This window comes from Nymphaea colorata, chromosome 2, assembly GCF_008831285.2.
Source record: "Nymphaea colorata isolate Beijing-Zhang1983 chromosome 2, ASM883128v2, whole genome shotgun sequence".
NCBI classification, from domain to species: Eukaryota; Viridiplantae; Streptophyta; class Magnoliopsida; order Nymphaeales; family Nymphaeaceae; genus Nymphaea; species Nymphaea colorata.
In genome coordinates, this window is record NC_045139.1 from 7,771,860 (window position 1) to 7,884,654 (window position 112,795).

At 38.2% G+C, this 112,795-nt stretch overlaps 9 protein-coding genes across 13 annotated transcripts; 4 read left to right on the plus strand and 5 right to left on the minus strand.

The window, feature by feature from the left end:
• The first annotated feature begins 20,846 nt into the window (after positions 1-20,846).
• LOC116248062 (BAG family molecular chaperone regulator 2-like) lies at positions 20,847-22,227 on the plus strand. The gene is made up of 2 exons (XM_031620644.2): positions 20,847-21,307; positions 21,785-22,227. Exons 1-2 carry the CDS (start codon positions 21,085-21,087, stop codon positions 22,009-22,011), a joined length of 450 nt encoding a protein of 149 aa, XP_031476504.1. The 5' UTR covers positions 20,847-21,084; the 3' UTR covers positions 22,012-22,227.
• A 1,591-nt stretch (positions 22,228-23,818) lies between these two features.
• Positions 23,819-28,524, plus strand: LOC116248061 (uncharacterized). 4 transcript variants are annotated; one of them, XR_004170957.2, is made up of 6 exons: positions 23,864-23,943; positions 24,023-24,140; positions 24,357-24,537; positions 26,185-26,238; positions 26,356-27,252; positions 27,807-28,524. XR_004170957.2 is itself a non-coding variant. In XM_031620642.2 (5 exons), the coding sequence occupies exons 3-5, from the start codon at positions 24,383-24,385 to the stop codon at positions 27,191-27,193; spliced, it is 1,047 nt and encodes a 348-aa protein (XP_031476502.1). In that variant the 5' UTR covers positions 23,819-23,943; positions 24,023-24,140; positions 24,357-24,382; the 3' UTR covers positions 27,194-27,363. The 4 variants fall into 4 exon arrangements, 2 of the variants coding, with proteins under 2 accessions (XP_031476502.1, XP_031476503.1); XR_004170956.2 differs by having other exon boundaries at positions 23,865-23,943; positions 27,804-28,524; XM_031620642.2 differs by lacking the exon at positions 27,807-28,524 and having other exon boundaries at positions 23,819-23,943; positions 26,356-27,363.
• Positions 28,525-30,370: 1,846 nt separating this feature from the next.
• Positions 30,371-34,985, plus strand: LOC116247713 (pentatricopeptide repeat-containing protein At5g50280, chloroplastic). Of its 2 annotated transcripts, XR_004170885.2 has the most exons (3): positions 30,371-31,509; positions 32,954-34,766; positions 34,865-34,985. XR_004170885.2 is itself a non-coding variant. In XM_031619981.2 (2 exons), exons 1-2 carry the CDS (start codon positions 30,542-30,544, stop codon positions 34,248-34,250), a joined length of 2,265 nt encoding a protein of 754 aa, XP_031475841.1. In that variant the 5' UTR covers positions 30,371-30,541; the 3' UTR covers positions 34,251-34,794. The 2 variants fall into 2 exon arrangements, 1 of the variants encoding a protein (XP_031475841.1); XM_031619981.2 differs by lacking the exon at positions 34,865-34,985 and having other exon boundaries at positions 32,954-34,794.
• Positions 34,986-37,094: 2,109 nt separating this feature from the next.
• Positions 37,095-42,377, minus strand: LOC116247714 (uncharacterized). The gene is made up of 2 exons (XM_031619982.2): positions 42,107-42,377; positions 37,095-37,426 (listed from the first exon to the last, which is right to left on the minus strand). Exons 1-2 carry the CDS (start codon positions 42,209-42,211, stop codon positions 37,340-37,342), a joined length of 192 nt encoding a protein of 63 aa, XP_031475842.1. The 5' UTR covers positions 42,212-42,377; the 3' UTR covers positions 37,095-37,339.
• A 7,323-nt stretch (positions 42,378-49,700) lies between these two features.
• On the plus strand, positions 49,701-52,998 carry LOC116249343 (cytochrome b5-like). Its single transcript, XM_031622592.2, has 3 exons — positions 49,701-50,026; positions 52,234-52,300; positions 52,402-52,998. Exons 1-3 carry the CDS (start codon positions 49,940-49,942, stop codon positions 52,650-52,652), a joined length of 405 nt encoding a protein of 134 aa, XP_031478452.1. The 5' UTR covers positions 49,701-49,939; the 3' UTR covers positions 52,653-52,998.
• Positions 52,999-54,986: 1,988 nt separating this feature from the next.
• LOC116247769 (glycerol-3-phosphate dehydrogenase [NAD(+)]) lies at positions 54,987-60,848 on the minus strand. The gene is made up of 11 exons (XM_031620077.2): positions 60,609-60,848; positions 60,422-60,498; positions 60,228-60,300; positions 59,636-59,853; positions 59,443-59,553; positions 56,921-56,984; positions 56,789-56,826; positions 56,562-56,682; positions 55,795-55,849; positions 55,580-55,628; positions 54,987-55,394 (listed from the first exon to the last, which is right to left on the minus strand). Exons 1-11 carry the CDS (start codon positions 60,748-60,750, stop codon positions 55,212-55,214), a joined length of 1,131 nt encoding a protein of 376 aa, XP_031475937.1. The 5' UTR covers positions 60,751-60,848; the 3' UTR covers positions 54,987-55,211.
• Positions 60,849-65,478: 4,630 nt separating this feature from the next.
• LOC116247770 (uncharacterized) lies at positions 65,479-72,966 on the minus strand. The gene is made up of 8 exons (XM_031620078.2): positions 72,616-72,966; positions 71,383-71,453; positions 70,952-71,218; positions 69,281-69,341; positions 68,203-68,327; positions 66,288-66,350; positions 66,075-66,199; positions 65,479-65,856 (listed from the first exon to the last, which is right to left on the minus strand). The coding sequence occupies exons 1-8, from the start codon at positions 72,698-72,700 to the stop codon at positions 65,715-65,717; spliced, it is 939 nt and encodes a 312-aa protein (XP_031475938.1). The 5' UTR covers positions 72,701-72,966; the 3' UTR covers positions 65,479-65,714.
• A 1,833-nt stretch (positions 72,967-74,799) lies between these two features.
• Positions 74,800-81,985, minus strand: LOC116247981 (succinate dehydrogenase [ubiquinone] iron-sulfur subunit 2, mitochondrial). Its single transcript, XM_031620488.2, has 2 exons — positions 81,044-81,985; positions 74,800-75,273 (listed from the first exon to the last, which is right to left on the minus strand). Exons 1-2 carry the CDS (start codon positions 81,745-81,747, stop codon positions 75,093-75,095), a joined length of 885 nt encoding a protein of 294 aa, XP_031476348.1. The 5' UTR covers positions 81,748-81,985; the 3' UTR covers positions 74,800-75,092.
• A 5,131-nt stretch (positions 81,986-87,116) lies between these two features.
• LOC116247265 (zinc finger CCCH domain-containing protein ZFN-like) lies at positions 87,117-99,755 on the minus strand. Its single transcript, XM_031619325.2, has 6 exons — positions 98,651-99,755; positions 98,117-98,170; positions 96,460-96,579; positions 96,065-96,367; positions 87,880-88,158; positions 87,117-87,765 (listed from the first exon to the last, which is right to left on the minus strand). Exons 1-6 carry the CDS (start codon positions 99,203-99,205, stop codon positions 87,523-87,525), a joined length of 1,554 nt encoding a protein of 517 aa, XP_031475185.1. The 5' UTR covers positions 99,206-99,755; the 3' UTR covers positions 87,117-87,522.
• Between the last annotated feature and the right edge of the window lie 13,040 nt (positions 99,756-112,795).

The following is a 112,795-nucleotide window of genomic DNA, read 5'->3' on the forward strand; positions in this document are numbered from 1 at the left end:
CCCTCTGCCCCGAGGATATAGGGCTGCTCTGTAACTTGAATGGTTACATTGTACACCCTTTAATTCGAGTGTCATACTGCCACCATTTGCAGTTCAAAGGAATAACAGTACCCATAGAATCGAACTAAGGACGCGTCATCAACATGACACTCAAGCTGACCAGCTATGCCTAAAATGATCATGACCATTATTGTGACATCAACCATGACTATGATGGATTCTCCTTGGTCACCCACCATGTTGGGGGGAAAGATATTACTCAATATGGGCAGCAGTATGGGGAGCAATCATATGAAGGATTTTCTCTCGCGTGGTAAATATATACATGTATGTATGTATATATGTATACATGATAGGTAGGAAAAGATGTTTGAATACAGAAATATGATCATTACTTAATAATCAACTATGGTTTTATTGTCTTCTTTTAACATTTTGTAGTTCTTTTTTAACCTTAACAATACATAGTTTTGATTGAGAAGCATGTTGTTGCCCCCACTGGAGTGCATGAAGTTTCACGAGATGTCCTAACGAATCGATTTAGATAAATAGATTTGGAGATGTAGGTAGCCCTAATACAACTCAACGCAAGTTGGTCAAAACATTCTACATTCCACCTGTTAGAACAACTAAAATATGAACATGGTGGATGCAATCTTCTTTAAAAATATATATATATATATACAAATTAAAATTCATATGTGCCCAAGTGCAATAGTTGAGCTCAATTTATTTTTTGGTTCACAAAGTTCTATTAGAGATCTAGAGATTAAATGTAATGAGGTGCTACTAATTACTAGTCGAGACATGCATGGTACCTAGGAGATCTCCCATTACAACCGTTTTAGCTACATATTCTTTTAAATAATGGAGACCAGTTGGAGCAGCACTAATTAGGGCTGGGCTGCAGCCCGTGACTGCATGCCGGCCCTGCCTGCCTGCCCACAATATGGGCCTGTAGGTCCACCCTGCTTGGCCTGATTAGAATAAAAAAATATGTTTTAATATAATTTAGCATATAAATATAATGAATTATAACAATATATATAACTGTATGAATGTTTAAATACAATAACGCTAAAAAATAAGTTATTGGAGATGCCGAATTTTAAAGACAAAGTCACGCTAGATCCCGGGTACCTGTCGGCGGATACCCAGCCCAATGCCCACCCCTACTAATAATTGTAACAACACTTAGTAAGGCTGATACTCGAGCCAGGAGCCAGGCAAGTCAAACGACATATTGTGCTCAATCTGTGCATACTTTTCTTCGATGCTCAGCTCAACCTCGGATTATCATGGCAAGCTTCAATAAACTGTGTGCTAATTAAGAAACACAAATTAATACCGTCTGCATTGATAATAAAATATGGTAAGAGTATTAGAGTTTGAACTCAAGACCTACTCACTCAAGCTCAAAGTTGCTCATTAACAAAGCAGAAATATTGTTTCAAAGATGACACCAACAGAATACAAAAAATTTGAATTTGTTACTTGTCACTTGTTTGACTTGTACTAAAAACTCAATGTCACTTCGAACCTGTGAAAATCGGCACAAAGCACAATATGGGAAAATGGGTAGCCTCGGTTTCGGCTGATATTTGTCTGTTCAGTTATTTGCATATGGTTGTAAATTAATAAGGTGTGAAATAAATGCACAGTGAGTTCAAACTTCACATTTTATTGCAGGAAGTCACAAAGCAAATAGTATACAGTTCGGATATTGAATTAGAGAACTGTTTGAATTTGAAGTATTTATGCCAACCAGCCTATTAACGAAGGATCCGAAACCCATGTATATGCGTAGCAATAAAGTATAGTCATACTAGCTAGTCATTAATATTTTTTGACAGGGTCAAAGCTCCTTTGCCAAGTTTCTTTTAATGAATTGAGAGAGTTGAAAAATTTGCTAGATGAATGCAAACAAGGAAAGTAAAGGAAAATCCCAAGTTGGTTAAAATTTTTCTATTAGGCCGTTTTCATGTTGATGGCAACAGATGAGGTGAATAGCAGGTGGATGTTGACTTTGTTTTACTGCTCACAGGAACGCCACATCTGTCTCTTCATCCTTTTTGAAGGCACCAGAAGAACTGTAACTATATGTTGAGATAGCTATCTACACTTCACATCAGCCAGAAAACTGCCTCCCTTTTTAACCTTTACCATCTCAGTTGGGAGAAAACAACAAGCAGAATCCAATTCTACCTTTTTTTTTTCTGGAGTGAGTAAGAAGATTAATTTCATCGTTCGAGCGAGAGGGCCGAAAGAGCCAAAGCGTCCTCCCTTCCCCCTTTATCTTCTTCAGATGTAAAACTGTGTTAATATCTAGCAGTAAGATCTCCACATGCTTGGACCTGTGTATTCTCTTTTTACAGTACTGAGCATAGTTCCTCACAGGTGGAATTGGAGACATGCCACATAACACGTCCCACCTACCTATCTGAGTTATGGTAAGTGTGTGCTGAAGAATGTGTGCTAACAATTTAAGGTGTTATGCATGATCAAAACCACTTTGCGGATGATCTGTTGTTTATCCAAAACATACATATGAAAAATTTTCAAACTAATTTAGTTCATCAGAATCCTCCCTCTCTCTCCCCCTCTGTGTGTGTGTGTGTGTGAGTGTCCCTTATCTTCCTCTTCCCATCTTTTCTTGCAGCACATTTCTAGTCTTCCAAGCACATCTAACCAGACATGAAAATTCAAGTGATCCCATGCCAACAAGTATGCAGTTGAGAGAGAGAGAGAGCGCAGGACAGGAGATGGAAAATTGAGGGATGAAGTGAGAGGGATAGTAGTAGTACCTTGTTTGGAAGTACTGCAGGGGGGTTGAGAACAAGGAGGGAGAAGGACGAGGGGAGGGACAGTTGGGGCAAGGAAGGAAGGAGGGAAATTAAAGAAGCAAACCCAGAAATCTGATGACAGAAGAAGGGAGAGCACACGATGCTCAGGCGTGCAACACAGGCACGGCTGCTCATTTGTGCTCTCTATCTTCTGTCAACAGGCCTTCAATTTCACTGCAAACTGCCGCAACCCCTTCCTTCTCTTCCTCATCTTCTCCCCACCTCAGCAACAGCCCCATGTTCTCTTCTTCTCTTCTTCCAATTCCCTCCATCCTGGTTCTTTCACCATGGCAGTATTTATACATCTCCCTTTCCCTCTCAACTTGAATGGTAAGTTTAACTAAAACACGAGAAGGATAAGCATGGTTTCAATGGCTGATGGATGGTCATGATGATGATGATGGTGATGTGATGGAAATCAGATGAGGTCATGGCGTGAGTAGAAAGGCTGTTGATAATGGTGATGATGATGGTACTGCTGCTGCTGTATTTGACGGTCAGAAGAGATAATGGTGCGACGAAATCCGGCCGTCCATTCAGGTGGGAACAAAGATCTCAGTCGTCCGACACGTGAGCCCACATGAGATGCATGGGTGTTTGTGGTTTTGCCTTTTTGGGAATGTTTTGTACCATAAACCCTCCTGGGTGTTGGATTTGACCCGAAAATATCCCTCGATAATGGGGGAAATTCACGTGTCCCTGACCCCTCCTGCTTTTATTTAATAATAGAAAAAATTTAAAAATTTATATGTAAATTTTAATAATTTTATTTTGATGTATACAAAAAAAATTTGAAAAATTCTATTCAAATTTGGATTCATATTTGAATGATAAGGAATAGAAGTCTACATCATTTCTAAATCCGATTTTTAAATTCAAAATATTTTCAATTCGACGCTTAAACTTACTACTGAATCTAGATGCATTTATGATACGTTGGGAACTAAAACATGTGGATATTTTTCAAAATCAAATGCAATTCCAAATACGTTTGGATGTCATATTTTAATTGGATGCTAGATTTTTTTATGTGATTTACTTGAAGAAATTGCGTCAGATATCAACATCCCCACCTATTGGTTTCATTTTACTATGCCACCTAATTTTTTTACAGTTTAATTCACATGCTTTTGTTTTGCATTCCTGTCCTTTACTTGGATGGACAACCATAGTCCTTAAGACTGGACTTGCTAATTAAAAATGTTTTTTCTAAATAAAATAACGTCAAACAAAGAGAAGAACAGAACAGGTCCACGACATTGTCTTTTAAGAAAAGAATGCAAGGAGATTTGTTTTCGAAATAACCAAAAAATTAGTAAAATTCTCAAGTAGAAAAGGTTTTTAGAAAAAACATGCATCCTTATCATTTTGGAATTGATATTTGCCCTTTAAGATCTTAATGGACTAAATGTGCACTTAGGTTTATGAAAAGTTTAGATTGTTTCTTTATTTATATTTTGTGGGAGTTGAATGTCATTCAGAGTGTGGTTTTGTTCGTAAGTAATTGCACTCAGGTTGAGAGACTTTGTCGTTTGCAATGTAAAACTCCGAGGCATAAGTATGCGCTATGGGATGCATGATAGTTGTCGGATAGCTAAAATTTAAAAATTCGACATTCAAACGACCATAAGTTATTACTAAAGTCGTTACAATTCATCACCATAATATAAACAGCTGCTTATGCCAATGTAGTGATTATTATGAGAGCAACGAGTCTTCTTAGAGAGTTCTAATTTGTCGGCTGTTGCTAGATGGATAAAAATTAAATGTTCAAAAAGATCCCTTAGAAGCTAGATATAATCCTCAAGGATTGTTTGGCTTAGCAATAAAATGTTCAATACTTTAAAGATTAAGACAAATTCATGAAATACTATGTGTTCCTGAACAAATTGATGGAATAGTTTGTTACCGTTTTTATTACCAAGCACCCCATAAATTCGAGAATGATTTTAGAGTATAACGAGGACAAGTGTCCTGAATATAATAAAAATATATAAAAAAAAGAAAAATCAAAAATCAAAAACCTTGTGATGAATTAGACAAACAAAACTAATTCTTTTCCTAAGAAAAATTTTGAGGCTGTAGTCAGCTACATTTACCTTGTGCTTTGGAAAGCCAGTACAAGACGTCGATTCACGGGGCCAGAGGATCATGCTTAAAGATTTTCATGCGGGAAGATGTCCAGAGTTCAGTTTTTAGTTTCTTGTGCACCTTTAGCTCAATTCCTCTGAAGTCCATCAACTTCAAAACTTAGACGGTTTGAAATTTTGATTAAAGAACGAAAATTCTAGAATCATAATTCCTCTTTAAGCTGGAATGAAGTCAAAATTTCAGGTTTCAGATTCCTAGCTCTAAAAACAAAATGCCTAGTTTGTTTAATAATTCCAATTTCTAAAAAAAAAATGCATTTTCATTCTAAAATTCCTTGATTGGAGATTTACCATGAGGATTTTAGTTCCAGAATCAGATCAAGTTTATTTGGGCTGTTTTCCCTTTCTAAACTCTTAAGTTAATTTATGAAATCCGTAGCACGTATTAAAGATACGATATTTATGACGCACTAGATATTCATAAATTGATATAAAGACATAATGAAGATGTATAATGAAATCAATACTTTGGAAACAATCACCATAAATGAAATTTGGGCCCCCTCCTTAATTTGTGGGCATCAGGAGGCATCAAACCAAACACACACACACACACACATATATATATATACCTGCAAGAGTCTTTAACTTTCAACCTTGCACGGGCTCCAGCACAAGTCCCAATCAAATTAATTAGGTCAAGGTCTAATATTTGCATGATTGCAAAGGGAGGATGCTTACATCAAAGTTGATATAATCATATTATGTCAGATATTTATATTCATTTTGAAGTTTAATTTACTCAATTACAACCTTAATTCTTTGTTAGCCCCGAATAACACAGCCACAACACATTTGTTCAATGGATTCGTAGTAAGTGGATTCAACTAAATGGTTGTTGATCACATGAATCACTAGCCATGGTTAGACTCCATTGCATTAATGGTGTGTTTCTTTTACCGTGATCTAAGATCTGCAGGGATTTGAGATCCTCGTGGATTTAAGGTTGGATCTGAGATCCTTTAAAAAAAGTTCAAATTTAAATCTGTAACATGGATTGATCCATGTTACTGAGATACTCAATTTAAACAAACTAAGATCTTACAAAGCACATCGTTAAATGCACTCTCAAAATCTAAGATCCGACGCCATCAAACACTACTTAAGTGTTTGTGCTTTGGCTTGGCAAACTTAGTGAACTATATATCTGATTCTCAAATCCATGGTTCTCAAATGCTTGGAATCAAATGCACCCTAAGACTATTGCAAGTATCAATTGATTTGTATTGTTCAATAAACTTGTGTAGATCTGATTCACATGTTTGTCTAAACATAATTGTGCTGCCAATCATGCTTACCAAATGAAAAATATATCCTTAAATCACCAATTTAATCATTTTTTGTGGCCGCAATTCTATGAAAGGCAATGAAATCTTGTTTACATCTTACGTTCAGTTGAACGTTCAAGGTTTTGTCATTGGTGCTTGCACATATTAGAGTTGTTGATAAAGTATGTACCAAGGGCAGAGCCACATGTAGGGATAATTGGCAAACTCGCTGGGTTGGCTCCGCTGGGTTGGCTCCGGAATCCCCCGAGTGAATTCGGATGCTACAAAATCTGGCCACGAGACAAGGTTGCCTGGTTCACCCCTGACTGACTCTTGTTTCGGCTTGACTTGGCCTTGACTCGCCCTGACTTGCCTGATTCAGCTATAGTGATTTACATATGGTTATTTTAAAGCTCGACTAAGTCGACAAGTCAGCTTGGTGACCCGGTCATCTCCCAATCCGAGTCAGAGTCACAGGTTTGCAATTATGCATGTAGGCTTGTGTGGGCAATTGACCACACAGTCTCACAAGTTTTTATTTATTTATTTTCAATTTGTTGCCCCCAACCATTACTTCTTCAAAAAAAAAATTATTATGTTTTTGTTCCTCAATCATTTTATTATGTAGTCTCTTTCCAATTATTTTGATAAAAATTTTTAGCTCCGCCTCTTATGTTATATATTCTGACAGGGAGAGTTATATATAATCCGTCACATGGACGTTAGATCTCGGAGAGGGAAAGAGAAAAGGCGGTGACACGTCGTGCGTAGAGACAAATGAATGCCCGATACAACTCGAGATGATCAATGACTTTAATTTATTTGTGTAACAAAAGGAATATATTCGTCAACCAAATTCCAGATCATGACGAACAACTCAGCAATCAAATTCTGGATCATGGATTTCCATAATTTGCTTCAGACAACGTGTTTTGGAATTTGGACCATAAAATTTGCAAATGGATGTGCTTTCTACGCACAATAAATGTCATCACATTTAATTTTGGATGTCCTTAATTGGCGGCAATTAACTTGTTAAACTTCACGACTTGCATCGTTTGATCCATGCAAACACACAAAAAGGGTTTAAAAAAGAGTCGTTTAGATAGTTTCCCCAACGAGTGAGTCAATGCTCGAGCTCGGCTCAAGTTACATATTGCTTGGCTCGAGTTCGACTTGAGCTCTAGTAGAGCTTTTTGTGGGGAGTTGGAGCTTGACTCAATAAACTGAGTCCCAGCTCGAACTCTGACTTGTTCAAGCTTGTGTCACTAGATTTACACAAATATACCCTGCAGATTAACAAATAGGAAAGACATGAGTCCAGTCGAGTATAAATGAGTAGAGCTTATGTAACTCAAACTCAACCCATTTATAACTGGAGTTTTAACTCAAGCTCGGGTTCAACAAGTCGAGCCTATACAAGTGAGTTCTTGTCCACCCCAAGTTGCATCTACTTTCTACTTGTCGTACATCCCTATTTCCCTTTCATCAGAGTTTTGGAGGAATTAGGCTTTTTTTTTTAATGGAATTCTGTGGGTTCTTGGGGAAGACCACCACATGCTCTTCAAAGCAAAACATTTTTTTTTGGCATTTTAATGCTTATGAAAGGACTGACTTAAATTTTATGTTAGGGGCATTTTGATCATTTTTCTTAGGCACGACTAAAGACCTCATGAGACCGCCTACACCGCGTTTGAGTGAGGAGTGCATAATTGAGACAGAAAAGTCGGTTTTAGGTGAGCGGAGTTTGACCCACCACCTGAAAAAGGCCGCTTTCGAAGCAACAATTCCTCATGGGGATAAAGTGGTTAGTGTGGGACGAAGTAACTGCTGGAGAAACACCATCCCAACTACTTCTTTAGTCCAAAGGACAAGTCCAACTTGACTACCAGAAAAAGCCCAACCTATTTTCAATGGAGTGCAATCCAATTCAAAAGATCTTCCAAAAAGTGTCTAGTCTTTCTGGCGTTACATGCTCACTATATCCTACCACCTTTGAATTCGATACCATATTAGTCAATGCTTAGTTATATCTGCTTGTGCGACACTGTATTTTAATATTCTAAAGAATATTGATATCATAATGCAGTGGCAGAGCCAGGATTTTTTAGCTGAAGGGCACTCTAGTTGATGACTTAAAGTTTGGTGTCGGCATCATATGTGCACACATAACTCACGATTTCAGCTACATGAATGAAAATAAACAGAAACGTTTCTAAGTTAAGCACACATAAAAAAGAATGTGTGCCTCAACTCATACTTTAGTCAGTTAAAAACATTAGGGTGTGTTTGCTTCATCATAGATCTCAGATCCTTGGTGATATGATGTTATTAGGATCTTAGATCTACGGATTTAAAGTCAAAAACCACCATCACCCCCTCAATCCGATATTAATCTATGGCTTTTTACAAGTAGCGTGGATTTAAGAACCAACAAACTGAGGATCTTCCAAACCACAATTTTCAATGCAAAATCATATCTAGATATGAGGCCATCAAATACAACTTTAATGAAGCCTCTAAAAGTTGCTTGCCACTAGGGGTGAACATGAGCCGAGTCGAGCCCGAGTTCAGTCAGCTCAAGCTCGGTTCGACTAATGAAATCTCGAGCTCGACTCAGCTTGAGCTCGAGAACAGCTCAATAGAAGCAGCTCGAGCTCGACTCGGCAGTTATGTGTTGAACTCGAGCACGACTCAATTATGGCTCGACAAACTCGTTTGAATAGAATTGATATTCATCATTACATGTTGAGCTCGAGCTCGACTCGATTAAAGCTCGACAAACTCGTTTGAATAGAATTGATATTCATTGTTACATGTTAAGCTCGAGCTCGACTAGATTAAGGCTCGACAAACTCGTAAACTCGTTTGAATATATCGACTCAATTAAGGCTTGACAAACTCGATTAAGGCTCATACTCGACTCGGCAGTTATGTGTTGAGCTCGAACTCAACTCGATTATTTGAACTAGTCGACTCATGAACTCGACCTCGACTCGTTAAGCAAATGACTCGGCTCGAACTCGTTCATAAGCTGAGCTTTAATAAGTCAAGTCGTCTCGTTGTTCACCCCTACTTACCACTCAATGTGCAGAACCTTTTTTTTTATATATATTGTTAACTCGACTTGTTGGACATGAAAAGCTCATTGCACGTGATTCCACCTTAACGCATGAAACAAGTTGAAGAAGTAGGCTTTAAAATTGAAGGAGAGGAAGCTGTGTGTTACGGAAGATTTATTAAGTGGTGGAGTCATTTATGCGTGCGTTGAACAACCACAGAATCCAAACCTTGATTTTCAAACAACAATAAATGTAGATCGATATCAATAATGTTTGATCAATAAAAGAAGCCAGAAATTAAAGATCCATGCTCGCAATCACTCAAATTGAGAACCAAACCGCATTTTCTCTTCAAACCTGATCCTTCAATATGCGTCAAGCAAGAATCACGCCTGATTGAACATGAATAGAAACCTAGCTACAATGACGTACTTTCTAGCCATATCATCCAAGTAACAGACATCTGGTTTCTTATTTCTTTAATGCATTCTCAAGATTCGTGAGCGACTTTAATATAGGGGCATTAGGGATGTCAATTGATTAGATTCAAATCGGATATACCCTTAACCATATCTGCTTTCTCGAATATTCACATATCACATATTTCAAATACGACAAAGAAAAGTCATATCTGAATCCAAATTCCAAAACTGATTGCACAATCTAAATCTGACCTAAATCCAATTTTCACACTTATATCTGAATCCAAATTTTGAATCGAATCTGGCATATTTCAACATGTAATAGCATTGGATATAGGATATTTATTTAAAACTAGATTCAATCCGAATCTGAATGCGATCAGATATTTATGTATATACCCGAATCGAAATCTAAATCTGATCAGATGACATTTCTTAAATCCGAATGCAGTTCGATTTCTTAGTCAGATATTAAATTTTTTGTCTATATCAGATTTTTCAGAATGGTTCAATCGGATATTCAATTGGGATATATTACCATTTGAACATGCCTTGCACGGCCAGCACCATGAGAGAGCTCTTGCATTGCAGGTTGCAAAGGTCATTTTGTATTCCACTCCAAGTCCGAAGTTGCTACAATTTCATTTGTGTTCTTAATTTGGACGAAGAGAACACTAAATTCAGGCCTCCGTTTGACTGTTGGCTACAAAAATTGAACACTGTATCAGAAAATTTTAAACATATTATGTCATGTTTTTAAGATTATAACAAAAAATGAGGCTTTAAATGAAAATCTTGTTTTGATGATGAACCAATTGTATGCTATGGGACTCGATCTACTGTGGCTTACAAACTCACAACCTAAGTGGTAAGAAGGAGATGTATCGGGCTGTTTTGTGATCTCGAATTTGTCAAAAAATATGGCAGATTCATGAAACACTGCGACACACTTTTCTATAAATCTACATGACTTTTGAGGTAGATTCATAGAATAATAACAGTGTGTCGCTGTCGCCAAATAGCCACTAGTGTGAAGTAGAAGACCCTAAATCAAAGTCCAAACTCTATTCAATCCTCAAGAAAAATCCTAATGAGGACCACATATTTCTTTAGCCTAAAAGATAAAATCACTCATAAAACATGAAAAAGATGACTGGTACCTCTCAATGCATTACAATTAAAAAAAAAGAAAAAGAAATGAAAGGAACTGCCACAATAGATGGGAAGACAGTAACTCCAATGTTGAATGTTAAAAAGTCATGGATCAAGAGTGTGTGGTTCTCCTTTCATTGTGCAAACAATATCAAAAACTCAAAAACATGACTACCCTTGTGGGCAGAGCAACATGTGGGCAATTGCCTACACAAACAAATAAAAATCTCTTATCTACATATTAGTTAACCCCAAATTTTTGTATAAAATGTCTCTCAAATATATGGCGAGTGCCTCTTAGCTAAATATGTCTGGCTCCGCCACTGAAGACCCCTCGAGATGGAAATTTAAACATGTGAGATTGCTTTTCGGGTGGGCAAGCAAGAAACCCTAATCCTCATAAAGTTGGTCTCATCTGGTTCTCCACCAAACTCATGTTCATTGAGGATAAAGCTGTCAGCTTCATGGAAACACTGATATTTCATTGAAAAGTCTCTAGACCTCCTTATCAAGTTGGGCAATTTCCAAATCATGTACCAAACGATGGACCGTTCTTGTGTAAAATCACAATGCATTTGGGTAGGTGGTTGTGTCAACAGTCACCACCCTTGCCATCTCTGTCATATGCATATATGTGGATATGCACAACAACATGATATAAAATGTGCAGTATGTTATGAACATTAACATCAAGATCATGACATTTTAAAATGTTTCTCATATGATTGAAACCACATGTATTAATAAAATAGATGAAAGAGAGAGAGAGAGATTGTAGTCATCAGGGGTGAAATCATTATTTGTTGGAAGATTGTTCTCGAGAAGTGGTTTACGTGCACCCGCACTCCACGGTGCACCGCCCTCGATACACATGCATTTACCTTACCCACTTCCAGGGGTACGTGTCAAGCGCACAAGCCTATGCACGATGCTGAAGTGCCTAGGCATGTGCATATAACTAGCTTCAACCCGACAGTATGCTTTTTTCTTCTCATTTTCTTTCTCCCCCATCCAAACACATTCTTAACCTTTCCTTTAAAAGTAGCAATCCAAACACATGAATGTTTTCTGTTCACTTCTTTTCCCTCCATTTCCTTCCAACCATAGCATAAAAGGGCCAAGACCAATTACTGAAATGAAACTTATTATTTATAACATGGTTGAACATATGTTAAACATTATTGGATTAATGAAGTTCACAATGCAAACTAATGCACATGAAATTTTTTTAGTGAAGGTGTTTTAGTGATTTTATTATAGTCACCAAACTTGTTTTTTTTTTTTATGGATGGGGGCCAATTTATTATTGAGAAAGAATAGCGAATACAAAAAGCGAAAGAACGAAAAAGTCCAAAACTGTACAACGAGCGCTCACTATGCTGCGGCAGTCATACCACCTCTACTTAGTCTATTATCATCTCTACCTCTCAATGGGGGAGGCAGAAAAATTGGCTGGAAGGGCACTTAATTATAAACAATTATATATGAAAGAAAACCTATATATGTATATCCAACACATTATCATGAACATCCTTATTCCTAGAAGTCCATATTTTCCATATGACTATATGGAAACACAATATCCAACATTTGTGAAATTCTTTACAAGAAAATCTTTTTCTAATCAGTCATTGAAGAACAACACAGAAATCAGATTTGGCAGTCCAGACAGTATAGACAGTTAAAAAGAAGATGTTTTCGGTCCTCTACGGTTTTATGACAGAGAACACAACTAGGAGCTAACTCAAAGCCAAACCATTGCAATCTGGTCTCAGTTTGCAACCTCCCTAAACTAGTAATATGTGCAAACCAAGAGGCTTGAGTAGGGTTAATCCATCTCCATCTTCGCCATGAGCAGAGCCAGAAATTTTTCATGAAAAGGGCCGAATTAAAGTTTCCAAATTTTGACATGGGCCGAAATATCATTTTTTAAAATTTTTATATAAGACAAATGAAAATTTTTAAAATTTACATGTAATTTTTAAATTTTTTTGAGGTGGGGTCAGGGCCCTTACAAGCCAGGCCCTACCCTAGCCCCGCCCCTGATCTTAGCCAATTAACAACACGGACCTTCAACCGAGTATGCTGCCAATTTTGCCTTCTACTATTGATTGACTAGCTGACCATTACTAGTCCAAATCAAAATATCCCTGCCATCATTAGACTGACTTCAATAGCACACTATTACCCTAGGATTGTAAGCCAACTTTAAGTTAGTGAAATATAACTTCAATTAGCATCACCGAGCTACTTGTTTGGCTAGGGTGGGCTACTGCCCATGCCAGCCCATCAAAGAACTCATTATAATGTCTAAACATTACATTGCTCTGACTCTAATATTATACGCAGTGCTCACAACAAATTTGTATAACCAACAGAAGTGCTCCACGGCCAGTGTCGGAGCCAAGACTTTTTGTCAGTGGGGCAGTTGTGTAGGTGACATAACTTTGGTGTTGACACTGCATATAAATTTGGAGTCATAACAATGTGAAGTTAATACGTTATAATGAAATTTTTGATGGGCTAGCATGAGCAGTTGCCTACCCCAGCCAACAAGTAGCTCCGCTAAAAAGTCTGAGCTCCGCCACTGTGGGAAACTAAGGTCATCTTTTACCAAGGGTGCAAAACTTTGGGGTACTTTTAATGACATAGAAAAGGTAGGTGTGCTTTTGTATACCGCCAAATTTTTTAGGTGAGTTTTTCAAAAGCAACCGCGTATGCAAGAACAGATGGCAATGACTACGAGAAGATGGTATGGCGATAAATGGCTAAAAATGTGCTATTTAAGCATAAACAAGTAGTGGAGATGCTGGTGGGGATGTCTAAATATGTAGAAACCAACAAAATAAAGAATAATACTCCTGCAATTAAAGACTGTAGCAGCTTGATGTTCTGTCATTAACATGTTGACGTTTACTAGTTGTCCTTAGCAGATGAGTAATTTACTTGGAAGAAAAGCACGATCAGAACTCTTCAATGAAATGAAAGAACAAAGTGATTCAGATAAGAACAAGAACATATTCCTCCATCTAAGAAGTTTTTTTTGTTTTTGTTTTTTTCTTTTGGGGGTGGAGGATGGGGGAAAGGAATTACTTCAGCTAGAAGGAATTCTGATTGCTAAGACACTGGAAGCAGAATCTATCATGAATCCGAGTTCATATGTTCAGTGTGGCGGAGTCAGGATTTTTTGGTAGAGGGGCACTAGAGCCACCAACTTAGATTGGGTGTAGGCACAACCTATGACTAGACTTGAGTCCGACCTCAATCACAATGAGATTTTGGAAGGTCTTGCGTGGGCAGTGGCCCACACCGATCCCCGTGTAGCTTCACTATTGCCTGTGTTTTTCTACACTAGATTGAGACAGACAAGAATATTAATGGAGTGTTTGGATGACACCAAAAAGGAGAATAACTTGGTTCTTCCCTCCTATTCACAAAAAAGAGTTTTAGATGTGTCATTCAAACATGCAAACCAATTTAAAAAAACAAATTCAAAAAACAATTTTTTTTATAAAACTATTTTTTTAAAACAGCTTTTTATGGGGGTATCATTCAAACACATTAAAATTTTCAAATTTTTATCATTCAAGAGTTTTCCATTTTTGGTATCAATTTATTTGTATTTAACATGGTCCAAAACCCCACATTCCACATTCTCTATGTTGCCATACAATTGCCCTGGTGTATCATAGCTGGTTTGATTAGCGGACTATGAAAATTCGGTCGTCAAGCTGATGTTTGTCGGTGTTGTACTATTGACTGCAAACAAGGGGTGCACGACGCTTAGTTGATGGGTATCCCTCTGCCCACAAAAGCGTTAAAGCAGTCCTAGACCCTGAAGGTAAAAAAAAGAAGGGGAGCGATTTCGATCTCTTTGATGTATGAAGATAGGGACCGGATTTGAGTTGGGTGTATTTGTTAAAATATCTTATTTTCTAGGATTAAATTCAGGAAAAAAGTTTATACTATATTTAAATCTGGTTTTTAAATTCACATATGAATCCATGATAGATCTCACTTTTGGATTAAAATTTAAATAGGAATCTAACTTTTAACTTTTGAAGAACTAATTGTCAAAATGTATGAATGTTAGATACATGATATTTATCTAAAACTAAATTGAATGACCTTTCCTATCTGAACCCCAGTCCTTTCACATCACTATTTGATCATTTCGGTCTTGATAATCATCACAACACCATCTCACTTAATCAATCAATCAATCAACTTAACAACAAACTTGAACTGTAAAAAATCTAAGATATGAAAATTAGAACGATCATGATGACAAGTGGCATCATTTAAATCATAAAATCCCTGTTGCACCATGGCCGATTCACGCCGATCTTCATGGCTCTCACTTTTCTGTTGTCTCTACAGTTGACAAACCAAACCCATGACTCGAACCCCAGATCAACACATGACCGAGGGTCAGTGAGTTGACTCATTTACTCGGTCAAGTTTTAAAATAACTTGAACTGGCTGAGTCAGGGGTGAGTTGGGCTGAGTCAAGGGCGAGTCAGGGGCAAGCCGGACCAACCTTGACTCGTGGCCAGGTTTTCAAGCGATCGAGATTCCCAAGCCAACTTCGCGACTCAGCCAACTATGATTGTCTCTATGCAATGCCTGGCTGGCCGATCCATGCCACAAACTTCAAGGTCATGTTTGGTTAGACAAAATGTTTCCAAATTTGCAAATAAAGAAAACTTAGATATGTATTTGAAAGGAAAGACATTCTTTGGACAAAAATAAGTCATGATCTGCTAAGTAGAACCACCGAAGACAAAGGAAAAACAAGAAATTTATATTACATATAAGGAAAAACGACGCCTCATTTGTGTTCTTCTTTCCCTTCCTTCTTCTTAAAAGTTTATCAAAACTGAAGAGAACCAATCATTTGAGAAATTAACCGGCAATTGTTCCAAGAAGTAAGAACAAGAATTTAACAAAACTCTACTCCATGAAGTGCCCATTGTTCCAGAGTAAGGATGTCAATAGATTGAATTTGAATCAGATATATTATTAACTGTATCTGTATTTTTTTAATATTCAATGTTCAGATTTGAATTCGGATAGAATATAAACCAAAAAGACAAATCTGAATCCGAATCCAAAATCCAATTTTATAGTCTGAATCGGATCCGCATCCGATTTTTAAGTTGACATCTGAATTCAAATCTGCATTTTGAATCAAATCTGGCCAATTTCTGAGAATATAAGGGTGTTTGATGTATGTTATTTGTTTAAAACTAAATCTGATTCGAAATCCAATCAAATATTTATGTTTATCTGAATCTGAATCCGAATCCACCCGAATGCCATTTCTTATATTTGAATCTGATCCGTTTCTCAATCAGATATTAAAACTTTTTTTGATATCTGATTTTTTCAAAAAAGTTTGGTAACTTATACGACCCAAATCAGATATATTGACATCCCTCGTCTAGATCGATGACACTCTTGCTAAAATAATAGAACAAAGATATACATTACATGACCAGCTTTAACTACAAAAATGGGGGCTGGCTCGTGGACGCACTGAGACATTTTATTCTTACCAAAAAGGTTGTCCCACTTAGAATCAATTCCCTTGGTGCTATATGGAATCTGCTGCGACCTAATTTGTCTATAGAAAAATAACAAAAGCTTTGTCTACCCGCAAAATTCTGTCCACTATAATTAGGTGAATTCGATAAGCTCGGATCTAATCTGAAATCCCTGCTGCCTGGGACCCATTGTTTAAAACTAACTAACAGGGGACTTCAGTTGCTTGGATCTCAGATCCATGTTGTTGGATTTCAGATCCACTATTATGAGATTCTCAATGATTAGAGATCACTTGAGATCTCATGCCTAGTACTCAAACTCAGGGGCAGAGCGATTTTTTTTTTCAGAGGCGAGCCAAACGGTTCAACAAAGTTATTCGAGTAGAGTCAAACTAAACCGAATCCAAAAAATACATTACACAACTAAAAATTTTCAAGTTTTTTAATGTATTTTTTTTTCATTAGCTGGGGTGGGGCCACGACGTAGGCGCCCCTCCCTCCACCCCTGCCAAAACTACTTGGTGATGGGGAGGACATTCCCACTACTCGAGTGAAGGCCGAAGTTTCCTTCCTTTCCCTCATCCCTCCTAGGTTCAGGACTGCTTAACAAGCTCTCTGAGCATTGAAGCACTTGAGAAATTCAAGATCAGTATTCCTAGTGCATTTGGTGGCACAAACTGAATTGTTTCAAGCAGCTCTTTAATCTTTAAGTGTTTCATATCCACCTGAATTACAAGATGCAAAGAAGAGAAAAGCTTGGCTTTTGGAAGAAATTGTTCATGAGTTGTATCTTCCTCACCCCAAGTTGTACGGACAGAGCCACATATGGGCTGGTGTGGGCAGTTGCCCACACCAGCACCTCAATATTTAGTCTATTATGCATAACCCTCAACTGACAAGCTGTATATATATATGTATATATATATATAAAACTTGTGCCTTAAGGCTGTACATGAGTGGAGCTCGAGATATATGTATATATATATATATATATATATATATATATAACTTGTGCCTTAAGGCTTAAGGCTGTACAATGAGTGGAGACACTCGAGCTCGACTTATTTATTGAATGAATTGAGTTTGGGATAACGATTAAAGTCGATAAATAAAATGATTTGAGCTTAAGTTGTACACGGACGATTCATACAACTAAGCTTGATTAAGCGCATTAAAAACCTACCTAAAATATGTGTTCCACGTTCGTCACATAAAATGTGGCCACTAGTGCAATGAACACGCAAGGGCAATCTGTTCAGAGATAAAGCTTGATCTTGACTAGGCCGAGCTCGAGCTTTCTTGAGCTCCATCGATCTGAGCTCGAGCTGGATGCTAGCAATGGCTCCAGCCTCTCCAGCCCTATAAGTTTAAGGACCACCTTTTTACGTACAAGTATATATATCCAACAATATAGATATATAGTACTCGTTAAGAGAAGCAAAAAAAATAGGGAAATATGAACGAAAACACTTCCTTGATTTCGAAATATATTTTGTTTGATCGTTAACTTTCTTTAAGAAGAACAATGAACAATTAAATATCAGGGTTAGCTAAGGGAATAATATTTTCCAGCTAAAAACTCTTTCATCAATGCAAAAATCAAGAAAAATTTAATGCATCGTTGCTTTGATTGAATGGCTTCGTTGTTGAACTTTTGGGGTCCATGACTGTTTTATTGTGTCTGAGGGTGACACCCAGTAGCTGAGCTACATATAGGCTGGCATAGGCACACACCAGAAACAAAATTTTTATTTTACATATTTTTACGTAGACGTCTTACAATTATTTACTTATTTATATATGTTGTGCCCCTTCAAAAATGAAAATTTCAGCAACAAAATTTTTATTTTATATATTTTTACGTAGATGTGTTACAATTATTTACTTATTTATATATGTTGTGCCTCTTCAAAAATGAAAATTTTTACAAGAGTGCTCTATGACAAAAAAATTCTGGTTTCGCCACTGATGACACCCCGCTATACTTCAACTTGCATATCGGTGCCTTTTTTATTTTACAGTGAATTGATGACACATGAGTTTGATACGAAAATCGGCCGTCTACCAACCCTGCCTCAAGCATTACACCAATGGAAACAATATCATGACATCCCTAAATTATGGTGATGACCTACCTAATTTCCGTACTGTGGTTCAAGTCATGGGGTCGTTAGCGTGATTGAAGGGCCTCTTTATTCTTTTTCTTCTTCCATTAGGTTGCCTTTTTCTTCTTCCATTAGGTTGCCTTAGTTTGACTAGCTGAAGTCTTTCCTTTCATTTTTAAAGTTTACATCATTTTGTTGAACAATACATTACAAAAGAGAGAAAAAGATTCAACAATTTTGGCAAATTTACAAAAGGTCACCGAACTTTATCTAAATTAGGGTACAAACCAGCTGGATGTAGTTTTAGCGCGTTGAATTTTCTATAGTACTACTAATGGGGCTAGTTTAGATCAGATACAAATAGGGATGTTAACAGATCAGATTCAGATTTGATACATCATTAATCATATCTATTTTTTCGAATATTCACATATTCATATTCGAATTCGGATTCAAATTCGAATAAGGAAAAGTCATATCTGAATCTGAATCCAAAATCCAATTTTGCAATCCAAATCAGATCCAAATCCGATTTTTATATTTATATCCAAATCCAAATCCAAATTTTAAACCAGATTTTGCCAATTTTCAAAATTTAATAGCATTAGATACAAGATATGTGTCTAAAAATGAATCCAGTCTGAATCTATATTCGAATCCGATTGGATATTTAATATATCTAAATTCGATCGGATGCCATTTATTAAATCTGAACCCGATCTGATTCTTAATCAGATATTAACTTTTTTTTTTCATATCTGATTTCTTTGGATCGGTGTGGTCGGATATCCGATTCAAATTGAATATATTGACATCCATAGATACAACTATTATCATATTGAACTATCTGAATCAAAATTGCATTTGCATTTGAATAAGAAAGTCCAGGTTTCTATTTATGTGCACGTAACTGCGTCCAATTAGTCATTGGATATGATATTTCATATTGAATCCTACTTTTGAATTCAAACTATATTCGAGTCACTGTTGAACACATGAATTGCGGTCAAATGTAGTGCATTGAGTTGTAATTCTTCAAAGATTGGGTGGGACTTGTAGATCTTCCAGATTTTATGCTGTTCTATTGGACTCTAATATTGCATTTTTTCTATTGCAGAGACACAAAAGTTAAGCGCATAGTGCCTTCCTGACTTTTCAATGACCATCACGTAAATATACATATTGACATATTAGTGCTTCTCATCAACTATGATTTATACATGTGGGCCTCTCTCACAGTCACCAAAATTTCTAACTCGCCAAAGAACTCAATAGCTGAAAGTCTCCCAAGTTTTTGGATCGCCTATATTTTTAGGGATCTTTATCATGATGAACATATCGACACAGTGAAGTTTTTTTTTGGTATAATACGATGAGCTTGAAAAAAGGAAAAATATGATGAATTTTTAAAAACTAAAAAATAGAGAAAAATAAAACAAATGAAAAACTGATAACACAAACACCAAAAATATAGATTTGCATCAAGTAAAAAAATAGAAAATGAAAAAAATTGTTTGGCATTACAAAAATGACAAAAGTGAAAAAAAAATGCGTTAAAAACACGTTTTTTTTCTCGAAAAAACAAAAAAAGTTTTCTGTGACTATGATTGCAAAGTTCTGAATCGAGTCCTGTGAGATCCTTTAAGCTTCTCATATTCCTTCGTAAAGCTCTAAATCTTGGAACAGAGGGGAGAACAAGACCGCTAGTTGGAAACATCCCACTGCCATATAGAAAACCAGATTCTCTGCAACTACACAGCAGCTATTCTTTTTGTTGAAGTACAGGTAGAGATCTGTCTAAGCCCCACTATCCCTCCCTCATAGAAGAGCCAAAAACTTAAAGAATTTGCCGACTACCAAGCATCTGCCTGGTTGTGCTTAAGGACAAAACCTCCTCAGTGGAGTGTTTCCCACTTCCACCATTCCATAAGAATCTCAACACCATCAAAATGAAAGAGGCATAATTCTGCAGGTTTACTTCTTTTCTATATCAATGGAGATCTGCCTAACCTTGTATATACATATATATATGAACGTCAAGAATATGCCGACCAACCTAACAAGAGGACAAATAAAATATAAGTGGTAGTCCTCGCTACCAAACTCTTGAGAGCATGCTGTCTTCCTTTTTGCAGCCAGAAGTGAGATCAGTCCATAATCCCCAACTAAAGATGCCAATAAAAATAATCAAAACCGACCGTGGAGCATCATCACCTTAGCTTTATAATCAAGCGAGCGTGTAGCCAGCCATGTGCCTTTGTTTCCTAAAGCTTGACAAAGCAAAGCTTCACCTATCATGATTCCTGCATTTGCCATCATCCCATTGGCATCTTCCCCAAGAACCAATATTTTTATAATGGGCTTAGTTCGCCCTAATTCCTGGACAAACTTACAGTTTCTCTGGGTTGCTGTGGTCTCTAATGAATGATTTGGACCCGCCACCAACTCATATAATTAAGCCCTCATCCCCCTCATCTGTACTGCCAAGAAAGTGCTTGAAAGAGAGTGCAGATAGAGCCTGTCTTCTGGAGGAGACATGATCAAGCTGAGGTCGAGGAGGTTCTGGAGGTGCAGCTCCAAGCTTTCTGAGGGAGTCAGTGATGATGGAGCTGCTGATATTGAGTGGGAGCTGAGGCCAGGAGGGATGTTGGTTCAGAAGAGGGAGAATGGTGGAGGCCAAGATGGCAAGCTTATCCGGGTTCGAGTTTCGTCGGTATCTGATTCCCATGAAATCACCATTGGAGCAAATGCAACATTTGGTGAGTTGGGTGTTTCTCATTTGCCTTGGTTTGATTCAGAAACACTGCTCATCTTCAATCTGAATCCAATTCTTTTCCATGTCCTTGGCTGTGTCCTGTGACAAGTCTCATTCATTGAGACTCTTTAGTGCCCTCAAGCTAAACTCAACCCATCTGCCTAGGATTCTGAGCTTCAGACCTTTCATGAGTTCAACAACCAAGAACATAACTCTATTCACTAGGCTTCAGACTAATCCTAGCTTGCTAATCTATGAAAAGAAAAACTTTGGCTTTTGACATAGAATCATATATCACTGTTCTAATTGTATTGGGTCATTTTTTCATTCCTGTCCTGTCACAAAGATACTCACTCCTATTTACTACTACTGCTCTTAATTAGTGATGTATTCCCATTGGAAGAGCTAAAGAGTTAGGGGGTCGATCTTGTGGACATCTTCTTGTTATTCATATGGTGAATTTGTCATTTGGTACTTGCAGGTGAGATGAAGATGATGCTGTCTATGATCACTGGCTTGGAGCCCCAAGAGCAAAGGCTGCTGTTCAAAGGGAAGGAGAGGGAAGACCATGATTTCCTGCACATGGTTGGGGTCAAGCACATGGACAAGGTCTTGCTCTTGGAAGACCCTGCCAGCAAGGAGATGAAACTGCAGGACCTGAGAAGGGCCAAAGCGCCTGAGAAATGTTGCCAAGCAATTGCTGTTTGACAGCAAACCTAATGTGACAAACTTGTGAAAATTTTCCTTCACCATACAAACAAGAGTTGGATTGCTTTTACAGTAAAAGAAACTGACTGTTTTTTCTTTTCCTTCTTTTTTTTATTTTGGATGTTTTTCTTGTTTGTTGTGATTATGTGAGTGAACAGTTGCTTAATACCTTAAAAGATCATAGAGAATGGATAAAAAAAGAAGGGCATTGAGTTTTTTTGCGTTGTATACTCTTGAAGAAGGCTGAAAAATTGAGAACCAGAAGTTTCACATAATTTCTAAGATTAGCTCACACCTTTCGGGTAAGGGATGTATACCCACCACCCGGTTGACGGTCGAAACTCCCACCCAACCCCTCATCCTTTTCTGGTACAGGGCTTGCTTTTGGTGCCGTAGAATACTGTCCATGTTGTGCTTTAACTTGGGCAGCAGTGACCCCATTTGCAACATAGAGAGTTGATGCTTTCGGGATTCGAAACCCCTTGAGCAGACACCACCGAGATTATAACCATTGACTTGTAGACTAATAGCGGCCGATCCAACCAGTTGTGCCGCACCCCTTGGGGCTCACCCTAAGATTCCAAACATAAAAAAACTGATTAATAAATCCAATTTCTCAACCGGCAGTTAACGTTTTCTACCAAAGCAAAAAGGGCTAAAAGATTGTCGACCTTGGCGGGGTTTGAATTTAAGACCTTCAAGTTGACTGGATGAACAATATCCAAAATCCACACCTTTAACCCATTTCATATTCATCAAGAATACTTTTTGCGAATTAATTTTGTATAATCTTTAATGCTACAAAGGCATTACTGAAAACAGTTCTGATCAAAACTGATTTCATTATTAACATTTTTTTTTTCAAATAGGATGTCTACAACAGAAATCTTCATTATCATTTTTCATGTTAATATTATAACATTAATTTATGATTATTTTCATGTTTGCAAAACTAACTGTTAATAAGCATCAATTCTTAGAAGGGATTTTAAATATGAAATAGAAACGAGAAAAACCAAAAACCTGGAACCAAACTCAACCCCATTCGCTGCTCTATAATGGAAAAATATATAAATATATAATAAATAAATACATATATATTATCGGCCCAAGTTAAGGCCAAGTGCTACTTCCTAAAGTGGCAAGCTATAATGATATATTTGTGATTTTGGAAAAAAAAAGTTACCTGTTATAATTTATAAAAGAATTATTTGACCTCTTTAAAAATTTTGAAAAATATAATTCGACCCGGCAAGAAATTTAGAAAATGTAGTTGGGCCCTTCTACTAAGAAATTTCCAAACTCTTCATGGCAGACAGCACCAATTGCTTGCATCAGATTCTAACTGAAGTATGAAACCAAATATATAATTGAATGCAAGTCCAAAATATAAGTGTCATACCAGATCTGAAAAGCAAGTGATCAAAAGTTGAGATTGAGTTAGAAAATTGAAATCCTAACCGGATCTGAATTAGTAAATACCAGTGCAACCGCAGATTCATATCCATGTGAAACACCCAGTTGAGAGCGGGCCAGTACCTAATTTCTAGTTTGAGCCCAGACTCGAGTCAAGTTGAGTTGCGTCGAGTCGAGTCGAGCTAAGTCGAGTCGAGTCGAGCTGAGTCGAGCTAAGTCGACTCGATGCTCACTCGAGTCGAGTTGAGCTCATGCCAGTTCTACCTGATGTCGAGGCTTAGCAACGACTAAAAAGTGGGTCCAAATTCCTGTCCACAAAGAGTGGACCCTGTGCCGTGATCCAACCCAGAGACAGCTGCCCTTCGTTGTGACTCGTGAGCAATAAGTGAACCTCGACTGCTTTTCAGGGAGTTGGGAAGTATAGTTTATGCGTTGTTTACCGGAACGACCGCATTTTGCTCGCCGCCGTAGATCCTCTGCTCATCAGATCTGTGCATCTCCGCCTCTCCACCACAGGTAACCATCTCTCTATCTCTCTCTCTCGATCTCGTCGCTGTTCGTTTGCCGTGAAGAGCAGCCACTTTTTTGTGTGCAGATCTGTGAAGGCGGAGGAGTGACGCTGGAAGAGTGAAGGCTTTTTGTGCAGGCCTGTGAGAGAAGGAGAGGCGGTCCTCTTCGCTGGTCCAGTCGTTATCGTTAGTTTTTGCAATCAGGTAAATCCTAATTTCTTCATTTTGTGCCTGTACTCTGCTCCTTCCCCTTTCCCGTTTCTCGATTCCTGCATTTCGCTCTTTTTTCTGCGATTCTTCTTTTGATTTTGAGTTGGAGAGCGCGGGGTTTGGTTCTCGGGTGTGGGGAATTTTAGAATTTTTGATCGGGTGGTTGAGTTGCTCTGAGTTGGTTCCTGGGGTTTTGCTTCACAAGTGTAGGTTTGGGGGTTGGTGGCAATGGGGCAATGGACTGTAACGGGGATGAGGCCGCTAGGGGGAAGGAGATAGCGGAGAAGACGCAGTCGAGGGTGCACCTCCTCCTCAGCAGCTTGCAGGCCGCGCACCGCGTAATACGCGAAGAACAGGCAGCTGTTCACTTAAGCCGTTCTTATGCAAAACTGTACCCGCTTCCCACCTATTCAATTTTAGGGAAATTTTAGAACAATTGCTTGCAGTTAACGGTTTCATGTCTTAGTAGGCTAGCAGCCATGATCGTGTTTTTAAGTTCATTTCTTATGTCTGACTTGACTTTGTCCTTGGTTTCCTGGGGGTTGCTATCGTTGATGAGCTCTTCTTTGTCGTCACCATGCTTTTTCTTTTCTGGTTCGACATTATCTCAATAAGTTATTTATGCTATCTACACACATTACCTAGAATTAAAAAGAAAGGAAAACAAAAGTATGTTGGCACACCTTACCTGAACCAATAGCATTTCTTTGGACCAAGAAGAGCAGGAACATAAAGCAATATGCAGCCCTTGAGCCCATCTCTGCAACGCTTGCCTCCTCAGCTATGCAGATGCAATCCCTGCTTGTCTAGTTAGGAACCCACATGAACTTCAGATGACCGTCCATTTTTAGATATTTTTAAGAGAGTGAAGTAAATTGGTAAAGTTGGTCCTGGGATTAGTCGTTTGGGGATAAGCGGCTGAGGGAGACAACAACGTTGGAAGAAGCACAAACCTGGAGTGAAGAGAAAGGAAGCAAAAAGATGGCCACAATGAAATAATAGCTAAGAAATGTTTGTCTTGTCACGGTGGATTCTGCAACTGGATGCCATTCTTCTCTTTCTTTTTCCAACTTTTCCATCCTTTTCTTTCATTTGATTTTAGTCTTTCTTTCCATTGTCGACCACCATGTGTACAAAAGTTAAAGGAAGAAAGGATCAAGCTGCAGATGTTGCTTTACTATTCTCTACCGAGTCAGATCTGATGGTTCTCTCAACAGATTAATAAAGCTGAGATGACACGGTTCAGTTTAGAGAGGGCTAGAGAGATTCCAGTGAGTAGATGCTCTATGTGAGCAAATTGAGTTAAATTTAACTATGCAATAAATTTTAAGTTACGTCCAGAACAGGAAAATGTAAACATGAAACAAAAATTTTAATCGTTTACTGTATTATGCTTCCTGTTTATCTTGATGAACAGTTTCCGAAAAGCCACCTAATGTAGGATGTTTGGTAACTACGTTCAACTGCCTCTAAACGCATTCCTAACACCCAACTAACGTTTAAAATAACAATTTGTTCAATCTGCTTACACCAACAACCACGACCATCCTCCAATCATCTCTACTGAAAAGATTAAATAATTGAAGAGAGCATTTTTATCACTTGGACTGGACAAAGTTCGTGTGACTGAACGAAGTTAAGTCGATGGCAGAGTGATTCAATGATTTCAACGATAAACTTAACTAGTATTAAACAGATAATTGAATGATTTGATCGAGTTTCTAAGTTCATTTGTTATGTCTGACGTGACTTTGTCCTTGGTTTGCTGGGGGTTCCTATCGTCAATGAGCTCTTCTCTGTCGTCACCATGCTTTTCTCTTTCTGGTTCGACATTGGCTTATTAAGTTCTTCATGTTATCTACACATTAACTAGAATTAAAAAGCTCAAAAGGAAAACAAAAGGACATACACTTCAGTTCTTTTTGCAGTCTGGTCCTTGTTCAATGGGGAAGCTCAACAAGAAACCGTTTGTTTGGTTTTGGCCACCGATTGATTGAAATGCTTTATGTTTTATTATTTGCATTGTTTGCAATTACAGGATTTTGCAGCCTAGTTTTCCGATTCGAAGACGAGGTTTTACACCCTTTGGCAGGTAAGCTTGCTAGCACTTTTCTGCTAGCCCAATATACATGATTGACTAGATCAAGTGTATCGTTTCCGAGAAAAGAACCCAACTCCCCTTTCTCTCTCTCTTTCCTCCTCGAATTAGGAGGATATTGAGTGGGGAGGAGGGAAAGCGCTTTCTGCCGCCTATTAATCGTCGCAATCAGATGGTTTTCGCGACCGCCGGAATGAATTCCGAGAAATTCCCATTCCTTACGAGGGCGAGGATCGTCAAGGCGTTCATCCTCTGCATCCCGCTCTCCGCCCTGCTCCTGGCACTCAGCTTGACCGCTGACTACCGCGGCAGAAGTTCGCTTGCCGCTGAGAAAGCGTCGTCTGACCTTCACATCCGCCGGAGCTACAAGTCCTACGACGAGTACGTGAACCGGCAAATGAGGAAGACGCTCGATCCGAAGCTCAGGCAGATCTGGACGACCCAGGATTGGATGCGGAAGGTGGAGGTGTTCTCCCAATTCTTCTCGCGTCTCCGGGACGAGGGGCTGCTTCGGAACGAGTCGAGGTGCCTCTGCGTTGGCGCCCGGGTGGGGCAGGAGGTGCAGGCGCTCCGGGACATCGGCGTGAATGACTCGGTGGGCATCGATCTCGTTCCCTTCCCGCCGCTCGTTCAGAAAGGGGACTTCCACGCGCAACCGTTCGCGAACGATACCTTCGACTTCGAGTTCTCAAACGTCTTCGACCACGCGCTCTACCCAGACCGGTTTGTCGGCGAGATCGAGCGGACGCTCAAGCCCGGCGGCATCTGCGTGCTCCACCTGATCATCCGCACGCGCGGCGACAAGTACTCCGCCAACGACCTCTTCAGCGTGCGGCCGTTGATCCACCTCTTCAAGCGATCGAAGGTCGTCCACGTACGTCAAGTCGACGGGTTCGGCCTCGATACGGAGGTTGTCTTGAGGAAAAAAGGCGGCCGATCGTCTTCTTGATTTTTCTTGCCTAGGAGGATTCGCTCTGTGCTTCTTCAACCAATCGCCACAAGGAAATGGTATTCTTTCTCCACGAATTCATTGAAGTTGTAATCTCTCAATTTCTGTCTTCGCCATTCGTTATGTTGTAGAAAATCATGAGAAAATACAAAATACAAAGCTTAATTGTCCCTGTTGAGCCATTGAAACTAAAAAGGAAGAATATGAAAGTGACAGCGTTGAACGGTTGCCGGCGGCATTCTTGGTATGGAGGAAAAGGCGACGGGGGAAGCAAGGGACTATTTGGTTGCATGAGGAAGAGTTTTGGGTTGTATTTATCTTTTATTCATTTCTTTTAATAAAACCAAATTCCTTCTACCGTTTGCCTTCAAATCAATAGGGAGCTAAAATAATCGTTTTCATCTTTTTATATTTCTAAGAATTGCAATCACAGTAATAAGAGAGGAACAGTGAAAGGGAAAAAAAAAAAAAACTCTTTTCCGCCAACGCCAGGACGCAACATTATAGTTTTACTTTCGTTACTCCTGGAAATTTTCCAGCGTAGATGGCCCCCATTTCCCTGACCTTTCGAGTCTGTTTCTTTTCTCTTCCTCGATCATTGCTTATGCAGCAGAGGCTCTCCTCTCCCCATCAAATTGCCAGCCATCACTGTAAAGCAGTTACTTCACTACGTAGTGACAAAGTGAATGAATCATGAGCATCACGACTTAACGGGGCTGGCGCGACCGGCGGGCTGGCCGGAAAAGGACTTCTCTGCAAAGATTCACTTATGCCTACTGTTGGTAGTGCCTGCTGGACGTCTCTTTTTCGCCGGAAAGGGCCGTCTTTTGCTTTGTATTTCAGATTGCAGGACCGCCTTTGTAAATGCGCCCCACTAGATTCCGAAGGCGATGCATCCATCTTTGGCGATGGTGAAAAACGACGATTGTTGATTATGCATTTTCAGGAACAGTGAATCAATGGGGAGAAATAGAAAAAAAGAGAAATGACAAAGAAGAAAAACACCAAAAGCTGGCGTCCGTCTGACAGAGGATCTCTGGAGCATTAGTACGAGCAGCTTTAATGGTGGTGGACGAGCGCGAGTTGGGTGCATGAAATTTTCGGCACCATGGAGTGTGTTCAACCCACTTCGAACCTTTTGTCATCAAGATGCAGCATCAGAGGTCTGTCCCCAAATTTTTTTTGTGCCCTATGAAAGGTTTATAATCCTCTTCAGTGATGAAACGGGGACGACGGCAAATTTGTGCAGCAAGATTAGCGATGCATGTGTGATTTGTCCATTCAATGTAGTAAAGGGACAGCTACTGGAAGTTCATTTAATTATCAGCGTTATTGATACTACTTTTTAGGTTTACAAACTAACTAATTCGTTTAGTTCACTATCTTACTCGTAGTTGCTTTTATTAGCGATGCAAATGGCTGTGAGATTCCTTTTCTCCGTTGTAATCTCACTAATTAACTGATTGTAGTAAACACCGCCGGATTTTACATTTCTCAGTTTCTCTATGGCAATATGGAGCAAATCTTAGCTAATGATCGTTATAATAGACAATTTTGATTTTCGCTCCACAAAAGTCTGATCGTCGATAGATGATCAATCTTACATAGTTCCAAGGATTCACACTAGCGATGTTTAGGGTTCTTAGCTGTAATGCTGGTCCACACACATATATATAGGATCTATTGAACTCATAATTCATTAGATACATTATTTGAATGTCAACTAAGTATCGTAAGTAAATGGATCCTGGTTGTTCAATCATTTGATAACCAGAGTCATTCTTTGATAAATGAACACTATGAGTTTGACTCATTAGAACTTGTTTGATCAATCTTTTTTTCTGTCATTAAGAATATATATATTTATTTATTTATTTATTTACCACGTAATCAATGGTTGCTTGATTATCATTACAGGAAGTAGTTACATTTGTTTAATATAATTCTTTAGATTTGGTCAATTCGATTTTCTTTGATTGAAAAATACAGTTGAATCGCGTATGCTTTTGAAGTCGTTCAAAGTTTTGTAGGTTTAGTCAGCTTGATTATGTTTGATCAGAATGTTGGTATGTAGCCAATATTAGTTTTGAACTCTTGCGGCGTCAAAGGCGAACACCAATACACAAATTGAAGCATAATGAAGGTGTCATCTCAAGGTACTGAAACCAAACATGGTACCCTCAAAGAATGAGAGAAAAGTGGATACTTCAGTTCTCAGCTAGGGGTAGGATGAATGCTTCTTATGCTAATCCAAAATTTAGCAAGTTCGTTATGATCTAACACCAAAATTGACATTGGATGCCATGACTTAGATATTTAACTGCATGTCATCGCTGTCAATTACTCGAAGTACTGGAATTGCATATGATTGGAGTATAAATTAAGCTTTATACTCCTTATTTACGAAGTTCTTTTCAAGAGATTGATAACATTATGAGATATTACAAAAATTTATGTTGTATTCAAGTCCTTCCCGCAAATTATTTGAAGTTCAGATTAGTGAAACCATTGATAGACAATATTAATATAAAAAATAAGATAAATATGAAGTTCTATTAGTAATAGTTTGAAATATTGTTAGCAATTACATTATATATAACTGTCACAAAGTTTACATCCATTACACCTAAAGGAATTACTTGTGGTCATCAATGACTAAGTACTCCCCAAACAGTAATAGATAGTTTTTTTTTTTTGGTCATTCATGTTGATAAAATTGTATTTTTTACGAGATTGAGCTGTCCACTGAAAACAGCCCTATACAGTGAAGAATGGGGAAAATGAAAGGCTCGACTTTCACTCAGGCGGTAAGCCTTCTTTTCCCAGGTCCATCTTGCAAATAGTTCTTCTTACGGCTTTACAAATAATTCTCAGTTCATGAAAATGAGAATTTTGATTTTTTTATTTATGTATTTTCTAAATATCGTTATATATATATATATAAAATTTATTCCGTTCTTTTAAAGGTGGTTAGATTTAAATGAATAATTAAAAATCAATTAATAAAAATACTTTCTTTAATGTGTTGAACTTGACCCGATTCATTTAAACTACACTGGCTTTGGGTACTTCAATTTGACCCGACCCATTTAAGCTAAATTGGTTTCGGGCAGTGAACAAACTATCCGTCCTGTGGCCCGACCCTTTAATTAACGGACTTCGGGCGTGCTTCGTTCGGGCCCTTCTGGCCCAATGCCAAACAGGCTCGGCTAACGGGCCCGGTGCCGAGCTCTATGACCTTAACAGGGGGGGCGGGCGGCAGGTTCCGCTCTGAAGGCGGAGATTTGGGACGGTGCTTATCTGCTGCATGGCGTTGGGAGCCGCTCTTCTGTCTTCTCCCTTCCTGAGATGATGGGTACGGTGAGACTCGAGGTCTTCCCTCCTCCTCCTCCTCCTCCTGCCCACCTCTTCTCCACTCGCTCTAAGGCCACCGCCGTCTTCACGCACTCTTCTTACCCTTCTCCCTCCTTGCTTCCTGCCGCACTCTTTCTTCACTTCAGAAGAAGATCTTCTTCTTTCTCCTCTTTGTATAAGGCCACACCATCCACCTCCGAATCATTAGATAGCATCTTCCTTCCCTTTCTTCAGTCCCAAGAAGAAGAAGAAGAAGAAGAAGAAGAAGAAGAAGAAGAAGAAGAAGAAGAAGAAGAAAGGAGTGAGGTGGAGGAAGGAACTGATGCTGTGGATGCAATTCACCGTTTCTTCAAATCTCGTGTCGCCACAGAAGATCCTCCACGAGAAGGAAGGGTCCGTCTCAAGAAGAACCGGCGGCTCGCTTGGCACATTGAGGATTTCGGTGACGAAGGCAGCGACGATGAACTTCTATCTGTGATTGCCGGAGAAGATGATTCTTCCAATCAGGGAATCACTAATCAAAGCGCACGAAAGGGTGAAGCTGATGAAGACGAAGAGAAAGAGGAAGATGATGAAGGAGGAGGAGGAGGAGAGACAGAAGGAGAAAGAGGACTTTCTAGGGAAATCCTAAGGATTGCCGAGTCTATGCCGCCGAACGCCACCTTGGGAGACTATCTGAGACCGTACGAAGGGAGGATTGATGCCATGGAATGCGTCTTGGTGCTGCGAGCGCTCACAAAAGAAGGGCTAGTCATGCCCGCTCTGTATTTCTTGGAATGGTTGGGTCTACAGGGGCCGGAATTGGTGTCTCCCCGAGCTTACTCCCTTCTCTTTACGGCCTTGGGCAAAGCAGGAATGGGTGACCGCATCATGGTCCTCTTCAATAATATGCCCAAATGGGGACGGTTTCGCGATCTTCATCTCTACAATTCCATCATCTCTGCTCTATCATGTTGCCGAAGGTATCTACCCTTTCGAAAACTTCATCTTCTTGTTAGTCTCTCCATTGATTAGCTTCTATATGTTCTCAATTGGAGTTCAAATTCCTCCGGTATTAATTCCTAGACTCTGGAATGAAGTAAACATGCTAGTGTTAGTGGCCTATAATCTGAGGATATATGAGTTCTCGCCTATTTTTTTTAAGTATACAAGATTTTAGGAATGGCATCTTCAATGCTAAAATTATCCCAGTCGTGACAACACCCTTGTGACATCCTTTGTTTGTTCATGTTCTTCTTCCTTTCATCTATGTATTTCGGTAGCACCTTATGATGCTTTTTTTTTAATTTTCGTTATCTAGTTTACTTCTTCGTTCATGCTTTGTAACTGCCAGATAGTTTTTGTCCACTTGCCGAAATGTCATGGGAATACATAAGATGGAAAAAGCCTTGACTTCCTTTAAAATTAGACTCGTGGATTTTTTTTTTTTTTTCTAAAGGCCCCTAAACCGTCAAAATGGTGACTCCGATATCCATGTGCTGGAATATTGCTTTTACTGAAATTCCTGGAGGCTAATATACTTGATCCATGTGGCTTGACTTGAGATCTATGTGAGCGGAGGTGAGACAGAAAAGGTTTTAGTATGGTTTGTCAGTAGGAACATGCTCACGCTTGCATTTTCTTAATGAGCTGATCATGAACCGGCTCGTTGTGGGCTGAATATAGTGGGAAAGTGAGCTATTTGGTTTTGTTTAAGACTGTTATTCCAGATATCCTTGTGACTTCTGCAAGCTGAACGAACCAGGCCAACAAGAACTCTCCACTTGGTTCTCGAATAAAATCAAGAGTTCATTATCTGGGTCCATCTCTTGCAGGGACTGCCTGACTGTACCCCCATACAACAGTTACAATTCCTTAACATGTGACATCTCAACCTGTAACAAAAGTAAACATGATCTTAGTTACTTCTCTTTGATTAAAAATTATTAGTGATATGGAACATTCCTTGGCACGTGAACAGCCTCTGGTCAGAGTAAACTTGAACGTAGTTATTCCCTTTGGTAAAAAAATGTCAGTGATATGAATTACTTGTTTGATTTTGAATTGGCCGTTTGAATCAAGATGTTGGATTGTTGTTTAATCATTCGCTTCAGGACAACTTATTTGTCATACTGATAAAGCATTTTAACCTTGTCAAACAAAAACTTGGTACACTTATAAATCTCTTGAAGAAATAATCATATTTAGTGTAGGCAAAAGCAGATGGAGATGTGTTATCTGTCTAGACACACAGTTTTATTAGCATATTGTCTGTTGACATTCTCCATCCCGTAACAACAGGTTTGCTTTAGTTCTTGTTCAGCTGTGGTTGACCAGATCATCTAATCCTGAGAGTGTGATGCTTTGCGTTAATTTAGGTTTTGAACTCTATTTACCGTTAAAATTGCTATCATTCTGGTGTCCCAGGTACCAGGATGCCTGGGATATCTACGAACAGATGGAGGAGAGAAATATTCAGCCGGACCATGTGACTTGTTCAATTCTACTTACTGTATTGAGGAAAGATGGTTGCGATGCAAGAGATGTTTGGCGGTTCTTTGAGACAATTAGTAGAAAGGGAGTAAAAGCAAGTGCAGAGGTTCTAGGTGCTCTTGTCAAATCTTTCTGTGACAAGGGTTTGGTGAAAGAAGCCCTCATCATACAATCTGAAATGGAGAAGCAAGGGATCTATGCTAATGTTATAGTGTATAACACCTTGATGGATGCTTATAGCAAATTAAACCAGATTGAAGAGGCTGAAGGCCTCTTCCTTGAGATGAAAGAAAAAGGCTTGAATCCTACAACTGCTACATATAATATTCTGATGGATGCATACGGCAGAAGAATGCAGCCTGACATTGTCGAAGATTTGCTGTTGGAGATGCAAGATTTAGGTTTAAAACCAGATGTTAAATCCTTCACCTCTTTGATAAGTGCATATGGGAGGAAAAGAAAAATGAGTGATCTTGCGGCAGATGCTTTCTTGAGAATGAGAAAGACTGGGGTTTCACCTACTTCTCATTCTTATACTGCATTAGTTCATGCATATTCTATAGACGGATGGCATGAGAAAGCACTGAAGGCATTTGATGACATGAAGCGTGAAGGAATAAAACCATCCGTAGAAACATACACTGCTCTGCTTGATGCATTCAGACGAGCTGGGGACACCAAGACACTGTTAGGAATCTGGAAGACAATGATCGATGATAAGATAAAGGGCACAAGGGTGACTTTCAACATTCTCCTTGATGGTCTTGCTAAACAGGGGCACTATGCTGAAGCAAGAGATGTGATACATGAATTTGGGAAGATTGGTCTAACTCCAACTGTAATGACATATAATATGTTGATGAATGCCTACGCACGTGGAGGTCAACATTCAAAGTTGCCTCAACTTCTGAAAGAAATGGCAGTCTTGAACCTAAAGCCTGATTCAGTCACTTATTCAACCATGATATATGCCTATGTTCGTGTTCGGGATTTCAAAAGGGCATTTTACTATCACAAGCAAATGGTGAAGAACCGACAAATTCCTGATGCTAGGTCCTATGAGAAGCTAAGGTCTATTCTTGATGTGAAAGCTGCAGTAAAGAACAAGAGAGATAGAAGTGCTATAATGGGTATAGTCCATAGCAGCATGGGCTTGTCAAAGCCCAGAAGGACTAAAAAGGACGAGTTCTGGAAAAATAAAAGAAAAAGATCCGTGACAAACAAAAGCTAAATTTTCTAATGCTCGCCTTTTCATACTTGAATTCTTTGACCTTAAGTGCAGTAGAAAGGCTCCGTTATTTTCCTGCCAGAAGAAACCCAGTAAGACCATATGAACAGCTCATCACTGCTGCTGTATAGGGGAGATCTTTTGCCAGCAGAAACGTGATCCTTCTGAGTAGTGAGTGGTACTCAATTGACACTATGTACATGGCAAGAACTCTCCTCGTCCGGTACAGAAAGGAGGATTTTTTGTAGTATAGTTAATTATGGCATCTAAGAGGCATGCGTTTCAGAAAAACGGCAACTCTATTTGCAAGGTCTTGTAGATGAAGTTTTCTGTTGATGGGCAGGATAGCAGGATTTAGTCATTGTTTCTGCAGCTTGTTGCTCAATAACCATCGCGTGACTCAGAAGTGAAGCTCATTTTTTGTAGTTAATAACAAGTATGTCCCTGTAAATGTACTCCACAGGAAGATAAAATGCTTCTTGCTCCCACTGTCACTGAATGTTGATCCTTTGTCCCCTTGTAAGTTATGCTTGAGGCTCAGATATCTCACGTACACGTTAGTTTTTCGAACTTGTTGTTAACGATTACTCACTTGTCTTTTTTGCTACTATTTGTAGGCTCAACAGAAAAAACATGTTTAGGAAAATTTCCCATTCAGGTTGCGCAGGATCTTCCATTAATTCTCTGTATCCACACTAATGACTTTTCTTACGCATAACAAAGCGGAGTAGAAGCTCACACTGTTCTGATGGAATGCAGTTTCTTTAATTTGATCAGCAGGACTTGACCAGTGACTGCTGGGGATCTGGACACCTGGTTAGGTACGTTATCTTGAAGCCCGTAAAATGAATGAACCCCGCAGCTCAGGGCTCGGGATTTATGTCCTTAGCTGCAAAGGCCAGATTAGTAGGACGAGTGTTCACATAAAGCAGGTTGCGGGCTTTACGTTGAAGATAAGACACCGTGAACCTCTGGGTTGGTTTCTTGGTACATGTCCGACACGTCCATAACAAAAGAAATTTCCTGAATCTATATGCTTTTTAAGTTTATAGCTGATATGCCTGTGATAAAGGATGGTACTTTATCGATCATTGCCCTCAGTGACTTCCGCCATTCTATATATTTCACGCTCACAGTTGTATCTTCACTCTTTCAGGTATCGCCCTTTCTGTAACTTACCCACGTTCAGAAGCCAAGCAACTGAAACTAAGACTGAGATATGGAGAAATTGAAGAATTCGGATAGAGATATAAACCAGAAAGGGTTAGATAGCCAGGTAAAGGGTCTATCTTGATTCCCGAGGGCCTTAGGGGTCAGTTGTCTCTCTCTCTCACTTTTTTTTTCCCTCTCTATATCTAAATTAGAGCTATAATGTTTAAGTCCACAGCAACACAAAAGCAGGCTTACCAATAGAGGAATCTGGGAACCACGATGAGGAGACACTCAGAAAACTATTGATAGGAATGCCAATATCTAATTCAGATCGGATATCCGACCAACCATTTCAAAAAAATAAGATACGATAAAAGATTTCATATTCATTTAAGAAATTGGATCAAATTTGGATTTAAGAAATGACATACAGTTGATATACATAAAGATTCAATCACATTAGAATTCATACTTGGATTGGATTTAGTTTTAAATAAATACCCTAGATTCAATATCCTCACTTTCAGGCGGGTTTGGTTTAAAATTAGAATTCAGATGTGAATTCAAATATTGTACGCAAATGGGATTCGGATTGTGAAATCAGGTTTCGATTCGGGCATGATTCTGTTTCAGAGAATGCCCATCAATCAAGCCAGATTAATAGAGCCAACCAAGGTTTGTTCAGTCACAGAGATTGTTCAGTACAGGTGCTGGCTGTACCGTTCCGAGCAACTCTAGGAATCCCCATCTCCATCCCCTCTCTTCAAGAGGGGTGTTCACAGGATAATCAGATTTCAATCTGCAGGTGGAGCACATAGGATGGGATCAGGACCAAAGGTCAGATAGAGGATTGGAAGGAACTCGTATGGAACCCAAAGGTCAACCCAAGGAGTGTGTGGTCTGTGTATATTGCAGTTGAAGGGAGAGTGGCAACCGACAGCCGGGCGCAGAGAATGGGAATGAATCTCGCATCTAGATGCTACCTTTGCAGAAAGAGGGCGAAGATTTAACCCACCTGATTTTCAAATGCCCACAGGTTGCACCACTGTGGACTAGCATATGGCGCAGATTCAGTAAGCAGAGAAGGACTTTCTGTAATGTTAAGAAGGCAATTGCATGGTGGTTTAAACAGTCATTCAAGAACAAGATGCTTGTAGAGTGCCGGAAAACAGTGTGCATGTATTAATCTGGTACAAAGCATTCTGACAATCCTGACACTCCAACGTCTAAGGGTGAGATTTGGAACTCGCTCATGGAGCAAACTATCAAAAGGAGGGCCACAGAAGACACCGCTGTAGTGATATCCAATTGGTTGGAAACCAATATTCCGACGGGAACTTGCGCTCGCAGCAACAACACCAAAATACAGGTTCACATTGCATCGTAGTATAATGCGAGTCAAAGCAAGGTAGCAGGTCTAGTCAGGAGTAAAGATGGTTGCCTATGCTTTGCAGTGGCAAGATGGGTGGCCAATGAATCGGAAGGAGAAACTTGGATACTAGACCAATGTTTCAAGTTCATCCGTCAATTGTTACATGAAATAGCTTGAGAGAGATTTCCTTAACGCAGGCATTATTTGTAGAATCTCTCAAACTGATAACTTATTCTAGTTTTGATAAAGAATGCTTTTGTGATCACTAAAAATTAGGTGCAATTTTTTGTAAAACTTTCTCTAATAGAGTACGACCCATGATAGACAGCCAGAACCTCCTCAATTGAAAAACAAAAAAATAACAGACCACTTGAAACGTGAAGCCAGCTGATGCTCCTCCCAGTTTAATCCTCCCATTAATGGGTCACCAGGTTCATGTTTACTGAATTAAGCTCCAACATGGTCATTTATTTCTTAAACAACAAATCTGAACTAAAAATTGATGCATACGGTATCTGTGAACGAAAGGGGAAGCATTTGCAAACAGGACAACTGAATACAGAAAAGATCATGCAATACTCTCCCTTTCTTTTGCTTCAGCTAACAGTTGTTGACGAACCCTTTTTATCTCCATCTCCCTCTCCAGTCTCTCTTGCTGCAAATTGAGTAGACAAGAAACGTCCTTAGTTTCTCCAAAAAAAAAAAAAGAAGCATATAATAACCTGAATCAGAAGGGTAAAACTTGTCTCTATTCTTTTGTGGTTACATATCTTGATTTCAAAATGACAACCTTTCAGACAAAGAAAAGAATACGAACGTTTTCAAGCTCAAGCCAGTCATATGTCTCCAACTCTCAGCTTACAGAAGCAAGAAATTGAGCGAACATGATTGCTGCCAGAGATCAAGTTCCATAATTACCGGAATAACTTCGAATAGGTAGCCATTCCCATTCCAAGCAACCAAGCAGTAGGAATCCCAATCCTCAGACAGCCAATTTGGAGGCGGTCCATATCCCTGAGTTCTTTTTGCAAAAATAGGCCTTGAAAATCATTTTTTCATTATGGCCTTCATTTTTAAAAGCTATTGTTGTTAGACTTTGACTTCAGTTGATATAAGACTTCAGTTGATATACCACTTCCTAGCCAGTCTTCTATGGCACATTCCGTATCATTTAAATTTTGAAATGACCATAATTTGATTCTTGTAAGGCATCTCTGGTTTTGATACATGCACAGGCAACTACATACTTCAGCTTGGCTGAGTTCAAGCTAAGCTGAAGCATTAGAAGAGTAAAATTCATTTAAAGTCCTCTACTTAAATAGCAAAGAATGAAAGTCAGGTTTTTGGCATCACCTGAACAATATAAAGAAAAGTGAGCCTTAATGAGATCAAACTTTTGCTGAAGCCATTCTTGTATGGCACTTACCATCCACACACCCCTGCCTAACCAGTATTCGTATGTGTTTGCATATTTTACATGCATACTTCATGGATTATCAATTATGTCATCTAAGAGGCTCTGGACTACAGCAACAACATAGCATTAGCTGATGTATGAAACAACTTATTTATCCATACCAATATTGACAATAAATGGTTCCTCCGCAGCAACACCATACATGCATCGTAAACAAATAATAAGTACCTTAAACATGGTTATAGGCAGAAAGCGAGAGTGGGCTTGTCAATAGGAACAAAAACTAAAACCCAACTTATGTACAGAAGCATCACAAAACTGCAATAGAAAAAAGCATCAAATCAAAATTAGAGGCCTCACTAAACCTAAAACCTGAACTGCAATCCCCAAAAAGCATAGCCGTGCTTTGGACTTCAGATGCTATCTCTTTCACTGCTTACAGGGGACAAACAAAAGGGACATGTGGAACCCAACAGTCTTGGCAATAAGAGTTTCTTCTCAAAAGGGTAACTAAGCCGTTTTGATCAGCTCCAAAAGAAGAACTTTCCCTGCCATCCTGTAAGACCATGACATTAAGTGGCCAATGGCCATGCACTGGCCAAGAACCTGATGTTCCCCGTCCAATATAGCAGTCTACAATAGCTCGAGATATCTATTGTTGACCAACAAGAGGGGGCCAAAGGAATCTTGAATATTCATCGAGTAGAAAAACATAAAGAAATCCTCATGAAAAGAATAGGCAAGTAGCGATGTCATACTGCTGTAATATCAGGTTCAATAGCTCCAGATTTTCTTCACATGCATGGCCAAATTGGGTTGCAAGCAATAAGGCCATGTGTGACGGATCATTCCAGTATGCAAACAAATGCCAATCCTTCACATAATCCCAACTTCAACCTGATAGACTCAATAAATGCTGATATATGATCACCCATCAGTCAGTGTGATCATAAAATTAATTCTCCCACCAACCCAATGCAAAGGAAAACAATGGAACCATGAAAGACCTTATCGGAATGGCACCAAGCATGTTGCCTCACAAAGCTTGATCTATAGATGCTGCTGAAGCCAAGCACATGCAATGGCATTTGCTGCTGAAGATTAAAGGCCTTTTCAAACATCATCTCGTGTGGCGTATTTAGGTCATCAATTCCATTAGCAAGCCCAGAGGCTGTGACGGCTCAGGAACCTTTGGATGGTAATATAAATACTCATGTATCTCATTCTCAGTAATTCCTCAAGTAGATTCTTCTAAAATGTTTCTATTAGGAAGTAGATTTTACAGAAACCTCAAAATCCATAAACACTACAAAAAATATTAAAAAATAAAAGGATAAGAAAAAATAGATCTTAGCAGCATTTTTCTTGTTACAAGTACAAATAAGCAGTTAAAAAAGTTTATAATAGAGACAAAACTTGCATATACTTAAAACAAATAAATCAAGAACACTGTGTAAAATATCTTATTAATTACATAATAATAATTAATAACTTCAAAACATATTTTAAACTTTCCATCAGCTCATCTAAAAAACAAAATAATGCACATGTTTACGAAATATTGATTTGATAGGTGAACATGATAGAAACATGCATGAATCAAGTGATATAGAAACCTTCATCGTAAGAATGGAGCACAAAGGGAGACAAAGAAGGGTTATGCATGAAGGATGCAACAACCAAGAAGCACAACACAAAGGTAAACAAGTCCCTAGTATTTGTAAGGAAGACTATTGTCTTCCTTATTTTTAGTAAAGACTAAAACAGGAAAGTGAAAAAGAAAACAGCTAAATCATCTATGGCTTCAAAGAAAAACAATTAAAATTACCTACTTATCAAATTTAAGCATCATTATCAGAATAACGGTTGCAAAAAGATATTCAGAGATCCCCTAAAGGATCTATAAAGAACATGGTCAATGAGAAAAGTTTAAGTTTTGCCTTTAAGGAGCTTATAGCAACAGAAACAGTTTTAGATAAATTAACACGACATTTTGCAGTCTTTGTTTTTGTCTGTGAATATTTTCTTTAACCTTTTCAGCTAAAAATTCAAGCATAGCCTCAAAAGATTTGATAAATTCAAAATTACTAGAGATGCAACTTAACAGAGGAGAGAGAAACAACCTAGAAATAGAAGTTTTAAATGGAATAATAAAGAAACACTACCAATCAAGTAAATGGTCATATAACAATAAAATTAATCAATAAAAACAAGTCAACAATCATTGCAGAATCATATGTAAATGAAATAGACATAAACTCAAAATTTTACTTCAAAGTTACAAACGAAAAAAATAAGAGAACAACAAAAGAAAGAAATCAAGTGAAACTTCTTTTAGATATTGAAAAGGAGAAATAACAGTGACTAACATCTCTTTTCAAATGAGGAATAAGAGGCGGAAACGATGACTACACTGGCAACTGCCAACATAACATTTTTCCTGAAAGGCTTGTTCCTATCAAATGCACTTAGGCCCACTAAAAGTCCGTGTACACACTTATTGAGCCCGAGCATGTGAGGTATGTATTTATGCCATTTCATATACTTGATCTTCAGTCATATAATGATTTTAAAGTTCCACAATGAAGGCATTATAAGTTATCAAGAAAGGACCGTCAAATCCCCACTATGCGGGTCTCCACTTCCTCCATTATGATACCTTTAAAGAAGCAAACCATATAATTTCCTGTATCCAAACTAGTGAAGATTAGCCTAACATCATAGTTCCTAATAGCAAAGAAAAATAGAAGTGATATTGATGTGGAGGTACTGTTCAGATCCATTCCCTTACTAAACACTTCCACTATTGGTAAACATTTCCCCTCAGATAAAGCTTATTCACCAGCCTTCTTCGAGATAACAATAAAACTAGTCAAGAACAACAGCTATTGCTTCATGAGTATGACTATTTAGTCCCGCTTCTAATGCATTATGTTGCTTGCTCACCTGGCCTGGTAGATTTCCTCTGATGGAGCAGATTCTCCCTGGATGTTGACTAGGAACTTAAGTGTTAAAACGGCACTCAGTGATTTCGAATAAAATCATTACATAAATGTTCCACACATCGTACAAACATATTGCAAAACTTCCACCTTAGAATGCAGGTGGTTAGACAGAAAACTTTTCCAACAAGTGATCCAAGAATCCTACTCTTCAAAAAGAAGTTTAATACCCATTTGCATGTTAAAAGACAAAATGGAAAAAATAAAAAAAGATCGTCTGCCTAATAATCGTAAGGCAAGCAGACAATGAGGAAGTTGTGACTTGTGAGATGATCTATCACAAACAAGGTATTTCATAGTGCACAAATTTGCACTGCGGGCAGTCAGATACTTCATAGGGCTAAAGTTTCATAGATTTCTCAACTGAATACAGCACACATCTTGTCGATTAGTGGAACAAACGAGTCATAATCAACCACCCATTTCGATGCATAATCAGCAAAAATAATGAAAAGGAAAATTATCCAATAATCGCATACAATTGCCGCTTTTGACACTCTGTTAGGTTTTCTACAAAGCGTGCCCTACTACAGTTGCCGCCGTTCTCTACGAGTTCATTCCGGCGGATACTTTAAAGAAGTTCTACTTCTCTCCCCGCAGCCGCAAGCTAAATCTAGGGAACTATCCTAACTAGCCACCCGTTTTATCACCCGATCAAGAATGACTCCGCGCAAATCCAATCGCAGAACGTTCAAAAAGCAGCGGAAACCTATCATATCATATCCTATTGACCGAGACGTTTAAGGAAGGGTATGACATCCGAAACGACTTATCACCAGAAAGCACAAGGACCACCAAAACTAAATTGGTACTGCCCCTCCACGAATCCTTCAGAATCAAGTAGATAAAAATGAAACCGTCGAAGAATTTCGCAACAAAAAACATTAGAACAGCAGAGAGAAAGAGAAAGACATACCTTTTCATCTTGGTGGAGGGCGATCCAGACGTGGAGGCGATCCATCGTCTGCCAAAACATGAAAGCTCCCAGCGTCATTCCGAAGAACGTCACAATCCTCACCATCTCCGTTCCTCCCGCTACTTCCTCTCCTGTTGCCGCCGCGGTTGAAGCTCAGGAACTCCGGTACTGCCACCCCCTCCGACACAGCGGCTTCCTCTCTATCCTCCTCCGTTTTGGGGGTTTGCTAGACTCGTCCATCACAGGACACGTTCATGGCGTCGACGGGTTGGATACTTTTCTCGGGTGCCGACTCCACCCACTCGAACCCGAGTTTTGAAACATAGGCACGAACATTTATGAGTGGGGGCAGCAGAAACCCGTATTCAATTAATTTATTCAACTAGTCGAGTTCAAGTTAAAGTTAAAATTTTAAATTAATTTTTTAACAGTTGAGATCAAGTTAAAGATCTCAATTTATTTTCTAAACTTGATTAAAATATATATATATATAAACATCTTAGCATGTTTATAAAGACTATGCTTTGATTCAAGTTGTTTTTGAAAAATGTTGATTTTCTTATTATAATGACATGAGGTCTATTCATTTTTCTTATTATAAAAACACAATTAAAGTGTAACAAATCAACTTATTATATGTTTTGCATCAACTCATTATTAAAATCATATCAACAAGGTTATACTGTCACAAAAATATTTTAAAAATCAAAATCAAATGGTCTACTTTTTATCTGACCTATAATAATAGTTATTACCATTATATATATATATATATATATATATATATATATATATATATATATATATATATATATATATATATATATATATATATTGGTGTATGTTTCTTTATTTTTTTAAAAGAAAAATTTATAAGTGAGCAGAAGAGGTATTTCATGGCTCTGCTTTTAGCTCAGCTAAGTCAGAGCTTCGCGGGGCTGAGCTTGAACAAGTCAACTTAAACCCTCTCAAGTTGAGCTCATCTTGAGCTGAGCTTGAACAAGTCAACTTAAAAGCCTCTGAAGTTGAGCTCAACTTGTGTATGGGCTTAGCTTGTGATGGGTCCTATAAACCTGCCTAAGCTGGCCCAATTCAGTTGAACTCAGATCATGAAGGGTCTTAGTTATTATACAATTAGGAAATCATTTGTAGGATAGTCACCTTGAATCATACTCTAAACATTTACCAAAAGCTTTTATGTATGTCTTCATGCGATTCGATGAGATGTTGAAACTGTCTCCCTTTTCCTCTGTCTTCATGGGGTTTAGAGCTGCTTCGGTATCTGGGTGAAAAACCGGACATCCATCAACTGAAGTGTAATGTTCCCACCGATTGAAGTCTTGCACCAACCGACCAGTCGGACCGTGGAAAACCGGACATCCATCAATTGAAGTGTAACGTATCCACGGATTGAAGTCTTGCACCAACCGACCAGTCGGACCAGCTACGAACACCCATGAGAACTTGTTTGAGTGCACTTGAAGATGTTACTTGTGAAACAGAAGTACCATCGCAAGTATAAAGCTCTTCCATTGCCATTCTTCACCATTTACAAGAAACAGTAATTGATAATTCTCTTTCTCTCACAAAGAGAAAATTTCTTAGATACATCACAAGAACCGCGGACATGTTCTATGTAATACAAAACGGAGCAGTTTGTTGGTACTTAAGATTTGTTAGTAACAAGTCAGCCCATGTTGGAGTTGTCAATTGAAAAGATAAATGAGGTTACCATTTAGATTTGGGAGGTAGGAGACGGGTTTCTAAACTAAACAAATCAAAGAATTTGTGAATTCTTGTTTACCTCATATCTCAGGGGGGGTCTACAATTAATAAGGAACTCAGATCCAAAGATTTGAATCAAACCGGTATGTGGGTGGCATTTTTTTTTGTCTCTTAAAATAATTTTAAATTTTTATTTTTAAATTATTTTGATGTGATTTTCCTTTCTTGAAGATATATGCAATAAAGCTATGAAGATCAGTTGGGAATCGAAAAATTGACTGTGGCACCTTTGTATCAGCAATTGAACGGATTGCTTTCCACCCATATAGGGATGTCAATAAATCCGAATTAGATCTGATATCCAACCAAACAGTACAAACAAAACGGCTATGAAAACAATTTTGACATCCAACTAAGAATTCGGATCAGATTAAAATATATTCTAAGAATAACATCAGATCAGATTCAGATTTAAGTAAATACTGGTTGGATTTGGTTTCAGATCAGATATAGTTTTAAATAAATATCCTATGCTAATGTCGATAATATTTAAATATCAGATTCAGATTCGGATGTTAATCTAAAAATTGGATTCAAATATGGTATAAACTTTTTTTTTTCATCCAAATTTGAATATGAATAAGAATCTGAATACATAGATATACGACAAAGCGGATATGGTAAAGTATATATCCAATTTACATCTATATGGTTGAAGAGATTGGTTTCCCTACGAGTAGATTCAAATCGATCGGTTCAAGCTGATCTTCCTAACTGCTGGTAACATGTTGTTTGCCATTCATTATGGACTGAACTGCAGTATGATCAATGGATTTAATTTCTGAGTTTTGCTACACTGCTATTGCAGCTTTCATAATGTACGCAGAAGAGGACGGGGGACCTAATTCCAGTTGATCGCCAACTCTATATTAATTGTCTTGGTAGATTCATACAGATCTGCTCAAACATGGCTGATGGCTCCTAAGAGATCTCTTATCGATGGAGTCCTTTGGCACCTCAATGTCGACTCATCACATCTTAATCTTACCGTTGAAGAAGGTCCCAAGGGTTCGCCAATTCTAGTGGTACGTGAGTTGGGTTTAAAATGTCGTGAGACAGTTCAGTTTCTATATACAGGAAAACTGCAAGGAGCCAACCCTCGTTGCAGTAGTGGAGTCAGAAAAATTGGTTGGAGGGGCACTCACTTAAAAATACTCATATTCAGTGGGACACAATATATATATATATATATCAAAGGATAAATGTTTGAGGATGTCCATTTAAAAAAAGAACGTCTTACAGCCATTATCTTCTAGAAAAAGCTATACTTTTAGGAATAGGGGTAGGGGTAGGTTTGATCACACCGTTTCCTATGTTTAGTTTGTTTAGTCTCTTGGTTAATTCCTTTAGGTTTGCTTCCTGTGGTTCTGGTTTTTTGCCTAGGGTTCGTTCGAGTTGGTTAATTCTTTGGTTTAGTTTTATCAGCATAATGATTATAAGGTTTAGTTGGCGAACTATAAGTTTATCAGAACTACTAGGTGGTCGTATCTGGTTAATCCTTCTGCATCGGGGTAGTAAGTTCTTGTTTCTTTCAGACTTTGTATGTAGATGTCTTCTTTTATCACTCATAAAGGTCTATAAAGTTTACTAGTTTTTCGGGTCTGTTTGAGTTAGCATATTATATATTTATGGTTTGGGTATATTTAAGGATTCAAATATTCTATTCTATGCATATAATAATACGAAAGAGGATGGATGTGAGGATGTGAGAGGATGATCCTTACAGACGCTGGGGTGGTGCTTTTATAGGCACCGGACTTGAAACAAATTATAATATGGAAAAAGAATAGGATTCCTTTCTGAACAAGCTAAACACAAACAAACAAAAGTAGTTACACTCGAAAGAACTTGAAGGTGGACAGCTGTCGTGTGCTGGATGAGGTGGCAGTCGAACGTGTCCAAAAAGCCAAAAAGTGCTACAGTGCGCTATATATATATCAAAGGATAAATGTTTGAGGATGTCCATCTATAATTTAAAAAAAAAAGAAAAAAAAAAGTCTGTCTATGCCAGTCACCATATGGCTCTGCCACTCACTGATTGTTATGCTAATAGCCGTGGTGGGCTGCAAAGTTGGGATGGAAGAACTGCTGCGCCGCTGATTATCCTTCCTAAAGATGTATAAGGAACTGACAGATATAAGTAAAATTTAGACAGTGTTGGCTACAATATTTTTTGCAAGGAAGTCACTCTTTGAGGAGAAGTTGGGGACGTCCGGCAACTATATAACAATGTTGAATGTTGCCTCAAATGTGTTGCGTCTCTCTCTCTCTCTCTCTCTCTCTCTCTCTAAGAAGTTATCACAAAAACTGCTTTTTGTTGCCTACTGTTTAGATGGGACAAGTTGTTTTCTTCTATACGTTTTTTTATATGTTTAGTTAGGCAAATGACATAAAACCTTTAAAGTCTTATACTTTCAAAATTTTGGCTTTCTTTTGGGTTTATATGAACATCTTTAACTCGAGTGTCGTGTTTATTATCATCCGCAACTCAAATAAGTAATGTACCAAAATGTGACAACGACCACATGATTCAAAACACAAACGCCTTTAAGGAGAACCACATTGCTATCTTGCTAAGCCACTTAAAGCAAGTGTATTTAAGATGTAGATTAAGACACAATGGAATCTGACTTTCCTCATTAAACTAGATACTAACAAGTCCAACATCATGAGTTCAAAGACTATCAGCGTGCATTTCCCTTGCATGAAAAGAACCAAAAAGGCTTTTACCAATGTTATGAATATCTGATGTTGAACCAAATGATTCAGGCTGCCCATTCATTGAATCGATCACCATCTCCCAAAAAAAAAAAGTTTAAATAAAAAAAATTCAAAAACAATAAAGATGATTAATACTGAATATTGCCAGATACGTGGTACCCTTTTATTAGCTGATGAGACAAATCGATTTGACACCAATTTGATGGGCCTACTTAGACTAAGCTTTTACAGTATTGCATTTTACGTTTTACCAAAAGAAAGAGGCGAAAATAGAAACTGAACTTTCTCACCTGTTTATGTCCCAAAAAAAAGTATGGAAAACTTTTTCAATCTTAAGCTCAAATTGAAGATCATGAAAATTATCTGCATAAAAAAAATGTAGCTTAAGTATGTCCAAAGGGTTTTATTATGCTTACTAATCTGCAGCTAAAGGGTTTATTCCTGATGGAAAAAATTGCAGGACATCAATCAGTCTCGAAATTAAGTTAGATAGGTCGACTGATCCCCAACTCGTAATATTCAAGAGGCCTGTAACAATCATGATTCATATAAATAAATAAAGAGAAACATACTTAGCACCAACGTAATTGTCAAATACTATGAATGCTTATGTTTATATGTTTAATGATAATAGAACCATATTGGTGCCAAAATAATTGAAAAAACAATAACCTATAAACCATTAACAAGAAAAGGAAAATCATTATTGACAAGTTAGTGAATCATTATTGACAAGTTAGTGGTAGTTAGGTAGAATAGCTTTATCCATTGTACATGACATTGTCAAATGCAATGGTTCCGGCAGGAATTGGTTGGTAGTTAGTTTTCGTTTCAAATTCTTAGAGGGAGGGGTGAGGGATCAGCTGCGTTACTGCAAAAAAGGGACCATCAAAGTGTAAGTTGAAGCGTAGTGAGGATGGTATCTCAAGACACCAAAGTAGGCCATGTATCCTATTATGACAAAGAGTTGGGTAGGAGCTTCCGCTCTTTTCTGTGTAGTAAGATAAAATACTCGTCCTCCTCATCCAAAAATAATTAAGAAATGAATGACATGATATGGATTTTTCCAATCATAGTTCAGAAATCTTAGTAGCAATTGACTAACAAGTCTACTGCCAAGATCGACGTTCATTGTTTATGGAAGAGCTCAAGTGATGGGAAGACCGTGGCAGAGCCAATGTGGGGCTGGCGTGGGCGCCTGCCCATGCCAACCCAAGATAGCTCCATGTGATGATTTGCTTGTTGACATAACATAACAAGCAAATCATCTTGTTGATGCCGGGTTGCCCATGCCAGAAATGGATCGGGTCCAGCAGTAGCAGCCGGCCTGCCCATCACGCCTAAAATCATCATGTGAAATGGAGCCTCACGAGTCACGCCAGTATTGACGCCGAGTTGCCCATGCGATGAGTGATCCAGCTCCACCAAGAAACTTAAACCAGTCAGCCCGCCCATTACACCCAAATTCATCGAAACTCAAAAAGGGGAAGGCGAAGGGGTGAAGCGCCCAAGCCGCAAAACGGCGAAGGGCAAGGCTGCAAAGGCCAAGGCCCAAGGGCGGCACGCCTGCAGCAGCCAACAGCCGGCAAGGCAGCGGGTGCCAGGTGATTCTTCTTTCTGATTTTTGTGCAAGCGCCTCGTGGCCGGATCTCGATTCTCACATGTGCAGTCTTGTTCCACATTTGGAGACTCCCAGTAGGGTTTATCTTCTCAGTTCTCCCTCTCTTTTTTTTGTGTTTTTGTCTAATGTCTAATATGTTATATTTTGTTAGATTGTTTTCATGAAATATTGATCGGACAATTTAATCTGTTTTATTTGTTTTATTTTTAAAATAACATATATTCTAGTTTGAAATTTTTTTCACATACTATATACGAGTGCCCCGTAGCCAAAATTTTGTGGCTCCACCATTGTGGGGAGACTTTCCAAATGAGCAAGAAATGGCCTCTAGATGTTTTGCATTGCAGTTGCGGCTGTGTTTGCACGTTTCGGAAATTCAAATCCACGGTTTTCAATGGCCATCTTAGACCCCTGTTTTGAAAGAGGCGAACAATTACACCATGAATTCATAGGTCGGGCATCTTTAATTCATGGATAGGAAATCATATCATTGGAGATCTATGGATTTAGAGGATAATAGAGATCTTTTCTAATCTAGTTTTCTAAAATTGGCAGTTTGGCAGAATGATCAATTTGTAATCCTGGTATCTTAAATTTGGGCCCAAAGCCCAAAATTTTTTTATGAGGGGGGTAAATTAAAGTTTCTAAATTTTGACATGGGTCAAGATATCATTTTTTTAAATTTGTATATATGATACGTGAAATTTTTTAAAATTTACATGTAATTTTTTTTAAGGTGGGGTCAGGCCGGCTCCACCCCTGATCAGATGGCCGTTAAAAACTGGCACTTTGAGAGTGATTTTTCTTGTTAATAAATCATTCAAGGGCGTGTTTGAACTGAAATCCATGGTTAACATGAGATCACCAAAGATCATAGGTGCATGCGTTTAAAGCCCCAACCCCTACCGCTGGTTGTACCTCAAATCCACAGTTTAATTAGGAGCATGGATTGAAATCTACCGGTTGTTGAACGGGTGGATTTCATGTAAAGTTGATTTAGATCTTTTGAAATCTCGCCCTTAGATATTTGGAAGATAAAAAACACAAAAAATAGACAATTTTAGATCTCCAACATGGTTGGAATGATGGACTGAGTGTCAACATTTTATATTGCAAAATAAAACATAGATATGCAACTTAAAGTATAGCAGATGAAAGGATCAAAGAAGGGAAACTTCCACCTTCGCATGAGAATTCCTCTCCTACTCCATAATCAATAGACAATTTTAAGAAAACATGAGATTTCCTCTCAGACTCCATAAACAAGAGACAATGTTAAGAAAACTTTTTTCCATCGGATGCCTAGCACTTTAGTTTATTAATAGCGAGGAGGCAAAAAAATAATTTGCCAATCATCTATGTGAAAGAAAACAGGATGGGTTCGAACTTTCCTTACCAAACACAAGAGCCAGGACAAACCAAAACACGTCCGTCTTCCATGGTTGGGGGGCGACGAATCCCTTCATTTTCTCACCTACCCCCCACCAAACACCTTAGTTCCCAACGCCCACCCGCTTCCCTCTCCTCTCTCTTTCCCCTTCCTCCGCCCACAGGTGTGCTCTCTTTTTTATTCCCTCCCTTGGTCAGGAAGCGGAGCATAAGACCAGAACGGGCTAACAAGAGGGTAAGGAAGAGCAGATAGAAGCAGGGAAGTGCCTGCTCCAAGGAAGGAGGGGAGGAGAAGGTGGGGAGCCAGGAGGTCAGAGATGGGTAGTGAGTTGAAGGTCTTCACATTGGGAGAGGTCTCAAAGCACAACAACCCCAAGGATTGCTGGCTTGTCATTAGCGGCAAGGTATCAACACCCACTTACACACGCATATGCAAGAGATGATTCCTTTTTTTTCTTTGCAGATTCTGTGATGGTGATTTTTCCGTTGGATTTCCTTTTTTCCGATTCACGATCTTCATTTCTAATGTTTTCCCTTTTGGGTATACTATGCCAGCAGAAAGTTGACGTTTTAGCCTGTGTTTTTTTTTTTTTCCTGAACGATCTATAGGTTTGCTCACCTCCATTGTGAATTCGGATCCTCTCTGTCTTATTTGCCGTGCATCTTTGGTTGCTTTGTTTTGAATGTGATGACTGATATATCTAAGTCTCTTCCTCTGCCAAAGTGGTCGATCTGGAAAAAATTGCTTCTTTTTTTCTAATACTGATTTCCGAGATATGCATCTCAGTGGCCTCTCCTGTAATAGTGATATGTTCAGAACGAGTCTATCTTCAGAGAGAATCTGTGTTCGTGGACTGGACCCTGCGGTTCTTGAGATCCATTTCAGAAGAAGGGGTTCCTTGAATCCTGATGTAAAGCAAAAAGTAGTATCGTAAGAATCTCAGTTGGGGAACTTTGGGGTTATTCCAAGCGAGTAATCGGAAGAAACCTGGTTACGGAAACTTGATTTAAAAGGCGCTAGGTTTATGAACAGAAACTGGCTACAATGGAATCTGTACGAGACCATCTCAATCCGAGCAACCAAATCCTTATTAACGGAGCTGCACTCGACTGTCGCAATTCGGAAGCGAAGGGTCCTGATTCGCGGATCTCTTTGTCTAAGGAATAAGAGAATCAAGTTTTACGTTTTTAATCATAAAAAGTCAACGAATTGTTTAAACTTATGGGGTATGGATACTTTTGGAGCTTCTTCTTGCGCCACATTGAATAATGGTCTTCAACTTCCACAGTAGAAGCCGTAACAAGAGTCACTATGTTGTTTCGTTTTTACCTAACTTAAGCAGCCTTGTCGACAGACCCAAATCTTATGGTTGGAAACTTGGAGTTGGAAGCGAAAGATACCGCTACTAGAATTCTTAGTTTCGAGCGCTAGTGAGTTCTGATTTAAATGGGCGATGTTCTGCAATCTTTATTCATGAGCTGAAGGACCTCGGACCTCTTTAAATGCTGCAACCTCTCAATTACTGCTTATTTGTGTTCGGTTGGTTTTGTTTTGTAGGCCACTATAAGCGTGGTGCTTTAACTCCTGCTTATGCTTATAGAGTTGTTGACCATGAGGGGGGCGTTTGATTACCTCATATCTTAAATTTGAAGTGATCTGAGATTTGAGGGTCTTAGATCATAGGATTTCATATGCTTCATTTCTACAAGGATGCAAGAATTACACCAGGACTTGTAAACCTTGAGAGTCCTTAGATGTCAAGTCAGCATCTCACCTGCCCCCCTTCTCTTCCTCTGACCTGGGATCCATTAATTTGAGGCAAATGTGGATCTTCTTGGTCCTCAAATCCATGGTATGCTAGAACCATGATTTTGATGTTGGCCTCATGCTATCAGGTGCTCGGATCTCAGATTTGGAATAATGAAACACCTCCTTAATATTGATGTGCCACAGGAGTGGTTTCCATCAATGATAATGGATCTTATAAATCAAAGAATTGTGGGTTTTGGTGTCAACAGTGCATGAACTGCACAATTTGAAGGATGCATTTTGGTGGTTGACATAGTATTCATGTCTACCATTGGCTTTTGACTAACAGAATGACCCGTGAAATTCACCATGTCACTCTTTTAGAGTCTGCATAACAGAAGCCGGTGTCAATTTCCAAAAAGAAGATGATTGTGCAATGCCAGAATGCAAATGGACACTGGGGATACCCTGAGTCCCTTTGAGGCATTCCATCCATGCCAATGCCATTTTTTCCTTTTGACAGCTGGAGTACCTTTTTGTCTTTTGGCAGGCAGAATACCAAAAATTAACAGATGTGTGTGTTTTTTTGCATGTGCTTTGCTCGTGCATATCCTGAACTTCCTAGCAGCTAATTTCATCTGGTCTTATTATTATTGGATAACTAGATTTCAAGAAACCTTACAGAAGTTTACTAAAGTTGGTTGTTTTTGGTAAAAAAACAGTTAAGCAATGCATCTTGTAGTAAAGTAGACTTATTTCACCATTATTTTATAACTTGAATTGTTCTCTCTGCTGGAATTGTCTGTATCCCTGGTTATATTGTGTCTGAGTCAATGCGTGATGTTTAATTGATGAAAACAGGTATATGATGTAACCAAGTTCTTGGAGGATCATCCAGGTGGAGATGAAGTTCTATTATCTGCCACTGGTACGATTTACAGTGTAACAGTAGCATCTCTGATTGTGACTTAATGTTTTGGTTAGGCACTTGCCTTGAGATGGTAATGGACCTTCTTTCTTTGATGGCAGGGAAGGATGCCACAGATGATTTTGAGGATGTTGGGCATAGCACCAGTGCACGAGCAATGATGGATGAGTACTTGGTTGGTGAGATTGATGCATCATCCTTCCCCACAAAACCGAAATACATGCCACCGAAGCAGCCTTACTATAACCAAGACAAGACTTCTGAGTTCATTATCAAGATTCTCCAGTTCCTTGTCCCGCTGGCAATCTTGGGCCTTGCTGTTGCCATTCGTTTTTATACCAAATCAAGCTAAACCAGCTAGAGTCAACGGTCTTCATTTTGCATCATCTTATAGTTTCTGTTTTTTCTAGCATGTAGAAGCAGTCCATGGTTGGTGTCTGGTACTTGATGATGCATGTTTGCTCCTCTTCTTTTGAACTGGATCATATGCCTTTGTCTGTTGGCTGAAATTATAAAGTTGTTTTCGTGGTTGCCTTTCAATCAGATTTTACATTTGAATTATTTTTAGGAAAATAGCACAGTTTACTTGCCGTTGATGGGACCGAGGATTTTACAGTGCACAGTGTATGAGAAATGGATCCGGCTTGCCTTTTGTATTAGTGCTTATATGTGGAAGAGAACAACTCTTTGTTTGTTGATTCTGGGTCCCTTTCTTTTACTGTTTAATCTTAGACAAGACTAGTGTATCAACAGTTATTTAAAGGAACTGATACGCCCGTATCGTCTTCCTAACCGTTGCGAAATAAAATATAAACAATTGAAGGAATTGATACTGGAGATGAGAGAGCATGGTCTGTGTATGCTACCTTACGGGTGCTTGGCATCAGCCTCCATTTCACTTCTAAAAAATTGTCTGTTCTTTCTAAGTCTTAATAAGTATGGAATATGAGCGCCAGCATGAAAGATATTTCATCATTTTATAGTTGTACATAACAAGAACCTTCGGACATGCCGCTCGATGATCCTTTTCCTTAACTCCCGGCCTTGTGAAGTCCACACTGTGTGAAAGCTCGGGTTCAGAGTGGCACGATCTTTCATGGTCTTATAAGCACTCGTTATTTTCAACTAGTGAATGGAAGGAGATGAACAATGTTTCCAACGCCTGTAGATGTGTCTGAGAGCAAAGTAAGTTTGTATTATATATGAAATATAGTTTGTATTATATATGAAATATAGTTTATATTATATATGAAATATGGACTGATTATGTGCAATCCCAACTGTGCGTCTGACGTGCTGCACATGTGAACTCTTAAGCATTAAAGTTCCAGCACAGATGTCATATGGGGATTGTAGAGCAACGGTACGTTTGGGTTGTATAAGGAAGGCTGCGTCATAACGTGTGTAGAATGCACGTCGTCATCGTCATTCTCCTGATAAATCATAGGTAAAGTGGGATTGCTTTCAGAAGAAGCTGGAATCTCCAGTAAAAGCTCATGGACGGCATCTACGAAGCCTCTTTTTTTTTAGTCTGTATTAATAACGATATAGACGGATCAATTGAGTTGATATTGAATCTAAATTCAGAATCATGAGTTCTTATGGGAAAGTGTCCTTGACAAGGTGAACTTTCACATTTTTTATGAGCATCTATGTTTGAAATGCTACACGTTAACGTGGTTACAGTTTTGTTAGAACAGCTCAAGAATTATATATATATATATCATTGACAGACGGGAAAATCACTTTAATAAAGGGGAAGCCACCAAATTCGTGCTGTCACTGCCCCTTCTAATAACTGAGGTCTTAAGCCTTCTTGTTCTCTTTCTCTCTGCCATCCGCTTCATGTAGCATAACCATTTATCTGTTTCCAACTTATTCCGCTAAAAAACGTACTTCTAAATTCACACATGGGCACGCGAGCTTGGCATTTCCTCTCCAGACGAAAAGGGAAGGTGGGGTGGCAATTCCAGAATCAACTCCAAACACGGCTACTTCTCTTCCCTCACCGGTCAGTGGTGCCTCCCCGTTGCTTGTGCTTCGCGAAAAGAGATGCTCGCCAAGCATTGAACTCTACAACATCCTTCAACTTAAAGGGCCTTTAGGGTAATCCACCAATTAAATGAAATCCATTGCTTTATAGATCGTTAACGGACAAAAATCAGGTACCAAGCAGATATCTGCTCCTAAAGGCCAGTAATCAGGCAAAGCCGCTTCTACGTGAACAAGGTAGGAACCACCTGACGGAACAAAGCCAGAGGCTATTGGGCAAAATCTGAAGAGGCAAAAGATGTTCTCAATATAGCTTACACACAAAAGAGGACAAAAAGCCAATATCCTTTTTAAACAAAGAAAAGTGCTTCTCAAGCTTGGCTTGGATTTTCAGCAGACTGTAGATTGGCCAATGTTGACGAATCGATGGCCGGTTCATGAGAGTTTTCATAGTGCAGCTTTCCAACACAAAGGACAAGAAGAATATAAAACCAACATTGAGCTAAAGGAGTCCCCATCGAGTGACAGTGATCAAGTAAAAGCCCATGTAAAAGACAAAGTACATGTGCCTCTTGAATTCTAAAAGCTAAATTGTTTTCACCAAATTGCTTTATATACTTGTGTAAGAAATCAACCTTTGGATCACCAAAATAGCATTTCCAAAAACCAACAGTACAAAAAATGTTGGAGTACGTGATTTAAGGAGCACATTTTATAATGAAAAGCATGGTCCACAGGAAGACAATTTTTAGCGAACGAACAGTGTAGAGCAAAACCATAAGTTTGGATTTTGTTAAAACAGCTTGAAACCTTGAGATCTAAAGGGCACTTGTACATGTCCTTTTACATAGCTTTTACTGGATCCCAACTGAGAGTAGCAGGTGCAGTAGCAGAGAGGAATGATTGTGGTCCTGGAAAATCAATAGTACTCGGCAGAACCCTCGACCAAAGAGAAGTTGGGAGTTCGCTCGCACTGCTCTACAATTGCCGTTGGAGGAAGGAGGCCGGCACAGATCTCATGAACAGTGCTGAACAATGGGAACAGTTCCTGCCAACCTCGGTGCTTCAGCACCTGATAAACTTCATATGCAGTAGAGACGCCCTTCACAAACACAGATATCAGACATATGTGGAAAATTAGGAAAAGGGAAAGGATCGAGAGTTAAAAATAAAGAAAGAGCATCAGAGTAACTGGAAACCATTCAAAAAAGGTAAGAGGCTCAAGTAACTGCAAGTGACACGTTGCAAATTTAACAATATTTGAGATAAATGTAACCGCATAAGTACCTGTAACTTTTGACCTTGGAGTAGCTCTGCTTCAAGCTCATCAAAAGACCTAGAGAAGCAAAAGGGAAAAATGGTGCAGATTAGTCAGGGAATTCGATAGTCTATTGGTACTACCTTGGCACAAAAATGTCTGCACCTGCATGTGTATGTGAGCTGGCATACGCATATGAGAGCGAGAGAGAGATAGAGAGAGAGAGAGAGACACACACACACACCTTTTCCCTCCTGCTCTTGCAAAAGCTTCAGCAATCTTCCTATTCCTACCGCCCCCTGCAAACGACGACAAGAAGACATATTCTGTTTGGTGACCTCAAATTACTAGACGAAATTCAATTTTATTCCACGAGTGTAAGCCGCTATCCTCCAAGGAGTTGAAATGCAATTTGATTAGCTCCATATCCACCAAGACCTTGATCACAAAATATTACAAACCTGTTTCCAAAAGCTGGTAATTGAGATAATAACCTGGCGGTCAGTCCAGATTCTTATATGTGTCTGAAATTATCACAATTTGTCAATTATATTCAACTGTTCAGAAAAACTAATAGTAGAATTTCAAAATGCAAAACAGTTCTTTAGAGAAAAAAGAAAGTTGCAATTTTCAATTCCAATTTTAAAATCTAAGGTTCACCAGACAATAAAAGGTAACCATGTAACCTTAAGTGCCATTGCTTTATAACGTTCATCGTTTTGTCAAGACGAGAAATGCCAATCTAGCTAGGAGATTGAACCTAAAACCCTTCAGTTGTAGGACCCTTAAGTTGAAGGAGGCCAAGAGTTCCACACCCATGGTGCATCTCCTGGCATCTTGAGTATGCGTAACATCGACTGACCAATAAAAAATAGACAACGATAAACAATTGGGTGCTATATCGCTAGCCTAATGTTATCCATCTACCTTTTCGTATATTTGCCCTGTGTGGATGTGTGTATATGAGACCGAGAGAGAGAGAGAGAGAGGCAAAAATAAATATTTTCTTACAGCATGTAACAATGAGATCAGCCACTCCACAGCTCTCAAAGAAGGTTGTATCTTGAACTGATGGGAACATCAATTTTGAGAAGACACGCATCTCTCTTAATCCAATCCTCATGATTGCAGCCTGTTTTTACGTTCATGAGCCAGCATTGAAACAGCTGAGAAAATCTAAATTCAAAATTTGTATAAAAAGAAAATCTTCATGAATGAAATGATGCACAATTCACTACCTTGGTGTTGGTACCCATATCCAGGCCGTCCACAAAACCTGAGACATTTTAGTTCTAGCGTTTAGATTTTGGTCTTCAAGTTTTTGCAGAAACAATCTGTCTTATAATATATAATCAATGTAACTCAACAACCTGCTGCTACAGCGACAATATTCTTAAGGGTTCCGCAGAGCTCAATTCCTTCCACATCTTGCACCTGACCAGAATTCAACGCAAACAAGTTGAGCTTTTGCATGAGAAGCAAGGACACAAATATAATAAATGATACTAAACTTGAGAGAATTTATCAAAATCTAGCTAGTTTACGCTTAGGGTTAACTCCCTCCTTGATGTGATGTCATTTCTCCATTGATGGTTAGATGATAAGCCTAGTATGTAATTAATAATTTTGTTAATTTTCTTTTGATGTGCACTCGACATCATTGAGGACTTTGTATAATCATAGTGTATGAAGAAATAGGAACGTCTAGTCCAATTCAGAAACTTGCTCACAACATAGCATACTGGGAATACCCATAGAGAAAAATCAGTGCCCTATATATACTGCCACAGACTGAAGGAACCGACAGCACAAGGGGGAACACAGCTATTACCCTGTTGTCTCTCTCTCTCTGAGGGCTTCCCTCATCTCCTATTCTCTTTGATAATTGCACATTATTTCGACGAGCTGGGATAAATTGATCTATCATGGTCTGCCAGTTACAAACGGTATTCGTGACACAGAAATCCGGCCTGGACATGAATTTCGAAATCTACAAAGAAATGGGCTCCTCAACCTTTTTAAAGCAGAGACCATCACCTTATGTTTAAAAATGCAATATATAATGACCCCATCTACCCAAAACTTGGATTTGGCTGAAACAATGGGCGAGCCTGTGCTTTAAGTGGGACCCAACTTGAGGCACAAAATTAAGAGAGAAGAGGAGTCATGTCCTTTTTGTGTGAGAAACAGCTCTTTTTTGCAGAAGAAACAGGAAACAGCTTCAGAGCACGATGCCATTAAAAATTGAGGAGCCGGTCAAACGGATTTTGGTCCTCCAAGATCTATCGATCCCCAAGGTTACCTTGCCCCCACGTCTCAGTTGTTTCACTTAACCACCTGCCTTTACAATTACATTTTCAGACCTACTTGGTTCAGAAAATCAGCTCCATGTTAATTTGGTCAAAGCACAGGACCGAGCAAAATAAGACGAGTTATTAGAAAAGCCAGAAAATATCGTTCTCGTATTATTCTACATAAATTTTCGAAGAGTCGTGTCTATAATGGGCACCCAGTGGCAGCCAACGTGCAAGGAGATGCCGCACGCAACACCACCATTAGTGGACGACGAGTGAGTTAATGGTGACCATGATCGATAATGGGAGGTCATTAGCAGAGGCTTTTTTCTTTCCGCCATCATGGAGAGGCATGTGAACTGTGTGCGTGACCCACACGTCCTTGATTAAGGACTTGCTTGCCTGCTCTGTTCAGCAGCCATGGTGTTCCACCAAACAAGTCCCATAACAGTGTTGCCGAAGCAACGACACAGACTTGCTCTGCACCGGTGGTTTGAAAAATCGGCCTTCATCGGCCTATTCACAACGAATCAGTAGGAACATGCCAACAGGGACTTGATCTATGGCTTGTATAAGGCTTCACACATATGTTTACATTTTTTTTATTATTTTTAAAATGTTTGTTTTATTTGAATTATGTATACACATATATTTGATTTTAGTTTACGTAAATAAATAAAATATAACATTTGTTGCCGATTTAACTAGATTCAGCCGAATCGCTGAATTGGTAGCCTGAACGATCCATTTAATTTCTGAGATCTTCACAAGAATCACGACAATGGTCTGAACAAAACGGAACGACAATGGTGGGAACAAAATGGAACCCACAGATGTATGAATATCATTCAAGAAGAATCTATCTTTCTCTCCACGCAAGCGAGGGTTACGATCAAATGATATCAGCCATGATAGAAAGAGAAAAAGGGGTTTTACTTACAAGTCAAGTCTGACAACCCTTACCCATGGTTTTAATAAAACCAGTAGCAACAACCCTAAACTGCTGGCTGCCCCCAACTTTTGGGGGTAGAGAGAGAGAGAGAGAGAGAGAGAGACTTTTCTTCACTTCGACCATACATACTACCCCTTTTATACTTTTCTTCACTTCAACCATACATATCCCTTTTATGAGATTTGGACCAGAAAACAAGAGCGGGAAGAGTAAGAAGAAGCTGCTTCATTTATCGTCAGATTTACTAAAAATATCTCGAAAGCTTTGGATTATACAGATTACGGTATTACTTGCTTCTGTACTCACGGGTAAGAATATGTTCGTAAAATGGTTAGAGAAACACCCGATAAAAGGGCGTTTGGTCGCTCGGCAAAAGATTTCAGTATGCAATGAACAGATGAAATCTTCACTCATTAGTATATTTAGGAATTGAAAAGAATAGAAATTTTCAGAAAAAAAAAGGGGGGGAAGGATTACAAAGTTCTCAGTTAAAACAATTTCGCGTCGTCGCAGGCCTCCATAAGCGATTCGAAGTTCGAACTCATGGCACCCTCTTAAGGTGGCGACGTCTATAACTCGCTACCCACCATGATTACTTCATTTAAATAAGGGAGAAAAATAAGATGGGTGGGTGGAAAGGACTGACCGATGCCACAAGAAAGTAGGGAGTTCTGAAGAGCCGGACCCATTTATCAGCGACGGCCTTGTTGTCTTCCCTGTACCCAATGGTGGCTTCGCTGAGCTTCTCTTCTGCAATCTGCAATTGTTCAAGTAAAAATGGGGGGCTTGCCGCGTAATCATGAGAAACAAAAGTTAAGAGGAACTAAAAGTTAAATTACCTCGGAAGCAAGGTTGGCGCCCATGAGGACGCAGCAATTGATCCGGAGGATGCGGGTGATGAGGGAAGACATCATTAGGCAGCCCTCCTTCCTGATCTCCATCCCCTTTATCAGCGAGATCGCTTCCACATGAGGACCCACCTTCCCCACAAGCTGTTTACACACCCCCTCCACAAATTGGTGCGGAATTACGAAAACCAACATGGTTGCATCATTCACTACAAATCCCATCGTGGAAGAAGAAAAGAATAAACGAACTAATTCTCAGAAGAGCAGCAAAATAATTAAACGCTACAGAGATTACACAAAGTTGTTCTATGTTTAATATTAGAGAATATAAAGACCACGAGCACCAACACTATTTGTTCAACAATCTAGCGACTCGGAGATTACATAACTAGTAAATGTTCTGTTTTAAAATGATCAACTTACTCCTCATTAGAGCTACAGGTCTCTTTATTTTTTATTCCATAGGTGATACCTTTATAGAGCAGTTCCAACTTATTGGCGGGTTTTGTCTCTTTGTGGGTTATTCTTAACTGAAAACTGAAGAGGAAAAAAGAAAGACAAGCAATGAAGATTTGAAGATTACCTGTATGTTCCAAGTCAGGATCAGCCACCACATTTTTGCCAAGCTTTACACCAGGGAGATACTTCACGTTTTCCTGGCCAAGGTTTTTTAAGGATTTGAGAACCTCAAACAATCACAAGCAGGAAACTAAGCACTCAACCTATCGTAATTCCTCTGCTGAAGAAGAAGAAGAAGATCGAAGCATTGGGGATTACGTTGTTGCCGTTGATAACATGAGACAGCTTCTCCCCGCTCTGCAGTGTCTCTTCGAAGACCCACATCCTCACTTCATCTGCCAGTTGCCGAAAATTTAAGATATTTTGCGCACATTATTTGATCGACAAAGAAGAAAAGAAAAGGAGGAGAAGGGGCGGTTTGATTAGCCCTGTGTCTTGTTACTACCGTGGAAGTCTTTGAGTCGGAGGGTGTTGGAGGCAATGAGCTTCGCCGCGACGGATCCCCAATTTCCGCTGCCGATGACGGCGACCCTTTGCTTGGCGACGCCGTTGCACCACTCTCCGTGGCTTCCTTCTTCCTGAGTCATCTCGGGGACGAGGAGGATGGCAAGAGAGAGAGAGAGAGAGAGAGAGAGGAAGGATTCACAGTTTCACACCGTCTTCCTCATTTCCGTGTCTGCTTAAAAAGGCTCTCCTCGAGGACGGTGTCAAATTAACTTGACCGCCATGCGCTACGTGATTTTCTAGCCAGCTCAAGCCATTGTAATTAATTATGAAAATGTACCATACGCTTTTACTTTTTTTAAAAGGCAGACTGATATTTTTGCTTACCACTAAAGGACCACGGCTGCCACCAGCTTCTCCTCCTTATTATTATTATTATTATTTATTGTTAGTAATATTTATTATTATTTATTATTAATAATATTTATTATTATTATTATTATTGCTAGCTGTGTCAGCAGACCCAACCTAGATTGCTCGTTTGTTCCATTTTTTTAATGTGAAAAGAAAAACTGATTTTCCACGTCTAGAAGGAACATGCACTGGCATTAAACTCATTATATACTTAGACAAGAACGTCTATGTGACTAATTGAGTGAATACTTTATCAAGCACTAATATGAAAGTCAAAATGATAGAACAAATGAATCGGTAGTACCTTTTTTAACAAGTGTGAAACAAATACTTTGCAATCTGAATACATTATATATATATATGAAAGGAACCGGCAGAGTTTTAAGTTTCTTTTAAGAAAATCTTCAGCAAAAAGTGTGAACACCAAGCAGCAAAATTCACAAGCGCGTGAAACTGTTTCTTGAAATTAAACAAGATGTGTGGCCAAACTATGAATTTTGTTTCTAATATTTTACTGGAAGGAAATTTCGAACCGCCTTTTGGAGAAGAGGTATGAGGTAAAACGACGTTTTACTAAAACGCCCAAAAACGAACAAAACACCGACGCTTCTCAAGACGCACAATCAAAACGAAGCACCTGACTATGTAATTTCTAACGGTGCTTTTGGTCTAATTACGAGAACGAACGAGAAAGTTTGAAACGACCAAATTTCGTCAACAAATGTGAAAAATATTTAATACATCTTTTATAGATAGTCGGGCTAATTTGAAATGATCTGATTAATGTGTTGGACACTTTTAGAGCTGATTAAAAAAGCCTTAGATTCAAGATAAGTTCATCTTTAGATGAGTTAAATGAGCCAAGTTTGGTTTGGCCTGCTAACAAAATAAATAAATAATTTCTAAAATCATGAGACTCCCAAACATGTTGTTAGATACTTTAAATTGATTTATTTCAAACAAATGTCTTCTTTTTTTTATTTCTTTCAAAATTTCTTCTAATTTTACATAAACAAAGTGGGTATTTGGAAGTAATTTAGAACTGATTTTTTTATGTAGAATTTTGGGTGAGCAAGAGGATTACAACATTCTCTCTATCTTAGAGCCCTCTTTCCGATAGAGCTTTATGCTGCATTGGTGTCAGGATCATAATGTCGCACCTTTCAACTTAAGTATCGTACTCAACCATTTAAAATACAGAGAAATAGCACCTATAGAAATTAAACTACAAAAATAACTCTTGGTCTCACTTTAGTCCACTAAATTCTTACAGGTAGAGTTACTTTTCAAAAGAAATGTTGGCTTTTCTTCAGTTAGAAGCATATGCCCATGGAGTATTGTAGCTTTATGCAGCTTTTATTTGGGTGCCACAATAGCTAGATTGCCCTGGAACTTTAGAAAATTATACAAACTCCACCTTCCTTGGAAAACCTGCAAAAGTTTTGAGCCTTTATTGGGGAAAGTTATTTAGTGATCGACCCTTTTATTATAATAAAACAACGGCTTTACCTTTCTAATTTTCCCGAGAAAGGCCTTATTTTTTTCTCACATTATCATGGCAAATGCCTTGGTTCTTAGCCTTCTAAGCCGAAGAAAATGCCAATGACGCCCTTTATTTTTTACATAAAAGTGGAAAAAAATTTCAATCTCAGATGAATAGTATCACCAGTACAAACTGAATTCAATGTTTCAAGAGTTGATGTAAATAAGAAAGATAAGAAATGTAAAGCCTGCTTTTGGGATCGTCCTTTGAAAAAAAAAAAAAAAAAAAAAGCTTCCTTTAGTCCCACCGTCAAGAACACGAAATATATTTAGGTTTTCTTAGAAGCAATATCTGAAAAACTCAATTTATTGCAAACTTGAAGTCCCACTTTACTTCTTACTTGATCCACTGGAACTCCATTATTAGATTTGTGGTGTAACTTTTTCCTGATTTTAGGGAAAATGTTTTCTTCTAGGCAAATTTCTAGAAGGTAATACGTACAACATACATAAAGTCGTAAATTTGGTGATTTAAAAATTAGAACAAAACGGGCTTCAACTATCCACTAATTACCAAGCTGTTTATTTATTTTGAACATATTTAAAAACATTAAAAAAATTTAAAAAAAAAAGTGGGCTCTACAACCAGGCTGAACAGCTACAGGGGCTTTCTCTTCTCTCAGTGTGACGACGAAGGGTATGTGACTATTGGTGCTAAGGAGTTGTTTGACAGTCGAAACATTCAATGAGTGTTTCATGAATCTATCTCAAAGATCGTAAAAGATTAATAAAACACTAAAGTTACGTGCCTATTCTAAGACAGATTCATGAAACACTCAAAGTGTTCCACTTGTCAAACAAACCCTAAAGTATCAATCATAGCAGTTGACTCGGCTCGGCTCGTATTAGCTCTGTTAAGTAATATCTAATATATTTTTCAATATATCATGCCGTGTAGTTGGTGTTCAGCAAATTGTTTTTAATGCTTTTGTGTGTGTGCAAATGTAGAAGCTGAGAATTGAAAGTTTATTCTCAACAATGAGTTTGATATAAAGTTGGAGCTCAAACTTGGATCTTTTCTGTCTTGAAGCAGTGTAATTCACATGACAACAAACCCACAAAACTTGGTTTTATTTATCTCAATTTCTCTGTGAGCTTGATTCATTGTCACAAAGTTGTTTTTGAAAAAAATAAAATAAAATTATATAACAATTAATTAAAATACGAGAAAATTTAATCAACCATCAAATCGAATCGGTCGGTCTCCAATTCAGGTCAGTTGTCACGACATTGTTATGAGATTGAACTCGGCTTGGGTTGGCTCCTTGAGAGACAAGATCGAACGAGCAGTGTCCTTAATGTGCAGATCCACTATGGCGTATAGCCCATGTCAACTTCTTCCTTTTTTATTTTTACATTTTGAAAATAATGAAAACTAACTTAGAACAATTTTAAATCATGTCCATTATACATTACTTTGAGTTTATATATATTCCTTTTGGATTCACATGAAGTTTTCCTGGACATTCTGTTCAAGATTGAATTAAATTTCAACAGAAAGAGTGTGAAGTTGAGGATCCTGGATGAAGTCTCAACATGAGCCCCCATTTTTCTAACTAAATGCTTTGCACCCAAAAGGCAATTACTGGAACAAAATATTTTACCAGTCACACTCCATGGATTTCTATGTTTCATGAAAAAAAAAATGTTTCGATCATATATTTTTTTGCTACTCTAAGAACCTTTACTCAGAGCCTTTAAAGATTGATACTATAACGTTTTATGCTCAAATATTTTAGATGATTAAGAGTCATCCATTTTCATGTTTCAGAAACCCGCATAAATGTTGAAACACCATAATCCAAAACATGTTTCTTTACCGAACGCACTACAAAGAACAGGTATACATCTGATTAATGGAACACCTAATTAGCAAGAAGAAAGGTTCCCCAATTATCTTATAGATATTGCACTTCACATACACACACACACAATTCACTTCAACAATTATACACTTAGATTTATTATTCCTCTTCTCCTTACCATGTTTACATAAATGAAGGTGTGCCCTACTTGTCTAATCATTTAAAAGAGCTGCCTTAAATCACTTGGATTTGAATCTTAATACAAATTTAAGTCACAACTATGCCCTTGACAAACTAATGTGTTTAAACTTGTGACTTGACACTTCTGGTCGTGTTATGGATAGATATAAAAGAGCAGGTGTGTATTTCGTCTATATACACATTATCTGATGCATAATATATACTTCGAAAGTTGTTACATAAAGTATCTCAAGCTCAGTCACCTTTTACATGCCAACCTATTCAGTGCATGGATTCAGGCTTGGCTTAAGAAAAATTACATATTATGAAATTAATAAATAGATTGTGATCTAGGAAAGAACCTGGTTAGGTAAACACCAGGCAAAGTTAACAGATTCTCATTCCAGAAACCTTACAGATTCTCCTTCAAAAGAAACAACTAGCCTTTAGTTTATAAAATGTTTGCGTGTCATGTAAATGCTACCTTACTCTACAACTAGATGTCCAAAATGAGTCGAGCTACTTGAGTTTGAATCCTTCAAAATTAACTCGGGCTAGTAAACGAGTCTTTCAAGACAAAGCCTAAACTTGCTTTTCTCAATGTGTCGAGCTCCACTCGTTTACGCCTGAGTAAGCACGTTTAGAACCTATGCTGTACCTTCACAACCTTGACAGAAATAGTTAACTGGCCATCCTCTTTGCCTTTGTAAAAGCATGTCCTCGTTCCAATCAGTGGGTAATCACTTTCATTTTAAAATGTCTTTTCAATGCTTGCTTCTGCTAACTCGTGCGTAGCGGAGCTCGAATTCACTGTGGCTTTATTCTGGTCTACTTGACAGTCCATCTATGCAAGGTCTATTTAGGAAGTCCATCTATGCAAGTCTGAGAAGAGTTCTGTGCACATCATGCAAAATTGGTAACTGTCAGCAATTCAACTTCAAAACAAAATCTTCTTTCCAGGAAAGCATGAATCATGTGAACCTTCAGTAACAAATCGTGTCTGAAGATTGACGTATAATAAGAAACAGAAACAAATTTGGCATTCCTTAATCTCCTATGTATATGTCTTCGTGATTCCAAATAGATAAGCTCATCCAGCTTAAGGAGAATTAACAAATTTTAAATAGCTTTTGCCATTTGCTCCACTTGATGATGTATCACTGATATCATAGATCTTTCCTATATGTTGAACCATAACGCCACAAAATTCCTCCAATAAGATTATTCAGGGAATGAGATGCCATTGGAACAAGAACACTTGATGAGAAGACAGTCGCCATTCCATACACCAATCCAACAAATGTAGCCCTGCAATAAATACAAATATTCATTATGGAACATTATTAAAATCTGATGTAGAAGTAAACTCATAAATAATCACTAACAAATCAAGATGCTCATCAACCAGACCAAATGAGTTGCTTGTGAAGTGAATGCATGTGCTAATGTGCAAGTGCCTCTCCATATAGGTGAATGGGCACATGGGGAGTAACCACCTCAATAAGCAAAGAAAACAAGAGAAGTACCAGATTGCAAAGGAAGATCTTCTGCCATTACCCAGGTGTAAAACACCAAAAAGGGCACCCACCGCCAAAGCACTCTTCCAGTTTAGGCCAAATAGAGGGAGTAAAGCACCACGAAACAAAAGCTCCTGAGAAGGCATAGGATTTGACACATTCAAGTAAAATAATGGATACGTTAACTCGTGGAGAACTCTATATGCATCCCTCCTTGCTTACCTCACTTACTCCAGGCAAGATAGCAACAACAGCATAATCCCACAATTCAAGAGAACCAAGTACCTGCAAAATAACCACAAGGCACAAGGAAAGTTATGATACAACGGAAAGAGCTGTGCCTCAGCTAACTTATCAGTAGTACTAAGTTCATGATGTAATAGTTGCCACCAAGTGGACAGAAGTCATTCAAAAAGGTTATTGTTGACAGAAACAAATATACTTGGTTGCGACAACTGAGATACTGAACTTCCCTACAGAAGAATGTTGGACTTGGTTATTGACAGATAGCTTAAAACTTTAAACTGACTATGGAAATAAAGCATCATAAGCACTAGTCGCAAGAAATCATGTTTCTGGTCTCTAAAGGCATATCTGCTCCTATATTTACTGATCTCCAAAACATAACCAGTCATTATTTTCCAAACACAGTTTCCATGTTTAGTTTGTCAGTGGACAACATTTCTCATGTCAGATGGCTGAGCAGCCCGAGATAATTCCAAACCAACATAAATGGTATTCTATGTCACATGGGTGTGGTTAAGGGTATGGGTGCAGGTGTAAAGCAATTTCAAAGAATGTGGGTACGGGAGTGTAAGAGTGTGTGTGCGTATATAACAAAAATAAAATATACACAACAATAAGGGACAAAATAAATGAATAAAGAAAAATGAAATGCAGATAAGCATGGAACAGTTCCTTCCATGCCCTGCACATGTATACAAATTAAAGGGAAAAAAAAAACTACAAACTGGACAGTTTAAAGCATGGTCAAAGTTAACTGAGTCCACAAAATGACGTATTCAGCCTCAGCCAAGTTGACTGCACCTGACACAGGCACCCATTTCCAGGGGTGTTGAGATGGGTATCTCCACTTACACAAGGTGTCGTATTACATAGAATGTATTAGTGTCTCATTACTCATAGACATTAAGTTAACGTCTCACAGTGACATTATTGAATGCATTATAATACAACTTTTATAAAGACTCTATCTCATATCCTCATAGTATTCAATGGGATAATAATATAATCACAAATAATGCCTCGGAGTTTTAAACGGTGAGGTTTTTCTTGGGTATAATACGGTGGGCTTGAAAAAAACGAGAAAAAACGGTATTTTTTTAAAAAAAATAAGAAAACTTAAAATGGGGAAAAATAAAGTGAGAAAATAATAACACAAACATCAAAAGATAATTAGATTTGCAACAAATAAAAAACTATAAAATGAAAAAAAAAACTGTTTGGCATTAAAAAAAATTTAAAAAGTGAAAAACACGAAAAAACGTGTTTTTTCCTTTTTCACATTTTTCAAAAAACACGTTTTTTTTAGTTGTAAACAGCATTTCATTTTCTCACATTTTTTGTGACTATGGATAATATACCGTATTACAAGAGTAACACCATTTCTTGATAACATCACATCATGTTCACCAAAAAAATGCATAGTAGATTCAATGCCTTCCAGATTAGGTAAAAATTAGCATTGCATAATACCATTGCCTCTGTGGTTGCAGTATTCTTTCATTTATCATCATTTATGACCAAATTTGGATCATATATTATAATCATGCTAAAGATGTCTTGATAATATGGCATCATGTTAACCAAATTCCAATGTTGGTTCACTGCCTCAAGGTTAGGTAAAAATTAGCATTGCAAAAAGAGTGTTGCTCCTCAGGCTCCAGCATTTAGACTTCCAAAATTTATGGCCAAAGAAATGAGATAACACTCAATCAAAAGAATGGTGCTTCTGGAAGCTGCATTGCTATAATAGTGGACTGCGCACAACACTGAGCTTTCTAGCACTTGAAAACTTTAACATCATAGAAAATGGAACTTTCTTTTTTCTTCCACCATCCATTGATAGATCAAACTGAAAATACAAGGAAACTAAAACACATCAAATTGGCCATACCTGTTGATTAGCAGCTTCACTAGAATCTGAAAAATCTGGCCACAACTTCAAGAGAAAGAAACGGCATGTTGACACCAAAACAACCAGTCCTATCACCAATTCCAGATCCCCCCAGTCAAAGCTGACTGCAAGAAAGCTAAAAAATGACCAAAAATTGAAGTCACTATTCAAATCAAGTAACCCGAAATGCAAAATTCTAATAGACACCAGTAAATCATGACCTTTCTCCGAAAAAAGAAAAATCTAATAGACGCTTTGACTTGAGAAAAGAAAAAGGATGAAAAACCATACATCAGAAGATATATTCTGGCAGTTAAGCACAATACAGCATGTGTGGTACATTCTCTTCATTGTCAGGCTCCATTGTCCACTTCCCCGTTGAGGGAACACATCTATTATGATTTTTGGAGGCCACTATAAACGTGCAAGGTACTTAAACTAATCACAGCAATTAATTATTTTGTCCAGTTACAAGATAGTAAATTTTTTGCAATTTAATGGCAAAACAAGAGTGTGTTACAACAAACCTACCTGGTAGGTGTACCGTATATATATAAGTCATAAGAATGATGAGAACAGAATATCTGAATGCTAATTGCTCATCAAAGCTGCACTTACAAACCCCATTACTTCATAGATTATGCTGAACAACTTATCCAGTCTGAGAGCTAAATAGCAACCATCCAGTGCCCAAACATAAAAATCTGAAGTTTTGAAATATCGCACCCACTCTGTTTTCTGTAGATCAGGAGAGGACCTAAGGGGGCATTTGGCAACAGAAACACTGTGTTAGTGTTACACGAGTCTACCCCAATCTTTGCAACAGTTCCATGCAACACCGATGCGGTGTTCCTGCTGCCGAATGCACCCTAGATGTCTGCATTTCTAATTAGTTATACTCCATCATAGTACATTTTATCAACTGTTCCACAAAAACTAAACAAAGTGTTCCATCACTGGAGCAGTTATAAGTAGCTAATATCAACAGTAAGAAAGCAATATTTCTATCTATAAGAAATATCAGGATACCAGAAACAGTTCCATAAAGGTCTAACAAGATAAGAATGAAGAACCTTACAAGATACCTCAGCTGAGCAATCAGGAATTTCCCATCCACCTGAAGCTGCATTATGTGATACCTGTGATAATCGAAGGGATCAAGGATTGCAAAACACAGTAATTTATTTATTCCTTTGCACTGTATGTTTATAGCTGTGCACTACCCTAAGAAAAGAATGACATGCCAAAGCTCCAGGAAACATTGTTCAAAGGAGAAATATCAAGAGAATCCCATACATGAATATTTCAGAATATATATTGAAAACAACGAACAACAACAAGAACAGATCACCTAATACCACCTCATTAGGACTAGGAACACAGGGACTAAGTTCTAATGTTATCAAAGGCGTGGCGTATCGCGTATCGGTCGGGCCGATCTGTACGCCGTATCGTAACGTATCATAAACGTATCGTAGCATATCGTAAAATTAATTTTTTAATTTTTAAAAAATATTAAAAAAATCATAAAAAATTCGAAAAAAATCCGAAAAAACAAACAAAAATCAGAAAAAATCAAGAAAAATGTATTTAAAGGAACATTCATGTATGTGAAGTATGAACAACACATTCCAAAATAAGAAATGAGACATTTAAAATAACATAATAAGCAGTCAAACAGAATTTGATTACATCACAATTCATAAGATCAAAAGTCAAAACATATAGTTATCATCTTTCATGATTCAACAATAATCCTCGTCAATCGTTAGCTTCTTCACTGGAAAAGCTTGATGCAAATGGAGAAAATCTCTCCCTCCCACTTCTCTTGCAGTGTTTAGGAACAAGAAAAGAGAGAGAGAAGAGCGTAGCTTTTAAAAGAACACGCAAAAAAGGGGCCATCAGGCCCCTTTTTAATTTTTCTCCCGCATCGTACGATACGGGGGTGTATCGCCCGTATCGTGCTATACAGCCCCCGTATCGCACGATAGCGATACGCGTACGATACGCATGCGTATAGCGTATCAAACGCGTATCGTATAGGCTTTTTTGACGTATACGATATGTATCGTACGATACGGACAACATTGGGACTTGGAGGGAAATAACACAGATCTGAAAGAGTTTAAATAATAAATAGTTCTGTTTTTTTTTTCTGCTGAAGTAACAGGCGTCACTAACATGTATGGAAGAAGACCTGATGAAGATAGGGGCACTCACTGTGTCTATATGTCTGAACCATGGTGTTGCCTAAGTGGAAGTACTAGGGCCGATGGTAAATGGTAACCTTGCTATTGAAGCAGGGTAATATTGTTGTGAAAAAGGGCTGAATAAAGAAAGGGAAGTTTCATAGTGATAGAGTAGTGTTTTGTACTTTCTAGTGATGAAAAACAGGTGATGGTAGCAGCAAAGCTGTAAAGGTTAAGAATGGCAGTGTGGTGGTAGTAAAGATGAGGTACCAGTGAAAGGAGGAAGGTTAAAGTCTCAAAAACTATCTTTAGCAATATATTTGTAACAAAATTAGTAGAGAACTCTTAGTTTCGTAATTCTTCTGTTAGCGTTTACCTTTTTTTTTTTTTGTATTTCTAAGATTTGCTGAGGAAACAGCTTTGCCATAAAGATACTTGAGAAATACCTCAATGGTAAAACCCTGAGAACGGTATTTATGAATCTGATACAAATAAAAGGAATAATTTCCAAATACATCCAAAAGAGATTCAAACTGCAAATTCAAGATGAAAATGCACACCTGTCGAATGGCCAAACCAAGAGCAACCAAGACCATGGATGTTAACGTGCAAGCCTGTAGTACAGTTTCTCTTGCAGAACTTGGAACAGAATGGTTACCAGCTCCATCACCATCACTATCGGAAATATTATTCTGAGAAATGGTGCTTGGTAAAGTTGTGAACTCAGCCCCATCACTTTTTGAATTCTCACGTCTACTTAACTCTTCAGTTCTTTTACTTCTTTTCGATTTGTATCTTGCAAAAGTTGTGCTCCGAGGTGATATGCCCTATAAAAGAAGAGGTGGTTACTGCTCAACGAGACCATATTGAAGATGAACTAGATAAACACAAAACAGAAACTTGAATGACAACAGCAGAATTCATGTTTAATCTGGAAAATACAAAAAGTGAACTACTCAAGAATGTCATCTTTTTGGTCATGTATAGTTACCCGTAGTTGGGGAAAGCGAGCATTTCCTGCAACAAGGAGAGCATTTTTCATGAAATATTGAGACAGATAACCTGAAATTTTGAATAACTCCCAGGTAAGTAGTGTGATCTAGCATTACAGCTCTATCTTATAACAAATAAAGCCTTGTATGACAAAGCCGTCTGCCATAATTCATACAGCAATAAAGCTTTACTACTCTTCAAAATACAAAATAAAGTGAAAGCAATACCATAGATGATAGATGCAATTCAGTTTGGGGAAGAATATTCGCCAATAATTAAACAAAGAAACCAGGGATATAAAAGCCGCTATTATCACAACAATATTCAAGCAGAAGCTGCATAGCGACTGAATAAGATGATGATACAATGGGTTAAGTCCAATGTTGACACAACAAGGCTTAGTTGGCTGGATTCCAGATTTGGATTCATTTGGGATCTTAGGCTAGAATTTTTTTTATCTTATTGTGGTGTTATCAATCTTTTTGCGTTGGACCTATTGTTTGGGGATCTGAGATCCAATTCAAAGCTAGGTTTTGGCCCTCTTGAAAGGGGTTCTTATCTTTTGTTTTAGACTAATTGGATATTAAGCAAAACCCTATTTTCCTATTGCAATTAAATTCCTTCCGATTTCCATGTCTTTCCTTTTCATTTTTATTCTTCTTTGGTGCTTGTCGGGTTTAGAGCTAACACTCTAATCACTGAGTTGATATCTAGATAACGGTGCAAGAACTGCATACAACTGGCTAAAAGCCGAAGTTGAGATCTTCGAGTTGAAGGAGATGAAAAGTTCAATAATCCTGGATGCAGCTGCGGGCATACTCTGCTAGGAATCTGCCCAGCCACAGCTTGACTGTCAACTGAAGAAGGAAAATAATTAAGAGGCATTGGGAGATCATGCGTTAGAAGTTACATCGCTCACTCAATCAATTACACGTTCAACACTTAAAACTAAGCCACCTAGTTGAATGCAGAAACGGTACAAGAAGAACAACCAAGAAAACAAGCAACGTCTCGAACCCAGTCATGAATCATAAGATAATTCCAAGTCTCCATAGAAACAAAACGAAATTGACGAACTTCTTTCGCAATTGGAAATTCAAGTAGGCGTCCAAATTGTGAGATTATAGAACATGGACGCTCAAGCATGCTTCCAGAAGAATGGTAGTTTATCACCAATTTTACTCCAATGGGATAAAGATTCAGTAGTGAGGAAGGTAAAAAGACGACAGACCCGGAACGGTAGAACAGGATGAAGGAGATGATGGGGAGCAGAAGCTTCTCGCGGGAACGACGAGGACCGAATTCAATATCACCATCCTCTCTCTCTTTCTCTCGCTCTCTCTCTCTCTCAGTGGCGGCTGCCGTATGCCCGGGAAGATAAAGAACACGGGGAGATATGGCTCGGGCCAGCCCAAAGCATCACTCGTTTCATAAAGTTTTCACCTCGTTGGGCGCGAGGCCCAGAAGAAGAATGCACCAGAGGCTGCAAATAGCTGGGCTCGGAGCTGCGGCTGGCGGGCAACTGAGAGGCAAGCTGCGGCAAACTGCCTTTCTCGCTACAAAAACACCAGTGAAAACCTCACACGCAGATCAGATTTTATGATAATTTGAAAATTAACAGATGTAGTTTTATCAAGTCATAAACTCCGACTGTGTTCATGCTCTTTTTAATTCCTACAATTTTTACATTTTTCATATATTTGTGTAGCTCAATCATTGCGTAGATTGAATTTTATAAAATGTTAAAATTGAGTATTGGATTTGTCCAACCACAAAAAAATGGGGTACAATTTTTACATTTTTCATATATTTGTGTGGCTCAACCATTGCGTAGATCGAATTTTATAAAATGCTAAAATTTAGTATTGGCTTTGTCCAACCACAAAAAATGGGGGAGCTAGACACGCCATCGTCATGTTTGTATTTACTCTTACCTTTCAAAAATATCTGGCAGCTCGGATATATATATATATAGAGGCGTTAGACACTTACATGGCGCATGGATGAAGAATAATATCAGCTCTTAGTCTTTTTCAGATAAACAATTGAAAATAAATAAGAAAGAAAATGTGATATGAAGTATTTCAGTCATGTAATATTAAATCACATATTTGTCTCATAGTTTTTCTCTCAACATCTGAAAAAGAACATAAGTCCAAAATTATTCCTTATCCATGTAATGTAGCATCTACCAATTGTTCTCTCTCACACTTTATATATATATATATATATAATATAATATAATATAATATAATTGCCCGACTCTGCTTCCCTTGTCCGAACCAATTCATGCCCATGAGCTTCATGGGCAGGTTGTAGCCTGGCCAGTAAGTCCAAGCTCGACTCAAACTACCTAGTCGCCCAAATTGCACCAGGCTGGTCAACTAGTTGGGCATGTCCATGTCATTCCAGTCAATCCCATACAAGAAATCGGGTGACTAACCTAATACCACGCATTGTCCAGCCTTATCCTAACTTAGGGGCATTTGGTAACAAGACAACTAACACGGTGTTCGATGAACATGGAATACCAGGATTCAAATGTACTATAAATCTATGTTAGTGTTCTTGTTGCCAAACAGGAAGATTCTCTTTTCAACTTGCTTTAACTTCGGGCATGACTGAAGAGTGACAGCAGCTTGCCCACGATAGCCAGCAAAAGCACCTTATTGGAAACCAGGCTTTACAGCCATTAAAATTATGACAGGTTAACTAAACTGAAGGAACAAGCTGGGGAAGCATCTTCAAGCTGTATAAAGCAAGGTTTCAAAGACAAGTGGAATAGGATCGCTATGCTCAGATTTTACAGGACATTGATGTTTCACAACCTGTAAACTTCTCATCCATACCTAAAGGAAAGACGTTTGCAGGCCATGCAGAAACTGGTGTCATGGGTCGACTAGGAGCTGCATCAACTTTACAGGTTTTGGACAGACTACAAACAAGTTTCTGGATGGAACATTAGATCTTGGAAAATAGAAGACTCCACCCATTATGACGGGTTGACAAAATTTGACAATACCGTACTTGCTGCCATTTTCAACACATGAAGCCTAATGAAATGCCAGAGGAACCTGATCACCGAATATATCATAAAAACTCATCCAAACTACTCATTTATGCAGATGAAGTCCAGACGCAAAAGCTTCATGGCTTAAGTGCAAGATAAACCACGAGTTAAATAGGAACACACACCTGTCTACCAGCTTTTAGCAGTGTATACATCCTGAAAACCAAGATTTTTAGTACAAACTTTTATTCAAACTGCTGCAATTCCTTGAGCATGAACAACATGGTTGCCAGCAGAAATTAAGAAACAAGGTGACACTCTATGCAAGATGCCATAGAGTTCCATTCCAAATTTCACATACATCAGATAATCGCATAGTAGTAATATATACTTTGAGGTCCTTCAGATTTTAAAACAATAATATAAAATTTTAACTTCCACGCATGAAAATGCAAGTTTTTATCAACAATTGAACCCCACAAAACGGAGGTGGAAGTAGTAGCCACCTACACAAAGCAAACTCTAAGCAATTATTAAAAACAGTACATCCTCCAAATCCAGCAGATACACGTTTGGAACTGTCAGTTAAAATGAAGAAGAGGACCAGTAACACTGGAACTCAAATCCTTATTAACAAGGACCTAGGAGATGAAAATTCCCACAACAGATGAAAGCACCTGATTTGGCTACACTATGTATCACATCCCTCCAACTGTAACCTCCAGCTTCTTGATATTTGCAATTTCCTTTCCTGGATTCAAACCCTTGGGGCATGCACGGGTACAGTTCATTATAGTATGGCAGCGATACAACTTAAATTCATCACAGACTGCATCCAGTCGCTCCTTAGTGTACTCATCACGGCTATCCATTATCCATCTAGAAGACAAAGGATGTTATGGTCAGCAGCAGATCCAAGTGTTTGTTGCTTCAGAAAAAAAAGGCAATGGCAATGTAACAGCAAAAATGCAAATAGATGAAGTTGTAAGAAAAACCTAATATAATAGAGAGAACAAAGTACAAGTAAAAACCATGTAACCAAATACTATTATTGTCCATCATTTTAGATGAAAATGTTATTTAACAATTTGGTGAAAGGGATTCTCCATGCCAACAGATATCTGGTTCGTGAGATTATCTATTTCATCAAAGAACTAAGTAGCAACAGAAAATCAAAGAGGCCACAAATTACAAGAAAGGCCAACCCATGGATTAAAAAGGAAGTAGATGTAATGGATGATTAACAATAACATGGCAATGCACAGTCTATAATGTCCCAGTCTAGGTGCCTAGGGGAATGTTTAGGTGGAAGCTTTGTGCATGTATGTGTTCATAAGTATATATATATATATATATATATATATATATATAGAGAGAGAGAGAGAGAGATTTTTAGGTACCAAATCTTTAGGTGCTAGACCCATAAGGAATCATCTTGGCTGTTGAACCAAGATAGATGGTTGAAAGAAAAATAAGGAAAAAAAGAAAGCATTTTAGACATCTAACATTACTTAATAACTTTTTTTCTTCTTTTTCTCTCATCCTTCATCTTGATAAGCTTAACGGCTAAAACGATTCGTTCTGGGTCTAGCATCTAAGGTCAGAGGCATGTCATGGGTCCAACAAATGGATCAAAAGGGAGTAGCCATAGTACATACTGATGGAATAGGTACAATATATACACACACACACACACATATATAAAGGAGCTGAAATATGCCCGGCCATCCATCCATTTGAATCTCTCACACATGCATCCCAATGCATGCATCTGTGAGAGATCCGGATAAACAGGTGGCTGGAATATAATATATATATATATATATATATATATATATATATATATATATATATATATATATATATCATTTGTGGGACCCCTGATTAAAGGGAGTAGGCACGATCACCATATATTGAGGAAAAAGCATGTATATGAAAGGGGAAATTTTCCTGCTTCCCAAATGTTCTGCCTTTCAAAAACACTAACTGAACAGAGGCTATCTTCATTGCAAAGAACATCAGAATGGTTTTTGGATCAAATTATCACTCCAGTGTACGTTCGATTTTAAAGAATTCAAAAATTTGGCAAAAGATAACAGTCTTATAGTTTTGCTACTTTTATATGATCACATGCTGCATGCATTTCCAAAAAGTTGATTCAATGGTCCCTCCCTACGTTTTTACCGTAAGGAGTATATCTGTCAGTGTCAGTTGAATGGAAAAGTACTTGAAACATGCTCCTTGGACGGCTGGGATGGTGGCCAAACATTTGGATGGGAGGACCATCTCTCTCTCCCTCCTCTCCCCACCACCCCAACACCCCCCAAACTCCCTCCTCTCGACTCTCCTCCCCACCCAACACACACACGTATAAGATACAGTTTAACAATTTTATTTGCTAAAATAAGTCAAGTATTTCAGTTTTTCAAGTTAATATACCTGATTTTATAACTTATTCTGTTTAAAATTTAAAATACTAAATTCCAACAAGTTCTTTTAACTGTATGTATTCACAAATAGCTGGTTTCATGTTCTTTTACCTTCTCTGAAAGATCATTATGTTTTCCCTTGACTTTAGTAGTGGTCCCTAGATTTTCCTAAGAATTCATAAAATAAATTTCAATATCTTGACAAATTGCAACATAGCTGAACATGTGCAAAGTGCAAACACATGCAGGAGTGCACATACACACACACTCTATCAAGTGTGTCAGCAATTGCCTAGAAAATTCAATTCAGTATTAACCAAATCCCAGGAAAACCATATTTTAGCAACATGGAAACCATTTTCACAGACGACAAGGTGCATTTATGACTAATTATGTCTAGTGAGGGCTATATAAATGAAATTTTGGAGCTTTGGCTACTTAAGCCCAGCTATGACCATATAAATGAAATTTTGAAGCTTTGGCTAACATGAAGACCAAATCTAGTGTGTCCCCAATTGGACATAACTTTCATCTTGATTTGATAAAAATCCTCCAATTCATTCTTCCAATATGGGCTTCCATGTGCCGTGAGATTGAGCAATTTAATAATGATGATCCAATGGTGGCTACTGCATCACATGTTTTCAACAATGTAAAATTTTTTCTCCTTGACCAAGGCTATTGTTTCAACACTTTGAGTACTTCATTTTTGAGTTTTCCAAGCTCTCCAAATTATTGAAAATCAAACTTCAGCATCAGGTTTATAATAAAGTAGAAAACAAAGGATCATAAAAGGCAACACAAAAAGTCAAACATTTTCTGGTATGTCATCTGAGTTGACCCAGATAGAATGAAGCTTGAACCACCACTTCTCCCTAGCCTACAAATAAGAGACAAGCAGAAGAGGGGAAGACAAAGGGAAGGGGTTGTGGGATCTTCCCTTGCCTATCACTGTGGTTACGAGATAAGCCAGTTCTGAACAGAGATAGTTGCAATTGTTATATATGTGCATGACTTCACTCTCGTTATCTGAACCCCTCCTACGACTAATTCAAATTGCTATCTAAGTCTGCAGTTCATGGAAGTTGAACTGCAGAGCTGAAAAGAGCAAAAGGACATAGCAATGGCTGATTTACTTCATATTTGGTCCACTAGCCTAGTTTCGCATCATTTCTGTGAATTTACAAAACCCACATTGCAAGTTTAATGTATCTTAGCTTTTAATCAAATGTTCTTGACTGATGAATGTGTTTCCACTTAAGAGCAGTTTTTCCTTTTATGCTGTTGCATCTTTGTGGAATGTGGAGATTACAAGAACAACAAGAACCCAAGAGAAAAGGCTCATTGAGTTTGAAATTTGAATTGATATCCTGGCTAAAAATGATCACTGAAGACATGGTTCGCTTTGCACACAAACCATGCCCTTACTTAAGGAGGCTGACAAACTAATAATAATGTCATACACATAAGACAAAAAGAAATAGTGCACGCATTTTTCTTAAGAACTTTCAAGAAATACACATATAGAGGAAAGTTGGTAAAAACCAGATCACTTGGGTAAGAGATAAAAACCAGACCCATTAAAATTAATTGTTAAAATATTATTTTTGCAATCTAACCTTATAGATATGATCTTAAGAGTGATTTGGTGAGAAACATCTATTAAGTTAGTCATTTTCTTACTTAAATAATGTTTTTTAATAATAAAAAAATGAGTGGCTCTTATAACATCAAAATTTTGATATTAGAAAGATTTTTCCTTTTTTTACAAAAATGACTTAAACTAAAGCATGATTTGTATTAAATTAGTGTTTATCAAGGTTCACATTTTGTTTAAAACATGGTTACAAATGTCTGGAACCCTATTAATATGTGCCAGCACAACACAGGGTTTTGGATTGCAACAAAATAGTAATAGCTGCAAGAGACCACAAGTTACTGACTATTGAGTGAGCTTATTGCCTCCAGATGTTGCCAACCCCATGCCCTGCATGGATTTCCCGCATCAATGATGCTACAAACTCCTAAATAGCAACTCATAACCCAGTGTCTAGCTCTACCATAGCGGAAGTTGTAGTAACAGCAAGCAATAGTGATGCTGCAAATTCTTATTCAGCAAATCATGTCCCAACTCCTAGCTTACCCACCAAGTTAAACCGGTGGTTTTCTTGGTCACCATCCAATGGTTTTCAACACTGAGAAAACTGCAAAACTTGAGCCAAAAACTCCATTAACGATATCCAGTATCAGGTAGGAATAGGATAATGGCTACATCTAAAAAAAAAAAAAAAGTCAACTTCTGCACTTTGTGGGTTTGGTAAGGTATATGTCCTGCATATGACAGGATCCATATCTTTCATAGACATATGCATATGGCAGGGTCCACATATTCTTTGCAGACATTGCCACATTTTTTTCCTCTATGAGAGCTGATTGATGAAATAGAATAAAAGGCTTTGCAAAGGGAACAACACCATGCTTAATTTTCCTGACACTAGCAAGATAGCTGGTGATTGCTTGTTCAACTAAGTAGCTTCAGTCTTGAGCCAGTTCCATTCAATAAGTGAATGAGCTAAACAATATATATATATATATATATATATATATCATGGCATATCTCATACCCACATTTTTAAAATTGTTGTGTTCAAACCCACATTGTCATACCCACACCCATGTCACTCAGCCACACACACACACACACAAACCTATTTTTTCAAGTCAATTTATTACTTATTCATGTATATCTTTATTTTAATAATATTGATTCTTACACACTTATGTGTAGATTTCAAGATCAAAATTGTGCTTATAGAATCTTGTGATTGTTAAATTGAACTAGCAACCACAAGCTGAAGGTCAAATCGAGTTTAAGTTCAGCTTGTTATATTAAACAAATGAATCATGGGATAAGCCTGAATAAACCATTATTGACTCATGATGAACATGAGCTCAGTTTGAGCAACTTAAATAAATTAATGAACTAAGCCTGGACACATTTTGATTGATGCATTCAGCTTGTTTCCCAGCATTACTTACACTGACAAGACTTATTTTGGATATATAACTCATAATCGTTTTTCAAAGAAGAAGCTGATTTGGAAATAAAATCAACCAGTTTGTGCGTTTGTAAAGAGTATGAAAGGAGAGTAGATCAAGCGATAGCATATGAAAATCAGGGGAAACACCAAGAGCCTTTCTGTTTTCCTTAAGATACAAATGACAAATTTTCTGTAGAACATAAGCATCCAGATTTTTCTCTAGAAAATCTTTTTTCATAATGATTTCCAAAAACATAATACGTCCAAATCTATAACAAAGATGCAGCAACTAGGATATTCTATATTTGTTGAGGTACGAGTACCACTAAAGAGTCAATAATAGAACATGAATGCACTTCCGCACATACTATCTAGTATACGCATCAATAAGTGAGAAAGGTTTCACATCCACTAACTTAAATCATTGGAAGGTGGGTTGAGATGAATTTCAGGAAAACCACAACACATTCGAGGTTGTGACTTGGAAAGCTATCCTCTCTCATGTTTAAACGTCAAGAACACGGTATATCTCAAAAAAATCACTGACGTTGAGAACACAAACACAGGCTAAGTTTGGGTCCAGTGGTCCTTTGAGCTGCTAACAACAGGCAAATCCTAGTATCCTACAGACATCCTTAGTACAACCATAATCCTCTGAAGAAACTACCCTTATTAGTTTCGTCTGAAAACATCCCTTTTCATTTCTGTTCTTGTCCTGTCCCCTTTCACCAAACTTAATTTGAAGACGGACACGGATTCTCTTGCCAGCCGAAGAAAACAAATGATGTGCACCCAATGAAGCAACAATTGTTGGCGGTGAGGAAACAGAAGTAAATATCTTGTGCAAGAAAACAAAATAAAAACCATACAGCAACGGCCAGGTTAAGGGGCTCACTCAACAAGATAAATCTTTTTTTTTTTCATCAAATTCCAGTTCTAACCAATTGAATAAAACATACTCGTCAATCTCTATAATATCGCAACTAAATTTAACAAATGGTAGAAATGATCATAGATTTCATTTCTTTGAGACCAGGAAACAAATAATGAACGCAGAAAAAAGAAGAACCCAGAGGAATCATAAAACGAGTCAGAAAATGGGCAAGAAGAACGCTGGCGATTGACAAGGAAAGGATGAAGATCCGCACGAAGAAGAAAAGAGATGGGAGGGGGCATAACCTGTTGGCCTGAAGGAGGGCAGCGGGGCCGAGATAGAGCTCGGGGTTCCACCAGTAGCTAGGGCAGGAGGTGCTGCAGCAGGCACAGAGGATGCACTCATACATGCCATCGAGCTTTGCCCTGTCCTTCTTCGACTGTAGGATCTCCTTACGATCGGCCGGCGGGGGCGACTTCCGTTTCAGCCACGGCTCGATGCTCTTGTACTGATTGTAGAAGTTGGTCATGTCGACGACGAGGTCCTTGATGACGAACATGTGGGGGAGAGGGGTGATGGTGGAGGCCTTGGACGCCGCGTCGATCTTGGTGAGGCAGGCGAGGCCATTGCACCCATCGATGTTCATCGCGCAGGAACCACAGATGCCCTCACGGCACGACCGGCGAAACGTGACCGTTGGGTCGATCTCGTTCTTGATCTTGATGAGGGCGTCGAGCACCATGGGCCCGCACTCGTTCAGGTCGATCTGGTAGTCCTGCAACTGCGGCTTACCGCTGCCGTCCGGGTTCCATCGGTAGATGGAGAACGTCTTCAACTTCTGCTGCTTTTCGCTGACGCTGCTGGTGGTCGTCTGCCTGGATTGGGTTAGCTGTGAGCAACCGGCAGCTGCCGCCGCCCGCAGAGCATTTGGGGAGGAGATTGTAGAGGACCTGTAGAGGGAGGAAGCCCTTGCTCCCAGAGATCGAACCAACCACCCTCCCCTCGTCATTCCTGCAGTTTCCTCCGCTTCTTCTTCTTCTTCCTCCCTACCTTTTTCTCGTCCCTCTCTTAGAACTTGTTTGCTTTAAAGGTTATAAATCACGAACACTTCTCCTCTGACAGAAACGGAAGAAGAACGACGACGGAATTCAGAATCCCACCCTTCTATTGGTCCTATTTCTTCCTGAAACTCGACAGGTCAGCCACCCGGGTGGGGTGGCTGGCTTCTGGGCGCCGACGTCTCTAAATAGCCGAGCGAGGTCGCCGCCACCGGGGTCAATGGAGAAAGCGGCAGAAACGTGTGGGCTGCAAGTGGGTTCGAGAATGGCGGGTGCTGCTGGCCTACCTTTCAGCCTCACGTTCGAGCCGCCCTTGTGATGTGGCTCGGTTTATCTCCACAACCTGCTTTGATCAACTTTTCACTCCGTTACAGTTGAGTTTCATCTCTTTTACAACATTCAATCGAGATCATCCAGAGTTTTGAACGTGGAAGCTACTGAACGTGAAAACGACGAACCTTGGACGCAAATTAGCTGGAGTGGAGACGGTTCAAGTAAATTGGAGATTGAAATTGAAGGAATGAGGGAGGAGAAATGATTTCAAAACTAGTACTCACACAATTCAGGTTTGAGCTCAAGTTTAGACTCCGTTGGAGGCTTGGGAACACTTTTTCTTTTTTATTATTACTGTCTATGCGTGGGTGGAGCTGAAATTTGGCTCTCATGAGAGCCGAGGGAGCCGAAATGGATCTTTGATTCTTTGGGAGGGTTCGAGGTTGTTTATTGAGATGGGGATGGAAGAGAGATCGTGGACTCCACACGTTCCTTTTCTCTTCTCACCAAGTGGCGGGTAGCCAAGCAATCAGAGGTGAGTTGGGTGGCATATTGAAAAACAATGTTGATATTGAGATTAGAGATGTGCCAAGTGAACCGGTTTTTATCTCCCATCCCCCTTCTTTTTTTCTCTTTCCAAGTAGCTAGGTCTTTAATTCAATTTGTAGATGGTACTATCGTGATGATGATATTGAAAGTATAACAACTCGACCTACTCTCGAGCTCGGGCTCCTGGTTCGACGGATTCCAACCCGCCTCCTAACAGTTTCGGTTTCAATTTTAAAAAAATTATGAACCAAGACAATTATCTCATTAATGGTCTTCCTTTATAAGTCCTTGAAGATCTCTCTCAATCTTCGATACAGACTAAGGGCCTGTTTGGTTGGAGGGAATGGAAATGAAAGGGAGGGATTGATCAATCTCTCCTTTGTTTGGTTGGCTAATTAGAAAGGAGGGAAAGAGACAAAGTATGTTTGGTTGCAAGGAGGGGAAAGGAAAGGATAGATTAGTGTAAATCCAATCTCTTCCAAATCAGACGGATTGGGAGGGAAAGGAAAGGAAAGGAAAGGAAGATGAAAAGTTTTTTTTTTCCATAATGCCCATGAGGACCCACGTCTAGAAGAAAAACGAAAGAAGATTTTAGTCTTTTCTTTCTTTTCCTTTCTTTTTTATCCAAACAAGTTTTTTAATCACCTCTTTCCTTTCCTTTCCATTCCATTCTTTTTCTTTCCTTTCCTCTTCCCTTCGCTTTCCTTTCCCTTCCTTTCCGCCCCTTTCCCTCCAACCAAACAGAACGTAAACTTCTGGGATGTTACAATCTACCCCCATTAAGGCACACGCGTCCGCGCATGTGAGACCTCAGGTTTGAGTGTTGAAATTGCTCTGATACCATTATAACAACCCGACCCACTCCCGGGCTTGGGCCCCTGATTCGACGAATCCCAACCCACCTCCTAACAATTTTGGTTTCAATCCTAAAAAAACTAAGGACCAGACAATCATCTCATTAATGGTCTTCCTTTATAAGTCTTTAAAGATCTCTCATAATTTTCGATACAAACTAAACTTCTTGGTTGTTACAGTACAATTAAGAATGTTATTATGGTGGTCAAGATCCCCATCCTCCTCCTCCTCTCTCTCTCTCTCTCTCTCTCTCTCTCTCTCTATATATATATATATATATATATATATATATATATATATATATATATATATATATATATGAGAGAGAGAGCAAAGAAATTGGGCCATCACAAGTACACCTTTTGTGGGTTTTTAAGATACAAAATAAAAAAAATAGCCGTCCATTCACACTGGCTGATTTGAGTTCCTCTTAACTTAAAATGGTATCCACATACAGCCAAAAATATGAAAAAAAAAAACTCACGAATAGATTAAATGATATTAAAAATTTGTCGTTTGTTATAAATTGATTAAATGAAGGGCCAGTGCAGGGAAGAACGAGTGAAGGATGATGGTAGTTCAAGCGCAATATCAGCTGATGGTTAGGTATAGAGCAATACCTGCTAGACTTGCATGGTTTCGTAGTTTTTGCAGCTGAACCCATAATATCACAAAATTACATGTCTAAGCAACATGAGAAAGATTATACCAATGGAAGTCTACTTAGTCCATTTATACCTAAGCTTAGGCACCGGGTCAAGCCCCCGGTGGGTACTCGGTATTCGATCCGATTCAGAAGACTTGCCCGGGCACGGAAAAAAGAGCACCAATCAGCCTGGTGAGCTCGATAAGCTTGTGTAGGCCCAATAATATTTTTGTAATATATATTTTATTAATTTTTATATATAATTATAATATTTTATTACGATTAATTATATTTATATATTATACTAAAAATATACATTTTTTAATTTAATCAGGCCAAGCTTGGCTTCTAAGTGTCGGGCCGAGCCCGAACCTCGGTTTCAAGTGTCATACCGGCCTGGGCCCAACTCCTTATCAGGTCGGGCTGGGCAGGCCTAGGAATAGAGTAACTTTAGGTGGGTCTTAGAACCCATCAACTACACAATGGTTTTATAGGAAAGAAGATCGAAATACTTTGATTCTCAGTTCAATTCTTAGATCTTTTTTTACTAATATCATGGTCAAATACACTTGAGAAAGATATTGGAAATGATCCGTTGCGTGGAATGGTTTTTTGAAAAATATTGCCATGAAGGTGATAAGGGATGTAGGCAGCTGTGTGATGCAGGAAAGCTCTTTCGACAGAAAAGATAATCGGGCTTCCTGGTAACTAATACATAATCGTTGACCTGAGCATGTGACAGTAGCAATTCGCTCACTTAGAAACTTTTCGCCAACAACTTCCTTAGAAACTGTTCATGTGTCACGTATGGCATTCTTAAATAATTGTTTTTGAGATATTAAAATATAAAATATTATTGAAATATTAAATATAAAATATCAAAGGTTTCAAATACTGGTGGACATCAAACAAGGTACCCGACAGGATGGCCGAACCCAGCCCAATAACTAAGCGGGCTAGGCCTGGGCCATCAGCAAAAATTTTAAGCCAGCCCGGCTGATGCCCAGCCTTAGGTGTGTTCATAATCCACATAAATAACCACATAATCCACATAAATAACCACTCAAAGAGTATAAAGATGTCAGCGTCATGCAAATATGTCTTTCACATTTAAATTTCTAAGCGTTTTCTATGACATTTTTCAATCACATTAATAATAATAATAGAAATTCGGAGTTAGCTTCTACAACGTATTTCTTTACCAGGAGTTTCCCATTGCTAAAATCAAGGAGCTAAATTTGATTTCACATTTGTTTACTTCATTATACAGTATGCTCCGCTATGTTGTAAGCTATCATAGATTCATAATTGATTGTCAGTTTAAGCATGACATTCTCTGTTTTGTGTTTCCACCATTGATCTCACGGTGTGTTTATAATCCACAGAAATGACGGGATATATGCATGGAAAAGTGAAAGCCTAAACAAAAAAGAGAACAACGCTTTTAGAAATGACAAATAAACTGCCCTTACCTATCAGCCATCTCACATCGGCAAGATTTACGTTTCTTGGTTCCCCGAAAGGATATTGATACCTTGAACTAGAAGCAGAGAAGGTGGGCGCTCAACAATAAGAGGAAGTTGAAAACATGGTATAAAAGCAAATGCCTGCGAACTGGAAAAAAAAAAAAAAAGATGTTTAAGAAGATGAGATAGAAATGACTAGGGAACCATGAAACAAATGGTAGCGACGTAGAAAATAACATAAATTAAGTATAATTGTAGCATTGTCTGTCTATAAACTTATTGTATTGAATTTATTATATATATGATGGAACATAACAAATGAGCGCTAAATGGGGGCATGGATGAGTTACAAATCTGCTCCTTTTGAGGCACAATCCAGTCAGAAATGTTAAGAAGCCATGAAGAGACGACTAGGGAGCAAAGAGACGTTGAGATGAGATCTACCCATAAAAGAGAACGTCTTTTGCTTAGTTCATGGACTCATACTTCTCGCTAAAAGGAAAGTGAACTTCGTGGGACTTGTGCATAGGGTTAACTTACCTAGTGGGTGACCATTTTAACATCACTTGTACATAAATGCATGTCTCAGACTGCTTTACTTTTTTTTTGAATAAAAAAAAAAACTGCATGTATGAAATTTTACGCAGGCCTTCGTTTCTATGCTATACAAATTAAATAACTCATACTTGCCACCCATTTCACCTTTCAAAACCATCCAGCTATGGGAACTTTTCATCATCTCATCAAATATACTTCTATTTTAGCAGTGCAGTCGTCAAATATACTTTTATCAGTATACTCATAACTCAGGCAAGAGCAAGATATGAAAATCATGTTGTTTGGCAACTCAATTATGGAGTGAGCTCAAGCGCAAACTGGTCCATCCCGTAATCCGTTACCAGTGCTCCTTGGGACTCTGCCTTAGGTTGGTTTTTTTGTACAAGAAAATGAACACACATCAATGGAGCGGCGTTTTCTCAATTTTGCAGTAGGATGAGTACTTTTACAATGAGCTGGTGATATTAAATAAAGGGATGAACAACAGTGGTAGGGAGCAGGGATCATCTGAGCATCGTCCTAGACTCATTTGCAAACTCACTGCATCAGTTCAGAAGCATTAGCTACGTTTGGATCTTACCATAGCCAACATTTATCCTAAAATTCTCTTTGTGATTCCCTACATTGTCTTGAGATTTAAACTTTTACGTACAGAACAATCTGATTAGTGCACAGGCACGACTTTGTGATTGATAATCTTCCATTATTTTCTTGTGCAGAACTCCTATGCCCATCCGGAAAGATTCGTATCACTGGTTTAGCCAAATCCATACCTAGGAAACAAACTGGAGACTTCATAATCTTTATGCTGTTTAGCTCTTTTGGGCACCTTATAAGCTTTCTTGGTAGATCACTACCCACTATAACTTCTCTTGGTCTTAGTTTGCAATGAAGTTCCAAAGTCACAATATAGTAATCACCCAAATCACATTTGCTAGATCTCAGGGCTCCAGAAGGTAAGGATGACAGAGAATTCCTTGACAATCAATTCCATTAGCACTCAATCACTGTAATTTTCAGTGTTAAATACAATGAAATTGGCTGGTCCTACCAACAAAGTTACATGGCCCCTGACTACATGCAAATGCAGCTACATACATGCTTATTAGCGAAAAAAGGCCTTCTACTTTGAAGGATTATCAATTTGTTCAGATAAGGCGAAAAGGATATAAATACATGAGAAAGGAAAAGAACACTCTGCATGTCCCTCTTGTGCAATGCCGGGGAATGAAAAACCGAAAAGGCAGCATGGAAGGAAAGCTAAGGGAACCAAAATCACATCTCTTGAGCAAATTTGTGGCTGTGAGCAACCAATATGCTTAATAATTCCTTCTTCATTTCTACCATCAGGTTAACCGAGGAGATATGAACCAACTTCACTAATCACTCGATCCAACAACAGCATCATTGATGTAGGATGTCTTTGAACTCAATTCCCCATTACCATGTGGAATGCTTCTTCCACCTTCCAAATAACTTGATGGTTCAATTGGTAGACACTGGCCATCAACGGTAGCTGCCAGTGGACTCTGATAGGCATATGTCAGTGGATGATCAAACTTACAGGCTGGTCCAAACTTGCAAATCCCATAACGGCTGTAATGTAAACATACTGTTTGGTCCTGGAAAAAATGCAGAACAAATTACAGTCAAAATCAGGAAGTCTTTATATTCGACTTAATGGACTTGATCAAAACTTTCTTTTCTTTCAAACTGTATTGATCAGAAATACTCACAGGTCTTAGTGGGAGGCCCATCGGACTGAGGGTACAAACCAATGGCTTGGAGACCCTACTCCTTGGATGATGAAACTTGCACGCCGCTTTAAATTTACAGTTGCCAGTTTTCAGGAAATATTGGCACTCGGGCTGACCGGGTCTTTCAGGAAAATCATCAAGTGGTTCATGTGGCTGATTCATAGGAAAGTCAGCCTTTCTTGCAGATTGGTCATTCACAGTTGGAGCTGAAGGTGGCTGTTGGTGCCACTCGGGAGACAGCAATGGTGCAACAGGAGCCTAATAATGTCAAAAAAGTAAACACTAAATCTTTTTCCCTTCTTTGGGAAACAATGAAAGTTTGAAACCTAAAGATGACTACCATAATATTTCGACGCATTCTTATTAGTAGCAAAAATTAATTTAACACATAAAATCTTTAACTATATTTTAGTTAGCTTTACACCCACTAGTACCTCATTGTAAAGGCTAAGCAACCTATTGTCTCTAAGTACATCAACGAAAGAGTTTAAGTAACCTATGACTCTCTCCCAGAAACCCAACTCCCACTAAAGCCTCAGGAGGTGATTTATTCTCAAATGACATCAACGTTCGATTTAATTGAATTGACTAATAATTCATGTAACAATTTTGAGGCTTTATAAACCAGAATCATATATACAGAAATGGCTGCAACAATATAAAGTAGATTCCTCTTAAATCTAGGAAGAACAAATAGTTCTCAAGAATCAGTATCAAGACAAAGACACCATCTCCACTCACAAGAAAAAATACTAAACATCATTAAGGAGGAACCTCAAAACTCTAACCCAGATTACAATAAGAGGCTCAGCATCATATATACACAGCAGCAGAGACAACGAGCAGTTGGGCCCCCAATAGCTAACTCCAAAAGCCATACAATGGCTGATCAAAGGAAGGCAAAAGAAAAACAAGTCACAAAAAATAAGTAAACAAATGCATAAAAAGATACAACAGGACAGAAACTAAAGTACAAAAGAAAATATATACACTTAAACATATATATATAATTTATGTTGCGTATGTACAAATATATATGTAAAACCCTAACTGCATAATGTAACAAACCTTCCTCCCCCCCCTCCCCTCCCCCACAATCTTCTAAGTGGCGATGCAATAACAAAAAGTTTCCAAAGAAAAGAAAATCATGGAGAGACCAAGAGCTTGCTAAAAAAGTCACCCAGAAGATATTCTGGCCTTCTTCAAGAAGTTTTTATGAACATACTGACAATCTATTTTAATGTATTTATTTCTTCCATGGAACGAGTGGTTGCTAGAAATATAGGCAGCACTCTCTTATTATCACTTTTGATGGTTCTTCAATGATCAAGTCCGCGTCTTCAAGAAAGTCTTTTAACCAGTGCCTTCAAGAAAGTCTTTTGACCATATGATCTCGACAGTTATAATGATCGTAACATGACACTCTGTCTTGGTGGATGACATGGAGATCTTTTGCCTTTTTTTTTGTCATCACCAAAAGGCAGGAGAAAATCCTAAAAGACCAGTACTGCAGCACTCACACCTCCCCCATCAGGCATCAATTGTCAATATAAGCAATTAAACCTAACGATGAAAATAAAGACAAAAAATAAGTCCTTGGATGTAGTCTTTTTAATGTATTGAACTATGCACATTACTGCACCCACATGGGCACTACTTGAACCATGTTGGAATTGGCTCAAACATGAACTACAAAAGCTATGTTCAGCTGTTTGATTGAAAGATACAATAGGGCTCCAATTAGTTGCTGATATGGAAGAAGATCGTCAAGCAACTCTCAATCACAAAAGTTCATCTTTGATCCAAGTACCCCACTACCTCTAGTGCCTCAACAATTTTTATTATAAGGGATACCTGATTTTTCAATAACACTAGAAGCAAACTTAGTCTATGATAGAAACTAACCATGATGTGAAAAGAACACTTTAATTACGAGAAATCAAGCTAAAATCCCAAATTGGACATTTCACATTTAAGAATCCCTTTTATAAGATTAGTTCCATCATTATCACTTCCTATGACTATCATATCAAACAACGCACAACAAGCAAATAAGAATACTTGAGTGTTCCTTCTATAGCATGTTTTAAATGTGTTCCAATGCCGGAACAGAACAGTGATGTACCATACCCCATAAACTAACACAAACATCAGGCGCATGGAACACACGCCACACCATGTCCGTGCATTCTGAATTTGCCATTCTCCATTCCATGGTTTGGGTGGAATGCTAGGCAACATTAGCCCATGAACATGGCATTTGGTTCCTCGAGCAACCCTGTCTCCCTCTCTCATGTTCTCTCCCCTCTCTAGCCACTGATGTAGAACGCCAAGGCACTGCTACACCAACATCCAACCCTGGATGCCCTTTGCTCTGCTCCCTGAACCTCTTCTCTCTTGCTGCTGCAATGGATGCTGAAAGCCAAATTTTGTGTCACAGCTACATCAAACATCAAATGTTGAATTCCACTGCACTGCCACCCAACTTGAAGCACCACCTTCTCCTAGTGAAAACCAAAATAATTTTGTCCTCTTTTTTCCCCCTTTTATGTAGTTATCTTTCTCTGACTGGGGGAAGGGCTTCAGGATTCACTATGTAGTCTTCAGAGATCGCTTATTTATTTTCTTCTATAAGTTCTTTTGTGACACATTCCTAATCAAGCCTTGTTATGTTGGCTCCAGTAGTTAAAAGCCCCTTGAGAATAATGGTCACTTCTACTCAACATTAATGAATCCCATGATTCCCTAACTGAAATTGCAGCAAATATTGCTTTCATCATACTAAAAATAAACCCCATGGAAAACAAACCACATTGGATTTCTTAGAGAAATCAATAAAGGCTAGCCTTTTGATTGTGTTATCGATTTTAATAAGCAGCACAATGAATGATTATTCAGGCTTAAAAAATCATGGAATGTGAACCTCTGAACCAATTTCTCCTGAAAGATATCCATTAGCCATCCCAAATACACTTTACTCTATTTCAGTTTATGCAGCCAATACTGACATTTTATTTTTATCTAGAACTTCAGCACTATTGATTATTGAAGCTTTCTTACTGTTGAATTTGGCCTTTGTCTCGCTTAGACATTGTTTTGAATGCTCAAGTCACTGATGACTTGCAGCAATGTACCTTAAAATTTCTTCCGACGCACTTCTAGTTAGTAGTTTACCTCGAGGTCACTCCAGTAATTAAACATCTAACTGTTTTTATAACTTCACTCCCATCACACCCATTACAGTGACCTCACAAGAACATATAGACCCTAAGGACATGATTTGTACAGTTCTCTTTTGTTGCCCATTATTGGTGATTTCAGATGACAAACACATACCAGATCATTCCGTCTCTAAGTTTACCTATTGACGACACCCATTACAGTGACCTCAATGAGCTCATGAATTCTAAGATACTACAAATCTTTTAGTCAATCTGACTTCTGGGCAGGCATCAGCCCCCATACATGGTCTTATGACTTTGCAGAGACCTGTATTTTTGGTTAACAGTTCTGTTGGTGTCAAAAACAGGACATGGTTGTCAGCAGTATTGTTCTAGCACACAACATCAAATAATGAACAACAGTTACATACTTGTTCAAGAACAGAGAATTGACAGAGGGATTCTGTCCTGTTGTGTTGAAAGCAAACAAGTGACATAAGAACAGTTGTTCCACTTGGAACAAATTCAGAATCAAACATGGGGTAGTACCCCTTTTACAAGATCCAAATCCAAAAATTTTTCATGACATTACTAACCAATCATACCAAACCTTAGGAAGCTTGTTTAAGGCCAGATAAAGTTTTTCTTAATTGAAGAGGAAATATTCATTCTTAAAGTGAAGCTCCATATATTCTTCCTGGTTCAGTTCTCCTTTGGAAAAGCATTTTCCACATCTATTTATAACAAGAGTCATTTCCTAACAAAAGCAATGGCAATTAAAGTTATAATATCTGCCCAGTGAGAAATGAGAGCAAAGGTCTTTTCATAATCAAGTTCACATTCTTGCCAGCATCCCTTAGCATCCAAGCTATACATCATTCTAATAACCTCACATTCGCTTTTGACTTCAAAGATTATCTGCACTCAATAATTTTCTAACCTAGGGAATAAGCTAAAATTCCTACGTCTTACTCTTTTCAAGAGCAAGAAACTCCAGGTTCATGGCCTAAACCTATTGCTTGGGCTTCATGATATGAAGTGAATTCATGGTGAAAGTGGATGGTTAAAAGACATGCTATATAACTAAGGAGGGCGGGGGGTGGATGGTGGAGGGAATTCCCAAAACAAAAAAAACAAAAAAAAAAGAAAAACACATATTTGCGGAGCTCCAGTGATCCTACACGACCTTTTAGAAGAGAATGATGGTTCTCAAATTGGTTGAAAATGTTTCATTCAACTCCATTACAGGTTTGAATATGACTAGATGTACACAGATAATATGGGGATTCATGTGAGGGTTATCATCATGCTCACTTGTTTGAATATGACAAATGATCTTTCTGTAAGGTTCATAATTCTGTTGGAAGAGGGGGGAGGGATTATACACTTTCATATTTGAACCATATGTAGAGACTGCCAACACATAACTAATTTTTTATTTAGCACGAAATAAACTATTATCTCCCATGATGAGCTATGCAAGAGCTTCTTAGATGGATGGATTGACCGCTTTCAAATTCGAGCCCAACTCCAATAATAAATTTGCAGAAATTTTCTTCTTCTAATTGTTGATGTTGAAAAGCTATATCATGTAGATTAACCCACTTTGGCTCAAAATGTTAGTCCATCTCAAAAAGTAGTAAGCTCTCCAATATATTACTGAATGGATTTATCCCTTGTTGCATGTTCATGATCTTTTCTTGAATATTACATCATGGGCACTTTCTTTCAAGATATGCATCTCCCTAAGTTAATAATTCTAAGCAAGTTAACAGAAGGTAGCCACATGAGCGTTAGTTGAAAGCTTGAAGCATCAATGCTACTCAAAAGCCAAGCAATAACTTTGTGATCTCTGGTTTTGAAAGCTATCCATTTCATTCAATAATTTGTAACGACTTCTTTTTTTCCATTTATAGTGAGTTCAATGGATTTTCCAATCACCTTTTGGCAGTCCCATCTATAAATCCCCAAAGACCCTTTTCACCAAATATATGTTCCACAGTAAATCCCAATGGAACATAATTCATAGAAGAAAGTTTAGGGAAGGGAATGGTTACAAACTCTTTATCTTCCATTTAGCCACACAAGAGAGGAGACAACAACCAACCTTTCTTGAAGGCCCAACAAGACAAAATGTCACACAGCAGCCACACAATCCTCTTCTTCAGCATGCTTTCTAAAGCAGTTTTCAATACAACACAGCAATCTTAAGAAAGCACAGAAACGTAGCAATACATAACAATGTACATTTGCCACTCTAGACATGCAAATAAAAAATAAAAAATGCAACAAGCAAGTAACCAATTATGGTTATTGGATTAACCTGTTAATATAAATGGAAGGTAACTGAAATATTAAGACATAGGGGAGTTTCTAGTTTCCAAGTAAGTATGCATTTGTTCCTTGCAGCATCCAAAGTCAAGGACATCGTAGATACCAATATCAACGTCATAGCAAGACAAGATAAAAGGTAAACAAAATCTCGGAGAAAGGTTTTCCCAACTTTATTACTTCATGCTAGCATTTAATGCAGCGAAATTCTACAGGTCCCACAAAATTCTACTTTGTTTAAAAGGTTTTCCTGAATTTATTGTGTCCTGCCATCACTTGATTGTAAGCAAATTCTATAGTTCGTGCAAAAACTTTACATGGTTTAATTGTATGGAAATTTCATGACCCACAAAAGGATGCAATAAGAAAAAAACAAAATGGATAGGCAAAAGTCGCTGGATTCTACTTGCAAACATCTCTAACTTTGAGTTTTTAAGCAACCTACGGCAAACAGTCACAAATATCTTTAACGAGTTTTAGGCGGTAAAGTTTTTCTAAGGTACTTTCGGCAAAGCTGAAAATCTCAGAAAAATCTCAGGAAAAATTTTGCAACTTTTTTAGAAAATAAAAAATCCTAAAAAGAGGAAAAAAAGTAAAATAAATGAACAACTAACAAAAAAATATAAAAAGAACTTAATAACATGATCAAATGATGCATTACTAATGATAGAAATTAATAATTTAACTTAAGTTGTAAATTTTAAGGCAAAAATAGAGTAAAATATTGAGAAAAAACGAAAAAAATGAAAAAAAAAACATTTCAGAATTTTTTCAAACAAAAAGGAAAAGGACGGTTTTTTTCGTTTTATTATTTTCAACGTGTTTATTGGCCCTTTTTTCGAAAAAGACAGGTTTTCTGTGACCTTGCTATCGTTACATACATATTCTAATGTTGTAGAGGCCTTTCAATGGCTACTTGCACTTGCAGAACTTTCAACAAACTTGTTCACCTAGTCGCAGCCTGAAGGGACTATCAACAATCTTTGGATAAGAACTTACAGATTTTGTTTACCCCATGCGCTATAGTAAAGGCTATGTGAAATGGACACCTCAGCACTGGTGATGCACTCGTACCCTCACTCAGACTCACACTCTTGCCAAACTTTCTTAGTATATATTTGACTTCTGGGGGAGAAGGAGACTGCAATTGAACCTATCTGCCAAGCTTCCACAGGACAAGGACAATGCATGAACTATAAAAAATAAAGAGACCTACATGGAAACTACACACACGCCACAACATCCCTGTCCCCACACCCACATGACATAGGGTAATCTGTTAAGGCAAAAACAGAAGCAGGAAATGGAGGTGAAGGTTGATCTTTACTTGGTCATAGAGTTAGGGCGAGAGGGAATAGAAGGATCCCATAAAGGCCTATTCAACATAACAAGCAGACAAGAAAACTCTCTCTCTCTCTCTCTCTCACACACACACACACGCACATATATCAAACTAGTCATGCAACCAAATTCCAAACATGATCCAGGAGAACCTTGTACTACTTGGTTTTAGCTATGATTTTCAATGGGCGTGGAACATGGCCCAGCAATCCAGAAGTTTGAGATAAAATATATAGTTTACAGTAAATAGACAAATTGTACAAGTTCATTTCAGCATGACTTGAACCTGCAGAAAATAGTAGTAATTTATTTCTAACTTTAAAAGTTGTGTGTATACACAAGTTCGAACATGTACATGCTCAGCTCTGGAAATCACTACTATTATTTCATATCAAATCCATCTCCATTTAAGAACCAGTTTGACCATGCATACCAAACAATTTTCATGAATATGAAAATGTTAATGTTTGTCAGAAAATCAGTTCTTTGATATTTCACACAGAGCCAAATGAATCACAAGAAAAATCAAGTGATTACTACAGTCTAGTTAGATCGGTCAAAAAGAACCATTATCAACTCTTGTAAAATAATACTGGCACACGGAGAAGGACAAGGCAATTGCTTTTCACATAAGAGAAGCGTAACAAATAACTTCTGATACATATAACTTATAAGAGGTTAGTGCACGGGGTTTGGCGTTGGTTGTCAGGAAAATGGTCGAGTTCAAACCCCATAGGCATCACTAGCAGAAAAAGGCCCTAGGGGCAAGGGAGGGTAAGCCATGGGGTTCTCCGATATGGCCAAATCAGTGTAGGAGACAGTAAACTTCACCTTCTTAACATGGCCTTCTTTGGTTATTTCATATTTGCTTTCTTTTTCTGTACAATCAATTAATCACCTAATCTTTCAGATTCAAATGATTGATATTATATGAGTGTCATTTTTTTATCATCATTTTATAAATATTGATAAAAGTTGGCACCTGAAAGAACATTAAAAACAAAAACCTTGATTTCATACACACACACAAACATGTTTACACGTGCAAGTATGTATATGCCTCCCTATGTCCTAATTCCACGAAATGCATTTGTACGTGGATGTGCATATGGCTCTGGTTCTAAAAGCATTGCAACACGGCAATATTTTTTTTCCTTTTTCGCATCTGCATCCAAGTCACAGCCAAAAGAATTTAGCTGCTCCTACTTCATATTCAGGAGAAACTAGCACATTGACTCAGAACTGACAGGTAAAATCAAAGACCTTGGGCAAGAATCCTCATTATACACTCTATGGCTATTTAGACCACAAAAAACACTGACATAACTCACCGGGTAACCATTCCAACCTGGAATTGGCAAGACTGCTGGATGGGGTGGTAGCATAACAGGCATAAAGGGTGGAGATGCTTCTACTGAGGCACCTAAATCATTTGATGTCATCTGCACAGACCATGATGATGCAGGTGCTTGAGATGTGCCAGCTGGATGAACTGGAAAAGATCCACCTCCTTGATGATATCCTGAAGCAGGAGGACAAGCTCCAATTGCTGTTGGATCAGGATGATGAAACTTGCAGTTTGTTGCATACTTGCAGGAACCAGTCCGCATGTAGAAAGGGCATTCTTTCTCTCCCTATGAGACAGGTACATCATTCAACATAGATCAATTACAAGAAAATTGAGTTTTTAAAAATGATTTTGCTATAAATAATATGAAAGAACTACCAGTCTTATAGGAAGCCCTAAGAAGTTAAGCTCCGGCTTCCCACCAGCACCATCTTTTTCTCGAGGATGGTGATATCTGCAAGCTCCTCCAAATTTACAAGTTCCAGTCTTCAAGTAAAACTGAAAAATATGCCAGGATAAAATTAAAGAATCATAAACCATCATAGTTGCTAACTGCATTCAATGAAAGAACCAATTCAACACTGAGAAGCTACACTTAGGCCTTATCAGTGCTTCATGATTATGCAAGAAAATTGAATAGAACATGCAACTAAAGGTTAGACAAGACACATTCTATCCAGATACTAGTTTCAAGATTGATAATATTTTGTGATATTGTAAAATCCTGTAAAGAGTGTCTCAAAGAAAAGATCTCCTCAGGAGATGAAAAATCATTTCCATGGTCAAATTGTTGTTTGACAACAATGGAGGAGGTGGAGCAGATTACCCTTCAGAAGTCATATCTCAGAGGCATCTTCAGTTTGAAGCTCCAGTGATTCCAAAACTCAACAATATTGTCTAACCTTTAAACCAAACTCAGACAAACGTCCTTCTGTTGGATTACATTGAACTATTTTTTATGTTTGTTTGAGACTTTTTGAGGTGCTGCATGAGTTGCACACCACCAAGCAGGTTCTAATTCTAAAAGTGCCTATTTGATCACTTTCTAATTCCATTCTTATGGAAAAATATGCATCACCAGAAGCTTCAATACTGGCTTGGTTCATCACATGCTCAAAGTAGGACGTTCCTCAAACAAGAGGCTTCAACTTTTAACGTTGATGCCTTATGTGCTACAATGAAGAGAACACCGCATTTATCCTTTTCAGATTTATGTTTTCCTTTAAAGCTACAGCCTGCCTGTAGCATAAACTGAATTCACCTTCTTGGAATTGTTTTTCCCCTCAAAAACTGCTGCATGTAGAACAGGCTAAATTTCCGACATATTACCTTCCTAATCACAGGATCTGAAATGAGAGACATCCTGCCATTTTTCATAAATTATTTCGCCTTTGTTAGGATAAACAAGTAGCAACCAAACTATGCAACTTTGACAATCAACGGAGAGAGGAGGAGAAAAGGCAAGTAGCAGTGTGCATCAGATGGCTTAATAAGAGGGCGAGGAAAACAAAAGCATTGGCTAGTCAAACTTCTAGCCTGGGTATTGAAAAAGGTGGGGGAAAAAAAAAGAAAGACAGACAGACGGGAAGACAGCAGTAGAAGAATGCTGGAGAAGATTGACTAACAACTGCAGTAGAAATGAAGAAGCCAAATGGTAGCAGCGATAAACATTTCAATTGCAACATGGAAAGGAAAACTACTGCAGTGGATGAATTCCAGAGGAAGGACAAAAGAACAAATGGAGTAGAACAAAGAAGCCACAGCAGAAGTGGTAATAAATACTGATTGCTACATCTGATAGAAACTGCATGCTCAAAAGTTCAGGGCAATGCAACATTATTTTCTTTTGAAGGACAGATCAACCAAAGTAGATGAAGGAATACGCCTCAAATTAGGTGACAAGAATGCAGATGAAAACTCCTGGAAAGAGCCAACAATTCCCGCTGCACTTGCTTAAGCGCTAAAATCACACCGTTTTCAAAAAATTTTAAACACGAAAATATCTAACAAGCATCTTCTTCACCATATTCACTACCTTGCATTCTCGCTGACCAACTCTTTCTGGAAGCCCTTCTTGTCCCTTCGCCACCTGCGAAAAACATCCACCCAAAGCAACCCGCGTCAAAGAATTATCAACAACAAAAATCGGGAAAACAAAAAGGAGGTCGACTTGAACACGCTCCTGAAACATGACAACTCACCCATGTACATACTATATCTACAAAATAAGCTCACTGATTTATATACAATAACTGCAGAAGCAACACAATGTTGAGGAGTGTTTTGGGGGGGTGGAGGATGCGAAGAAGAACAAGGGAATTTTGTGGCATAAAATCCACAGCAAACAGAGAACAGTAACCAGAAGTGATCGATCATAGTTTGAGAAACGAAGAAAAACCGATCAGCTCCATCTAAAGGATCGATCCGAGAAGCAAAAGGAAAGCAGATGTCCCTTTGAATTCACAACTACCAAGAGACAAAACTTCACTATGAAAATAGAAGTAAGAACTAACGACGACAGTACTAACAGGCACAGGAAGAGAGACAAGAATGGGTGGGGAAGCATCACCTGCTGATGGCGCGTTCTCTCCGGCGGGTGATTGAACCGACAATTCATTCCGTATTTACAGATTCCCCTTTTCATATAATAAGCACAATCGGGCTCATTAGGTCTCTGGGGGAACAGAAACACTGAACCATCGGTACTACCTCCCTCATCGGCCCCCTTCTGGTTCCCCTTCCCCTTCTTCTTCTTCTTATTCTTCCTCTTCTTCTTCTTCCTATCATTCTCCTCTTCTTCCTTCACCTTCTCTCCCTCGCAACTACCAGCTCCGCCACCGTCCTCCTGACCATCCCCACCTTCCTCTTCCTCATCATCTTCATCATCATCATCATCCTCGTCCTCGCCGTCGTCATCGCCATCATTGTCATCACCATCACTCTCACCGTCGTCGTCGTCGTTGTCGTCGTCGTCGTCGGCCACCCTGTCGGCGACGGCGGCGGCAGGAAGGGAGTCGTCCAACATCAGATTCTCCAATTCGCCTGCCAGTGCCACCACCGCATTGGCGACAACGTCGGCGGAAGTCGGTGGTACCCCCAAACCTTCCTGTTCAACCAACCCCATCGTCGACCCAAGTCACTCAAATCATCCAAGCCACCATCAAAACACACCCGCCCACTCTCTCTCTCGCTGTCCAAACTCAAAATAGAAAACGATTACTGATGACACGCTTTCCCTCGTCACTCTGTAGTCTGTTCCCCGTCAGAATCACACCCTCCACCCTTTTTCACACCTGATTTACAACCCCAATAACTTATTCTCCTGTTTTTTTTTCCTCTGTCTGCCGTTCCCTCACAGAGAGAGAGATAGAGACGGAGGAAATTTAATGAACGAACCAGCCAGTGACAACACCTCTTCTTCTCATTTACGTTGCCGTACTGATCTACATCGTATGCGGATGCAAGGGTAGGACGTACGTCGCTTCTTGATTTCTTCCTTCTTCTTTCCTACTACGTATTAAATACGCATACGCTTTACGATACACGCGGGATGCGGAGATCTCGAGGGCCGTTCAAAGAAAGCCGTCGGCTGCTGACGGTGGTGGTGGTGGCGCTGGCGGTGAGAGTCTCCTGGTGAGTCTGGCTCTCTCTCTCTCTCTCTCTGCCGACGGATTGCCACAAAAATAATTTGATTCGATTTTCGTGATGTGCTTACTGTTTATGCCGAAGAAAGCAAAATCTTTTCCAATTTCTATTGTTGGTGCCTCGCTTTAAAATGCCATCACCGGCGAAGAAATTGGTAGAGTTCAAATTTCTGTAGACTATTATTTTGTTGTGATTGTGATTTTTTGTTTTTCGTGTTTGTCTGAACTCCAAAATCAAAGAGGTAAAAAACATAGTTTTGCATATATAATGCCATTTTAAATGTGTTTGAACGAAACCAAAATGAGTTCTTCCAAAACTTATTTTTGGCAAGGTGAAAAAACTAATTTTTACAAAATTAATTTCAACAAAACCAATTTTTTTAAAATCCAACCTAAAATCAAATTAAAGAACGGGTGACCAAGTTGAGCATTTCATCTCATTGCCCAATAGCATGTTTCCTATGCTTCAACTTATGTATCGATACTCACTTTTGCAGCACAATAAGTTAACACTTAATAGAGACTAACCGCTACCAGCTTTCTACCTCCTCGAGTGTTCATGAAGAACATATGTCATTATATTATTTGCAAATAAAAGAGCTGGAGAATGAACTGTAAGTTGGATTTGAATTTGCAATTTGTTCTGCTTCCCTTCTAAAATTGCTCAAGGCAAAGGATAACAGGTGCAGTCTTTTCAACATCTTAATATAGAATTATTATGACAGAGTAAAGATAAGGAAAACAATGTCAAGAGTCAAAAAGGGAGGGCTGACTCGAGAAAGAATTGTTGTTGTAGTTATGAATGCAATTCCCAATCATGTAATAGAAGATACGATCTGCTTAGATCTCAAATCTGTGCTTAGATCACAAATCTGTGGATCCGTCATCGAAGCCTCTTTCCTTGGTCCTTGTCTTCTGCATTCGACCACAGAGTTGAAATCTAATACACTGAAATCCCCTGTTTGTTTAAACGGTGAACTCTATACCTCGGATTACTTGGGATCTGAAATTCAATGCAATTAAACCCAATCTAAGGCAACCACCATATTTACCGTGGATTTAAGATCCGTGGTGATTTGAGATCCTAAGATTCCAGATGCATAGATTTAAGGTCAGATATCTCCTTGTTCCGACCTTAAACTCGTGGTTTTAAACATGTAGAATGGATTTTAAATCCATGCTACTGAGATCATCGGTTTGTTTAAACTTAAGATCTCCCAAAATACACCTTTTTATGTGTTCTTGGATTTAAGATCCAAGATTCTCAAACACAACTTAAGAAAAGGTTTTTCCAAAACAAGGTTTTTATGTTAGTTGTTTACCTCGTATTTATTTTTAAATAATGTCAAAACCACTTTAATTTTGTTAAAAAAAAAATAACCCACCAGTGTTAAGAGAGCGCTTTCGGTGTTTTGTGCATTTCACCTACGACAGTGGAATGACACATGTCTTGCGTCAACATTTTTGAAAACATGGTAAGAGCAATGAGGCCATTTCAAAAAATTTCATGCACTAAACAATTTTTTTTTTTTTGTGCTGGGGCGAATGCCGGCATCGTGATTTATATGCATTCATTTTTGAAATATACAATTTTGACTAGATCCATGCATAATAGACTCAACATATTTTTGTTTTTACATTACAAATTCATGCGTCTTAATGCAAGTACGATTGCTACATGAGTTTCATATGAAATTTCCTTAAAAGTATAACCGACCACTTCATTAATCCACCCCAATAAATCCAATTTCACTGCTTAATGAACCTCTTTTACATGCAAAAAATGGATTACATGAGAAGGAGGTCATACCCAGACCTTTGTTGATCCTAATATACTCAACCATACATGAACCGTAGCGAGCAAACTAACCATGGTTATGAGTGGACAATGCATAAGTTTTTCCTTGTCTCGAATTAGACTCAATCTGGTTTTCACTTGACATAAGTGATCTCTCTCTCTCTCTCTCTCTCTCTCTCTCTATATATATATATATATATATATATAGCCAGATGGTTAATTTTTTCATTTTGTGCCACTAAAAACCATCACAAGGCCCCAAGGCCCAAGGGGCATAGCTCAAATGAACGGCCAAGGACGCGTGAAAGGCGTGTCACCAGTTTGATTCACGAGAGGCTTTGCTCTTGTACCAAAATGAGGAGTGGGCTCTACATGCAAACTGAAGCATAGGGTTGTTGCGGCTCTGGATCCTAGGTGCAACGAAAAGAGGGGAGCTTCGGCAGTAGAATAACTCCCCACTCGCCCAAAAAACCGTCACAAAAAGTATATTTCATTGCTAAAAACTATGGTCATGCAATTGATCATCGCAAATACACCCTTTAAAATGCTTTCACATATATATATATATATATATATATATATATATATATATATAAAAGAAACATGAAATCAAGTGGTTAGGAACCTTATCATTATATAAGAGTTTCACGTGCTTAGATTTGCTTATGAGATTTGAACTTAGAATGGTTTTTTATGATGGCTAAAAGCACTTTTTGCTTTGGGAATTTTTAAGACAAGCCTGACAAAAACAAAAAGGGAAAGAGAAACCTGAACGTCCATGTCTCTCACGTCCGTTTGGAATCAGTTCATTCCAAGTTGTCCATTTTCCGATTAGGACGAATGAAGATTTGTCGTTTCCTTTCATTGGTCGTCGGAATAATTGGTCGCGAACAGTTTGAAAACGAACTGCTAAGGATGTTGAGAGTCGGACACGATTCTGAAAATGGCGGAAAACTTAACGATCCTGCAGCCATGAATGAGATGAATCTAACTTTGAAATGCAGTTTCCGATCAAGTCCAAACATGAGTCCATTCGAGTTGGAATTCAACCAATACTTGGTTGACTGGTGATGGATTCGCTGGCGTTTTCATTTTTGGACACGGTGAATCACCGGATTCGTAATTGCCCGGAGTGAGCGATGGCGTGATTGCCGTGCTAGCAATCGAAGATGAAAAATCTTAAGGGTTGTTTGGCAGTTGAAACATTATGTGAGTATTTCATGAGTTTTTCTTCAAAAAAATTGACGTAGGTTCATAAAACACTTGAAACAACCGCACTAGCAATCAAAGACGAAAAATCTTAAGGGTTATTTGGTAGCTGAAACATTATGTGAATATTTCAAGAGTTTTCTATCAAAAGATTGGCGTAGATTCATAAAACACTTACAACAAATACTTAAACAATGGTTTTACGAACCGTTCATCAAAAAGTCATGAAGTCAAATGATCTCTTTAGGGTTCCAAGTTTTAGTAGACAAGTAGGCGAGTACAAATTATAGAGTTCACATTGCATGAATCAAACCAAACAACGGTTTCTCATTCCCATGGTTATCTGAAACTGCACCTTTCTTTTCGGGAATCCCACGCCTCAAAAAGTGTAAAGCAGAGAAAGGAAAGTATGCCAAAGTTAATCTCATTTTGAGGACAAAAGTAAAGTGACATCCCTTTTGATAAGTTCATAATATGAATTCGTTTCCAGTTTCAAAAAATTACAGAAGCTACAAACTTACTCGAACTGAGTTTTTTTACTGCAATGTAAAGACTGTGTGTTTGTGTGTATGCGTCCACGCATATGTCCATGTGTGTGTAAGAGAAAGGGGGAATCTTCGTGAACTTAGGTCCAATTATATAGTGCAGCTTCACGAGACCCATGTCACTGCTTCAGGTTATTAAAAATTTGTTAACTATATATTTAGTGTTTTATGAAAAAAAAAATCAATGTCGATACATGCATTTTTACATTGAATTTATGAAAAAAACACGGATTTGGAGAGCTAAAAAGAATAAAGTAATAAGTGGAGAGGCATGAACAGTGTCTCATTATATATATATATATATATATATATCCGCACACGCATTCTAATTTTTGACATGAATAAATCCTCACAACTTGAACGATACAAGGAAATAAATAATCGACATTCCAATTCTCAAATATTGAGTTAAATGGTACTCCAACTTAAATATACGGGATGTAAACAATTATTAGAACATGAATTTTTTCCCCGTTAACATGTAAAATCTACGGCCCTCATGTTTGAGATGGCATTTGTAATTTTTTGGGATAAAAACCACTTGTCACTTTCTCTCGCAAGCTCGAAAAGCAGACATCACATCACGTGTTTGCTATCGCTAATTCCGCTCTGTCTTCCCCTTTATATATATCAACAACGTCTTATGCATGATTTTTTATGAAAAGAAATTGAATGATATACATAACAGATCAGCGCACATCATCTATAACGAGAAGGAAATAGACGACAAAATCTTTGGATGAATGTGATAGCTTAATATGTCTTTTTTTTTCTCATTAAGTACTTAGGAATGGTCATTTAATGAGAAAATGATAAATGACATGTGGGCATTTAATACAGAACATATAATTGTTCCAATCGTCCCAACTACATGCCCGATGTTTCTATATGATTAAAAAAAAAAATTTATTGCTAATGGTATCATAAATGGTTGCCAGAGTCACCATTCAATTTAAATATAATGGATGTTGGAGCTCTGGATGTTGTAGAATAACAAAAAAATAAACATATATCGCTAAAGAGATAACATTTATAGTGAAACAATGGTTCATATTATTTTGGACGATGAATTTTTAACAATTCAACAACATCCAACAAATATAACATTTCTTCACACACTCTTAAGACACATCACAACCATCAAACCTCAATTGATTCAACACGCTAAGATTGTCACTTATGGGTCTAAATAAAGTGACCTACTTCATACTCTTGTCAAAATTTAGTGTCATCGTTGAGACTACGGGTGAACACGAGCCGAGTCGAACCCGAGTTCAGTCAGCCCAAGCTTTGGCTAGACTAATAAAACCTCGAGCTCGATAATAGATCGGCGGAAGCAGCTCAAGCTCGACTCGGCAGTTACATGTTGAGCTCGAGTTCGACTCAATTAAGGCTCGACAAACTCGTCTCAATAGAATTTATATTCATCATTATGTGCTGAGCTCGAACTCGACTCAATTAAGGCTCAACAAACTCGTTTGAATAGAATTGATATTCATCCTTACGTGGACTCGATTAAGGCTCGACAAACTCATAAACTCGTTTGAATATATCGACTTGATTAAGGCTCGACAAACTCATAAACTCATTTGAATATATAGACTTGATTAAGGCTCGACAAACTCGATTAATGCTCGAACTCGACTTGGTAGTTACGTGTTGAGCTCGAACTCAACTCAATTATTTGAACGAGTCGATTCTTGAACTCAAGCTGGACTTGTTAAACAAATGACTCAGCTCGAACTCGTTCACGAGCCAAGCTTAAACGAGTTGAGCTTGAGTAGCTGGACTCGTTGTTCACCCCTAGTTGAGACTGGTTTTATCTCTAATCTGATGTCGATAATTGAAATTTATTAGGAAACTTGGATCGAATTAGAAATTTTCAAGAATATGCCAACATTTCTTGACATTATGGGCAAAAGCTAGCTTCCAGTGGAAATGGTCAAAAGCTAGCTTGTAGTTTGGATTTTATATTAGAAAAGGAAGTCTGGTGGGCTTGACTTTACCGTCATGCTTTCAGTAAGTGAATTTTTTTTATGTTAATGGACCAAGTCATATACTATTTTGAAGAATGAGGCCCGCAAAATATTGTTTCATTGACCTCAACAATAAATTATAAGAGACAGGACACCTATTTTTATACTAAAATCCTACTACGCAGCAACTTCTAGTAGCTCAACGGTACTTTTACTATAGAATGATAAAAGTATGTTGAAGTCGTTTGCCCAAAACCAGATTTTTGGAATTCCCTAAAATCAGGTTTTGCATCTAAGACCAGGTTTTTAGAGTGTTTGAGTGCTACCCAAATTGAGTTTGAGAAAAACCTGGATTTGACAGAACCTGATTTAATAAAAGCTGGTCAAAAACTTGAACAAGCCATAGATTATTTATAAAAAACAGAGTTTTGGACGTGTCGCCCAAACAAACAAACCAAGTTTTAAAAACTAGTTTTCACAAAACTGGGTTAAATGATAGCGTCATCTAAACAGCTCTTAATCTGTTTCTGTGATAGGAAGTCTTACTAGGGACAAATTCTATGGCTGGGCTTCCCTCTAGTTTTTGTTCAAGCTAGAGCTTGGAATTCCAGTGTTGAGTCAAGAAATTGCTATGCTTATCCTTGACCTTTCACTTCTGGTCCAGTCAAAGATGCAGTGAGAATATGTTGGCTGTTCTAAGCATAATTCCAACTTCGATATCACAAAGTCATGAAACCTTGTCCTCTTTTGGAAGCTGACGCAGTAACTTGCAATTATTGAGGTTCAATAGTTTTGAAAAACTACGGTTTAAAGGATAAAACTTAACATTAATATATATCAGTGAGGTAAAAAGTATTTCATCCTACCAACCAACAACCTTACTTTCAATGCCTCAGAGTGTCGTGCCCATTATATATCTCTTTGGTAGTTTATTTTATTGTAAGAACCGTTACATATGCAAGTTGATATCATGAATTTGTCTTTAGAACTTAGCATAATCTATATGTTACAGTGTTTCATGAACTTGCTCTAATTACTGAGCCATATTCATGTGTCAATAACAAATTGTTACTGTTATCAAACAGCAGGCAATTTTACAAACATCACCTTTTCCAATCAAATCCTATTAAAAGTTAGGCCTCCTACCAATTTATTATAACATACAAGCACCACATTTTCACACGAATATAAGCAATTTAAAGCCTTCTAGCAAAAAAAAGCATGTTGTTCACAACTTCTACGCTTTTTAAGGGGCATTTGGTAGTCACAACTTCTACGCTTTTTAAGGGGCATTTGGTAGTAGATACAATCTGTGACTGTTTGATGAATATACTAGTTTTAGTGTTTCATAAATCTGTTTCAGTCTATGTGACATATTCATGAGACGCTCACAAAATATATATTCTGAATGACAAGCAACCAACCGCTTAAATTACAGTTAAGTTTCATGTTCGAAAGTGTGGTCATTTTTATCTTTTACATCAAACACAAAAAAGTGACTGCATATATGAGAGAAAACAACGGATTTTTCTTTTCGCCAAGCCTTCTGCATCCATAAGGCGTTCGACAAATGGTTTATATATGTACACTGTTCCCGTTAGGAAACATTTAATAGCTTATTGAAAATTGTGACACATTGAAAGCTAAGTGAGCCAAAAGTATAAGGTGACAAGCTCCGTTTCTTTTTCTTTACTTAAATCGCCGTGTGGCCGCTGTTAGGCAGACGTCTCCTAGAATATGCAAAATCCGGTGCTCCATCCCCCTTAATTCAAGTGGCCCCTCTCAATCCACGCCCCTAATCAGGTGGGTCTCCTCAGCAGTCAATACTTGGGTGCTCAAGAAAATCCGTGGAAGCCACCTTCTATATATATATATATATATATATATATATATAGAGAGAGAGAGAGAGAGAGTGTGTCATTCGGCCTTTCGTCCAATCACAACTACTTGAAACAATGCATCACAGCAGACATAAGACTAAGCTGGAGTGAGAAATCCAAAGAAACAAATATGACATAGGGGCGGAGGGAGGGGGGCCGCCTAGGCCATCGCCCCACCCCGGCCAATGAAAAAAAAATTACATTGGAAAAAATAATTATTTTTTTAATTGCGTCATGTATTTTTTGGAGTTTAATTCAGTTGGCCTTACCCAGATTCAAAGGTTGAACCGTTGGTCTGCCCTTTCAGAAAATCCTGGTTTCGCCCTTGATATGAAATGAAATCCTCGAGGCCTGTCGTGGCACGTAGCTTAAATAGGCTGCATTGTTGTGTGGGGCGGTTGAAGGAATATAAAAATCATTGATTTTCTCTCAACTAACTATATTGAAAAAATGAATAAGGAATATGCATAAGGTCTCCTACCTACCAATCTCTCACACACTCTCTCTCTCTTTCCAACTACTGTTTAGCGTAGCCTGTTAGACTTGTGATACATGGATAGTGTGTCTCAAGTTTAGATTTCTAATTCCAAAAACAAAATACCCAGTTTGTTTAATAATTCTAATTTCTTAAAAAATGAGCATTTTGATTCTAAAATTTTGTGATTCTTGACGTATCATGCTCCTTAAAAGAACTTTTCCTTTGAGTATGTAGGTTTTTTCTTTTGTTAAAACACACACATATAGGAAAATATATCCCTTACCACATCCTTTATACCAGACTTGATGAAAATCATTTAGGTCGTCGATTTCGATGAGATTAAATAGTAGATATTAAATCATAAACGTAGAAACATGTTTTCTGACTAATCTGAAACACCCTTCAAATAATTAAAGAAAGAAAAAAAATTAATAACAAACTAATTTCCTTAAATTAACTCTTCGTCTCATTTGAGGGTATCTCACACTCTTAAAATGACAATTTGGCATCTATATTTGTACATTGAACTTCCTTTATTGGATCTCCTTGGAATCCATGATACATAGATGATTCCCCTTAAAATCTACTCTCTCTCTCTCTCTCTATATATATATATATATATATATATAAACAGTTTCAAAAGGCTAATATAAATATAGTTAATTAGTTAACAATTTATACTTGTGAAAAAAAAATGACTTAAATCTTATGTGACTTTTTCATGATGTTGCTCCCACGATAAAGCTGGGTGCTTGGAATCAATTAAAAGAAAACCTTTTATCAGTGGTGGAGCCACATGTCCGCAGGTGCGGGCGTTTGCCAACACCGGTCCCACAAAAATTCTTTTATTTTCATATTAATACTTTAAATTATTTACTCAGCCCCTAAAACAATTTAAGTTTTTATAATTGATGTCCATCAGCAAAATCATCTCAATCGACCCATCTTAAACGGGTTAATTTCCTCCGAATCCAAATTAAGTTTAATTTTGAGCTCATTCTTCGATTTATATCCTTCGTATCAGACCCATACCCGGTTGGTAATTGGATGAGTTCTAATCTACCAAACGCGACAAGACGAATCCAAGTCATCGTCTCGTCGAATTGGATCCTGATTCCTTTGTGCCACCGAAACATCCAGGTACTGTAAAATAAAGGTATGAAAGGGATTCTCCAAAATTGGGCGGGACAGATCCGAATCCGCTTAAAGGGGTTCGGTTCTAGATCTGGATCCGGGTTCAGTTATGTTTCATGGAAAAAGACATATCCAGCCCCACTTAGTAAAATGCCAACCCGAAAAGAGGAAAGGTTTTTACCAATCGTATCAGTATAGGTGTGTACCCGATCCAAATGGAACCCGATCCTACTAATCTGCGCTATTACCAACCCTACCCGAATCTGCCGAGGATCCGGATTTGGACCTGTAATGACAAAAACGTGCCTGCCATTTCTAGTACTTCTTCTTAGCGGCGAGATGGCTTAGACTTACAGGGATTTCCTTTTCATGTTGTTATTATTGGAAGCGATGTTCTTATATTTTAATAAAAAAAGGCATATTTTTTGTTATTCTTTGGAAGCATTTTTCTTATTCTACAATGGTGCCTTTTTCTAACTTAACAAAAGAAAAAAAAAAACAGACAAACTAATGGTAAACGGTAATAAAAATTTGCTTCTCTTTGAGCTTTGTTTCATTCATTTAATATTTCATAGTACATATAATGGAAAAACTGTCAAATAAAAGAAAATTTGTTATGAAAATTTCAATTCCTACCTAATAAATAATTTTAAAGCTTCTAAATGCCCAAAACGGAAATATTTTGGCGCTTTTAAGATAGCACCGAACTCTTTTCTTGAAGGTCACCATACAAAGCCTAAAATTCTAATAGCAGCTTGGAGAGCCAAGGGTGTTACCGTAATTGCAAAACTCAAGCTGCCGATTTCTCAATTTTGAAATTCTGATGGGTTCCTTTTAAATAAATTTATGCCGTCCGTACGCCTCGATAGGGACGCGCGCTAGAGGCGTCTCGGGGACTCTGCGCGTCCGGTACTCCCTGTTCCCCCACACGGTTTCTTTATCATATTCATGCATGGCTTCACACGCGGGGCGCGCTTGACGGTCGGAACTCCCAAGTCCGAACCCCTGGGTGTCTGTGTGGGGAGATCACACCACACGTTGCTTGCGCCCACGCCTTGTTGCTGTTCTGCGTGTGCCTCCCCGCAACTTGGATTTGGGCCAAATCAACCATTTACCATGTTCCACTATTAAAGCATAGCGGGCTTGGATTTGAATCCAGCAGAGCAAGATCCGAAATGGAGTCTGGTGGACTGAGCTTTTTTATTCGTCGGCAGAATCTTTTTTCTGCTTTTATAAATCTTTCTACCAAAAAAAATGAAACGTCGTCTCCATGAGCAGGCAGGAATATGAAAGCGGTTCAGCCTTCATAATGGTTGTTTTGAACTTTGCATACATGGAAAATGACCTTGCACCATTGCATATACTTGCATTTGCCTCTTCCACAATTTTCCTTTATCGTGAATTTGGAATTACATAACTTTAGATTGATGGACATTGGAAGCAGCATTTGCCTTTCAATGTTGATTTTTGTTAGGGATGTTGATATATCCAATTTGAATTGGATATCTCTGATCGAATCATTCTGCAAAAATCAGGTATAAAAATTATAATCAGGTTCGCATTTAAGAAATGACGGCTGATTAGATATAGATTCTCATATGCAAAAAATATCCAATCAAATTTGAATTCAGATTCATATTGGACTTAGTTTTAAATAAATATCATATATTCAATGCTTTTACATTTTGAAAATCCGGTTCAAAATTCAAATTCAGATTCAGATATAAATGTAAAGATCAGATTCAGATTATCAAATCGGATTTTAGATTCAAATATGACTTTTCTTCATTTGTGTTCGAATTTTAAAAAAAAATTAAGAGTATAATCTATTTGGATCTGATCCATTGACATCCTAATTTTATTTTTTCAATAACTTTTTACCCAAAAATAATAAATAAAGAAATAATGAGTTTCACATGTTTATAAATAATGTGATTTAGTTACTAGGCTTTTGTTTGGTAGTTGCCAACAAAAGGTGAGACACTCGCCCGAAAATTCAGAAATCTGGGACCCCCATTTAAGTTTAGGATAATAAACTCCGGTCTTAAATCCCCCATTTAATATTCCTTCGTATGTTTATTAGCCTGCATCTTCTTTTTGCTTTGCTACTGTCTTGCTTCTCTTTTGTATAATATATCCTAATGATAAATGTATTTAACGTATTCCATAGTATTTTTGGAAAAGCAAACCTATTTTTTCACATGATTTTATATGAGAACTACTTTTTTCTGATTTTGTTGTCTCCTGAGTATTTACAAACTTCCAATCGAAATTTTTATAAATATTTTGAAAGAATCATTTTTGTATTATTTTCTTCTGCCTTCCTAGCATCTCTAAGGCCTTTACAAGATCAAACTGCCTTCCATTGTTTAAATTATGGACATGTTAGTGAGGAAATCTTGTAAAATTAGATGACTTGTTTCAAAATGACTAAAAATATTTTTCATATTTCTCAAATTTTTCATAATATCTAGATGATATACCAACCTGGCTGCAAGTTTCGAACTCGCAATCGCATTTTCTTTACATTCTAGACAATTAAATTGACAGAAATAAGGTGGTGAATCTCCTAAGTTGATGTTTCCGTAAATTCTATTTTAGCGCCAAATTGATTCCTTTTTCTGTATAAAAAAATGCTTAGAAATGATCGTTGACATGGAATATCAGATGAAAGTTGGGATTTGTCTCAGAAACCTAATATTTTCACCACATTTTGTAGGACGTTGATCCATCAGGTTCGTCCAAGATCACTCTTGTCAGCCACTTTTAATGACTAAAAACCATTTTCAGCAACCATGTTTGCATGAGATGAGATGCATTTTAAACTGACTAACTTGTGTGTTAAAGCATTCTACCTGCGACGATTACGACTAAATTATTGAGCATGTAACTGCATTTCAAAATACCTTAACAAAGAACCTGCTCAAGTACATGCACCCCAGATTTTTGTAGAAAACTAAGAGGATTCTTGTTGCCTAAATATAAAAACTTCATTGAAAGCAAATGAAAACAAAAAAAATACAAAAACTCTCTCTCTCTCTCTCTCTCTCTCTCTCTCTCATGTCATGCAATAAGAATGTAAATGGGCTTAGAATCATCTAAAATACGTTGCAAATCAAATTAAGAACAACCCAAAAAGGTAACAAATCCATGCCTTGAGACATTGAAATCGATTTTGTCTGTAACTAGCAAGAGAGCACCAGGAATATGGAGAGGATGAAGTTTGGAACACACCCAACTCATTTCATTTGGAAAAGGCCGGATAAAGTGGGAAGTCGAAATTGGACTTCCCGTTTTCTGAGAAATGGGTTTCTGTCGAAATGGAACTTAAACCTGCAGGGCGGAGTTCAGAAATGGGCCTACAAGTTTGCAACTCCTTGACTCTTCCAAGCATAATAGAGAAGCAACCATCCCTCGCCGTGGTCAACCTGCACATGATGCTCTGATATATATATATATATATATATATATATATATATATATATATATATATATATATATATATATATATATATATAATGTAGATGATAATTCAAAAACATGGCAGGTGAAGAAATTCCCCCATCGAAAAGGACAACTAGATTTAGGCTGTTTTGGATTCATAGTTCATTATGCTGAAAAGGAGAATTAGATAAGGGCCGTTTAGGATTCCCTTTTATCATACCAAGAAGGCAGCACAGGCAAGTGCAGCCCCTTTAATCTAGCATTCATGCATTATTGCGTACGGAAATTGGCAGGACATTGGTCCTATTCTAAATCACATTCTAAATGAAGGCGACATCTTTGTATTCTTCCAACTATTCCCTATCTATTTTGTGGGGTCTAAACAGAAAATGCAAAGTCACAGCTCAAAAGTGTGATCAAATTTATGGTCAATAGGACATGGGGACTTTAGATCTTCAAAGAATGATTAGGACAGATTATATTTCCTTTTAGCCCGCTGTATATAAATTGTTACAATGTCATCAATCTGAAGTGAACCATTTTTTAGATAAGAGAAATACATCAACAAGTGAACTTTTGCTTTTTTGCAACTTGTTTCCGATGAGC

Coding starts and splice junctions, on each gene's coding strand:
- LOC116247770 (XM_031620078.2), bottom strand. CDS start 72,700: ATGGTGATATTGAATTCGGTCCTCGTCGTTCCCGCGAGAAGCTTCTGC. Junction 71,454..72,615: donor ATCCTGTTCTACCGTTCCGG/GTCTGTCGTCTT, acceptor TCAAAATTTCAG/GTTATCTGTCTCAATATTTC. Junction 69,342..70,951: donor TTGGTTTGGCCATTCGACAG/GTGTGCATTTTC, acceptor CGATTATCACAG/GTATCACATAATGCAGCTTC.
- LOC116248062 (XM_031620644.2), top strand. CDS start 21,085: ATGATCAAGCTGAGGTCGAGGAGGTTCTGGAGGTGCAGCTCCAAGCTT. Junction 21,308..21,784: donor TGGAGCAAATGCAACATTTG/GTGAGTTGGGTG, acceptor TGGTACTTGCAG/GTGAGATGAAGATGATGCTG.
- LOC116249343 (XM_031622592.2), top strand. CDS start 49,940: ATGGGTAGTGAGTTGAAGGTCTTCACATTGGGAGAGGTCTCAAAGCAC. Junction 50,027..52,233: donor GGCTTGTCATTAGCGGCAAG/GTATCAACACCC, acceptor TGATGAAAACAG/GTATATGATGTAACCAAGTT. Junction 52,301..52,401: donor AGTTCTATTATCTGCCACTG/GTACGATTTACA, acceptor CTTTGATGGCAG/GGAAGGATGCCACAGATGAT.
- LOC116247713 (XM_031619981.2), top strand. CDS start 30,542: ATGATGGGTACGGTGAGACTCGAGGTCTTCCCTCCTCCTCCTCCTCCT. Junction 31,510..32,953: donor GCTCTATCATGTTGCCGAAG/GTATCTACCCTT, acceptor CTGGTGTCCCAG/GTACCAGGATGCCTGGGATA.
- LOC116247714 (XM_031619982.2), bottom strand. CDS start 42,211: ATGGTGAGGATTGTGACGTTCTTCGGAATGACGCTGGGAGCTTTCATG. Junction 37,427..42,106: donor CCCTCCACCAAGATGAAAAG/GTATGTCTTTCT, acceptor CTCAATTTGCAG/CAAGAGAGACTGGAGAGGGA.
- LOC116247265 (XM_031619325.2), bottom strand. CDS start 99,205: ATGGGGTTGGTTGAACAGGAAGGTTTGGGGGTACCACCGACTTCCGCC. Junction 96,580..98,116: donor TTGGTCAGCGAGAATGCAAG/GTAGTGAATATG, acceptor CATATTTTTCAG/TTTTACTTGAAGACTGGAAC. Junction 87,766..87,879: donor TGGGCCTCCCACTAAGACCT/GTGAGTATTTCT, acceptor CATTTTTTCCAG/GACCAAACAGTATGTTTACA.
- LOC116247981 (XM_031620488.2), bottom strand. CDS start 81,747: ATGACGAGGGGAGGGTGGTTGGTTCGATCTCTGGGAGCAAGGGCTTCC. Junction 75,274..81,043: donor GCCCTCCTTCAGGCCAACAG/GTTATGCCCCCT, acceptor TTTGTCTTCTAG/ATGGATAATGGATAGCCGTG.
- LOC116247769 (XM_031620077.2), bottom strand. CDS start 60,750: ATGACTCAGGAAGAAGGAAGCCACGGAGAGTGGTGCAACGGCGTCGCC. Junction 59,554..59,635: donor GCGCCAACCTTGCTTCCGAG/GTAATTTAACTT, acceptor GAACAATTGCAG/ATTGCAGAAGAGAAGCTCAG. Junction 56,985..59,442: donor CCTACTTTCTTGTGGCATCG/GTCAGTCCTTTC, acceptor AATTCTGGTCAG/GTGCAAGATGTGGAAGGAAT.
- LOC116248061 (XM_031620642.2), top strand. CDS start 24,383: ATGGACTGTAACGGGGATGAGGCCGCTAGGGGGAAGGAGATAGCGGAG. Junction 24,538..26,184: donor AGCCGTTCTTATGCAAAACT/GTACCCGCTTCC, acceptor TTGCAATTACAG/GATTTTGCAGCCTAGTTTTC. Junction 26,239..26,355: donor GGTTTTACACCCTTTGGCAG/GTAAGCTTGCTA, acceptor TCCTCGAATTAG/GAGGATATTGAGTGGGGAGG.